The following is a 116,307-nucleotide window of genomic DNA, read 5'->3' as shown; positions in this document are numbered from 1 at the left end:
GATGGAAGCAGCACAGCTGATATTTCTCTCCAGGATGGAGTCACAGCCAAACAGGAACAGACCAGATGAAGATGAGAAAAAGCAGAGAGAGCAGAACGTTAGAGATTGAACTAATAGATTCTGCAGAGTGGGAGAATAGAGATAGAATGAATCAGAATGATGAAATGGGGGTCCCTATGTCCTCCAGCAGTCTAAGCCTATAGCAGCATAACTATAGAGATAGCTCAGGATAACCTGAGCCACTCTAACTATAAGCGTTATCAAAAATGAAAGTTTTAAGCCTAGCCTTAAAAGTAGACAGGGTGTCTGCCTCACGGACTAAAACTGGTAGTTGGTTCCACAGGAGAGGAGCCTGATAACTAAAAGATCTGCCTCTCATTCTACTTTTAGAAATTCTAGGAACCACTAGTAAACCTGCAGATTGAGAGTGAAGTGCTCTGTTAGGAACATAAGGAACAATCAGATCTCTGATATCAGATGGAGCTTTGCCATTTAAGGCTTTATATGTGAGAAGGAGGATTTTAAATTCTATTCTGGATTTAACAGGAAGCCAATGAAGAGAAGCCAGGATAGGAGAGATATGATCTCTCTTTTTCATTTTCATCAGAACTCTGGCTGCAGCATTTTGGATCAGCTGAAGGCTTTTAACTACAGTTTGTGGACTTCCTGATAGTAAAGAATTACATTAGTCCCGCCTTGAAGTAACAAATGCATGGACTACTTTCTCAGCATCACCCTGGACAGGAGATTTCTAATGTTTGCAATATTCCTCAGATGAAAGAAGGAAACTCTAGAAACCTCTTTGATATGGGATTGAAATGACAGGTCCTGATAAAAAAAAACACCAAGATTTTTAAATTTATTATCTGAAATCAGTTTAATCCCATCAAACTGAAATTATCGACTAATCAGTTTATTTTTCAAAGACTCTGGTCCAAAGACTATAACTTCTGTCAGAGGATGAAGAGAGCGCATCCAGTCAGAAAAAAGTAAATATTATCTAACTATCTTATTTTAAGAGTAAAAATACTCATTCCATTGGCAAATCATCTTACAGGTGCTGGTCATAAAATTAGAATATCATGAAAAAGTAGATTGATTTCAGTAATTCCATTTAAAAAGTGAAACTTGTATATTATATTCATACATTACATACAAACTCATATATTTCAGATGTTTATTTTGTTTAATTTTGATGATTACAAATGACAACAAATGAAAATCTCAAATTCATCATATCAGAAAATTAGAATATTACTGAAGACCAATAAAAACAAAGGATTTATAGAAATGTTGGCCAACTGAAAAGTATGAACATGAAAAGTATGAGCATGTACAGCACTCAGTATTTAGTTGGGCCTCCTTTGGCCTGTATTACTGCAGCAATGCGGCGTGGCATGGAGTCGATCAGTCTGTGGCACTGCTCAGGTGTTATGATAGCCCAGGTTGCTCTAATAGTGGCTTTTAGCTCTTCTGAATTGTTGGGTCTGGTGTATTGCATCTTCTTCTTCACAATACCCCATAGATTTTCTATGGGGTTAAGGTCAGGAGAGTTTGCTGGCCAATTAAGAACAGGGATACCATGGTCCTTCAACCAGGTACTGGTAGCTTTGGCACTGTGTGCAGGTGCCAAGTCCTGTTGGAAAATGAAATCTGCATCTCCAAAAAGTTGGTCAGCTGCAGGAAGCATGAAGTGCTCTAAAACTTCCTGGTATGTGGCTGCGTTGACCCTGGACCTCAGAAAACACAATGGACCAACACCAGCAGATGACATGGCACCCCAAACCATCACTGACTGTGGAAACTTTACACTGGACTTCAAGCAACGTGGATGAAGTGCCTCTCTTCTTTTCCTCCAGACTCTGGGACCTTGATTTCCAAAGGAAATGCAAAATTTACTTTCATCAGAGAACATGACTTTGGACCACTCACCAGCAGTCCAGTCCTGTTTCTCTTTAGCCCAGGCAAGACGCTTCTGACGCTGTCTGTGGTTCAAGAGTGGCTTGACACAAGGAATGCGACAGCAGAAACCCATGTCTTTCATACGTCTGTGTGTGGTGGTTCTTGAAGCACTCACTCCAGCTGCAGTCCACTCTTTGTGAATCTCCCCCACATTTTTGAAGGGGTTTTGTTTCACAATCCTCTCCAGGGTGCGGTTATCTCTCTTGCTTGTACACTTTTTTCGACCACATCTTTTCCTTCCCTTCGCCTCTCTATTAATGTGCTTGGACACTGAGCTCTGTGAACAGCCAGCCTCTTTAGCGATGACCTTTTGTGTCTTGCCCTCCTTGTGCAAGGTGTCGATGGTCGTCTTTTGGACAACTGTCAAGTCAGCAGTCTTCCCCATGATTGTGTAGCCTATAGAACTACACTGAAAGACCATTTAAAGGCTTTTGCAGGTGGTTTGAGTTAATTAGCTGATTAGAGTGTGGCACCAGGGGCCATCAATTTTGAACCTTTTCACAATATTCTAATTTTCTGATATGATGAATTTGAGATTTTCATTTGTTGTCATTTGTAATCATCAAAATTAAACAAAATAAACATCTGAAATATATGAGTTTGTATGTAATGTATGAATATAATATACAAGTTTCACTTTTTAAATGGAATTACTGAAATCAATCTACTTTTTCATGATATTCTAATTTTATGACCAGCACCTGTATTTACCTGCTCAAATTAAGGCTAAATATACATAATTTAAGTCATTTTTTACTTATTTCTGGATTGTTTTTGAAGTGTACTTTAAAGGAATAGTACACCCAAAACATGATTAGCCTTCTTTTTCTACTCACCCCCATGCTGAACAACACTCTGGAGTACTTTTTTGATATCTCAAATGCATCTGGAGATCTGGAAGGCTTCTTGCTGTCTGCTGACATTCAAATAATGGAGGTCTATGGCGCCCGAGGCAGAAAGGTCCATAAAAGTCCACAAAAAACGTGTCAATGTTCCTCCATACTGGTCGTCCAATGTATTCCAAGTGTCCTGAGTGGGTAGCATCCAGAATTTACTCGAAACGAAGTCATTTAGAATGTTTTTAGAGCATAAACAGTAGTGTATAGGATTTCCTAAAAGCGCGTTCACGAGTCTACGGAAACCGCGGCAGACCAAACCAGATGAAAGTGCGCATTCAGCGTCTGCTCTGCCGATAATGGAAGCGTAGAAGAAGAAATGTGCTGTTTACCTGTGCAAAGAAAGAAACAACGAAAGAAAAATGTCTGAGGACTTCAGTGTTGAGGAAGAGCATGAGTTCTTTGCCGAGCTGAATGCGCACTTTCGTCTGGTTTGGTCTGCTGCGGTTTCCGTCAGGCTTTAAAGCTCATCATAGCACTGAAACAGCTCTGGTGAAAGTCACTAATGATATTCTCATGGCCTCAGATAATGGACTTGTATCTGTACTTGTCCTGTTGGATCTCAGTGCTGTATTTGATACAGTTGATTATAATATTTTGTAGAAATTAAAGGAACATAGGTCTAAACTGGTTTAAATCGTATCTATCTGATCGATTTCAGTTTGTTCACGTTAATGACAAATCTTCCTCATGCTCAAAGGTAACCTGTGGAGTACCACAGGGATCAGTGCTAGGACCAATTCTGTTTACTTTATATATGCTCCCAATCGGTAGAATTATTAGACAGCATGGGATTAGTTTCCACTATTATGCTGATGATACCCAGCTATATACAGTATGTCTATAAATCCAGATGAAGCTAATCCATTATATAGATTACAGGCATACCTCAAAGACATAAAAACCTGGATGACTTAACTTTCTCCTTCTGAATGGTTGAACTGTAAAGTGCCTTGAGATGACATGTCTTGTGAATTGGCTTCATATAAATAAACTGAATCAAATTTAAAGTAATCCTCAATGTTCTTAAAAAGTGGTCAGAGAGGACAGGGTTGTGAGGAAATACTTATATTTCTTCACATTCTATGCCATATGTCAGCACAAGGTCCAAAGTATGAAGATGAGAATGTGTGAGACTATTCACATTTTGAACAAAGCCAACAGTGTCTAAGATAGCATTAAAGGCTGCTCTTAAGCTATCGCCTTCAATGTCAACATGGATGTTAAAATCTCCCACTATGATGAGCCTGTCAGTATTTAACACCAAATCAGAAAGGAACTCTGAAAACTCATCTTAAAGTTCAGAGTAAGGACCTGATGGGCGATACAAAGTTACAAAAAGAAGAGGTTTTCTGGCTTTGCAATTTGGATGAGGGAAACTCAGGATTAAATATTCAAAAGAGTTGAAATTATCAACTGACTCTGGATTAATCAGTAAGCCACACTGAAAGATTGTTGCTACTCCTCCTCCTTCCCAAGAATTTCTGGGTATTTGAAAATTTAAGAGGGAGTTGCCTCATTTATGCTCACATAATCCTCTTACTGCAGCCAAGTTTATGTAAGGCAACATAAATCCATTGGATTATCACAAATCATTAAGACTATTTGAAGAAAGCTCTTATGTTAAATAAACCACATTTAATCGTTTTAACGTTTTCCCCCAATTTTATTTATTTTTTTTTTTTATTAGATTATCCTGAGTTACTACTTAAGGATCCATTTCTAATTTTAATTATGTTAAACTACAGCCCTTGATTCCTGGTCTGCACCCTGGGTTGTCAGGGTTTTGGGGGACTAAGAAATTCAGCTGGATTCCTAGAAAGAAGTGCTCCACCATTCAAAGACAGATGGATGCCTTTTCCCTAAATCAGACCAGGTTTTCCCCAAGATTGCCAATTAACCAGTGTGTCCCTCTGATCCCTGCAGTTATGAACTCTGCAACTCAGCCACAAGGTGGCACTGTTCACCAACGACACACAGGGTTTTTTTTTGGTCAGTCTGAGTTCACATGGATTCAGACTTTGAAAGTGGATTCTGAAGGGAACTATCCTCAGCACCCAATAAAGGAAATTGACTGTAACCCCTATGCAGGTTCATCGGAACTATACAGAACCTAATTTTACTCTGATGAAACCCATTAGAAGCCTGTTTCTGAGCCTCCGACCAGGTATTTTTCAGCAGCCATATTTAAACCAATACGGCCGCCATGATTAGCCTCTTTCCTGTAAGAAAACATCTGATCTTTTTCACATCAAGCTGGATCACATTTTGACAGAAGGATTTTAGACCAAAGAGGAACCCAGCTTAAGCTTCAGTGATTGTTCTGCTGCAAACTGTGGATCCATCAGTCAGGAGAACAAACCTGAACCTCAGGGAAGAGAACCTGTGAGCAGGAACAGGATGGGTCTGAATGAGTCAGAACCATTCTGAAGTTTAGTCCATAGTTCTGCTGGGATGTTGAATAACCTGGACTCTGAGGTTTAAATCTCCAATAAGTGAGAAGATCATGAAAGAAGACCAGATGGACAAGAAGTTAGAAAAAAACACCCTCAGTTTATTGAGCACACACACAATCAGACACCGTCACACATGACTGCTGAGGTTCTGTACATTCAGAGAAACATTGTGAGCACTGCTCATATCAACACAGGCTTCCATAGTTGTAGTCCAGTAGAGTTGTAAGCTTTGTTGAGTGTGGGGAGCATGGCCTGATGGGAAATTATTTCAGTTCCTGGAGTCTTCAGAGCGTCAAACTGCAGAGAAACAACAGAAGATTCAGAGAGGAAATCTAAAAAAACGAAACGAAAAGACTGTTCGAACATCCGCAGTAACCCCTGACCCCTCCATCACTTCTATAAAGTGGACCTTATAGTGAACTCAGATGACTGACCATTCAAAGATGATCGCTACTTTCCCATCCCAGTTTAGTTACCGTATTTTCACGACTATAAGGCGCACTTAAACGTCTTTTTTTCCCCTCAAAATGTGCGGTGCGCCCTATGGTGCGGTGCGCCCTATGTGTGTTGTAACTGCGACTTTTGAGACCACCTCATTGAGGAGATGATGAAAGAGTGGCTGAATGTAAGGAGACCAGGTGTTTTTTTCCACGCATCACCATCGCTGTTAATCTGTGACTGCGTGCCCATCTCACAGCCGATGTGAAAAAAAAAGGTGAATCAAATGAACGCTGTTATCCCGGGCGGTCTGACAAAGGAACTTCAACCGCTCGACATCGGTGTGAAGCGGCCGTTTGCGGATGGATTGTAGATGCTTGGACTAACGTGTCTGCTGGCTCTGTTGTTCAAGCTTTCGCAAAAGCCGGCATTATTTCTGAGGAGCCGCGCTGCAGGGAAAGTGACTGACAGCGAAGAAGGGGAAACTGGCATGTCTGATTTAGCGCAGCTGTTTAATTCAGAAACAGAGGATGATGACTTTGATGGGTTTGATTAATACTTTTTAATAAATACATGAATAAAGCACAATCATACTCAGTTTTGCTCCCGCTCTATTTTTCTACCTGAAAACTTAATTCAACAGCAGCCTCTGGGCGGGTCTCCTCCTCTTCACAGCGGTGGCTGGCAGGTGTTTTTTCATCTAAATAATCTAAATCTTGCAGCTATATTTGCTGTGATCAGTGGGAATAAGGTAGTTTTAATATGTTTTTAAGTGAGAAAATCCACCTGAAAACTTAATAATTGCAGTCAGTTCATCCAGATTATCTATTTCTGTCGGAGGCGCTCAGACCCCCACATACCAGCGGTGCACCGACAGTAGAAATCCCTTCATCAGCAGCCTCTAGGCTGGGCAGCCTCCAGGTTCACCGCGGCTGCTGGCAGGTGTTTTTCATCTAAATAATTTAAACTGCAGGCACCAGGATACCGGTAATAAAAGCGAACATATTCCGTCGGCAGGTTTCAAGATTTTAAGTTAATTTAGGAGTGATCACAGCGCTCTGTCATCTGCGATGTGTCTGTCTCACGGCCAGCTGCCAGGTTTGATTAATACTTTGTAATAAATACATGAATAAAGCACAGTCATACTCAGTTTTGCCCCCGCTGTATTTTTAAATACGCAGTAGAGCTATTTAAAGGTAGTAGAGGACTTGTACCTGTATATAAAAAACGCGCCCTATAGTCCGGTGCGCCTTATGTGTGTGTTAAATACAGAAATGGGACACATAACTGAGACTGCGCCTTTTAGTACGGAGCGCCTTATGGTCGTGAAAATACGGTACCATCAATTGGGTAGCACTGTGGCTAGCTGTACTCAGTAGTTAAAATGTTAGCCTCTTTTAGCCCGGCCATTTAGTAGCTAACAGGTTAGCCTACTTTAGCTCGGTCAGTTAGGTATATTGGGCTACACTACTTTTAAAATCGTTTCAACAAAAACCATTCATTTTCTAAAAGTAGAATAACTGTTTAATTGTCTAAAATTTCTGAGTCATTTTTTAGGATTTCCCATTTGTCCTCAGATATTTTTATGGCCACCTTGGTAAATAGTGGAGCTCAGTCTGAGAACGCAGCACTTTCCTTCAAGACTGACGATTGTTTTCTAATTTCAGCTACTTTACATCGCCGATGAAATGTAAAATAATAGCAAATATAGGTAATAATATGTTAAAACTCCAAAAGAGATTCGATCCTTAAGAGGGGCAATAGTTTGTCTAAGTGGAGTTGCCATATGTTGACGTCATAAGAAAGGGTTGGGCCTCGAGCAGATCTGATGTCTAAATCGGGCCCTCCTTTAAATGGTTCCTAACTTTGACAGAACTTGGACTCTTTAGGACCTGGATCTGCCAGAGGAGAGAAGAACCTGGACAAACAAAGATCCAAACTAACAGGATTCAGATGACATCAGGTCAGAGTTCTGAGTCGGACCTTAGAGCAGACTCTAAAGGCGGTCTCTGACCTCTGATGGTCTATTTGTGGCGGCTGCCCCTCCTCTTCATGGCGGCCGTGCACTGAGGACAGAACCACTTCCCTTTGGGAGCCTCGGTCAGGCCCACGCAGCCGTAGTGGAACCACTCAATGGGACACTGAGGACAGAGAAAATGATCCGGATCAGAACCACACAGCTGGGAGGTTAAGAACCATTCCACCTGAACTGGATCACTCACATCTGTGTTGTCACAGCCGACCATCTCTCCATAGGAAACCTGCAAGAGACCGGCCCAGTTAAACCAGAACCATGAACCAGAACCTCCAGCCTGTGTCCCACCCACTAACCTGGTTGCAGATGCAGTAACGGGGCTCGTTGGGGTCGTAGGTCCAGTCCACCTGGCTGTTTGCCTCAGCTTCAGGCAGAACCGCCGCTTGCTGGGAAAGTTCCTGAGCCAGCGCCGAGGAGGAGGAGCAGGAAGACAGGGACGATGAGGAGGACGAAGAGGACGACTGGTGGTTGGAAGACTTGATGCTGCTCCTGGAACCGGAGGAAACGGACCTGAGTACACCAATCTGAGTGTGTCTGTGTCCGGAGGAACCGGCCTTACTTGGACTTTCGGCCCCTGGAGTCCGAGGCAGCGGTGGGGGTGAGGGTCTGGGTGAGGGTGGAGGCCAGCGCTGAGGAGGAGTACCCCGAGTTTTCCCGGGTCACGGAGAACTCCCGGACCTGGAAGTCGTTGTTTTTGATGGCTTCATAGCTCGCTTTGAGGCTGGAAGTCCGTCTGCCCTCCTTCATCTGACAATCAGAACCAACAATCAGAGGCAGGTTCTAACGGGCTGCATGTTACCAGGAACGAGTGCAAAAGACTGAAATCCAAAAAAACTAGAAACCAACTACAACTGAATTCATTGGGCGGTTCTTGTTTAACTAAACCATGGATAACCTGAAAGCAGGTTACCAGAACCAGCTGGAGCTAAACATGGAACCACAGGAGCAGATCTGGATGGAGAATAATCACAACAAACTAGCTTTATTTTATTTTAAAGGCATTTTTGTTTTTTAGCAAACACTTTTAGTTCATTTCCTCTGAGGGGAGTCTGACTCTATACTCTAAACCATCACTAAACTGCTAGTTAACTGCAACAAAACGAGTTAACCCCATTACACTATCAGTAAACCATCACTAAACTACTAGCTAGCCACAACTAAAAGGTTTAACCCACATTACACTATTAGTAAACCATTACTAAACTACTAGTTAACTGCAACTAAATGCGTTAACCCAGATTACACTATCAGTAAACCATCAATTAACTACTAGTAAACTGCAACTAAATTAGTCAACCAACATTAAACTATGAGTAAACCGTCATTAAACTACTAGTTAACTGCAACTAAATGAGTTAACCCACATTACACTATCAGTAAACCATCAATAAACTACTAGTTACCCACAAATAAACGAGTTAACCCACATTACACTATCAGTAAACATCAGTAAACTCCTAGTTAACTGCAACTAAACGCGTTAACCCACATTACACTATCAGTAAACCATCAATAAACTACTAGTTACCCACAAATAAACGAGTTAACCCACATTACACTATCAGTAAACCATCACTAAACTCCTAGTTAACTGCAACTAAACGCGTTAACCCACATTACACTATCAGTAAACCATCAATTAACTACTAGTTAACTGCAACTAAATGAGTCAACCAACATTAAACTATGAGTAAACCGTCATTAAACTACTAGTTAACTGCAACTAAATGAGTTAACCTACATTACACTATTAGTAAACCATCAATAAACTACTAGTTACCCACAAATAAACGAGTTAACCCACATTATACTATCAGTAAACCATCACTAAACTCCTAGTTAACTGCAACTAAATGCGTTAACCCACATTACACTATCAGTAAACCATCAATAAACTACTAGTTACCCACAACTACACGAGTTAACCCACATTACACTATCAGTAAACCATCACTAAACTACTAGTTAACTGCAACTAAATTAGTCAACCAACATTAAACTATGAGTAAACCGTCATTAAACTACTAGTTAACTGCAACTAAATGAGTTAACCCACATTACACTATCAGTAAACCATCAATAAACTACTAGTTACCCACAAATAAACGAGTTAACCCACATTACACTATCAGTAAACCATCACTAAACTGCTAGTTAACTGCAACAAAACGAGTTAACCCCATTACACTATCAGTAAACCATCACTAAACTACTAGCTAGCCACAACTAAAAGGTTTAACCCACATTACACTATTAGTAAACCATTACTAAACTACTAGTTAACTGCAACTAAATGCGTTAACCCAGATTACACTATCAGTAAACCATCAATTAACTACTAGTTAACTGCAACTAAATTAGTCAACCAACATTAAACTATGAGTAAACCGTCATTAAACTACTAGTTAACTGCAACTAAATGAGTTAACCCACATTACACTATCAGTAAACCATCAATAAACTACTAGTTACCCACAAATAAACGAGTTAACCCACATTACACTATCAGTAAACCATCAGTAAACTCCTAGTTAACTGCAACTAAACGCGTTAACCCACATTACACTATCAGTAAACCATCAATAAACTACTAGTAACCCACAAATAAACGAGTTAACCCACATTACACTATCAGTAAACCATCACTAAACTCCTAGTTAACTGCAACTAAACGCGTTAACCCACATTACACTATCAGTAAACCATCAATTAACTACTAGTTAACTGCAACTAAATGAGTCAACCAACATTAAACTATGAGTAAACCGTCATTAAACTACTAGTTAACTGCAACTAAATGAGTTAACCTACATTACACTATTAGTAAACCATCAATAAACTACTAGTTACCCACAAATAAACGAGTTAACCCACATTACACTATCAGTAAACCATCACTAAACTCCTAGTTAACTGCAACTAAATGCGTTAACCCACATTACACTATCAGTAAACCATCAATAAACTACTAGTTACCCACAACTACACGAGTTAACCCACATTACACTATCAGTAAACCATCACTAAACTACTAGTTAACTGCAACTAAACGCGTTAACCCACATTACACTATCAGTAAACCATCAATTAACTACTAGTTAACTGCAACTAAATGAGTCAACCAACATTAAACTATGAGTAAACCGTCATTAAACTACTAGTTAACTGCAACTAAATGAGTTAACCTACATTACACTATTAGTAAACCATCACTAAACTACTAGTTAACCACAACTGAATGAGTTAACCAACATTTAACTATTAGTAAACCACCACTAAACTACTAGTTAATAAGTGTTTATTTAGTTAGTAAAGGTTAAACATAACAGCTGATTACCGGACTTTACCAGATTTAACTATTCTTTTCAGGTTTTATCTCGCTGCTGCTGGGTCACTCCTACAAACACAAGTTGGATCGTGTTTTCTGGCTTCCATTGATCAGCGCTTCTTTTTATTCTCGACTAGACTTGAATTAACTGAATGAATAATAGAAAATCCTGAATTTATCAGGCGACCCAGAACACGAAGTCAAAACGAACACGAAACGCTAATATTTTCCAGAACGTCTGTTGTAAAGACGGAGACGTAAAATAAACTTGAGCATCCACACGAATCCATGAAAACGCTGCAAAATGTATGCAAGGCCTGTAAGTGGCGCTGTGGTGCCAAAGCAAAAATAGGCGACGAAATGTTGGGCATGCGCACTAATATTTATACATGGTTGCCCTGCGGGTCCATTTTCGTGGTTCAGTCAAATTCAGGTGCTGAACTATGTCGTGGATATTGCTCTGTTCTTCCTGGAGATATTCCAGAAGAAGAAGATTCTGTTGTAAGCCCGACAGCAGGGTGAGTAGCATGAGCAGCAACCATTCAACACAGTACGGCGCCATTGTTGTTGTGATACTGTGTCGCGCATGCGTGTTTAGAGGAGACGCTATGACGCATGCGTGTAAAAAAAAAAATGCGGTTAGAGCTTAAAGATGGAAACGCGAAAACGGCGTTTCAAAATCTTCCTACTCTGAAGACTTAATAAAAAAAAGATCGTTTACAGACCCCGAAACGCCGGCTTCGTATGGATGAGAGGCTGGTTTGGTGAAAAATGTGTGCGTTTAGGCCAGGGTTTGACTTCGTGTGGACGGGGCCTTATTCTACTTTCAGAATCTGGGTCAATATAAGAACTTTTCTGTTTGGGTTTAATGAAAACAAAAGTCTGGGTTCTGTTCTATGTTTGGAACCACAGCAGTTTTTCTTCCACTGGGTTCTATTGCTGATGTCCCCGTCCTGCAGGCAGAACCTTACTGCTGTTAAATTGGTGTTTTTCAACCCTGGTCCTCAAGGCACCCTGCCCTGCATGTTTTAGATGTTTCCTTTCACACACCTGTTATCAACTAAAAGCAGATTATCAGGCTTTGCTGAACTGCAATCATCTGAATCAGGTGGGCTGAAGCTCAGAAACATCCAAAACATGCAGAGCAGTGTGCCTTGAGGACCAGGGTTGAAAAACACTGTGTTAAATGACACCGTTTGGGTCTGATAGACCCGATGGAGACATCAGACTGACTCTGCCTGCAGCTTCCTGAAAATAGTCCACAGATCCAGAACCACATGGGTCCAGCCTCTGGCCGAATTCGAGGCACTTCTACACCGGCTCTACCAGCCGAGGCTCCGCCCCCTCTGTCTCTAACCTGAGCCGTGGCCTGGACGGCCTGAGCTGCAGCCATGCTGATGGCCCCGGCTCCGGCACCGGGCCCGGCGGGCAGAGAGCTCAGGTTGTAGGAGGCCAGAGGCTGAGAGGAGTTCACGCTGAACGCGCTGTTGGTGGATGAAGACGTGCTGTTGGCACGGCAACCTGCAGGGGACACAGTGACCATTTAAACTGGAGAGGATGGAACAGCCAGGACAGAGAGAGAAGGGGTCCAGATGAGTCGCTACCTGGGGTGTTCTCCTTGGATGCGTCTGATGTGAGCGTGGACAGCAGAGCTTCAGACTTGAACTTCTTCTCTGGAACGTGTTCTGTGGTGTGGTGGGTCGGGGCGCTGTACTTCCTCTCTGGGAGGAAACAGAACAGACACCAGCGTCAGAAGCTGCTATACGGACGCTGAAGGTCCAACAGCGGGACTCACTCTCAGAGCTGCTGTGGGAGTGGACGTGGTGGTTGTTGACGGGCTGAGACGGGCTGTCCATCTCCAGAGAACCTGAGGAGAACACGATGGGAACGTCAGAGCGGAACGTCATACCGGACCATGAGGACCCCTCTCACCAACAAACTCACGTCTCTCCAGGATCTCTGTGATGCCGGCGTTATCCGCCTCCAGCTCCATCTTAAACTTGGCCAGCTCCTGGTCCAGTTTCCGTAGGTGTCGGTCCACCTGAGGATGAAGACACGATAAAACCCAGCTGTCTCAACTCAGCCTGCTTCCTTCTGCAGCTTCTGCTCCCGTTGAGGTGACTGCCACCTAGTGGTGAGCAGGCTGAACCTCTACATGGAGGAACACCACAGACCTACTCACCAGGTCGTAAATCTGATTGGCCAGCTGGACCTTCTCATCAGCATCTTCCAAAGCTTTGTAGTAATCCTGAAACGGATTCATCCCGTCACTAACATTTCATCACAGAGAAGAATTTACGGGATGTTCCTCAGCAGGTCAGCTGTTCCCACCTTTTTGATGATCTCCATCTGCTCCTCTCTCCACTCGGGTTTGTTCTTCTTTGCGTTGATGAAGAACTCCGTCACCTTCTGCTCCAGCTGATCTGTGGCGTCTGGAAAGAACACGAGGAACCAGATGTTAGAACCCAGACGTTCTACTCAGCCCTTAGGGATCAGTTTTCAGACAGGCTTCCCTCCAAGTGTCTGACAATTAAAATCTGACGACGGTTGAGTTTAGACTAGGGCTGCAACAACGAATCGATAAAATCGATAAAAATCGACTTTTAAAAGCGTTGGCAACGAATTTCATCATCGATTAGTTGTGTCGCGCGATTATTGCGTCATCCGCCGCGCCGTCATCACTGCCTCTTGACTGAAAGAGGAAGAAAAAAAAATATGGCAGAGCGAGTCAGCGCCGTGTTGCCAACTCAGCGACTTTTCAGACCCCTCCAGCGACTATTTTTCAAAAAAGCGACTAGCGACAAATCTGGCGACTTTTTTCGGTTTCACTGGCGGCTTTTGGAGACTCTTACGTGAAAGCATGTATCGTTCCTACTCTGCCGTGGGGCGCCTCCCCCCGCTCCCGCAGGAGTCCCTCTCAGCTGCAGTCAGAGCCTCAGCGTCCAGACTGCAAATGAAGCGCGCATGCACCGGGATTGACGGCGCAAATTGATCACAATAATTAAAATAGCCTGCGCTTTGTAAAGCGAAAAAAGTGATAACATGCAACTTTTTTCAAAAGAAATTAACATGGCACGGAACCACCATGTTTGTTTGGTTTTAAAGTGGGGAAACGTAACGTTAGTTTCTCAGGTAGCTCATCTGATGCTTTCCTTACCTTGTTAGTAGGTTACAGACAGTGATAAGGTTGGCTACTTATTTTACTTTTAATTTCATTTGAATTAGCTTAAGCAGCGTTTATATTTACTTTATAAATAAATTAACTTGCAAATTATGAGGGCAAGGCTTTTAAAGTTTAAATCTTCTGGCGAAGATAAAGTAAAGATGATCCTGCAATTTATGGAAGTAAAGCAGAATAAAATCCAGCAAGATCAGTAATATGTCAATTAATTATCTGCCACATTCCCATGTAAATATCTGTCTTTGGAGGATGTGTTTTTTAGCACCCCTAGTTCTCTCATTTTTATTCCAAATACAATTTATAATTTGAATCACAGGGCTATTTTTATCTCTATGGTTCAGTATTTTCTCAAGCAGCAACTTTAACTGCTATACTTTCCTGTCTTAAAAGGCAGCCCTCTTCTAGTCTAAAAAAAACTCATTTGTTGAAATGGGGGGACCTATTGTTTGAACCCCTTAGGGGCTTTTAAAAACAAAAATGTCTTTTTTTGCGCTTTATGAAACAAAGTAGCCTATATTTTGTGGATGTACAGCTACATTTCTCATGTAAGTTTGCGTAGTTTTTACACAAACATTTATTTTTCATATTGCACCAGTACAGTTAATGAGCAACCTGTACTTGTGTGCTTGTTTGTTCTGTCTAAAATGTTTATTTTGGAATAAAGAGGTTAATATAAAAAATATTTTTTGTCCGATTCATCGATTAATCGAAAAAATAATCGTCCGATTCATCGATTTTTAAAATAATCGTTAGTTGCAGCCCTAGTTTAGACCCATTAAACCAAACATGCTTTCCCAACATTTCTCCACCTCTAAAGTCCAGCTTAACTTTTTAGCCACACAGTCCCATTATCAGCTCCATACAGAAGATCAACTGGAGCAAAATGAAGCCATGAAGAAGACTCAGCAAACATCTGGAAGATGGTGATCTGCTCTGGAGACCAAAGCTCTCCATCATTTCTCAGTGGGTGAGAGCTTTGGAGAACAGGGCGACTACTGAAGACCATCTCTGACTCTGTGTGTTGGAGAAGCAGCTCATCTACAGCTGGGGTTGTTCATTAGGAGGGGCAGCGGAGTCCCATGATGTTCTTAGGACACAGAGCAGGAAATGGGAGACAGATGGACATGTGGGCTGCTGCAGAGCCACTTCAGTGACACTGCTGCATCCTTCATGCACAAAAGAGCACTATGGTAGATCCTTCTTCCCAGCTGTTCTAGAATCCAGTGGCAGCTGGCCAATAGAGGGCGCCGCCCCACCACCCAATGACCCTGATTAATTTAAATTTAGGTAATTTAAATGGAAATGAATGTACAATTTTTGAAAATAATTGATATATATATTTAAATGTGCCAGATAACTATTTAATCTTTAATGTGGAGTAAAGCATGACTTAATTTTTTGTCAGATTCTGCTTCGCCTGTCTCCTTTTTCAAACGTTAGGATCTGACCCAGCATGGATAAAGACAGGAAGGACTGATTTAAAGCTTTTCCGAATTCTTCCAAGTGGTTTACGACTTTACACGAGTGAATAAAGTGAATGTGATTGGACCTTTATCAAGGGGGCGGGATTGTTGGGACGGAAGGTTCGCAAGTAAGTTTGGTTGTGGCCGGTTTGTTGGAAGCATCTTGCTAACCAGTTAGCAACTTAGTGCTAGTAGGTTTCCAATGAGAAATTCCATTGGGACCAATTAGCACTAAATTGGTGACTTAGAAACGACACTGTCAAGGAACGCTATGGACAGAGGAAACATGCAAGAGGAGGAGAGTTTAGTGTCGGAGGTCGTGGATGAGTCTCCTCCATCATCCATTTTTTATTTAGAGGAGGAAAGCGGGGATGAAGATGTTGTGGAAGAGGACGCCAGGGCGGCAGAAGCTTGGTTTGGTGTAGAAGGCTTCCAGCCATACATGTTTGAGCTTTTGGGACAATATCGTCAGATAAAGAGTACATTTATATACATGTTTAAGCCAAAATATTATATATAGTTTTTTATATATGTTATATATAATATAGTGTATAGTATGCATAGTTCCTCTTATAGAAACACATTCTCAGAAAGTAAATAGTAAATAGACCAATAGTTACTCCATTATTAAACTGGTACATTACTTTTTTTTTTTTTTAGCTTTGGAGCATGCAAAACACAGATCTGCCTTCACCTCAGAAGGGCAAGTTTTATGTACAAAACGTAAACCTGTACATGACATTATGTTTTTTTTTTATAAAGTATTTTAAAAATATTTTTTGTGGTTGGCATTCATATAAATATACTGGTGTGATAACTTAGTGTATGTTTGATTGTTTTTTGGTATACGTCTATTGTGAATTTATAGCCCCCCCCTGGAGAAAACTGCACCAGCCAGCACTGCTGTAATCCCTGCTGCTCTTAAATATTTATTGAGAAACATGGATTATTCTCCATCTCCTCTCATCATTATCACCACTTTGGGGTGGCCTGTTACTTGAGCTCCACACAAAACAGAGTAAAGATTGTGTTTGAAGTAAAAAAAAAAAAAGTGACAAATCACTTCAGTTTTAGGATTTCAAGCTTTTTAATGTAATTTTAGGATTTTTTTAGAGACAAAAACATACTTAATTTAGAGTACAACCCAACAGTTCCTGTTGTTGGTCAGTAGGGGGCACTGTTGGACACTTAAACCCATAGAGATGCCCGCTTTCCTGTTTAAAACGCTCAATCTGGCTCTAAGAATCTCTATAAACGCTCCTCTGCTAACTTAAAATCACTCTGAGGGATAAACACGTCGTGTGTAACGGTGTGTCTGTGTTCGTTGACCGTACTCTGAACCTGAAGGTCCATCTCCCTCATTTCCGTAAACCTGTCGCGGAGGTCCATGGGAAGCTGTTCGATCACTGCGGGAGGAGAAAACAAGGACGTTGATGGTCCGACCAAGAAATAACACCAATTTAGCGCTTATTACCCCACTAAAACCCCGCAGCCCCCCGGGTACAACCCCGAACTCACTCTCCAGGTAGTCCTCCAGATACAACATCGTGCTGCTTTTAAGCTTTTAGCCGTTTTTATCAAAAAATGTCGTCTTTCAAGATGGCGCCTCCAGCCGTAGACCCGCTCAGAAAAAAAAATCATAAAAATAGAAACAACAGCGTGTGACGTCAGTGGTCTTCCGTTATCTGATTGGTGTAAAAAGTAACGTTAGCTTTTGATTCGCTGATCTGGGTACTGTTGTATCATGGGGGCTGTAGTTTAGTTTTAAGGCTTTTGTTAACGTAAAACGCACTTTATTTTCCTTTTTGACGTGTTTTAAATTAGTTGCAACATTTTGGTGATTTCAATGCTTATAATTTACAGCAAAATACTTGATTTGGTTCCTTAACGCTTTCATGTTCGTCACATTTATTCAATTTAATAAAAAAAAAAACTCAATATTTTTAATTTAATCTTTTAAGCTTCAAAGTATATTTTATTAAGTACTATTTGCTTTTTGCAACTAAATTATTACAAATCACAGGATCTTCACACTGTTTTCTTCTTAATTTCCTCTCTTATCTTTTTAAGCCGACATAAAAAAATGAAATTGATAAATAAATTGATTAATAAATCAATTTATTCATAAATAAGAAAACAATTGCTTAGCAGTTGATCTCTGTTCAAAGTACTATAAAGAAACTATAAAGGATAGAATAGACTGGAATCACTGACCAAATCAAGTCAAGTCTGAAGATTGACAAACAGTTTAAAGCTAAATTTTAGAATAAGATTCTGTACAGTAAGGGTATTTACAACCAGGGCCGGATTTAGGAAATTTTGGGCCCTAGACAAAGACAATCGGGGGCCCACTAAATTGAGAAGACAACACATAAAACAGACCCATTATACAGATACAAAAATTTTAATAGAATAGACATACATTATTAGTTCTAGGTTTTCTCCCTTTTCTTCTTGTTTTCCTCTCTATGTTTTGTACTCAGCTGACTTTTCATGCTGTCTCAAAAGGAATGAAAGATTTTTTCCAAGCACTAAGCTCACTTAGCTGATTGCTCCTTCCTGTGTTTCCAAAATGGCCAAAGTAAATAACCCAGTCCTTCTTTTCACTGTAGACAAGCCATGATCTGCTTCTCTGTTCTCCATTTTTCATTTGGATGAAATAATAGCTGCATGAATCATGACAGCAGACAAGATAGAGGAGAGCAGGAGGCGGGGTTACCAATCTACTCACTCTGGAGAGCAGAGTTAGCTGCTTTTAGATGTTGTCACCAAATTCTCCAGTAGCAGAAAAAAGTCGCTAGATTTGGCGCTAGGTGCTTTTTTGTAATAAAAGTGCTAGAGGGGTCTAAAAAGTCGCTGAATATAGCGACAAAAGCGCTAAGTTAGCAACACTGCTCTTTGCATTGTTTGTTTTCAAATGGTTTGCTGCTGTCTGTTTGGACCTTTCTGAACATGTGCAGCAAATGGACTGATCCAATTTGGCGGACACTGCAGGGGGGGCTAAGACACACTTAATATTATAAGCATTCTGATGGCGTTTTAGAGAAAAGATTTTTATCAAAAACATAATTAATGTGCACAGATAAGGAATAGTTTTACTTATTGTAAGTAGTGTATTATCGATACATGAAAACAGAATTTTATTTGTTCCCTAGGAACTTGGGGCATAGTACCATAAGAAAAGAAAACTGAAGAGTTAATGAACAAATAAATACAAGATTCAAGAGTCATTCCTGTAATATATATATATATGTTTAGCTGAAGGACTTCTTTTCGCCTGTATTGGTTTGACGATAGCATGATAAGTTAGAGCTACGGGTACCCTAACTCTAACAGTTATATCTAATAGATTTGAAAAGTCAAGTCTTTCCAGCAAAAGACGTCCTGTTTGGTCTCAGAATCAGAACAAGAGGAGAAACATGTGGTGCTTATAATGTTCTTTAATGGAGAAACCCGCTTCATTCAGCTGGAGTTTAAACTTTGTTTGGTGCAGCCATTTGGTTCAGTGTTGATGGGATGTGAACTCCTCACAAATGTTAATCTTTGAGCTCCAAGTCTTTAATGTTGAAAGGCCCCCTTACCATCACCCTAATCATGATGGTCCTGCACATAGATCCCAGTCTGGACAGAATTCATACAGGAGCCAAAGTCAGAACAAACATGTTGGTGGAATCAAGGCCTAGGGCCCAGTCCAAATTTCTCGCTGTTGGTTCTGAGAACACTCCAGTGAGTTTGCCCCACAGTGAAGTACACTCAATAAGGGAAGTACAAGTTAAGACTTTCTCCCTAAGGAATGGGACACCACTAGTTGTAAAATTACATCAGACCGTACACTTCAGTGATGTTTTCACCTATGTCATGCGTGAACATATCCTGAGTCACCTTCTGCATGGGCAACTGAGAGACGCTCAATCAGATCAACCTTGAGCTAGATCCAGCTGACCCCGTGGTGCCCGAACATCCAACCAACCCCACTGCGGTCATAAACATCCTACGTTACCTTGAAAAAAACTGGGTAGATTTGCGTATTAAAAGAAATAGCAAATAAATAACGAAAAAATAGCAAAAGAAATAACAATATTCATATTTTAACACAACAGTTAGGAATTCAGTTGTATTTATGTCTAACTAAGATATCCCAACTTTTTTTTTTTTTTAAATGCGTGGGCTTGCAGTTGGCATAGTGGTTAGTGCGCACGACCCATGTACGGAGGCCTTAAGGCTTATTTATACTTCGAAATTTGTTTGTCCGCGTAGGTGTCACAATGAACGTGGAGATGTCCCCGCCTTCTCCGCAGACACTCTGAGATACTCTGGTGCAACTCTCCCAAATTGTAGGTTGTCGTAGACAGGTGGCCTCTGATTGGTCAAATCTACATCCACTCTACACTATGCGTATTTCCTGTTTTGTACCTTACTGCCTTGTTTTGTTTGTATGACCGCCATTGTGCAAAACGACTCGAGAACGCTGGGACCCCTTTTCCACCTGGATCCCTGCTCTTTTTCGCCCTCATGTCCCTTCATTGTCCGACAAACTTGCCCCCGTTTCTAGAACCATCTCACACCAGCGACAAGCTAACTGCGACACACTGCTGCGGGAGTATAACCAGCCCTTTAGTCCTTTATGCAGCGGACCGGGGTTCGAATCCGACCTGTGGTTCTTTGCCGCATGTCTCTCCCCCTCTCTCATACCCCCTTTCCTCTCATCCTACTGTCAGAGAAACGAGCCGCTAGTGCCATAAAAACTCCAAAAATGAAAAGAAAAAAATGTGTGGTTAATATATTTACATTAGTGCAGTTCTTTACTAGCCTGGGTGCCATTCCAAACTTAGTCCCGCCCACAACGTTTGAAGTCGGGAAGTTCGGTCTGGCATTGCTCAATAGTAGCGCGAGTATGCTCGCACAATATCTGGTCGGGCCAATCAACTTGTCAGGGCGGGCGTTATACGATGATGGACAGATGATCAACAGTAACGTAATCAACCACGTCACCAAAGCGCGCTTGGGTGACAACAACAATGGCTGCCACTGGAGAGTTTAGGTGTGTAGATTCTGCTATTAGGTCTGTTCTAGAAGATATCGACAGCAAATTAATTTTAAAAGAGGAACAGAGAAACGCGATCAAGGCATTTGTTGAAAAGAAAGATGTTTTTGGCGTCCTTCCTACGGGATTCGGCAAGAGTTTAATTTATCAGCTGGCTCCCTTGGTCGCTTAACATATGTCACGCACTCCGTTGCTCTTATTGGTTGTAGGTCTATCCAACTGAGTGCAGAGGCATTTTTTTTCCTGGTTCGTTTAAAACACGCCCCATAATCACAGCTCTATGGAGCAGTATCAGACTCATATTCTGAGTTGAGTAGGACTACGTCAGGCTAGTTCTTTACAACAGCCGGACAGCATTTTTCCATTTTTACTGAATGAGTTCTCGGAAGCCACTCCATTCCAAAGTCAGCTCCTGACCTCACTTGGTCAGAAGGGATCATTTTAAGGGCTGGAAGGCACTTCCCCCCCAGCTCTTATAACTATTGGGACACACTAACCTTACATATGAACGAGCAAAACTGAGTGCTAGGGTCCAAACTGAGTGCAAGTGAGAGAAACAGGACTGGGCCCAAATCAGCTGGATTATTCTGGTGTGGTAGTGGTGGTTCAGTGGTTGGAGAGCAGAGTGTTAGGTCAAAAGGTTGCTGGTTCAAATCTCTGACTGCCACTGCTCTGTGAGGGAGTTCATACTCTCCACAGTGGGAGTGGGAACAGAGTTTTCATTGTTTCCCCCCCATGATGACGTGGTTTTAGATGCTTGATAAACCACAGATCAGCTGGTTCTGCTGGGCCCGGTCTGGGTTTGGGTCGGCCCTGTTTCCAATGAATGAAAATGAATGACATGTCCTCATAAAGATCGCTGCGGAAGCTGCCGTGTGTGTGGCTTCCTCCCTGCAGCTTCATCCTCTTCCTCACAGCCTGCTGACCGTGTGCCTCTGCGGCTGGAGGCGGACACATTCCTCTGTCCTCCCCCAGGACCCGGAGCCGCTGACGGAGGGACAGAGGGAGGGACAGGGAGTGTCAGAGGGGGGAGCCCGCCGCAGCTTTATTTAGGAAGAGGAGGCATTGGGACAGGACGTCTGCTTGGAGTGTTTACAGCAGGAGCAGGTTCTGAAGCCGATCTCTGGATCTTTGTGGGTTTTCAGCTCTGCAGCTTCAGCCTGATGCTGCTGGATCTTCTGGGAAGGAGACTGAACACATTTTGAGTTCTCTTTGGGTCGGGTTCAGAGAGTGATGTTGGATTTGGAGATATCAGCTGCAGAACCTCCATCAATCGGCCTAGGAGGTGAGGGAAACTAGGAAACCACCTGTTGGGAGGAATGTGGATGTTAGGCACGGACCCAGGCTCTGGTTCCAGAAGCGAGCCCCTCCACGGTGTCAGGTGTCTGCAGTGAGCATGGGGCCATGGGGTCCTGGGCTCAGGTGAGCCGCTCACGGCAGCTGCGGTCTGGATATGGCTCAGGAGGATGCAGTGAGGTGTCTGCGCTGCCTGCTCTATGCGCTGAACCTGCTGTTCTGGGTGAGACAGTGGCAACATTCATACTAACCATGATTCTACCGCCGCCGTGACAGGTTATCAGACCAGCAGAATAAGCAGCAGCCGGTCCTGATGCATAGCTGTGAAAACGCACCGTGCAGTTCTCACATGGGACATCCACTCAGGTGGAGGAGCTCGTGTGAGAACTTCTCTGATCGGGCGTAAAAGCTAGGATGGCAGCTTGACAACGAGAGCAGCGGGTCTGCAGGGGAAGTGGGCCGTGCTGCATCTGCCTCAGCATGTCTCACATTTTCAGGGGTTATTTCCAGGCGGCAGAAACTGATCCGTGTTGTTGATTCCTCTCTGCGCAGCTGATGTCGGTGTGTGTGCTCGGTGTGGCAGCGTGGATCAGAGACACCCTGAACACCGTCCTGACCCTGACAGCCCACACCAGGTGAGTCCAACAGGAGCTGTCCCGCAGACCAGTCAGCCTGACTGTGACAGAAGTCTGAATTAAAAGAACGTCCTGGAGATCAGAACATCTGAACATTGCTCTACTGATTGGATCCAGCCCTGAATCATGCTGTGGTTCTACCTCCATCGATCATCTCTGATTAGATCCTGATTTTTAATTTTTCCTTATTCCTTGGATTAGTTCTGATTGGATCATGGTCTCGTTCAGCACATCAGACACGGTGGTGGAGGGATAATGATCTGGGCACGCGCCTTGTTTCCGCTGAGTGGTTCGATGCGGTTCAGTCTAATCAGATATTTTTAGTGTTTCCTTGATTGAGCTGGAGAATAATTGGTGCGGTCCGCTTAGGGGCGGGGCTAGGGGTGTAGCAATCCACCAGATTGGTGCACAGCAACATCACACCGGGATGTCTGGTTGCAGAGAGACTTTGAGTGGAAAGACTAGCTGTATCTGGATCATTCAAGCACTTTAGAACCGTGGTTACCTTGACCGTACCACTCAGTGATCGATTGATAATTTGATTGGCTTTATTGATCTCACAGCGGAAAAGTGTACTTGTTACATCGGCTCAATAGCCAAAAAGAAGAAGAAGGTGCCAAAAGGAGGAAAAGGTACATGGGGGGGTGTATATACAGTATATACAGTGCCTGGTTCTGCTGGGGGTTTCTTCCTGTTAAAAGGGAGTTTTTCCTCTCCACTGTCGCTACAAGCATGCTTAGTGTGAGGGATTGTATTTGAGTCAATGAGTCAATGCAATCAACTGGTTTTCCTTAGATAGGAAACTTTGTATCAATCTGACTGGATGATCTGGTTGAACTGTAAAGTGCCTTGAGATGACATGTGTTCTGAATTTGGCGCTATAGAAATAAACTGAATTGAATGGAAACTGAATACAGTGTGTCCACATATATGTATATACTGTATAACATCTTAAGTCTCTTATTTAACAGGATTATCATACAGTGTTATTACACAAGGTATTAAATGGGTATTTACAGTAGCAGCCATTCGAAATGGCCCTTCCTAGTCCAGTCAAATGCCAGCCGAATGGCAGTGCACTTCCCTGCAGCTCCCAGCAAAATCCCCTCCAACTTCCAGCTACTGGCCTTCTCATGGGCGTGCATATTTTTTTTACTCTGACTCCACCCTTTCACTGAATTACAGCGTCTGACCAGGAGATAATGCCGCTCTTTAGATCTTAATGTCCACAAATCATGACAGAAGGAATAAAGGAATTATAGGAGGCCAGCCAGGGGCCAGCTGAGGACCAGCTAAGGGCCCATCAAGGAAAGTGGGGACATTTTGAATGGCTACTATAGATGGGTATTTATATATATTGTTATTGCACTGGGTGTCAAATATGAAAAACAATTTATTGCACAGGATATTAAATAGTAATTGCACATTAGATATTGCTCAAGTTATTGTCCTTATAGTGCTGCTTTGTAGAGTCTGATGGCAGCAGGGAAGAATGACCTGCAGTGGAACACGGGCCTTAAACGTTCCTAAAACAATTTAGATTTAAAATGGAAAAATGTTCTGTTTTTTTCATTTTTTATTTTATTTAAATAGTCAATAGTCACATGGATGCATAAAAAAATCATTTTATTTCAGTGTTCAATTCTGTTTAAAGTAACAGATTATAATAAAAAATGTCTCCAGACCTTTACTGGTTATTGATTTTCTTTATTCAGACCCCACAGATTTTTAATTGGTAACCCCTGCTGTAGACCAAAGGATCCCGGACATTAGAAGCTGTTCTGGTTCTGAAAGGTGTTTCTCCTGCTGCAGGTTGGAGGACGCTGCGGTCCTCACCTACTCTCCGGCGGTCCATCCGGTCCTCATCTGCGTGTGCTGCCTCCTCCTCATCGTGGCCATGGTCGGGTACTGCGGCACGCTGCGGTCCGACCTGCTACTGCTCTCCTGGGTACCAACCTCTCAACAAACAGTCAGGTTCTATGCAAACACTGGATGGACCGGTTCGTACAGAACAGTTTATATTTGAAGCGTTCAGTCCGGACCGGTCCAAACAGATCACTTTATCTACAGAAAACATTTAAAGGTGCAGTAGGAGATCTTTTCTGATGCATTTTTTACCATGTGGCTTAAAGATCTGCCCACAGCTGCTTAGCAAGCAGTGAAATAGAAGGTCTGGAATAACCCCAACCAATCACAAAAGACGGTCCGTTGTACATGATTGGTTCCTGTGCACGTACTCTGGAGGAGGGGGGGCTGGGGACTGGTAAGGCAGGCGGGGGGAAGCATGGGGCCAGCTTGTCCAGGCTACCACTACCCGATCAGGTTCGATCCCTCCGTCCTCCGCTGGCTCCCTGTTTCGACTACGTGCTGCACTGTAGTCGACCAAAATCCCGCACGATTTTAAAATCCCCCCCGGACCTTTTTCTAGGGCTGAAAAGTAGGACATGTCCGTGAAAAAGAGGAAGTCTGGTCACCCTATCTTTGCTGCCCTAGCTGCGCGGTGAAAAAAGTGGGTCTGATGCGCGTTGGGCGGAGCTACCCTATCCTTTCTTTGCCTGTAACAATGGCAGCTATATCTGCTCTGATCAGTGGGTAAAAGTAGCTTGAATCTATTTTGAAGTGAGACAGTCCACCTGAAAACATTGTCAGTGCAGTCAGTTCATCGGGTTTTCCATCCTGCCTTCAATTATTATTTCTGTCGGAGCCGCTCAGACCCAGGTACACCGGCGGTGCGCTGTCGTTGGAATCCCATTCAACAGCAGCCTCTGGCCTGGTTGCCTCCTTGCGGTTGGCCACGGCGGCTGGAAGGCAATTTTCATTTACGTAATCCAAACTGCAGGCACCAGGATAATAAAAACGAACATTTTGCCTGCTGATTACGGCATTTTAAGTTAATTTAGGCGTTAATAAACTGTTTCAGAGGAGTGATCATAGCGCTCTGCATCATCACTGCTCAGACGCTCCTGCTGCTCTAGACGCGCTGCAGACAGCATGCGTGTTCATGTGTTTTGAAGGCGTGGTTTCGAGGGATGGTCTGAAGGGAGAGGCATGGTTGTGTATGTTCAAAAATATAGCTTTCTGGATCTTTTCCAAGATCTCCTACAGCACCTATAAACACACATGGGTCATGGCAGAACATTTGAGAGAAAGTGGAGCAGCGGGCCGGTGCTGCCAAAGGTTGCTTGGAACCAGAACCCGAGGAGATCCCCAGGAATCCCACTTTGAGCCCAAACTGAACTCTTTCTGAAGTTGTGGTCTTCAAGGGGATCCCGGTGCAATCACCTCAGCGGTACCGAGTTCTCACCAACAGAACTACCACAGCTTGGACTCAAAAACATCTGGAAACCCAGAGCAGAAAGTTAGAGCTAGAAAGTTAAAGCCACCTTCTCAGAGGGTTCTGCTCCAGATCCAGATGGAGATCAGGGTGACCCGACAGAGCAGAACCCACCAGAGGAGGAGATTCTGCAGTAAAAGCTCCCTCTGGTTCTCTGTGGAACAAGACGGAACCACCATCCACGGCTCGTGCAGGTTCCAGGACATACAGCTCTAGACCAAGCTGACCCACACAGCTGGTTCTGCTTAGCTGGGACATACAGAACATCTCAGAGATGGAAAACTAGGAATCCTCAGAACCGTCCTCTGACCTTCTCCTCTGGTTGTCCACCATGATGTTCTAGGGTGGGGTCTGAAGGTCTCTTCTCAGTGGGACCAGCAGGGAGGGACTCTGAGCTGAAAGAAAGAGTTCAGTTGGTAGGCAGAACCGAACCTGTAAAAAACTAGAATCCAGAACTAACTGGGAACCAGTCTGACTCAACGCGTCCTCAGTTCCTCCGCCGTATAGAAGCTCGTTCTTATCCCGGTTCAGACGGATCCTTTCCTCCAGAATTATGCTCCTCGGAAGGACCCTGTAGTAGAGTCCATGAAGGATTTGTTAAAATAGAAAGCTCTGTGTCTACACCTTGAAGATTTCTCTCTCCGGTTCATTTTTCTGAACAGAGATCACTCAGGACAAACTCTTTAAATAATATTTCATAATTTATATGTATTAAATAACCAGGAGACATGACAACAGATTTAGATAGAAAATGTAATCTTACTCAGATCAGAGAAGTTGCTTAGAGTTACAGAAGGCAGCTGCTTACCAACCGGGCTAACTTCTAGGGAAGTGGCCCCGATTAACAGGTAAAGAGTCATTTTATACAACTCCAGTCTGCCTCATCATCATATTTTACATCATACATGTTAGCAGATGAGTATAGATCCATGGCTCCAGCCTTATCAAAATATTTCACTTTGGTCTTAGCTAGAGGACACCGCTCTCATTCCATTACCAAATCTTTGCCACATACAGAATGAAGATTATATCTGTGTATCCGGACAAACTGGATCAGTTCTGACACGCAACAGGCAGCTAATATTAAGGTGTAATAAACTCACACAACATAAATGATAATTATCCTAACAGATTCTTTTAATAAATAAAAAAAATTTAACATTACTGAGCTCACAATGGAGAAATTAACTCTCTGCTTCTAACCCATCCCCTTGGGGAGCAGTGGGCTGCCATTGTGTGACACCCGGGGGGCAGTGTGGGGTTTAGGGTTTTGCTCAGGGACCCAGAGTGGAGGCTGTGGAGATCAAACCGGGTACTTGCAATCTTCTCAGAGCACAGGCGCACTGCTCTAACCACTGGGCCAACACTCCCCAGAAAGAGGCATTGTGGATTCAAACCAACAACCTTCAGATAACCAGCCAGCCTTCTTACTGGCTGAGCTACTCACCAGACCTGCTTTGTTTTTTTTTTATTTAAACTCAACCGGATATCTTCAGCTGCTACCAAGCATCCATCGTCAGACCGGTCCGTTTCTGCTCCGTTCTCTCTGGGTCTGCTGGCTCCAGTTCTAGCTCTTGTTACCTTTATTGGCTTATAAGTTTAGGAATCATTGACCTTATTTGGTTCTGGTTCTGAAGTTGCTGATGGAACCGTCTGGCAGCAGACCTGCAGAGTGAGTTGATGTTTGGGTTTTGTTCTGGTGTGTTTTTCAGTACTTCTGCAGCCTGCTGGTGATTTTCTGTGTGGAGTTGGCCTCTGCTGTGTGGACCTACGACGAGGTGAGGGACTTTCCTTCATCCAATCAGAAGCACAGGTTCTGTCAACAACAATGATCCATGCAGGAGAACCCGATTTGGATCAGAACCTCAGACACTAACCATAGAACCTTCCACTGGCATCAGATCTGTCTGTCTGCTGTTACAAAGGGAAAGTTTCCTGCTCAGCCCGGCAGGTCGAGCTGAGCAGCTGCAGCGTTCACAGACATTCAGCTGCTGGTCCAGAACCAGGTCTCCAACACGACCCGGTTCTAAGAATAACCAGAAACGTGAGACACGTCCGGCTCGCTGCTCCCAGATCTGCTCACCTTTCACTATTTTAGACACCACAACCTCAAATCGGACTGCACTCAGGAACCTGCTGCAGAGCCGGCCTGCAGGTTCTGCTTTACCTCTGATCGGGCTGGAAATGGATGCTTATGAAGATCTGATCCCATTAGTGGTTTTGACTCACAGATTAGATGTTTTACAGGAGAACTGCTTATGCTATGATAACCTGTCAGGACAAGTTCTGGGCTGAAAGAACCTCTGCTAACCTTCTCTATACTTTCATTTATTAATTAAACAGATGCAAATATTTAACTGCAAAATCTGGAGTATCAAGTGGCTCTTCAGACTGCAGCTATGTGTGCTTTACCCCCCGCCTGCAGACCCCTTATCAGCAGTAAAGATGAGAGGAAAGAGAAGGTCTGGTCAGATTAAAACACCAGTGGAGCACATCAGTCAGAGTTAGAGGAGGCTGGTGGAGGTGTTCTCTGAGGGTTAGATCAACCTCAATAGAAATGTATCTTCACTCCTCATTCCAGAGGATATCCCCAAAAGGGAACAGAATGTGACCAGGAAAAGTCATTTTGAAAATCACCACAAAAAAAACAAAAACAAATCAGAAATTTCAGAAAAAAAATTTATTAGATTCAATTCAGTTTATTCCTATACCGCCAATTCACAACACATGTCATCTCAGGCACTTTACAGTTCACCAGATCATCCAGTCACATTGATTCAAAGTTTTCTATCTAAGGAAAACCAGTTGATTACATCGACTCATTGACTCAAAGGCAATCCCTGAGACTAAGCATGCTTGTAGCGACAGTGGAGAGGAAAAACTCCCTTTTAACAGGAAGAAACCTCCAGCAGAACCAGGCTCAGTGTGAGCGGCCATCTGCTGAGGCCGACTGGGGTTCAAGGAGACAGAAGAAGAGATACAAAAGGCAACTGTAAAAGGCGGCCCCGTCCAGGAAACACACAGCCAGGCAGACGAGCTCCGAGCCAGCTCCCATGTCAGAGGATGAAGAGAGCACATCCAGTTAGTCACAGTCAGAGAAACAGGACTACACTGAAAAACAGACCGATCTCCAACATCCATAAACAAAGGTGTTGATGGCAGCAGCACAGCTGATATTTCTCTCCAGGATGGAGTCACAGCCAAACAGGAACAGACCAGATGAAGCTACTATGAGAAAAAGCAGAGAGAGCAGAACATTAGAGATTGAACTAACAGATTCTGCAGAGTGGGAGAATAGAGATAGAATGATGAAAAAGGGGTCCCTATGTCCTCCAGCAGTCTAAGCCTATAGCAGCATAACTATAGAGAATTACAAATATTACATTTGAAAAAATTTTAAAAATTATTTGAATATTAAAAAAAAAAATTGGAAAACGTAGCATCTGACAAAACAGCAAAGTTTCATTTCTTGTTTGAATTGTTTTTTTTTCATTTACAAAATTAATTAATCTATTCTTGCAACAATAATGGAACAAAACTTCCTGTGATCATTATTTATTATGGTGTGTGTGTGTGTGTGTGTGTGTGTGTGTGTGTGTGTGCAGCCCTCAGTACAGCGAGCTGACATGATCAGTCTGAAGTTTCGGATGCCGAACTACGGCCTGCAGCAGTATCAGTGGCTCACACACACCTGGGACAGCTTCCAGACACAGGTAACACACCCACACACTGATGCGGTGGTCATGTGACCTGGGTGCCTACAGGTGTGTGTTTGTGTTGTCAGTTTAAATGCTGTGGGGTGATCTACTTCACCGACTGGCTGGAGATGACAGAGATGGAGTGGCCTCCTGACTCCTGCTGCACCCATCAGTACCCGGGCTGCGCTCGCCACGCCCACCAGCATGACCTCAGCGACCTCCACCAGGAGGTGAGACTCACTGGGCAGCACACGACGCTCTAAGCCAGTCACAGCAAAGCTTCAGGGAAAACCTCACTTCCTGTCTGTATCCGTTTCAGGGCTGCGGTCCGAAGATCTACAGCTTCATTCGAGGGACGAAGCAGCTTCAGGTGCTGCGATTCCTGGGGGTCTCTATCGGCGTGGCACAGATCCTGGCCATGGCGCTGACGCTCACGCTGCTTTGGGCGCTTTATTACGGCAAACAGTTTCAGAAACCGAACTCAGAGGCGACACCTGTGCTGCCTGAAGACTGTGTTTCCATTGCAGCAACCAACGGAACCACTACCGGATCCTCCAAATATGGCTGCAGCCACATGATGAAGGGACGTACGGACATGTCTGCTGCTCAGGCTGAGCTGAGAGATGCTCAGGTGGAGGCGGAGTGGCTGAACGCTGCAGGATAACGCAGCTCTAAAGAAACTGACTTTATGAATTGCAGCACTTATTGCTGCTTAAAGGCTGTGTATGCTGCCGCAGCAGTGTGTCGCAGTTAGCTTACTGCAGGTATGACGCAGATATTTTTGATTTATGCACAATTTTGAAGCGTGGTCTACGCTATTTTAACGCCACAACAAAAGAGGGACAAACACGAATTGGCTAGGAGTGTGGGTTTTGTGTGTCAGTTTGACGAGCTGGTTCACCGTCTACAACCCCTCATCAGTTCACCCATGAGTGCTCCTGAAAGACTGGCCTTAGCGCTGCCTGTTTTGGCTTCGGGTACAAACTAGCGTCCTGCATGGCGTCTGGAATAGTGTCCGAGGTGTGCCAGACGTTGTGGACGGCACTACAGCCAGAGTTTCTGCCATTAGGTACCAAACAGGACATATGCAAAGTGTAGCGCGGACGCAGAATTGACCAATCAGAGGCCTCCTTCCGGCACTATCTGCGGTCATCTACAATTTTGGGGAGGTGCACCAGAGTGTCTGCGGAAGGGGGCGGGGGCATATCTTTGCAAACAAGGTTTTGTCCACATCACTGCTTCTGCCGCCACCTTTAAAGTTCCTGAGTTTGCAGTAAAGAAATAAGCTCGAGGTGAAACCTCCACTTACCTCAGATTCAAGGAACCAACAAATACCTGAAGCTCAACACATGATCAGCAACACTGGTTGATCTGAACCATTTATTAACTGGTTGGAGAACTGGTTCTGAGGCAGAACTGGTCCCAGTTTAGAACTGAAAATGCTTTTAATTCAAACCATTTAACTTAAATGGTTACAATATCATTCAGTTGATTCTTTCTTTTACCCCACAACCTGCATGTTCTCAGACTCCGAAGGCCGAAGGTCAGAGGTTCCACAAGAGCAGTCCAATAATGCTACGTTCAGACTGCAAGCAGCACAAGCAGCTAGTTTTCATGCAAAGTCAATGGTTGATGCATATCGTCGCGCAGCAAAAGGTCTTGCAACACATTTTGAGCAGTAGGAGCAGTGCGTCATGAGCTCCTGAGCATCTCATGCACGCAAAGTGCTGAAAATGCAGCAGGAAAAATTTAACTTTTGCTGCTCGATGCTTCGCAATCGGAGAAGCTGATCTGGGAGCTGGCAGGGAGACAGACACAGCACTGCTGATGCAGAGCGCTATGATCACTCCTCTGAAACAGTTTATAAACGCCTAAATTAACTTAAAATATGAAATCCTGCTGGCAAAATAGGTTTGATTTGATTATTCTGGTGCCTGCAATTTGGATTTCGTACATGAAAAACGCCTTTCAGCCACCGCAAACAGTAGTGGAAAACCAGAAAGAGGCGACCGGGCCAGATGCTGCTTTTGAACGGGATTCCCAGGGACAGCGTACGGGGGTCTGAGCGAATCCAACAGAGAAACAATATTTGAAGGCAGGATGGTAATCTGGATGAACTGACTGCACAGATGAAGTTTTCAGGCGGACTTTCTCACATAAAAACATATTAAATCTACCTTTTACCCACTGATCACATCAAATATAGCTGCCATTGTTACAGGCAAAGAAAGGATAGAATAGCTCTGCCAAATGTGCATCAGACCTTTTCCACCGCGCAGCTAGAGCAGCAAAGATGCTTCAGCTGTGCCTCAAAACTAAACTTGTTTAGCGTTTTTTCTGCTGCTGCTGCTTGCGGTCTGAACGTAGCATAAGTCTGAGTTCTGGAGCTCTGCAATGTGGTACCAAGGAGAAACGGCCCCAGCTTCTCTTTCCACTGAATTATCTTCAAACTGGTCAGTGGAATGAAACGATGTGAAGCTCGACTGACCTTCTCTGAATCCTTCCTCCATGCAGCCGCACAGCTTTCCTTCATTCAGTGGAGGAACAGAGATGGAGACGATAATGAGATCTTTGGCTGCAGTCTGTGTCTGAAGGAGGAGCTGAAGCTCTAGATTTGTTGCTCCATCTACCATCCAGCCCTTCACCTCTGTATCAAAGACGTGGATTGTGACTGAAGCAACCAGATAATGCATCAAAGCAGTAGAAGCAGAACTGAGCTTCCTACTGAAGGAGACCAACCTCCTTTCAATGTGGAAGTCCCAGGTTCTTTCAGCCATGATCCGTATGTCTAATGTGGATTATTCAGGGCCTAGACCCCAGGACTCTGAAGGGGGTCTGATATTGTTCGTCTTTGTTAAAACGTGAACCCCACTATCAGAGAGGGCCTTTATCAGCACTGATCTGAGCCCAGCTGGACGCAGGTCCAGAAACATAAACATCCCACTGCTCACCTAGGAACCACAAAGACCAGGAACCACAGGAGCGATAATAATCCTCTTTATTGTACAGATCATTTCTGGGTCAGCTCCACACACATGCATGGCTTTAGAAAAACATCATAAGGAATGAAATGTGAACATGTCCTGGAAATCATTGAAAAAAATAAATTATAGACAACGCCAAATAACAATTACATCACATGTTCACCAGAAACAAGGGGAAAGATTCTGATCTCAGTTTTTACAATGAGCTGCTGGGTCTGTAGATACAAACCAGAGAGAGAAGAGACCCACAAACGGCTGCGCTGCAAACGTCAAAGTGAGCAGAGATGGAGGGTGCAGGTTGGCCGTTTGATAAATGTCTCCAAAAATACACAGAGCTCATAGAGAAGCGATGCTGAGGCGACATCTTCATCCTCTGTCCTCATAGAACCACAGACGACCAGCCATGTTCCGTTACTTTGCTTTACAAAAGGAGACCTCTGTATCAAAAATCACAAAAGTTCATGAGTTTTAACCAGCGTAAGTTCTGGAAGGTCCATCTAGATCAATGTGCTTCTATAAATCTAGAAGGGAAGACTGGCCACTCCGCACCAATCAGGTCTACTGCAGACCCAATGTCTCTTAAAGCTCCTCAGAGTCCTTCACTGTGAGGAAACCCCAGCTTGTTGCTGAACATCACCTGCTTTGGTTTAGTTTTTGTTTGATGTTGGAAAGAAGATGCAGCGTTCCTGTATCAGTACCGCTAACCTGGTGGGATCACAGTGTTCTGTTAGAGGCTGGACTGTGTGCATCGAGTCCGGACGGGTTCAGATCAGCTCGCTCCTTCTCTGAATACAATATTTCTGCAACTTTCTGCCTTAAATTAAATCCAAGTCAGCCACTGCTGAGTTTAATGAAATTATGTGTTTCTATTAATCTGTTCTGGTAGAAATTATAAGACACGTTTAATTAAAGATGTCTGATAATCTGGACTTTTAAACTTTTTTTCGTGGCCTGAGATGATTTATCGGACCCTTCAGAACCAAGCATGGAGGAACATAAAGCTCAGTTCTCTTCACATGCTTCCACTTTTATGTTTATCTAAATTTTTGGCTTGGGATAAATTCCTTCTTTATGCTGATGATACTTTGCTTTATTTATCCAAAAAAATATCAGATAAATCCAGGAAAATAAAAGGGCTGATGGGATATAATAGAGACCTGAATGACCTTTAACCTGGGCATACACTGTATGATTTTTTTCAATCGTTGCACGCAGCTACAGCTCACACTGTACGATGAAACCGCAGGGTTTAAATGTTCCCAGCTCTCGATGTATGTTCTCATACTGTGCGGCCAAATGCTTTGATTGGATCTACCTGCTCACACTGTACGTCTAAAAACCAGGTGGGACTCAGCTCCGCAGTGAGATGGCGCTACTCGGACTCGTCTATCTTGAAGCCATGCGAGTAGAAGAGGAATATGAAGTTCGCCAGAGTGAAACGTGCTGCCTTGACAATTTGTGCAATTTTGTGCTGAAAGCCCTAAAAAGAAAAGTCGATGACGTATTTAGACAAAGACATGACTAAGCAAACATTGCTACTACAGTCTGTTCCGTAAAAAATTCAACAAATATCCACTTGACTTGGTTTTCAAGATTTGAAGACGTTTCTCCACCTCTCCAGGAAGCTTTCTCAATTCAAATGTCTGGATCCGCAGTGAGTTTGAGTCTTATACTGACAAAGCCTTGTATCGCTTGGAAACATGCAATGACTATGACCTGGTTGACTGAGAATCTTTATCAGCATACTACAGTCTGTCAATTTTACAGAAAGAACTCCATTTCACTCACACCCCCACCATGCTGCTGTATTTTCATCTGTGAGGAAGAAGAAGAAGAATCCTTGTTTGCCCACTGAGCGGTTTGCCCACGACGGTTGAAAAATTCACGCATGACTGAAAAATCGGGCCGAAAAGGGCAAAAATTGTACAGTGTATGCCCGGCTTTAGAAAACTGTTAGCTGCTGTGGATAGCATTACACTGAACATGAGCTCGGATGAGTGACCGGGACAGATGCTTAAACCATCCTTCTCCCGTTCAATTTCACCCAGACTTTTGACAAGAAAATGAGATTATAAAAAAATGTAATCAGGACGAACATGTAGGTATTTACATAAACCATCAATAAGGAATCAGTGCTTGGCTCATAAAATCTAAAACATCTTAGAAATAATCTTTGATTTATTTTGTGCTTTTGTTGAGTTTCCTGAAAATCTGTTTGTAATGGATTACTTAAATCAGTAAAGTAAGAATGAAGGGTTCCATAATGTGCAGATTAAAGGGATGTTCTGATGAGAATGAAACCGGATCAATTAAACTGTAAACATTTTATTCCTGTTTTAGTTCCTGCTGATTAATACCCTTAAATCTACAAATCGAACCATTAAATTGTCCATTTAGAGACCAATTAGTCAGCTTTAGAGAATGAGAGTGAAAAAGAAACAAGCAGGCCAGAACTGGGCTGATGTTCTGTCAGACCAGCATACCTGTTTATTCCTTTATTTTATCCCTTTAGTTTTGTAGGAAAAATAGACTTTAAAACTAACCCAAACATGCATTTATCCCTTTATTCATGTACAAAAAAAACGATTCAATTACTGACGTCGAGAATCAAGAATCCACCTTTCGTATTCCATTTTCAGAGTTTTTCAAAGTGTTTAACAGAGACGTTAGCACCTCGACGTCGGAGTACACAGAGTGAAGCGAAAAGACTACAACTGTGTAAACAGGCCCCATTTCCGTTTCCGGTGGCAGGGGAATATTGACTATTCCAACAGAACTCAATGGGATTTACAAAATGCTAAATAAAACACTACAGGAACGTTTTTTATTCACGAAACTTTTTTTGGAACGTCATTGAACAGCGCTGACGACACGGTGAGTAGCATATTTTAAAAAAAGAACATTTAAGGTTGTTTTAAGGACATTATCGGACATGCTCTATGGAAGCCATTCTAAAGCAGCCAGGGGTGGATTCTAAATGAGCCAAAAAGCAGAGACAGGACCAATTGTCAAACTTTTGGTGTCGATCATTCGATTTCATCCTGGACACTACAGAAAATGGGCTAAAAGTGTAAAAAACCGGAATTTTCCTTTAAGCAAGCTGGTAAGGTACCAAACAGGAAATACGCATAGTGTAGAGCAGATGCAGATTTGACCAATCAGAGGCCTCCTGTCTGCGGTCACCTACATATTTGGAGAGGTGCAGCAGAGTGTCTGCGGAAGGGGTGGGGCACATTTGCATTAACTACAACAAACGCAGACGACCTGGTTTCTGAGTATAAATAAAGCCTTAAGAAGGAGAGAAGGACTGGAAGAGGTGAAAGAACATCTGGTTTGTTCTGGTTTTTCATCATAAGCAGGCTGGAAGACAAGGCTGTGCCCACTGTGCAACATGGTAGAGGCAGCATTATGCTCTGGAGTTTCTCTTCTCTAGAGAGAACAGAGGATGAAGACCGAGTCCCACCAAAGAGAGCTGAATCATAATGAGAATCACCGAGTTTTTAGTTTCAGGTTTAGAACAATGATGCTGGTTTTTATTTCTCCTGCAAATAAGGAATGTTTCTTTCTAATTAAAGCCGGAATCATTTTAAAACTAAAAATTCCCAAACTAAACAAACCTTTTTAACTTTTAACCATATTTTGACATTGCCTTAGAATGGCCCAAACACTGTGATGGAGGGTTGAAAACCAGCAGTAGTAAGTACAGTCCCATAGGACATATGCAGCCGTCACTGCATTGCTTTGGTGGGAGCATTTCCTGGCTTGGACCCCCCTGATAACCTGATTCCTGCAGGATGTGGTCAGGAAAGGAAGAGCAGAGCGTTTATTTGGCTGTTGACCCAGAAGAAAAACCTCCAGACACTGAGCAAAGTGGCACCTGAGTGATATTTGGCTGCAGGGATCTATTGTTTTCTGGTGATGCATGAAGCTTTAGGTCTGATTTTAACAGCCTCACCTGCACTATGTCGGTTTAGATGTAGGATAATATTGAAAAAGAAAAGCAGCTGCAGGGTTTAAGAGTCGTAAATGACACCAGAGCAGGTGAATGTGTTCATGCGTTTTCAGTGGTCAACAAGGCGAGGCGGATGTTCACGTATTGTCCGGTTTTTCAGGTCCAAACCATCGGTATGATTATGGAGTCAGTCCAGGTGGAAGTTCTGGTTGGTATATTTCTAACTGGATTGTTTCTGATTCCAGTATTTGTGCTGAAGAACCCGGCTCATCTAATGTTCACTCTGAATCTATTCAGTCAATAAAAGCTCTTCTTCAGATAAATAAAGTCATTTCTCCTGAACACAGAGAGAACCAAGCTGCCTGTTTGATCAGGGAATAAAGGAAAGGAAAACAAAGGAAAGGAATACTGTTCCAGCTCCAGTCAGTGATGGAGATGCTCCTTCTTCCACGGTCAGCCCCGCCCTCACAGTCGGAGCCCGGCCTCGGCAACGAGAGCAGCAGGTCGGGGGGAAGGGAGGCCAGAGGGGATCTAGAGAGCAGAAACCCGGACGATGTTGGTCTGGGAGTAGTCGGTGGAACTGGTGGACTGGTCTCCGTCCGGCGAGGTGCCGGGTGTAGGAATGCTGAGGACAGCCGGGGAGAGGTATGGCTGCTCGCAGTTCAGAGGGAGCGTCTCCTGGAACTTGGCGTTCAGACTGGATCGACTGGGAGGAGAGACAGGAGAAGACGTAAGAACCTGGAATCCAGAGGAATAAACAGTTCTGTCCACATGTGTTTAGGAGGGGAAAAAATTCATTTTCCTCATTGTCCTTTAAGACCAACTGAAGATCTTCTGATTAAATAACTAAACTATTCACGCCCCCACAGAGTAACGTCCTCCATTCATATGACCCATATGTTTCTCTTTAACTGGCTCTGATATAAATGTTCTGGAGTTACAAATGGATTCTGATACAACCAGATAAGGGTGATGGCAGAGAGTCCATCCAAACTCTGAGCTCATCACCAGAGATAAATATTTAAAACTCGAGGTGTTAATCCATCAGATGACGCACAGACCGCCCTCCTGTCCGCCATTGACATTTTAAATCAATTAAAGTAATCTCAGATCTGCTGCGATGGGGGGGTCCGGTTCACAGTGATCAATAACCCACAGGAGAACCAGTGAGGCTTTAATCCTCACTGGTTCTTCTGCAGGTTCAGATCCATTAGGTCAGCATGCAGATAAACGCTCCAGAGAGGAGTCATCATCTCATGGCTGCTGCTGGAACAGAAGCAGCAGAACCAGGAGCTGGTTTCTGTTCCCAGTCCTCCCACAGCCTCCCACAGCTGTGGACATACTCTGGATTCCTGCTGGCTGACACTGCGTGGGAACACGCCGTCATGTGACGGCTCGGCGCCATGTGTTTGGACAGGAAGGCTGCAACGCTTCATCCAAGTTGGGGTTTGAAGCAGAAGGCCTCCCTCCTCTGACCAGGGAGAAGCCGATCTGTGTGTGAGCTAAAGCTGAAGATGTTAGAGAGTGAAGGTAAACTGTTGCTGCAGGATCTTTGAGGACATACATGTCCACATAACCTCCTGGGACATCTGCTCCGGATCATTCTAGATCTGCTCTGCATTCCCTTAACCATCTTTACGATCTATAAAGAAATCAAATCAATTTTTTCTGCTACGATAAAACCGTCACAGCTGCTGAAACCTCTGTTCACCAAAGTGCCACGGATCCAGGGGGGGATTTACCATTAGGCAGTACTGGGCAGCTGCCCAGGGCCCCAAATTCCTGGGGGCCCATAAAACTGTATTTCCATGTATTGTTACTACAGCTATTCCTTATATATGCACATTAATTATGTTTTTGATAAAAATATTTTCACGAAAATGCCATCCGAACGCTTATAATACTAAGTGCGTCTCAGCCCCCCCCTCAGTGTCCACCATATTGGATCAGTCCATTTGCTGCACATGTTCAGAAAGGTCCAATCAGACAGCAGCAAATTTACTTACTCGCTAAATATAGCGACTAAACTTAGCGCTTTAGTCGCTATATTTAGCAACTTTTCAGACCCCTCTAGCACTATTGTTTCAAAAAAGCGCCAAATCTAGCTACTTCTTTCTGCTACTGGAGACTTTGGCGACAACATCTAAAAGCAGCGAACTCTGCTCTCCAGAGTGAGTAGATTGGTAACCCCGCCTCCTGCTCTCCTCTATCTTGTCTGCTGTCATGATTCATGCAGCTATTATTTCATCCAAATGAAAAATGGAGAACAGAGAAGCAGATCATGGCTTGTCTACAGTGAAAAGAAGGACTGGGTTATTTACTTTGGCCTTTTTGGAAACACAAGAAGGAGCAATCAGCTAAGTGAGCTTAGTGCTTGGAAAAAATCTTTCATTACTTTAGAGACAGCATGAAAAGTCAGCTGAGTACAAAACATAGAGAGGAAAACAAGAAGAAAAGGGACAAGAAGAGAGGGACAAAATAATGTATGTCTATTCTTTTAAAATTTCCCTATCTGTATAATGGGTGTGTTTTATGTGTTGCCTTCTTAATTCAGAGGGCCCCCTGCCTGTCTTTGCCTAGGGCCCCAAATTTCCTAAATCTGCCCCTGCACAGATCCACAGAATCATCTGCTGGTAGAACTTAAAGCTGTTTTATGTAGAAACCTCCTCAGTTTCACTCTCCTCTTCTGGTCTAACATCTGCATATCTTTGCAGCTCATGTAGCCTTCAGTGTATTAAACTTTACTGATTTGCTAAAAAATCTGAACCTCCTACTGTAAACATGTTCATCCACCTTTGATGGTTCGTTTTCTCAAGTCTCATCAACAAAAAAACCTCAGAAACCTTGAAGCATGACGTTCATACATGAGGACTTCTTCATGTAATCGACGGTTTCCGCGGTAACACATTCATGTTCAATAGGTGACAAACCTGTTGCTGAACGGTCGCTCCCTGATCTGGATGGTGCTCAGCTCCTGGATGCTGCCCTGCAGACCCAGAGACATGTTGGAGTTCGGGACGTTGAAGGTCTTCCTCCTCCTGCGGCCACAGCAGGAGAAGCCATGAAGCGAGGAAGAGGAGGAGGTGGAGGAGGACCGAGACAGCTGCTTTACTGGACTTAACTCCCTGCAGCTGGACTCGTATGACTTCTCATCAACAAACTCGTGGTTCTGAGGAGCAAAGAGGTGGAGAAGGTGAGAAAACTGTGGAGTGGCTCTGGATGTCTCTGGGCTTCCTGGACCTCACCGTCGTTTTCTCCAGACAGTTGAGCAGGTGGTGATGCTGCAGGTCAAAGCCCGGGTTGATCTTACACACCAGCGCCTGTCCAGCCTCCTTGGACGCCTTCAGGACATAAAAACAAATCACATGACCCGTTATTTAAACCACAGTCCATTGGTGAAAACATCAGGTTTGGACCAACAGTCTGCAGACACCATGCTGTCAGAACATTCAGAAGATCCCAGTTTTTAAGGCACAGCAGAGCCTTGTCGGGCTGACGGAGCCCTCAGGCCACCTGAGGAGGCTTCAGGCTGAATGTGACCCAGAGGGACAAACTCAAAGGATCTACTAAGGTCTTCTTTATAAATCTGAGCTGCATTTTCGTTCCCAATCAGTCCTCTGAGACAGAACCAGTCACTGCAACCTGAATGCATGAAGTTCCAAACAGCAAGAACACACTGAAAACTCTCCATGAGGATCAACAAAGCTCCTCCTGATCCATTAAAAGTTAAACCTCAAAGGATGGACGTTCTATTAGAAATATTTTATACATTATTCAGAATAAAAACTTTGGGTTTGATTGTTGTATTGTGTGGGCTCCAGCACATATTGGAGTAAAAGGAAACGAGAGGGTAGATAAAATGGCAAAGAGGGCAATTCATAATCCTATTAGTTTTACAGTTAAAACAAGGAAATCAGAGGGAAAGAGTATTATTAAATAAAAACCGATGGAAAAATAGCATAAAAAGGTGGGATGAAGAAAACATTTTATAAAATTCAGAAGATAGTAGGAAAAAGAAGAAATGGAAGACGAAATAGAAAGGAGGAGAGAGTGATAATAAGGTTAAGATTTGGGCAAACAGGACTTAATTATAAAGTTATTAAAATTGAAAAGCAAACTACTGGCAGATGTGATAACTGTGGAAAATATGAAACAATAGAACATGTTATACTGCAAGGTCATAAATGTGAAAGCGAGAGAAAATATATGAGGAGGGTGTTCTGTATTAAGGAAAAGATTAATTTATTAGATATTTTGATGAAGAATTTGAGGAGTAAACAAATACAAATAGTTATTAGATTTTTAAAGAAATCTAAATTATTTCATAGAATTTGATGATAGAGAGGGTGTATATTGTAAAATGTATATTTGCGTGCGTATATGCGTGTATATATATATATATATATATATATATATATATATATATATATATATATATATATATATATATATATATCCCCCAAAAAAGAAAAATAGAAATACAGTCAAATGCATGCGTCTCAAATATGAAGAAAAAAAATTAACACACATTATGGATTAATTGATCTATCTTCAAGCTTCACACGACATCCACAGTGACAGCTGCTGCGTAACCACATCAGCAGGGTTGCCAGATGTCACTGACTCACGTTTTACAGCCCAAAAAATTTTCATAAACCGCCTGGATCTACAAAATCTCGCCCAGTTTGAAGAAAAGTCCATTAATCTCTTAGGCCTTAAATCTAAAGAAAAACATTTTCCACCCATAGACGGCCATCCTAAACTGCCAGATTGGAAACATCCCAACCTGGCAACAATGTATGTAAGACGGGAGACGTTAGCATTTAGATGCAAAACCCCATCATGCACTGCAACATATTTTTGCAAAATATTCAAATATAAATTTGCCAAATATAAGAGGAACATTGTAGTTTGGTTTAAAGAAAGCATTTTAGTTTTATTCTAATTTAGTTAGTTGTAAGGATTTTAGAGTTTGAAGAAATAGAAAATTACACGATATGCCAACCGTCACAAGGATGTGCATGACAAGGAAGGGCTACACTGGAAAAAATTAAAATCTAGATAAGTCATTTTTTCTTAAAGCTACAGTGTGTAACTTTTAGCGACATCTAACGTCCAGACTGCAGACCGCAGCAACATGAACATCTCCCCCCACCGCTTCTACCCCCCAACAGTACGGCGAGCGTTACGGGACAAAATGTCTTCCACGACGTCCGCATCACCTACCTTCTCAAGTGATGATGTTTGTTTACATAGATAATTTTACAGATAGTATTTCATTAGACTGTGTAGGGTATAGATTTCAGTACCGTCTCAGTTCATCTCTCTCAACTTGCCGTAGTTACTTTCGAGCGTAATGGGCGATCTCGCAATCGCTAGTTTGTTGGCTCTGCGCTGCCGTAGCGCAAAGATGTCTGCCTCCATGGCTGCGAGACCCGCTCCTATGTAATTATAAATAACGAATTCTAAGGCAACGCAAATATTAAGGTTAAGAGGCTGAGCTCGTAGATGATGATAAATAACATAGTTATGTATAATATATTACATTTCTGACTGTATATCCCTGTAATTATTACACACTGTAGCTTTAAAATAAGTGCATTTGTTCTTAAGTCGAGAAGGTGAAAGGGAGATTTTGCCAATGGAACAAGACGATTTACATTTAAAATAAGAAAGCACGATTACATTGTCTTATTTCAAGTGCATTTTATCTAAATATCTTATTTTAAGAGTAAAAATACTCATTCCATTGGCAAACTATCTAATTTACCTACTCAAATTAAGGGGAAATACACTTAATGTAAGACATTTTTACTTATTTTTAGATCGTTTTTCCAGTGATATACTGCATGCATCACTTAAGTAGTTAACATTGTATTACTTCTTGAGTAACACAATGTTAACTACTGTCACAGGTAGGAGCTTCGGCCAGAGAGTAAGTGTTGGTATGATTTAAAGAGGGCCGGCCCTCGCATGCTGAAATTAGGACCGTCCCACCAGGCAAATAGCCGCTATCACAGATTACCAGTCTGAGCCTGGTCAGGAGCCAACCTGAGTACGGCAGAAGCAAGGGCGTAGGTTTGATTTAAACTTTGATAGGGACACTATTGATCTGATATCACTGGTTTTATGCAAAAATATGCACGCTCGTTTTGTTATGCTTGACGTGAAAATCAGGGTGCATTTCATTTAAAGAGAAAAGCAGCATTTCTTGCTACGTTTATACAAATTTTATAGGCACTACACTAGATGCTGTTTATCAATAACTGAAGGAATAACTGGCTCTGATGAATGAGAAATTAGGACTTCTTTCCACTTTGAAAAGGTTTGCATTTGAAATTACCTGTGACTAAGACAGAAGGTAAATCTGTGCTTATTTAACCAAATATAGCCTAAATATGTCTGTTATATGTGGATTTATCCTGTATTTTCTTTTAAAGATATAGAATTGTGCAGAGGTAAACAGAGGTAAAACCCACTCTTATCTTTTAAATATTCTCTCTGTATGATGAAACAAAGCAAAATAATAGATTTAAGGGAAAGCCAAATAGATTTATTGTATTTACATCACCACTGGAACTAGAAGAGGAACTGACACTGAACATTTAATATATTAACCTCACTCCACAAGTTGTACATCTAGGCTATAGTTACTCTGTTTAACCCATTTCATGTATTTTATTCATCAGATTAATTGATTATTGAAATAATGTCAACAAATTTAGTAATTGATTAATTGTTAATTGGAGTATAGAGACTCTAAAACATGTCTTTAGCTCACAGAGCGACCCACTTAGAGCAGGAATTATACCAAAATTGTAAAAAAAAAAAAAATAGAAACATTTTGCATTTTAGATAAAAAATGTTTTCGTCTGTCAATATTCTCCATCTAGAACTCCTTTACTGCTGCAACAATGCTGTATAGTAAATTATAAACATGTTAATCACATCTAATTGTTGGTAGGGACATGTCTCTATGGTCCCTGTGCAAACCTACGGCCATGGGCTTCTCATAAAGTTAGATCTTTCCTCTAATGTTCCCCTAACACTGTCCTCTGGGTCACATTGCCTATACACTCTGCATGCTGATTGGCCAGTTGGTTGTCATGCAGCACAGCTTCAGTCCTCCACGTGTTGATATTAGAAGAAAGAGAAGAAGAGTTAGTTTCCTGGTGATGCTTAACATCCCTCCTTCAGCAGAACCACTCGTGCTCATCTCCAGAAGTTTCCCTGTTTCCACTAATGGGATGAAATCAGAACGTAGTCAAAACCTGTCAAAATGAGGAAAAGATCAAATATTGTGAATATTTACGGCCTGAATGTTTTCCGGATGTGAAAACAGCTGTGAGCATCACTCAGGGTCCTGAAGCACACCAGGGGTCTCTTCTACAAAACAGAGCCTGAAACTGGGGTATGCTGCTTCCCAAGCTGTTGTTGTTACCTTTAAAAACCAAACTAGCCCTGAAAATTTCTCCCACGTTTTTGGGGAACGCTTATTTTAGAAAGAGGGGAAACTGGAAACAGTGTAGTCCTGTTTCTCTGACTGTGACTAACTGGATGTTTTCTCTTCATCCTCTGATATGGGAGATGGCTCGGAGCTCGTCTGCCTGGCTGTGTGTTTCGTAGCAGTCGTAATTGTGTAGTGTCTCTTTAAGATACTCTGGTGTTGCTACGTGCCACTGCTTCTCTGTAGGGAGACGTGATGCAGGGAGATACACGTACTCAGACGGACATGCTAATTCCCTATTTTTCTTTGTAATGTTACGGGTTGTTTGGACTCTGCTCATTTTTTATAAATGAGAACATACCAGCCGTTCAACAGGGCTTTGTAAGGTTGGTGAAGAATGTATTTTATTAACGACACTGTGGAATTCCCAGTACCAGTGAGGTTGTGAGTTTTTGACCACCATCTCCTTCCTTAAATGCAACTGTAAGAGATGCAGTTTCCTGGACAGGGCGCCTTTTACAGCTGCTTTTTGTATCTCTGCTTCTGTCTCCTTGAAACCCAGTCGGCCTCAGCAGATGGCCGCTCACACTGAGCCTGGTTCTAATGGAGGTTTCTTCCTGTTAAAAGGGAGTTTTTCCTCTCCACTGTCGCCACAAGCATGCTTAGTGTGAGGGATTGCCTTTGAGTCAATGAGTCGATGCAATCAACTGGTTTTCCTTAGATAGAAAACTTTGAATCAATTTGATTGTATGATCTGGTGAACTGTAAAGTGCCTTGAGATGACATGTTGTGATTTGGCGCAATAGAAATAAACTGAATTGAATTGTGGGATTCCTTTCAGCTCCTTAGCGTTAGTGAGGGACATCTGACCTACGGCAGCTAGTGAACGAAGGTGGAAACCTTGTGGGATTCGGTCGAGTACTGATGTGGTTTTGGTTCAAACATGAAGGAGGAAGGTCCAGCAGCTTTCTGGACCTGGGAAACATGCAGAGGGGCACTGACCTTTGGCCTTTAAAGGCTGATCAATCACATGCAGCAGTTTCACATGCACTGACGGACGAGGAGACACAGGAACATAGAGATCAAGATGGAACACGACAGAAAGAGCTCAGAGAGGAACCCCCGTCGCTCAGATCACACCCTGCATGCAGCAATCTGCAGCCGGTTGGCTCAAAGGGAGAGGGTGGTCTCCATGGTTACCTCCTTAGCATCGCCAATCAGCTGCTGGCTGCGTTTGTACTGCAAATAAGCACTAGCTCCTCGGCTCCTCACTGCGTCAATTCTAGCAAGCCTGGTTTTCTGTTTGTGAACACACACAGGTTTGTGTTGAGACGGTGGTCAGTTCACAGAACCCCTGCAGATGTTCTCCAGCTTCTCTCAGCTGTTCTTTCTTCAGCTATTCATCACCTCCAGCTACTTTTTAGCAGATCTTTGGCTGTTCTTCAGCGGCTTTTCAAGCAGTTCTTTAGGCATTCTTCCACTGATCTCCAGCTGCTCTTCAGCAGATATTTAGCTGTTGCTTTACTGTTCGTTAGCTGTTCTTCTGCTGCCTCACAGATGCTCTCCAACAGTTGGTCTGTTATTCTCAAAAAGTTCCTTATCTGTTCTTCTTATGAGCTGAAGAGCAGCTGAAGTCAGGATCAGTGGCAGTTTGAGACCAAATGTTCCAGGAGGCCAGGGGGGTGGGGTTTAGCATGTTTTTATGGAGGCACAGAAAAGCATGAAGCAAATAAAAGGGCAAGGGATTCAAATACATTAAGCTGCATGAAGTGAAATTTCGATTCAACTAGGTTTAATTAAAATGATATGTCTTCCTACTGAAAATATTTATTTTTCGGCTTGAAAATGTTCATTTGGATTATTGTTAAAATCTAAACAAAAATCCCTTGGCATGGAACAAAAAGCTACTCAAAAAATTCTGGCTTGCATTCAGGTGGAACAGTGGTTAGTGCATACGACCCAAGCATGAGGGATTTTATCCTCGAAGTGGGGGACCCGGGTTCGAATCCAGCCTGTGGTCCTTTACTGCATACCTCTATGTATTGCTTTTTTAAATGCTTTTTCGTAGCACCTTGAGGCCTTTTTGGTGAAAAGTGCATTATAAATTAAATGAATTATTATTATTATTATTTTATTATTATGTCTCCCCCCCTCTCCCATACCCCTTTTGCTGTCAGCCTACTGTGAGAAAAATGAGCCACAAGTGCCATAAAAACTCAGAAAAAAAATCTAGCTATATAAATATCTAAAAGATTTTGAATATTAACTCAATATACATTCATAATTTAGGAATTTTACACATTCTTTTTCTTAATTTAAGTTAAAATTACTGGTTTCTATAAAATCTGAATTAGAACTCAAGGAAAACTGATTATTTTCTTTAAATTTGTTTTGAAAAAAACATTTAGCAGAAGAAAACTGGGATCCTATCTCAATACCACCGAAGCTATTGTTTTTAAATAATTAGATAATTAGAATTTTTTATGAAAAAAAATGAAATAGATCCAAAGGAACTATCAGAAACCATGTCTTTTCCGGCGCATATCATCATTAGAATTTCTTTTTTAGTATTATGTCTTTGATACAGGGGCCATAATATGATCTACAGGGGCACTGGCCCCCGTTGGCCCCCGTCTAGAACCGCCAATGGTCAGGGGATGAAAAGGTTCATTTTAGTCTGCTTCTCATGGTTTGTTTTAGATACACAGAATATTATTTCTTAACTAAATTATTATTGGTAAATATAAAAAAATAATCAGATATTAATTTATGTGTTCAATTAATATTTATTATATGAATAATTTCATAACCTACATATTATCTAAAAATAAGCAAAGAAGTTTTATCATATGCATTAATTTAAGCTTAAATTAATATTAATACGTTATAAATAAAGTTATTTTTCTACTTTTAATCAATAGTTTGATTAAAAGTAGAAAAATAAAACCTAATGAAAATAAGGTTAAATAATAAACAAATGATTCTGTTTTAAACTTTAAAAGTGTATTAGAATAAAAGTTAAAACTTCTAAAGAAATATCCAGTTACATAAAATTAAATTTGCTTCAGAAATTCACAGCAAATATTGTCTGTTTAAATGTAAAAGAAATGTAAAAGCTTTGATAGAATAATTGGCTTCAAAACAAGATCTTTTAAAAACATATTTAGTTGTTGAGGAGCCGTTCTTTCTTTCTCCTCACAGGAATATTCTTTTTTATTTTATTTTAATGATGAAACAATTTTTGCAGTTTTTTTAAACCAGAACCTGATTCCAGAGATGGAGCAGTAGAAATAATTTAGTCACCATGACAACACAAACATGGAGTCAGGTTGTTTTCAAGCACTTCTGCTGAAAAATGTGTTTGGTTTTAGTTTTCAGAAAGTGTTGAAGTTTGAGCAGAAGGTGATAAAGGCCCAACTCAGATTGGACCTGTAGGATCTGCTCCTTTACTTTCAGTAAACATTGTGCTAATGTGTGGTAATCTCAGCTCTACATCGCCCCCTGGTGACCTTATCAGGGGAGGCCCAGGTGGGTTCTGTTCATATTTGCGCCCCACACCCCCACAGTAAGCAGATGTTTTACCTTCTGTGCTTTCCTCTTCTCAGCCCTCTGGCTCTGATGGTAGATCCGGCTGAAGTTGGAGACGATGACCGGAACCGGCAGGGCGATGACCAACACGCCGCTGAGGGAGCAGATGGACCCAAAGATCTTCCCCATGATGGTCTTTGGTACCATGTCACCGTACCTGAGGAGAGGAGACGTTCCTATAAAACATCTCATGTTTTCTCATGCAGTGAATCATATCAAACTTGGTTTTTTTTTTCACATGGAGACAATTTATTATTTTAACAATAAAGCTTAATTTAAAAAAACTTTAGAAATATCCAATCTCTGATGCTGCAGCTACCAAAACCACTTCCAACTTCTTCTACTGACCCGGTTCTGCCTGCAGAACAGTGCTGGGCTGAGTGTTCAAGCTGAAGGAAAAGCAGCATGTGCTAAGGAACGTATCCCCAACTGATTTTATTTTCCCAGAATTCCTCACTGCACCTCAGTCTTTAGCTAGACATGAAATACTTGATGTTTTACTTTAATAAAAAAAATGGTTAAACAAATATGCACCTTAGTAAAAATGTATAAGGATAACATAATAGTGAAGATACTGTACTGTAAAGTGTTTTAACAATATAAAACTGTGAACCTGGAGAAAAAATGACCAATAAACAGCTATGGACATTTTTACAGTAATGGTTATTTGAAAATAGCAGCAACATCAGAGATGTGCAAAATGACAGCAGGATGTTATTTAATGACTAAGGTAGAAACTGTGCAAAATCAGCATGAATGTAACAACTGATTGAGGTTGTTGGGAACAGTGGTGGTTCTAGAGTCTTCCAGCTGCTTGAAGGAAGGATCTGTGATAAAACTCCATGGTGCATTTAGGGTGCAGCAGTCTGCCACTGAAGGAGCTGTCCAGTTCAGCACCAGCTTCATGCATGGAGTGGGAAACATCCAACAGAAATGTTCATTTAGTTAGCATCCTTTTGTTTCCCAACTCCAGTCCAGAGGGCATCCAATCACAGAGCTAGCCTTCCTGATCAGCTGATCCAGCCGCTTCCTCTCAGCTGATAAGCCACTGCTCCAACAGACAGCTCCACAGAAGTTGATGCCTTAACAGTCATAGAAGGTCTTTAGGAGCGCCCCCTGCAGACCTCAGTCTCCTCAGCAGGAAGAGTATGCTCTGACCTTTATCATACAGAGATGAATGAATAAAATGTTGCTTTAAATTTTTAGTAAACCTGGCAGATCTAGATTAAACTGCTTTTCCTGGATGTGCAGGTGGAGCAGGGATTAGTGGTATGACCCATGTACAGAGGCCTCTGCACGGCTGACCCGGGTTCGAAGCCGACCTGTGTTCCTTGGCTGCATGTCTCTCCCCCTCTCTCAAAATAAATAAAGTGCTTTTCCTTCTAACAGTAAGGAACAGAAAACAAGGGGAGTATATATTTGAAGTCAAAGGATGTTCCTGTGGGCTGTTGCTCTAAATGCAGGGGGAACCTATCTTAGCACAACACTGGCGTAGCGGGTTAGAGACGAGGTTCTGATGGTCATGAGCCGTTCTTTGTACGATGATATAATCCCATCTCAATAATCCCACAAAACTGACTCCTTGTGTATTGTTTCAACCTGAAGCAAAACTTTCAAATGCCACCACCAGCAGATGGTGTTGCAAACAAACCTGCAGATTCTTCTTTGCTGGTATTTGGTGAATTCTTCTTCTGGCCGGCAGACTTGAGATCAGGAATCCGGGATCAAAACCAGAACGATTCTGGTGCAACTGAACGGTTAGAACCAGATCCAATGGTGCCAACAGTAACCCTGAGCTTCCTCTTCATCAGACCTTTGTCTTCATTAAGAGGCCTAACAAATCCACTGTGAGACTGACTGCTACAGGAGATCCTTCCTGCATGAGTACATGTTCTAAACCCTAAAGCTGCTTCAGGGCAGACTTATTCAGAACCAAACCGACGGGTTTAAGTTCCCAACAGTAAAACTGCTTCAGTTCTGCTCAGATTGAAGGATCTGCTGCAACTGGAGGGTAGAAATATTCTGAGAAGCAGTGATTTAAGTCCAGCCTGGGATGAAACATTCTTAAGGCTCCGTGTCACCATGTGACGTACTTACAGACTCAGACTCCCTTCCTGTCTACTTTGATAGTTTTTACATTTGAAATGGTCTGAACCCAGTTCACAGGTTCTGGTCCAATAGGGTCCCTATGAACCTTTGTCCTCCTCAGGAGCTGCAGTTGTGTTTTTATGAATAAATCCTGCTTCTGGAGCTATTCCAGCCATAATTCAGAGATTGTCTGTGAATTGATCAGCAGTGGCTCCTGCAGGAACCGTCCTCTCACCACACATCTTCCTTTATGAAGAACGACTTTAAGGCTGCTGACAGAAACTCGATGAACAAACTAAATGCACATCAACTTTTTCAACCCATCAGCAGAAAGCCGAGCTGATGCAGCATTTCTCCCATCGGCCTTCTGAAGGCTGCAGTTCAGCCAGAGGCCACATGGAGGAGGCAGAGAACCGCTTCTCCTCCACATCCTGTGAGGATCTCCATCAACAGCTCCCTGAGCAGCTGCAGCTGGAGGGAAAACCTTCCTGATAGCATGAAGAAGGTTCTCCTGCATACTGTCAGAATGTGATCTCATCGGGTCACAACCTGCTGCAGACCCTGCAGAGACCCTCATCGGGTCACAACCTGCTGCAGACCCTGCAGAGACCCTCATCGGGTCACAACCTGCTGCAGACCCTGCGGAGACCCTCATCGGGTCACAACCCTGCTGCAGACCCTGCAGAGACCCTCATCGGGTCACAACCTGCTGCAGACCCTGCAGAGACCCTCATCAGGTCACAACCTGCTGCAGACCCTGCAGAGACCCTCATCAGGTCACAACCTGCTGCAGACCCTGCAGAGACCCTCATCGGGTCACAACCCTGCTGCAGACCCTGCAGAGACCCTCATCGGGTCACAACCTGCTGCAGACCCTGCAGAGACCCTCATCGGGTCACAACCTGCTGCAGACCCTGCAGAGACCCTCATCGGGTCACAACCTGCTGCAGACCCTGCGGAGACCCTCATCGGGTCACAACCTGCTGCAGACCCTGCGGAGACCCTCATCGGGTCACAACCCTGCTGCAGACCCTGCAGAGACCCTCATCGGGTCACAACCTGCTACAGACCCTGCAGAGACCCTCATCAGGTCACAACCTGCTGCAGACCCTGCAGAGACCCTCATCGGGTCACAACCTGCTGCAGACCCTGCAGAGACCCTCATCGGGTCACAACCTGCTGCAGACCCTGCAGAGACCCTCATGGGGTCACAACCTGCTGCAGACCCTGCAGAGACCCTCATCGGGTCACAACCTGCTGCAGACCCTGCAGAGACCCTCATCGGGTCACAACCTGCTGCAGACCCTGCAGAGACCCTCATCGGGTCACAACCTGCTGCAGACCCTGCAGAGACCCTCATGGGGTCACAACCTGCTACAGACCCTGCAGAGACCCTCATCGGGTCACAACCTGCTACAGACCCTGCAGAGACCCTCATCGGGTCACAACCTGCTGCAGACCCTGCAGAGACCCTCATCGGGTCACAACCTGCTGCAGACCCTGCAGAGACCCTCATCGGGTCACAACCTGCTGCAGACCCTGCAGAGACCCTCATCAGGTCACAACCTGCTGCAGACCCTGCAGAGACCCTCATCGGGTCACAACCCTGCTGCAGACCCTGCAGAGACCCTCATCGGGTCACAACCTGCTGCAGACCCTGCTGAGACCCTCATCGGGTCACAACCTGCTGCAGACCCTGCGGAGACCCTCATCGGGTCACAACCTGCTGCAGACCCTGCGGAGACCCTCATCGGGTCACAACCTGCTGCAGACCCTGCGGAGACCCTCATCGGGTCACAACCCTGCTGCAGACCCTGCAGAGACCCTCATCGGGTCACAACCTGCTACAGACCCTGCAGAGACCCTCATCGGGTCACAACCTGCTGCAGACCCTGCAGTGACCCTCATCGGGTCACAACCTGCTGCAGACCCTGCAGAGACCCTCATCGGGTCACAACCTGCTGCAGACCCTGCAGAGACCCTCATGGGGTCACAACCTGCTGCAGACCCTGCAGAGACCCTCATCGGGTCACAACCTGCTGCAGACCCTGCAGAGACCCTCATCGGGTCACAACCTGCTACAGACCCTGCAGAGACCCTCATCGGGTCACAACCTGCTACAGACCCTGCAGAGACCCTCATCAGGTCACAACCTGCTGCAGACCCTGCAGAGACCCTCATCGGGTCACAACCTGCTACAGATCCTGCAGAGACCCTCATCAGGTCACAACCTGCTACAGATCCTGCAGAGACCCTCATCAGGTCACAACCTGCTGCAGACCCTGCGGAGACCCTCATCGGGTCACAACCCTGCTGCAGACCCTGCAGAGACCCTCATCGGGTCACAACCTGCTACAGACCCTGCAGAGACCCTGATCGGGTCACAACCTGCTGCAGACCCTGCAGAGACCCTCATCGGGTCACAACCTGCTGCAGACCCTGCAGAGACCCTCATCGGGTCACAACCTGCTGCAGACCCTGCAGAGACCCTCATCGGGTCACAACCTGCTGCAGACCCTGCAGAGACCCTCATGGGGTCACAACCTGCTGCAGACCCTGCAGAGACCCTCATCGGGTCACAACCTGCTGCAGACCCTGCAGAGACCCTCATCGGGTCACAACCTGCTACAGACCCTGCAGAGACCCTCATCGGGTCACAACCTGCTACAGACCCTGCAGAGACCCTCATCAGGTCACAACCTGCTGCAGACCCTGCAGAGACCCTCATCGGGTCACAACCTGCTACAGATCCTGCAGAGACCCTCATCAGGTCACAACCTGCTACAGATCCTGCAGAGACCCTCATCAGGTCACAACCTGCTACAGACCCTGCAGAGACCCTCATCAGGTCACAACCTGCTGCAGACCCTGCAGAGACCCTCATCGGGTCACAACCTGCTACAGATCCTGCAGAGACCCTCATCAGGTCACAACCTGCTACAGATCCTGCAGAGACCCTCATCGGGTCACAACCTGCTACAGACCCTGCAGAGACCCTCATCAGGTCACAACCTGCTGCAGACCCTGCAGAGACCCTCATCGGGTCACAACCTGCTACAGACCCTGCAGAGACCCTCATCGGGTCACAACCTGCTACAGACCCTGCAGAGACCCTCATCAGGTCACAACCTGCTGCAGACCCTGCGGAGACCCTTATCGGGTCACAACCCTGCTGCAGACCCTGCAGAGACCCTCATCGGGTCACAACCTGCTACAGACCCTGCAGAGACCCTCATCGGGTCACAACCTGCTGCAGACCCTGCAGAGACCCTCATCGGGTCACAACCTGCTACAGATCCTGCAGAGACCCTCATCAGGTCACAACCTGCTACAGATCCTGCAGAGACCCTCATCGGGTCACAACCTGCTACAGACCCTGCAGAGACCCTCATCAGGTCACAACCTGCTGCAGACCCTGCAGAGACCCTCATCGGGTCACAACCTGCTACAGACCCTGCAGAGACCCTCATCAGGTCACAACCTGCTACAGATCCTGCAGAGACCCTCATCCAGACACTTAGCCAAGCAGAGCCACTCAATGCTTACATTAAGATCTCAGGACATCATGATTCAACAGATTTTAATCACAGTCCAGATTTTGTTCTTAGAGTTTCTACTGAAAACAACGCTCACTTTCACACATCAGATGATCGTCCTTGTTAACAGATCCGCACATATAACCCTCCTACAGTCAGACAAATAGCTTCATTTTCTCTATTGTTGACTTTAAACAAGCAGGACTTAAATGAGCTCCTCTGATCTAAATCCGACCTCAGAGAAAAAGCAGCTCCTGACATTAATGAATCTGATCTCCTCCACCTGGGAGCAAACAGCTGTGTTTTAATGGTAGGACTGTAAGACAGCAGCAATAAGCCGAGAGGAGGAACTATTAGGGGTCACAGGGTCAACTCCAAATAATCTGAGGTTCATCTTTCTACAGAGAGAAAGTTTAAAACAAGAGGACAATCTTTTATAGACCTCTGAGACAGATGAGACCAAAGCAGATCAGCACAAACATCACACGGCACGGCGGTGGAGGGGGGATGATGTGGGCCCCTTAAACTCTCTGATGTTCATTGTTTACAAAATATTATGGGTCCAAACTGGGTCATCAATGGAAGCATAATCCAGAACACATCTTCAACAGGAAGAAAGAATCAAAGGGATTCATTGGTCTAGTCTGCTTAAACTGTTGAGATGGATCACCTCTTCCTGCAAACCTTCAGACCAGGATGTGACTCGCTCTACGGCAGGGGATCAGTTCCCTTCTGTAAATCTGCCCCTGATTACCTCCCCTTTTTGATATGATCATCATTTTTCCTTTTCTCTGAAAACTCCAAAGGTCTTTGTGGCTCCAAAAACCATTTATGTAAACAATCCAAAATGACAAATAATCCATTAGATTTTTAGTTACAGAAATATTCATATGCATTGATTTATATCTGCATTAAAAAACACAAAAACTTTGGAGTGAATGTTGGTTTCATAATTACTTTAAGAGAGTTATGTGAAAGGAAAAATAAAAAAAAGGAAACCAGAAAAAAACTTTGAAAAACATCTCGAAAAAAAGGTTTTGAGAGCAACTTTGTTGTTTTCTTAGATTTTGTTTATTCAAAGAAATGTTTTCATATCTTTTTTCTATGTTTATTTTATCAAACTTACTATATTTTAAATTTTTGTTTAGATGTATTTCCAATTTAATTTTTCAGATTGAGTTTTACAAATATATTTTCAACCCTCCCTCATTGATCAGTAAAAACGCCCTATAAACAGAAATGCGTATTTTCCTCCCTCACTCCAGAGGAAAGCCCCCCAAGTGAATAGAGAGCGTGATCTGGAGAATGCACTTTGAAAACAACTAAATCCATAAAACTGAATCTGAAAAAGAGAAATTTGAAAAAATAAAAACTGAAAAAAATTTAATATGAGAAATACAATTTTTGGAAAAAATCAAATGTAAGAAAAGAAAAAAAAGTCTCAAAACCTTTTGATATTAAAATGCTTTTCAAAATCAAATAAACAAAATATGTTCTTTAATGCAAAAATAATAGAAGAAAATTCCCTCCTTAAAAAACAAACAAACAAAAAATACATCCTGATGATCAGTTTGGGGAAGTAAGCATGTTTGAACCATCTGATCTCCATGGTAACCGTCTCTGGCCTCAGCACCTGATCTGAAGCAGTTTTAGATTACATAGCCTAATACCATATAGATCTCTAATGATAGATTATACATTTATGTTTAAATATATAAATATAGATTTAGCAAAATTAGTAAACAAACAATAAATACCAACTGAAGGTTTGAAGCTTTGGACACATTCAAGGTTTTTCTTTAGAAACATAATTTTGGAAATTCATATCCATGTTTCCACAGCAGATTTATTTGAACTATATAATTCTATCTCACCAAGATATGGATCATCCCATAATAATCACAGCGACCCAGCTCTTCCTGACATCCTAAACAGCTTCTTTACTCTCTGGAACTAACAGAAGGTCTGAACATCATCCTGACGTTGATCACGAGCAACAAAGGTTCCCACTTGTCTCATTAAGGAAAGACTACATCAAATATGAGCCTCGCTATCGCTTTATGCTGCTTCTTCTATTTTTTGGTTCAAGCAAAAAAAGAGAAACAGATTTTTTATTTTTTTTTGGTTTCAAATGAAAAAAAAAAAAAAACTGCCTGAATGTCCACTGACCCTAAGCTGTGTGTGTTTCCTCAGAGGATAGGGGTTAACTGGTGCTAATGTGAGCAGACATTAAGAGGCGCTGCTGAGAGGCGCTGCTGAGACCTCTAAGGTCCCTGAAGCTCCTGAATCTTCTGCTTCACATCAATTTATTTCTTTTGTTTCAACATCCATCTTCTCTGACCTGCTAAAGTGTGAAAAAATCCTCAGTTTTAACCTCAGAGTCGACCCAAAACGTCCAAATCAGAGATGCTTTGTGTTGATTATGCTCAAAAAATTTAGAAAATCTAAACTATATAGAGTCAAGATCTAACGGTGAGTCTAAACACTCAAAGCGGATCTGTGCATCTGTGCAACACTAGTTAAAAAGATGGGAGATGTTTTCATTTCAATTTTATATAAAATATCCTGGCCAGTTCAAATTATTTTAGGATTAGATGAAGCGACAGATGATTCACAGGCATGAGTGAATAAATCTCAATCTCATCATCATTAGAGGAGGATGTGGGAATAAAAAACTGTAAACTCTAAAATCATCACTTATCCGACTCAACAAGATGGTGAAACTAATCAAAGCAGCATGTTCAGGCAGACCAGCATTTAATCCATCCCTTTGGAGAGCAATGGGGTGCCAGCGTGCGGCCCCCAGGCAGCAGTGTGGGGTTAAAGATCTTTGCTCAGGGACCCAGAGTGGCAGTCTGTGGGAGTGGGGGTTGAACCTCTGGATTCCAAACTCTATGCCCTAACCACTAGGCCACCACTCCTGCTTATCTATATAATTAACTTTAAATCTCAGAGGTGAACCTGCTCCTGTTTCAGCATCAGAGTCAGAATAAGTTTCCATCAAAATTAGGAAATTTTTCTGGTCCTCACTCCCTTCTTTGTTAGCATATGGATTTAGCACTAAGGTGTGAGTTTAGATTCAGGTTAAGTTCATGTAACCACTGGTAATGGTTTTGGTTATTTTGCAGGTCATGGTGTAGAAAGGGTTGAAAATGACTGAAAATCTATGGAATTTCATCACATGTTCCTCACTGCTACTAGCAGAACCGGAATGAGAGTGTCTGGCTTCAGCGAAGGTGAAGACTTTCTCCTCGCTGCTCCTGAATCATTCATGTCTCCATGTGAACAAACGGCGCTCTGCTGCAGGAACGCTGTTAACAGGAGGAGTTCTACAAACAGACACACTCTGCTGTTTTCATAAATCTGTGTTTTCCTGTGTGCACAAAGGGCAGCCAGTTATTAACTCCTGCATCTGAGTGACAGAGGAGGAAAGCTTGGAAGCTTTTCTTCATCATTCAACACATCTGGTTCTTTTCCAGCGCTGTCTCCAGAACCTCAGCTTCCAGTCCAGATCAGAACCTTTTTTTTCCCACCAAGTTGAAGCCGTTCGCAGCATCTTCACAATGTTAAATCTGCGGCTCAGTTTAAGCAGCTTTCAGACTATCAGCCACTGTTGAGTCGGATTAACGACGTGTTTACTTTGCATCATCTGGGTCCACATAACTGGATTAACTGCAGTGGGTCTGACAGCGAGCCAGACTGCTCAGGAACGACTCCTTCACCTCAAACTGAGTTCATTTGTTGCTGCTGATGTCGTTCAGTCTTTCTGTGTCCTTTAGCGTACAGGCGTTACACCAGCCTGATTAAATAACCAACCTGAAAGAGACCAGAGCCAAATAAAGTCCAAACCAGCGCAAAACTGCAGCGGTCTGAATGGAGACTAGTGACTAGTTACAAGAAACATGTTAGAAAACCCACTTTAACCAGTTTAGAGCCAAGGCAGGAACGAGGTTCAAAAACTGATGATCCACTGATCTTAGCTCCACCATCCATTCAGATCCGAGACAAAACCAGCTGGAACCATTTGGTCTAGAAAAGATGCAAAACCAGGTCAAAATAAATAACCATAAAGTTAATAATAATAATAAAGTTAATAATAAATAACCAAAAAGAGCAGTTAAATGAGAAATACCAGTAAAATCAGTCTGATTCCAAGCACCAGTCCAAAACCGGTTCAATTCCAAATGCACGTAGAGCTAGAGACCTGTCTGGACCTCCAGAACCAGTAAGTTTTCCAGAGAAGCCTCACAGATTCTGGATCCGTTTCCAGCACAAAAATCCTTGGACCGTCTATCAGAGGTCACAGATTAGCGGACGGCGGTCCGGATCCGGATCCACCTGTTGGCTAATCTGGACCCAACCTGATTTAAAAAATGTTTTTATATTGAGTTTTTACAGAACTAGTGGCTTGTTTTTATGTACAGTAGGCTGACAGGAAAAGGGAGAAAGGACCACAGGCCGGCTGCGTTCCCGGGTCGCCTGTGTCGAGAACTAAGCCCTCCATACATGGGTGCGCTAACCATTGCACCCAGAAAAAGTACGCCCCTAATTTAAAACATTTAAAAATCATTGCATGTTGTCCAACGACTGTCTAACTTCACTTGCGCCACTTCTCCTGTTAATACAGTAAAGCCCTCCGGAGCGTCCGGTCCACAGGTCCCTTGAAAAACGGAATCGTTCAATACTTAGAAATAAAAGTACCTGTCTCATATTTAGTGGAAAAGGAACGCACTTTGTCCCGTATTACTGTGAGAGTATAAAATAGTCAGTAAAAAGCTAATGAAATGAAGAACAAAGGGACATTCGATACAAAACTGATCGTAAACGTGTTCCCTGGACCTGTGCTGCGTTGTGACCAATGAGCTGACAACATATGTGTAACGATCCAGAATCCCCTCCTCCCATTGGTCGAGCTAAGTGTTGCTCACAGAGAAGATAGTGGGAGACAACAGAGCTGTATGGGGGACGAATAGAGTAATTTAAATGCTGACGCTGCTTTTGGGGGCGGTGCATCTTCGATGCTCCTCCTCCAAAAACAAAAAGATGCAGAATTATAGGGAGGAATGGGGAAAAAAAAACAAATACCTGGTTAAAAAAGTCAGTGATAATGAATATAAAGCACACTGCAAATATGCAGCTAATTCAATGCAGATTTGAGTCAAAAAGTTAAAAAAAATTATTTTTCACACATAATCACCACGCCAGGAGGGGTAAAGGTATTTCCAGTCAGCTGGCACACACATGAGGTGTCCCTTTTTTTTGTTCAGGGAGTTGGCAACCCCAACTACACATGATCCAAATGATCCAATGAGCTGCTGTCAGTCTGGGTTGCTGCTGCTGCTACTTTTAGACACAGCAGGCAAACCTGTGGCAAGCCGGGCGATGGGAAAGAAGGAGAAGATGATGAGAAAAAGAGAGCAGAGAAAGTGTGGACTGCTGGAAGAACTGTGGTGAACTGGTGAAAGAAAAGTGAAATGGTGCTCAAAGATGACCCTGCACATTTAGAGGATGTTTGGCTCAACCTGCTGCTGTGAAGCAGGATTCTCCACCATGAACAGAATCAAAAATAAATATGGATCCAGGCTTAAAATGAGCTCCTTGATACGTGCTTTAGAATGGCTTAGGTTCCATTCAAACCCAGGTTTAAAGCCTTGCAGGGCAGCATAAAGCCCACTGCCAACATTAAGACAGAAAAAAGAAAGAAAAACGGTCAGTTCAGGTGTTTTATAGAATATGTGAATCAGGAAATTGTCGATATACCAAACTGAACGATTGTTGTCCTATACCTCAAAAAACACCTTAGATTTTAAAATTGAAAGATTTTCTATTAGTTTTTTACATTTTCTTTTATTTAAAAAGTCAACGTATAACATGGATGCAAAAACAACAAATTTTATTTCAGTGTTAAATTCTGTTTAAAGTAACAGATTGCAATTAAAAATGTCTCCGGACCTTTACTGGTTGATAATTTTCTTTATTCGGACCCCGCTGATTTTAAATTGGTTGAAGAAGCAGAACTTTACCAGAACCGGAAGGAACCTGTGAGGAATATCAGAGCATATGGTGTTGAATCGGTCCAACCAGAATCCAAACCGTTGACATTCCCAGGATGTTTCAGTCCCATCAGGATTAGTTCTGATTCTGCTGCTGCTTTCAGTCCCATTCATTAAGTTCTGATCCACATTGTTATTCTGAAACTCTTAATTCCTTCTGATACAGCCAACACGCTCCGGTTCTGTTCCATCCTAATCCGATCCTGGGGAGAAGGAGTGAGGAGGGAGCTGCATAGTATGGAGATGTTCCCAAGCTGTTGATGTTTCTGCATTAATGAGCTCCAGAAATAGATCTGCTCACCGGGTCCATCCATCTCTGTCAGCTGGTTCTGAGTGTGTTTGAGCAGTTTTGAGGTGGACTGACATTCGTCTCGAAAACCCAACACAGATTAAAAGACAACAGACCCGACTGCTGACCCGATTCTTGCCTCCACACAACTCAGACCGGAATGTCTGATGAACCAGGGAAAATAGTAGACCAAGTGGGTCTGTAGAACTGGAACAGGACCACAGCATCTTTAAATTCTCTATCTATATCTATAAATCATTCCTCTGGCTTTTTATATGGTCTGTGTCCAATTTTCTCCATCATCCCTGAGGTTTGTCTATGGGGATTTGGAGATTTTATCATTGTTTCAAACAGGAAATCTGTTCAGAAACTGGAATCAAAATAGAGTCAGAGCTGATCAGAATCACAGACATCAGGGGGAATCCTGTCAGAGTCACAGACATCAGCTGGAATCTGGTCAGAGTCAAAGACATTAGCAAATATCTTGTTAGTTTCACAGACATCAGTGGCAATATGGTCAAATTCACAGACGACAGGGGGAATCGGGTCAGAGTCACAGACGACAGGGGGGAATCTGGTCAGGGTCAAAGACTTCAGTGAGAATCTGGTCAGAGTCACAGACATCAGTGGAATCTGGTCAGAGTCACACACGAAAGGAGGAATCTGGTCAGAGTCACAGACGACAGGGGGAATCTGGTCAGAGTAACAGTCATCAGCAGGAATTTGGTCAGAGTCACAGACATCAGTGGGAATCTGGTCAGAGTCACAGACATCAGCAGGAATCTGGTCAGAGTCAAAGACATAAGTGGGAATCTGGTCAGAGGTCACAGAAGCTGGAATCTGGTCAGAATCACAGACGTCAGCAGGAATCTGGTCAGAGTCACAGACATCAGTGGGAATCTGGTCAGAGTCAAAGACATCCGCTGGAATCTGGTCAGAGTCACAGACATCAGTGGAATCTGGTCAGAATCACAGACGACAGGGGGGAATCTGGTCAGAGTTACAGATATCAGCGGGAATCTGGTCAGAGTCAGAGACGACAGGGGGAATCTGGTCAGAGTCACAGACATCAGGGGAATCTGGTCAGAGTCACAGACGACAGGGGGAATCTGGTCAGAGTCACAGTCATCAGCAGGAATCTGGTCAGAGTCACAGACATCAGTGGGAATCTGGTCAGAGTCACAGACATCAGCTGCAATCTGGTCAGAATCACAGATGTCAGCAGGAATCTAGCCAGAGTCAAAGACATTAGCAAATATCTTGTTAGATTCACAGACATCAGTGGGAATATGGTCAAATTCACAGATGACAGGGGGAATCGGGTCAGAGTCACAGACATCAGTGGGAATCTGGTCAGGGTCACAGACGACAGGGGGGAATCTGGTCAGAGTTACAGACATCAGCGGGAATCTGGTCAGTCAGAGACGACAGGGGGAATCTGGTCAGAGTCACAGACATCAGCGGGAATCTGGTCAGAGTCACAGACATCAGCGGGAATCGGGTCAGAGTCACAGACGACAGGGGGGAATCTGGTCAGGGTCAAAGACTTCAGTGAGAATCTGGTCAGAGTCACAGACATCAGTGGAATCTGGTCAGAGTCAAAGACATTAGCAAATATCTTGTTAGTTTCACAGACATCAGTGGCGATATGGTCAAATTCACAGACGACAGGGGGAATCGGGTCAGAGTCACAGACGACAGGGGGGAATCTGGTCAGGGTCAAAGATTTCAGTGAGAATCTGGTCAGAGTCACAGATATCAGCAGGAATCTGGTCAGAGTCAAAGACATTAGCAAATATCTTGTTAGTTTCACAGACATCAGTGGCAATATGGTCAAATTCACAGACGACAGGGGGAATCGGGTCAGAGTCACAGACGACAGGGGGGAATCTGGTCAGGGTCAAAGACTTCAGTGAGAATCTGGTCAGAGTCACAGACATCAGTGGAATCTGGTCAGAGTCACACACGAAAGGGGGAATCTGGTCAGAGTCACAGACGATAGGGGGAATCTGGTCAGAGTCACAGTCATCAGCAGGAATTTGGTCAGAGTCACAGACATCAGTGGGAATCTGGTCAGAGTCACAGACATCAGCAGGAATCTGGTCAGAGTCAAAGACATCAGTGGGAATCTGGTCAGAGGTCACAGAAGCTGGAATCTGGTCAGAATCACAGACGTCAGCAGGAATCTGGTCAGAGTCACAGACATCATTGGGAATCTGGTCAGAGTCAAAGACATCAGCTGGAATCTGGTCAGAGTCACAGACATCAGTGGAATCTGGTCAGAATCACAGACGACAGGGGGGAATCTGGTCAGAATTACAGACATCAGCGGGAATCTGGTCAGAGTCAGAGACGACAGGGGGAATCTGGTCAGAGTCACAGACGACAGGGGGAATCTGGTCAGAGTCACAGTCATCAGCAGGAATCTGGTCAGAGTCACAGACATCAGTGGGAATCTGGTCAGAGTCACAGACATCAGCAGGAATCTGGTCAGAGTCACAGACATCAGCTGGAATCTGGTCAGAATCACAGACGTCAGCAGGAATCTGGCCAGAGTCAAAGACATTAGCAAATATCTTGTTAGATTCACAGACATCAGTGGGAATATGGTCAAATTCACAGATGACAGGGGGAATCGGGTCAGAGTCACAGACATCAGTGGGAATCTGGTCAGGGTCACAGATGACAGGGGGGAATCTGGTCAGAGTTACAGACATCAGCGGGAATCTGGTCAGAGTCAGAGACGACAGGGGGAATCTGGTCAGAGTCACAGACATCAGCGGGAATCTGGTCAGAGTCACAGACATCAGTGGGAATCTGGTCAGAGTCACAGACATCAGCAGGAATCTGGTCAGAGTCACAGACATCAGTGGGAATCTGGTCAGAGTCACAGACATCAGCAGGAATCTGGTCAGAGTCACAGACATCAGCTGCAATCTGGTCAGAATCACAGATGTCAGCAGGAATCTGGCCAGAGTCAAAGACATTAGCAAATATCTTGTTAGACTCACAGACATCAGTGGGAATATGGTCAAATTCACAGATGACAGGGGGAATCGGGCCAGAGTCACAGACGTCAGTGGAATCTGGTCAGAGTCAGAGACGACAGGGGGAATCTGGTCAGAGTCACAGACATCAGCGGGAATCTGGTCAGAGTCACAGACATCAGTGGGAATCTGGTCAGAGTCACAGACATCAGCAGGAATCTGGTCAGAGTCACAGACATCAGTGGGAATCTGGTCAGAGTCACAGACATCAGCAGGAATCTGGTCAGAGTCACAGACATCAGCTGCAATCTGGTCAGAATCACAGATGTCAGCAGGAATCTGGCCAGAGTCAAAGACATTAGCAAATATCTTGTTAGACTCACAGACATCAGTGGGAATATGGTCAAATTCACAGATGACAGGGGGAATCGGGCCAGAGTCACAGACGTCAGTGGAATCTGGTCAGAGTCACAGACGACAGGGGGAATCTGGTCAGAGTCACAGACGACAGGGGGAATCTGGTCAGAGTCACAGACATCAGCAGGAATCTGGTCAGAGTCACAGACATCAGTGGGAATCTGGTCAGAGTCACAGACATCAGCAGGAATCTGGTCAGAGTCACAGACATCAGCTGCAATCTGGTCAGAATCACAGATGTCAGCAGGAATCTGGCCAGAGTCAAAGACATTAGCAAATATCTTGTTAGACTCACAGACATCAGTGGGAATATGGTCAAATTCACAGATGACAGGGGGAATCGGGCCAGAGTCACAGACATCAGTGGAATCTGGTCAGAGTCACAGACGACAGGGGGAATCTGGTCAGAGTCACAGACGACAGGGGGAATCTGGTCAGAGTCACAGACATCAGCAGGAATCTAGTCAGAGTCACAGACATCAGTGGGAATCTGGTCAGAGTCACAGACATCAGCAGGAATCTGGTCAGAGTCAAAGACATCAGCTGGAATCTGGTCAGAATCACAGACGTCAGCAGGAATCTGGCCAGAGTCAAAGACATTAGCAAATATCTTGTTAGATTCACAGACATCAGTGGCAATATGGTCAAATTCACAGACGACAGGGGGAATCGGGTCAGAGACACAGACGAGAGTGGGAATCGGGTCAGAGTCACAGACAACAGTGGGAATCTGGTCAGTCACAGACATCAGCGGGAATCTGGTCAGAGTCACAGACGACAGGGGGAATCTGGTCAGAGTCACAGACATAAGCAGGAATCTGGTCAGAGTCACAGACGACAGGGGGGAATCTGGTCAGAGTCACAGTCATCAGCGGGAATCTGGTCAGAGTCACAAATATCAGGGGGAATCTGGTCAGAGACACAGACGAGAGTGGGAATCGGGTCAGAGTCACAGACAACAGTGGGAATCTGGTCAGTCACAGACATCAGCGGGAATCTGGTCAGAGTCACAGACGACAGGGGGAATCTGGTCAGAGTCACAGACGACGGGGGAATCTGGTCAGAGTCACAGACATCAGGGGGAACCTGGTCAGTCACAGACATCAGCGGGAATCTGGTCAGAGGACAGGGGGCAATATGGTCAGAGTCACAGACAACAGGGGGCAATCTGGTCAGAGCCACAGACATCAGGGGGAACGTGGTCAGAGTCACAGACATCAGCGGGAATCTGGTCAGTCACAGACATCAGGGGGAACGTGGTCAGAGTCACAGACATCAGCGGGAATCTGGTCAGTCACAGACGACGGGGGGGAATCTGGTCAGAGTAACAGACATCAGGGGGAATCTGGTCAGAGTCACAGACATCAGCGGGAATCTGGTCAGAGTCACAGACGACAGGGGGGAATCTGGTCAGATTCACAGACATCAGTGGGAATCCGGGTTAGAGTCACAGATGACGGGGGGGGAATCTGGTCAGAGTCACAGACTTCAGGGGGAATCTGGTCAGAGTCACAGTCATCAGCGGGAATCTGGTCAGAGTCACAAATATCAGGGGGAATCTGGTCAGAGACACAGACGAGAGTGGGAATCGGGTCAGAGTCACAGACAACAGTGGGAATCTGGTCAGTCACAGACATCAGCGGGAATCTGGTCAGAGTCACAGACGACAGGGGGAATCTGGTCAGAGTAACAGACATCAGCGGGAATCTGGTCAGTCACAGACATCAGCAGGAATATCTGAAATCATTCTCAAAATCTGAAAAAAACTGCTAACAAATTCAAATACATTTGATTTAGCCTGGAAATGAAATAAGCCTATATAAAATCCAATTATTTTTCTAACCTCTGAAATATTCATATTGAGTATTTACTTGAATTTAAAGTAAGCTAGGCTACATTCTGGCAATAAATGAGTTCAAACTATTCTAACAGGTCCGTCGAAGTGAAGCTATTTACCATTGATTGGACGACAGGGATTATCTAGGGCCTTTTAGGACAGCCAATAGCGGCCTTTCTTGCTGGGGAGTTGGCAGCACTGGTGAAGAGATGAGAGGAGCAGAGAAGAGAAGCTATTGAAGAAAGATTTAAAATTTTGACCCAAAAAGTGTTCAAATATATGAATAATTAAATTGAAATGGGTCTTAGAGTTTACAAAGTTGTTGTTCTCTGCATATCCCATACTGCTGAGTTCTTTCTATATTGTGGCTTTTTGAAACAAGTTTGTCAAGAAGAGCCAGCATCATTGCAGCTTTGCATAATTCTGCAGGCAACTGTTAGGACAGCTCAGTAACAGGACTAGGGGGATATTTTATAATTTGTATTTATATGGAAAAAATATAGTTTTGACTGATACCATCCCCCCTCAACTCAAGTACTGGTCACAGACATCAACGAGAATCTGTTCAGAGTCACAGCAGGAATCTGTTCAGATTCCCAGACATCAACAAGAATCTGTTCAAAGTCACAGCAGGAATCTGTTCAGATTCCCAGACATCAACGAGAATCTGTTCAGATTCCAAGACATCAATGAGAATCTGTTCAGATTCCCAGACATCAGCGGGAATCTGTTCAGATTCCCAGACATCAACGAGAATCTGTTCAGATTCCCAGACATCAACGAGAATCTGTTCAGAGTCACAGCAGGAATCTGTTCAGATTCCAAGATATCAACGAGAATCTGTTCAGAGTCACAGCAGGAATCTGTTCAGATTCCAAGACATCAACGTGAATCTGTTCAGAGTCACAGCAGGAATCTGTTCAGATTCCCAGACATCAACGAGAATCTGTTCAGATTCCCAGATATCAGCGGGAATCTGTTCAGATTCCCAGACATCAACGAGAATCTGTTCAGATTCCCAGACATCAACGAGAATCTGTTTAGAGTCACAGCAGGAATCTGTTCAGAGTCACAGCAGGAATCTGTTCAGATTCCGGGACATCAACGAGAATCTGTTCAGAGTCACAGCAGGAATCTGTTCAGATTCCAAGACATCAGCGGGAATCTGTTCAGATTCCCAGACATCAACGAGAATCTGTTCAGATTCCCAGACATCAGCGGGAATCTGTTCAGTTTCCCAGACATCAACGAGAATCTGTTCAGATTCCCAGACATCAACGAGAATCTGTTCAGAGTCACAGCAGGGATCTGTTCAGAGTCACAGCAGGAATCTGTTCAGATTCCCAGATATCAACGAGAATCTGTTCAGAGTCACAGCAGGAATCTGTTCAGATTCCCAGACATCAACGAGAATCTGTTCAGATTCCCAGACATCAGCGGGAATCTGTTCAGATTCCCAGACATCAACGAGAATCTGTTCAGATTCCCAGACATCAACGAGAATCTGTTCAGAGTCACAGCAGGAATCTGTTCAGATTCCAAGACATCAACGTGAATCTGTTCAGAGTCACAGCAGGAATCTGTTCAGATTCCCAGACATCAACGAGAATCTGTTCAGATTCCCAGATATCAGCGGGAATCTGTTCAGATTCCCAGACATCAACGAGAATCTGTTCAGATTCCCAGACATCAACGAGAATCTGTTTAGAGTCACAGCAGGAATCTGTTCAGAGTCACAGCAGGAATCTGTTCAGATTCCCTTGACATCAACGAGAATCTGTTCAGAGTCACAGCAGGAATCTGTTCAGATTCCAAGACATCAGCGGGAATCTGTTCAGATTCCCAGACATCAACGAGAATCTGTTCAGATTCCCAGACATCAGCGGGAATCTGTTCAGTTTCCCAGACATCAACGAGAATCTGTTCAGATTCCCAGACATCAACGAGAATCTGTTCAGAGTCACAGCAGGGATCTGTTCAGAGTCACAGCAGGAATCTGTTCAGATTCCCAGATATCAACGAGAATCTGTTCAGAGTCACAGCAGGAATCTGTTCAGATTCCCAGACATCAACGAGAATCTGTTCAGATTCCCAGACATCAGCGGGAATCTGTTCAGATTCCCAGACATCAACGAGAATCTGTTCAGATTCCCAGACATCAACGAGAATCTGTTCAGAGTCACAGCAGGAATCTGTTCAGATTCCAAGATATCAACGAGAATCTGTTCAGAGTCACAGCAGGAATCTGTTCAGATTCCAAGACATCAACGAGAATCTGTTCAGAGTCACAGCAGGAATCTGTTCAGATTCCCAGACATCAACTAGAATCTGTTCAGAGTCACAGCAGGAATCTGTTCAGATTCCCAGACATCAGCGGGAATCTGTTCAGATTCCCAGACATCAACGAGAATCTGTTCAGATTCCCAGACATCAGCGGGAATCTGTTCAGATTCCCAGACATCAACGAGAATCTGTTCAGATTCCCAGACATCAACAAGAATCTGTTCAGAGTCACAGCAGGAATCTGTTCAGAGTCACAGCAGGAATCTGTTCAGAGTCACAGCAGGAATCTGTTCAGATTCCCAGACATCAACGAGAATCTGTTCAGAGTCACAGCAGGAATCTGTTCAGATTCCCAGACATCAACGAGAATCTGTTCAGATTCCCAGACATCAGCGGGAATCTGTTCAGATTCCCAGACATCAACAAGAATCTGTTCAGAGTCACAGAAGGAATCTGTTCAGATTCCCAGACATCAGCAGGAATCTGTTCAGATTCCAAGATATCAACGAGAATCTGTTCAGAGTCACAGCAGGAATCTGTTCAGATTCCAAGACATCAACGAGAATCTGTTCAGAGTCACAGCAGGAATCTGTTCAGATTCCCAGACATCAACGAGAATCTGTTCAGAGTCACAGCAGGAATCTGTTCAGATTCCCAGACATCAGCAGGAATCTGTTCAGATTCCAAGATATCAACGAGAATCTGTTCAGAGTCACAGCAGGAATCTGTTCAGATTCCAAGACATCAACGAGAATCTGTTCAGAGTCACAGCAGGAATCTGTTCAGATTCCCAGACATCAACGAGAATCTGTTCAGAGTCACAGCAGGAATCTGTTCAGATTCCCAGACATCAGCGGGAATCTGTTCAGATTCCCAGACATCAACGAGAATCTGTTCAGATTCCCAGACATCAGCGGGAATCTGTTCAGATTCCCAGACATCAACGAGAATCTGTTCAGATTCCCAGACATCAACAAGAATCTGTTCAGAGTCACAGGAGGAATCTGTTCAGAGTCACAGCAGGAATCTGTTCAGAGTCACAGCAGGAATCTGTTCAGATTCCCAGACATCAACGAGAATCTGTTCAGATTCCCAGACATCAGCTGGAATCTGTTCAGATTCCCAGACATCAACGAGAATCTGTTCAGAGTCACAGCAGGAATCTGTTCAGATTCCCAGACATCAGCAGGAATCTGTTCAGATTCCCAGACATCAGCGGGAATCTGTTCAGATTCCCAGACATCAGCTGGAATCTGTTCAGATTCCCAGACATCAACGAGAATCTGTTCAGAGTCACAGCAGGAATCTGTTCAGATTCCCAGACATCAGCGGGAATCTATTCAGATTCCCAGACATCAGCTGGAATCTGTTCAGATTCCCAGACATCAACGAGAATCTGTTCAGAGTCACAGCAGGAATCTGTTCAGATTCCCAGACATCAGCGGGAATCTGTTCAGATTCCCAGACATCAGCGGGAATCTGTTCAGATTCCCAGACATCAACGAGAATCTGTTCAGAGTCACAGCAGGAATCTGTTCAGATTCCCAGACATCAGCGGGAATCTGTTCAGAGTCACAGTAGGAATCTGTTTAGAGTCACAGACGACAGTGAATCGTTTCAAAGTCACAGGCATCAGTGGGAATCTGTTAAGAGTCACACGAATCTGTTCTGAAAAGAGGACCTTCTCCCACATAGATACTCATTTAAAAACACAGTTCCTAGTTTCCATTTTTCACCTAAAAAAGTTGATGATTTTTCATTTCTTTCCTTTGATCTGAACTCCAGCTCGGAGTACAGTTATGAATCATAATATAAAATTCAATTATTTGAAACCTCTGAAAACAGTGAACAGTCCTCCATCCCTTTCACTCTCTCTGATTGTTGGTCTCTGTGTGGTGAAGCCCCGCCCACCTTCAGCTCCTCAGCCATTCAGCTTAATGTTTGCCTCCACAGCATCACTCTTTATGATAAGTCTCTCTATTTAGTCCAGTTGTAGCAGCGCACCGCAGTAGTTTGCAACGATCATTGAAGATCATTGAAGGATCTTTTACTGAGAAAAATAATTCCTTTATTTTCTAAGGCTGTAAACTATAATATTCAGAATCACTGGATCCAGAACCGTCCTATCCAGAATTTTATAACAGAACTTGATCAGTCAGAATCCTGACCCTGTTCTGGTCCAGTGCAGGAAAGGATTCTGGTTAGGACTGGAGAAGCCCAGTGAAGAGCCAATCAGAAGGGTAGTTTCTGAATGAAATAATCATGATCTCTACTGGAGAGAAACTGGGAATGTTTGGAGCAAACTGGTGGAAACCAGTGGGAGACGCTGGAAGAAACGTTGAAGGTGTCCAGAACCAAGCAGTGATTATAGAACCCAGTGTGTGGCTCTGGTCTGCAGGCATCCTGAGGAGTTAAACCGTGAATTGTGTAGAGAGTTAGCAGTGCGTGGAGATAAAGACGGGTTAAACACCCCCCCTCCCAGCTCCGCCTTCCTTTACAGCTGCAAAGGAAGATAAAAGAAAAGCCTCAGTGTGGCGAAAGCTGCGAGTCGAAGGTCGACAAATCAGCTGCAATCAGACAGAAAAGGCTGTGAGATTCATAGAGACGCCTGGAAGCTCATAAGGAGACTTTTCTTTAACAGAAAGGAAAGAAAGCAGGTCAGCTCATTCCCCCAGGAGCCGTTCCTCCTCTTTACTGCTCTCTGTTTCCACCTCAATCAGCCGCACAGCAGATTTATGTTGGACTGGAGTAAAAGGGCTGCCTGGCTGCAGGAGGAGACCATCATCATCATCACCAGCCTCACCGTCATCAGCTGCAGGTTAAACTGAGGATTCTTCATCGTCTCAGTTTACTGTAAATCAGCTGAGATGAAAAGTGAACTTTCATTAGTTTAAGCAAAAGCTAAAATAAGCTAAAAACAAAAAGAAAGAAAAAAAAAGGTAAAAGTTAAAATGCAGTTCTGATGAATCCACAGAATCATCCTCTGTTGAGTAGCTATGATCTTCAATGCTGTGCAGAATCAGCAGATCTTCCTTTTAGTCCATGAAGGGTCAAAGGTCATCCCAAACTACCTGAAGTCCATCATCCAGCAAAGAGAAAGAGAACTCACAGACAGCTTCCAACCTTCCAGGATTGGACGTACCAGCAGATTCAGCCCAAGGTCGGAGAACTGACCAGAAACCCCACAGAGTCCCAGGTCAAAGGTTAAAGGTCATGTCTTTGAACCTGTCCGGAAGGGTTAAAGGAGAAAGCCTCTTCTCACCAGAAACAAGATGGTGGAAGGACGTAGGTCAGTAAAGCTGGTCCTCTGGACAGAGGAGACCAAAGCAGAGATGTTGGACCATGATGGACAGGAAATAAAACAGAACCATGATCCAAACACAGCAGCAGATCAGTGCTGCAGTGGTCCAATCAAAGTCCAGAGCTCAGCCTGACTGGGACAGTGTGATGGACCCATTTTCAGCACCTTACAGAAATGGGGTTTGGAGAAGTGGAAGCACAGAATGCTCAACAGAAGAAGAATTTGAAGTTCAATTCTAGTCGGTTTATATCCATAGCTTTAGTTCACAGCATGTCCTCTCAAGGCACTTTTTAGAGACAATTCAACCAGATTACACAATCCCGTTGGTTCAGAGTTTTCTATCTAAGGAAAACCAGTTGATTGCATCGACTCATTGACTCCAATGCAGTCCCTCACACTAAGCATGCTTGTAGCGACAGTGGAGAGGAAAAACTCCCTTTTAACAGGAAGCAACCTTCAGCAGAACCAGGCTCAGTGTGAGTGGTCATCTGCCGAGGCCGACTGGGGTTCAAGGAGACAGAAGCGGACTTGAACAGATGAAGAACCAGATGTTGAACAGATGTTTCATGAAGGTCCAGTCTGATCAGGTGAGGACGTAGTTAAAGGAAACAATGGTTTTGTTGATGTTTAACAGGAGAACACTTTGCTCATCCGTGAAAGCGATGAAGGTGGCAGATAGAGACAAAGCAGATAGATATGACCCTACCCTGTGGAAACTGCTTCTCTACTTCAGTTCAGTTCCATTTAGTTTATTTCTATAGCGCCAATTCGCAACACATGTCATCTCAAGGCACTTTCCAGTTCACCAGATCATACAGTCAAATAGATTCAAAGTTTTTAATCTAAGGAAAACCAGTTGATTGTATCGACTCATTGACTCTTCAGCAATCCCTCACACTAATCATGCTTGTAGAGACGGTGGACAGGAAAAACTCCCTTTTAACAGGAAGAAACCTCCAGCAGAACCAGGCTCAGTGTGAGCGGCCATCTGCTGAGGCCGACTGGGGTTCAAGGAGACAGAAGGGGTTCAAGTTAAACACAAACAATCCTCCTTAAGATGTTGGAGGGTTGTATGGAGAAGATGTTTGGTTCCTAGAGAGACGGGAATGGTCCCCAGCTGATCACTCTAACCTCTGATTGGTTTCTGCATGCAGCCAACAGGAACCTTTGGGTTCAAAGCCCTGGCCCTGAACCAGGTCCAAAGGCTGCAGCGCCTTCTTCTGCCGGAGAATGTGAGTTCATTGATGGAGATGTTCTCAGGTGAAGGAGGGGCTGTGCATAAAACTGTGTGACTTTAATTATATTTATCACCCAGAGGAGTTCTCCTCCTCCCTCTGCCTGTCAGACGATGTTAGAGAACCACGTATTCCTCATCTGGAACAACCAATCATCACCGCGACCCTCTGACCCACTCAAAGGCCTCAGAGTTCAGTCGACCTTCAACCTGAGGAGCCTAAACAATACCCAGATCATTTGTTTGGACAAAGAATGGAGGTTGGAGTGTGAGGCTGAACGGATCGCAGCGGAGACGCTCTGATAGCACACTGTCACATTAAATGAGACCTCGCAGCAGCACAGCTAATCTCCTCGCTCTTCCGTGGCTCAGCGATCAGGCAGGCGGCTTCTGATTGGATGGTTCATTCCTGATAAACTGCAGACATTAATCTGACTCAGTTCTTCATCTCATCTTCCTCTCCTCCTGGCAGGCTAATTCCTGATAAAGAGCAGCAGGGTCAGAGATCAGAAGCCACCAGGATGAGATCCAATCTGACTCCAGACTGGATCACAACCTCTGTACCAGCAGGATGTGGAACAGACTGGACCTTTGACCCAGGAGATGATTCTCCTCCCGCTGTTTGAACAAATCTCTATTTCAGACCCTGCAGGGACCCAGTTTCTATTCAGGTCACCGCATTTGGACTGAAAGAATCAGAACAAAGTCCTACAGCTGTCCAAAGGTAAAACCCAGAACCAGAAATCCCGGCTTCACTTTTTAAATGCTTTCTCTCCAGAGCAAGAATTTCTTGCTCTGTGACCCGTTTTCCTGCCGGGAGGGAAGAAATCAGCAACATTCCGACACAAAGATTATCCAGGCAGCGAAAACGGGATCGCCATCCGGACGCATGGATCAGATCTCTGCGGCACCAAGTCTGCAGGTCTTTAGGAACCAGTTCCAACAGGCCTCTGATGCTGTGAGTCACCAGTAACAGCTCCACTGTGGGACCAGTGGCTCCATCACCACATCCTCCCACACAGCTGAGCAGCTGAAGTCCAAGCTGTTGAGGCTGCAGCTGGTACAACTGGTACCAAGCTGGAGCCGGTCAGAAAATTGGACTCTTGCAGCGGATCAGAAGCAATGCAGAATTTTCCAACAGATGGACGAATCCTACAGAGATCTGAAGAAAATGAAAAACAATCCACTGGACCAGGGGTCTTAAACATTTTCCAGACCAAGGACCACCAAGCTGATGGTGAGATGGAGCGGGGAGCCCCTATGTGTTATATATATATATATGTATATATATATATATATATATATATATATATATATATATATATATATATATATATATATATATATATATATATATATATATATATATATATATATGAAATTGTGGTCCTATAGTGACTCCATTACACATGGAGTAACATAACCAAAGTAATTTCTCCCTGAGATTATTAAAGTATTTCTGATTCTGGTTCCTGGTTGATGGGACAGGTGTTGTGAATGAAACGGTGTCCAGCTTGAAAGAGCTCCTGTGTGTCTCTGAATGTGTGCATTGATGACTGAAAGACATCTTCTGCCTCCATTTATCTGTTTACTACAGTGGGTTGAATTCATGTTAATGTGGATTTAAAGACATTTCAATTAGTGGAAAAAATTGCAGGGCAGAATATAAAAAAAAAATTGTAATCAATCAAAACTTTCACGACGTCTTCAAGCTTGGAAACAAAGTCCAGTGGATTGTTTTTTATTTTCTTATTTTTTTAAGTGACTTATGACCTGGATGACTGAGAATCTTCATCAGCATCTGAAGCATTATATTCCTCATCCTCCTCCAAGATGCACGGTCCAGAACCGGTCCCGACTGTGACCCAGTTAGAGACCATTGTCCCTCTGGAGCATCTAAACGCAAAGCAGGAGCATCTGTGGATGAAAACACAAAGCTGAGGCGCACTTTGTCCCGGTTCTGTTAGCAACTGATTCATTATAAACAGGAAGAGGGTGGCTCTGGTTCTGCAGATGGGTTTTCCTGCTAAGTTGAGCTCTGAATCAGAGAAGGATCTGATCATCTCCAACTTTAAAATAAAGAATCAATTTCTGCTGCAGTCAGAACCAAACACAGCGGCTCTGCTCATTTCCCAACCCGCTGCAGTTCAGTACCACTGTGCTGATGTGCAGTTTGTTAGAAACATTCTGAGGATCAGATTCTGGAACGTCTCCACAAATTCAGGGGAACGTTTAGTGGAGGCGCAGAGTCCGAAAGGTTCTAGCGGGCTGTATAAGCTGAAGGTTTCCAGCTTCTTAGGGACGAACAGAATATTTTATCAGATCCAGAGAAGTTCTGAGTCTCCAGAAGATCAGCATCAAAGACGGACATCTGCTTCAGACAGAGAAGAAGGATGAACTCTTCACTGAGAATCCAGAAGCAGCACCAAAGGAACCACTTCCTAAAGACTTGTGGAACCAACTTCTGATCATTGAGGGAAGCCGATCTCTCCTCTGAGCTCCTTTAGTCAAACGGATGATGTTCATCAGCGGAAGATCGATGATCCAATAACGCGGCGCCTCGGTTGCAGGATTAATGCTCCAGCAGCAGAGAGATAATCACCTTCTGCCTCCAGCTTTCTAAAATGCATCTTTATTAACGTCTCTTTGATGCAGATGAAGCTCAGAGAAAACAGAGCAGGGAAGCGGGGAAGCAGGCCCGGCTCTATCAGGACACCGACAAACTGAAACTAGCAGAACCAGCAGAGAACTAGAGGTTCTTCCACTCAACACACCCAGAACTAAACAACCACTGACCTCCACGTCTGGTCTGGACCCAGAAAAGTCCTGCAGGATCCATCTGAGCCCATCAGCCGGTCTAGAACCCCTAGACTGGGTCAAAGCTTCAGTCTACAGACAACAAAAACCTTCAGGACGCCTGATGTGAAGGAAGATGGAGTAGATGACTGGTGGATCAGATCATCTGAAGGCAGAGCTTTCTTTGTCGGTTCTTTTGGACTCCAACAGATGGAGCCGTTTGTCTCCTGATGGAGGCTGATCTCAAATCAGCTCCTGCTGCGGCTGGAACAGACTGCGGCGCCTCCAGGCTCCTCAGAGATCTCCTTCCTCCTCTTCTCTGTGTTTTACACACTTTATTACATTTGCTTTCTAATTTAGGCAGAGGAAGCCAAGGCTAATTGCATTGCGGGGTAATCACCGCTCCGAGCTCCAGGGATGCTGCGGTCGCCGTGGAAACTCCCTCTTCCTCCCGTGAGGAGGCTTTTCTAACCAAATTCTCCTTTCGGATCAGTTCCCTCATCTGCAGCAACAGGAGACCGTCTGAGGGGACTAGGAACAAAGTGGCCCCTCAGAACCAGGAGCCACCAGTTCTGACCCAAGGTTTTCTGGTGAAATGAATCCAAAATAGGTTGTTTGGTTCCTACATGTTCATCTGTCACGTCTGGTTCTAGTCTGGATTGTTTATTTTTTCAGTTTCTCAGAGCAGAACATTTCGGTTCTCCATTTAGACACATTTCTCCTCCAGCAGGATATGAACACTAGAAGGAATCAACTAAAATGTTCCGGTTCTGTCCTTTAAAAACGCCTTTAAAATGCTTCCCGCTAATAACACCTGATGGTTCTGAGGAAACTGAAGAGGTGGTTCTGTCTGGGTCCTTAAGGACCAGCCTCCTCATTTAAACACATGTTTCATTAATCTTTAATCAGAACTGATTTATCTGGGTTTAATATTTAATAATGGGCTGAAAAGTGTCCAGTACGGCAGAACCATTTCAGATTTATTCACTTAAACCAAAGAAAAAGCTCCAAGTGGTTCTAATTCAGCCCAGATGAACTGGAATGTTCTGATCCTCTATAAACCATCAGCCGATTGCTGTCCAGTTCCCATGTGGAGGGATGGTTTTGGAAAATGGGCCTCCTGTAAGAACCTGGACTGGTTTCCTCTAATAGAGTGGAGTTGAAACTGGAGGCAGAGTTCTGATGGGCTTGGTTTGTAGCGGGTCAGTGGACTTTTGGGTTCCTAGCTGCTGAAACTGGTGGAGGAGCAGGTCCAGCATCCTGGGTCAGCTGGTTCTGAGGCTAAAGGTTTGGGTCAAAGAACAAGAGAAGCGGAACATCAGCCCGACTGATGTCGGCAGTCTGGTTCTGGTCGGGTCTTCTGTGGCTCGCTGTGTGTTTATCTCTGCTCCTCCTCTCTGGTTCTGATCCACCAAAATCCAGCAGGAGTTTTTCTGCTTTCTTCTGCTCTGTTTTACAGCCTGAATCTTAATCGGATTGTAAAAAAACGCTGCAGCAAGTAGAACCACAACCCGTGTGGACCAACAAAGAGGATGGATTTTATTGATGCTTTGGGGTGAATGATTGGATTTCTTCATTATTCGCTGAACAAGTTGCAGGTTTATTGGAGACGTTTTATTTATTTCTCTGGTTCAAAGAAAACTAAAACTTCTCCAGTAAAATGTTTCTCAATAACTTTTTTTATTTTCAGATGTGGGTGAAATCAACACTTCTACAGAGCAGAGCAGAAGTTCTGAAAGCTTTTCTGACTCTTCTTCTTCTGATGCAGGAGGCTTCAGGTCCAGATTCCCCTGAAGGAGGGAATGAATATTTATCAGCTGGATTCACACCGAAGCTCCTGAGAACAAGGAGCTCTCATGTCTCCTGAGCAACCTTCACACCGAGCGTGCTCCCCCTCGAGCAAATACCAGAGATAGTCTGAAGAATAAACAGCAGCTGCCAGGAGAACTGAGTCAGGCTGCAAACCAGAAAAAGCCAAGAACAGCTGAAGCTGCAGGAAACATGGAGAACAGCAGAAAATTTGGTGAAAGGAAGACAGATTATTTTATGATGGAGAGGCACCTGGTGACAGCAGCTCCATGCAGACCAGGAGGACCTGGATCCATCAGAGCGGTGAGCATCTTTAGAAATTCAGGAGTCAGACTACAGAGATGCTGCAAGGAGGCAGAGCTCTGCAGCAACTGTGATTTCAGAGCTGAAAGCTGGATGGATGGAGAGACTGACTGACTGACTTGGAAATATTTTAATTTACCAGAATGGAAGAAAATTTAAAAAAGATTTTTTGTTTAAAATTCAGATATAAAATTTAAATATTTGGAATTTTATGGGCAAAATTTTTAAGTCATAGATTTTATTCATAGTGGTTTTTTTTAACAAGTAGTTCAATATGTAAAACTCACACAGAGAGAAAAGACAATTAGAAAAAATGTATTGATACAATTACTTTGTCTTTGGCGCTCAGACCTCGGCAGGAAACATAGCACTGAATTTTGATTGATATGCATGAACAGGAGCAAAGAACAGGGCTGTTTCCCCTCCAGGCCTGAAACTGGTGGTGGAGTGGAGATAGATGAAGTTGGTCAGTCTGTAGACTGCTGGTTAGAGAGACGGTCTGCTGAGCTTTATGGGGAGATCCAGTGGACTGCATGAGCTGATACTAGAGCTTCACTCAGGGACCTGGAAGATGGAAGTCCAGTTTGATAACACAGGTTGAGAGAACCTGTCCATGATGAGCAAGCATGAAGCGACAGTGGAGAGGAAAAACTCCCCATGGGGAAGAAACCTCTGGCAGAACCAGGCTCAACATGGCGGTCTTCTGCTGGACCGGTTGAAATGAGACACGGAACGCATTAAAAGTCCGGGAGGAATGACGATCTGATGAAGATTTAGCTACGATGGTGGAGGAGGGGCTGGAGGTGGGTTGAGACGGGGTCATCTGAATGAAGTCACAGCGCATCCACCGCCTGCGCACTAAGTAGCAGATGAGTTGCAGATCAGAGGCCTTTTAAGATGAACTTTGGATGCTGATTGGCTATCAAGGAGGTGTGGTTCAAAGCTGATTGGCTGTTTATTCAGTTTAACTTCCGCTTAGGCTCCATTTTCTGTCTCTTCAGGTTGATCCACCTCATTTGTTTTTATTATTTCATTAATTATAGATTTGATGAAAACATATTGTAAGAATATTGATTATAACATAATCTGTGTATATTTTTCCCCTTTTTTCTTCCCTGTAATAAAAACAAAACAAAGTGAATGTATTAGATTTAGTATTTAAAAGAATTACCAATGGTTTTACCTCTTTTCTGTTGTGATTACCAACATTTTATTCTTTATTAAATCATGAGAATCCATCCTCAGAGAAACAGGCTCAAGCAAAACAGCTCATCTGTGGGCTGACAGAACCAGGGGCGGATTTAGGAAATTTGGGGCCTTAGGCAAAGACAGGCATGGGGCCCTCTGAATTGAAAAGACAACACATAAAACAGACACATTCTACAGATATGTAAAAGAAATGTTAATACAATAGACATCCATTATTTGTTCTAGGTTTTGTCCCTTTTCTTCTTGTTTTCCTCTCTATGTTTTGTACTCAGATGACTTTTCATGCTGTCTCTAAAGGAATGAAAGATTGTTTCCAAGCACTAAGCTCACTTAGCTGATTGCTCCTTCCTGTGTTTCCAAAAAGGCGACGGCAAAAGTAAAAAAAAACAGTCCTTCTTTTCACTGTAGACAAGCCATGAGACACATTTAATATTATAAGCATTCTGCTGGCATTTAGCAAAATGAATTTTTATCAGAAACATAATTTATGCGCTCAAATAAGGAATAGTTTTCTCAACTATAAACCCAGGACCTAGGGCCCCCAGGAACTTGGGGCCCTAGGCAACTGTCTAGTATTGCCTAATGGTAAATCCGTCCCTGGATAGAACATCTGGGCGGGATCGCCATGACATCAGAAGCTAAATTTGGCTTTGAATTCCTATAGCTTGAAGTTTCAGTTTCTATTTTCTTAAAGACATTTCCGCTGATTTAACGGGTTCAGAATTTTGTGTTTGTGACACAGATCCATGGAGCAGAAGAATGTCTCCACTATAGTTTACATCATCCAGTGTTTTAGTGTCAGTCATCAGAAGAGGCTGAGAGGTTGGAGGAGATCCAGTCAGATAATCTCTGCATCCATCTTTAACGAGCAGACCATCTTCTGATCCCAAAGGAACTCAGTCCAGGTGGTTCTGCTCACAGTTCTGATGGATGTTTGATGGACGTCTGCCCCCCCCCCCAGCTCAGCTCATGGGTCACCTTGGCGATGAGCTCCATCAAGCACCATCTGGGGATAAATTCACAGCTCCAGCTCTGCTGATCCATACATGTGCAGGTGGTACACGCCAACAGCACACGCAACACAAGGTTCTCACTGCATGTGTTGATGAGATGATGAACAAATTAGAACCAGACACCAAGGTCAGAGGCAAACTGTTAAAACCAGACTGGCATCAAAAGCTTCTGGATCAACCCGACTTGTATCCAATGCTGGACATGTATGTTGCTATGGTAACATGCCTACTATTGGCAAAGACAATAAATTATTACAAAAAAATAAATGAACAAAACAAACAAGTCTGAGACTTGTTAGGAGTGAGTCATGATACGACAGGGTGGGTCCAAACTATCGAATAAATGAGTCCGAATCGGGTCAGAATCACTCAGAAACTCAGTCAGAACAAACCGAAAACAAGACAGTTACAAGTCAGGAAAGATCCGCAACTAGAAATAAGACACAATTTCATGAAGGCCTGATCGGATTAAGTCTAATCGGTAACGAACCGAGGAATGCAGAACCGACGGGACATTTAGGAAATGCAGATAAACTTGACCTTCAGTCTGACAGGTCCTAAGGAAAGGTCAACGTTTTTGAAATATAAGCTGATTAGTCAGTCACTTCATTTGGATGGGATTAAATTGATTTCAGATAATAAAGTAAAAAATCTTGGTGTTTTTTTTTTTATCAGGACCTGTCATTTAAATCCCATATCAAAGAGGTTTCTAGAATTTCCTTCTTTCATCTGAGGAACATTGCAAAAATTAGAAATCTCCTGTCCAGGGTGATGCTGAGAAACTAGTCCATGCATTTGTTACTTCAAGGCTGGACTATTGTAATTCTTTACTATCAGGAAGTCCACAAGCTGTAGTTAAAAGCCGTCAGCTGATCCAAAATGCTGCAGCCAGAGTTCTGATGGAAATGAAAAAGAGAGATCATATCTCTCCTATCCTGGCTTCTCTTCTTCTTTTCCTGTTAAATCAAGAATAGAATTTAAAATCCTCCTTCTCACATATAAAGCCTTAAATGGCCAAGCTCCATCTGATATCAGAGATCTGATTGTTCCTTATGTTCCTAACAGAGCACTTCGCTCTCAATCTGCAGGTTTACTAGTGGTTCCTAGAATTTCTAAAAGTAGAATGGGAGGCAGATCTTTTAGTTATCAGGCTCCTCTCCTGTGGAACCAACTACCAGTTTAAGTCTGTGAGGCAGACATCCTGTCTACTTTTAAAGCTAGGCTTAAAACTTTCCTTTTTGATAAAGCTTATAGTTAGAGTGGCTCAGGTTATCCTGAGCTATCTCTATAGTTATGCTGCTATAGGCTTAGACTGCTGGAGGACATAGGGACCCCTTTTCCCTCATTCTGTCTCCCATTCTACAGTATTTGTTAGTTCAATCTCTAATGTTATGCTATTTGTGATTTTTCACATCATCTGGTCTGTTCCTGTTTGGCTGTGACTGCATACTGAAGAAAAATATCAGCTGTGTTGCTGCCATCAACATCTTAGACTACAGATGAAAGAGTATACCATATGGGTCCATTCATAACTTACAGAGACTGCATAACCTCCTGAAGCCCCTCCCAACATTTGTCATGGCAGACTATATTGAATGCTGGAGTGAAGCCATTACGTATTAAGTGAACCAGAAACCTGGAAGTTAAGACGGACTGGCACCAAGCAGAGCATCTTCCCATCATGCTGCCACCTGAGGTTAGTCATCCTGTGAAGATGAAACGCAGCCATGCTGCTGCTTCTTCTCCCACATCCGTCTTTGAGTTGGGAATTTTCAATAGACTTCCCTTTAAATATATGTGGTTTATTTATGCAAATGTGTCCTGGACATTTTGGTGAGTTTAGATTTATGGCCTCTGGAATAAAAATACAGATTGACTATCTATTAGAGCACATTGCTAGTGATAATAGTTCAATATGTCATAAAGGAAAATAAAATTCCAGGGTTTCGTTTATTTGAACTCATCACCTCTTTGTTCTTCAGTCACCCTGCTGATGGGGAGTGACTCCATGTTGGCGTGCTCTCCAAGGTTAATGCCAGAGCAGCTTTACACCTGATGAGGAAAAATAACACCTTCCTCCCTGATAATGTTATCTAACCCAGCTGCGGTGTCGCTGCAGAACTTCAGTGTGACTAAAGCTGCAGCATGAAAAGGATCCAGATCCTTCAGTCGCCTTTTTAGCAGGAGAGGAACTGCAGGAAAACACAGACAAGAGCTGAAACACTTAGAGCCAGTCTAAATCAACTTAGATTAGGAAGGGCAAAAATCAGGAAGAGGAAAAAGCAGATATAAAAATAAAATCTCCAGATTGCCTCATTGATGGCTAATGAAATGTAGTTGGAGTGATCATGGACTCTGAGGCAGAGTGGGATTCAAACCAGTACCTGCCGATTTTCCCTGGGCCGAAATAAACTGCCCTGCAGAACCTTGATGCGGAGCTGCAGAAACGAGGAAAAACAAGCAGCAGCAGCAGCTCGTCCATCACATGGCCCCGCCCTCCACCATCCACAGCTCCTCCCTCCGGTTCTGATGCTCACACTTCATCCAGACTTCATGTTCCTGCACAATCTGAGGGCGTTTTCAGATCTGGGGTCAGAACCAAAAAACGGGGGTAGAAGGTTTTGGATCCGTTTATTTTAACATTTCAGAGGTTTAATTCCTTTTCCGGACTCTAAGGGTCAGACTGGGATGCTGCATCATCAAGCTCAGATTTTAAGGTTGTCATTTCACAGAACTGGACTTGAAGCTGTCAGTTTATGAAAGAAATCTGGATATTTATTTGTGACGTTCTTACACCTTTTTTCTGGAGTTCATTCAGAGAACCCTGGTTCTGAAAATGCACAGGTCCAGATGGACCTTCCTCTCTTGGATTGAACCAAAATTCTGTTTAATACCTGAAGATCTGGGGCAAAAGAAGGGAAAAAAAAGATGAATTCAGGGTTGGAAGTAAAGGCTTGTTCCTCCTCCCGGATTGGCACCAGCTGCCGGAGTTACCTGTGACGACGAATGAATGGTAGAAAAACAGCAACAGCTGCCAGGGCTTCTAATGGGGAGGTAACACAGATGGATGGAGGTCAGGGAGCCTCTGGGAGACTGGGTCAGAACTTACAGGGAAAATCAGAATCTGGGCTGAGCCTATAGTGGGTCCAAACTGGATTTTATTCCTTTTCTTTTGTTTGAACAGGAAAAACTGTCCTGGGTCTCACCTCCTCTCTGATTGCACACGTTGCAGATAAACCAGAACATCTACCCAAACATGGTGGTGGTAGTATGATGCTCTGGGGCCTCTTCTGTGCTTCAGGGCTTATTTTAAAATAGAAAAATTCTGTTCTTTCACTGATATTTCTGAGGAAGAGCGATGGAGGGACAAGCGCCAGAGCAAGAGGATTTTGGATTGGCCTAGTCAAAGTCCAGACTCACATTCGTTTGATACATTGTGTTTAAACCGTCAAAAGGCTCTTCGCACCTGCATTGTCTTTAGATTTTAACAGATTTTGATTCAAACTTTAAAGGCTGGTAACCAGAACATAAAGATGGCGCCACCTGTTGATGCAAAGAGGAACAACCGATCTTCAGCTTTAGGGGGTGAATAGTTTCCTACATTCACTCAGGCTGGTTCGGTCCCATAAAACACGAAGTAACCACCTGAAAGCAGCTCCTTTTCACTGTCGTCGTCTTTGTCAGATGTGAAACCTTTAGGAGAACAGAAGAAAATCCACAGATCTGAGCGGAGCTGAATACTTTATTCCACAGGAACTATCTAAATCTCCACTTTTCCAACAGAACTTCCCTGCTTCTCATCAGTAATATTTAATATAATAAAAACCCAGAGAGGAGAACCGCTTCTTTGGTTCCTCTGCAGTGATGCTGCTTCAACAAACATCTGCACCTGATGTGGACAAACTCCCAGAATGAGGAAACTTGGATCTTTTGAATAAACCAGAACTGTCTCCCTGGTTCTGTTTAATTTTGGTTCTGTGCTCTGGTGTCACTGATTCTCCCTCTCAGAGAGCAGATGGTTGGATCTCAGATGTTCCACCTTAAAAACAGTTCATTCCTGGTTCTGTATTGCTCCGTCGACCCGTGTTCTGGTTTCCAGACCGAAACTTTATGGTGGATCTAAAACAAACAAGCAATGTTCTCTGTCTTTAATTATTTAATCAGTTCAGCATGTGCAGAACCAGAGCATAACCAGTCAGATTGAAGTTCTGGTCCATCAGCCGGACTTATGGGTCTGATTTAACCTGTAAAAGGAGTCAGAAGAACCGCAGTGAGGGAAGAAAAACTTCATATTTTTAGCCCTATTCAAAGTGAAGAACAAATATCAGCTGCTGCTGGAAGTCGGCCCAGTTTGTCTGGACCTGGACCATAGGGTTGCCAACTCCCTGAAAAAAAAAGGCCACCTCATGTCAGCTGAACCAATGCCTTTACCCCTCCTGGCGTGGTGATTTTTTGACTCAAATCTGCATTGAATTAGATGCATATTAGTGAGATACATGAACACATGGAAAATAAATTATTATCCAGCAACTAACATTAATACAAAATAAGAAACTTTGCTGAACAAAACAAGTATCTTAAACATAAGCCTGTCCTGCTTAACTTCAAACTGTAAAATATAAAACAATAAATAAATAGTGCACATTTTTGGTGCAACAGCAAACTTGTGCAAACTTGTAAACATATTTGTGCCTTAAATGCAGTGACTGTAGGCTACAGTTGTAAAACAGAAAAAAAAAATCAATGTCTACTTTTCCTATTTGTATTTCCACTGAGCTCTTGCAGCAGTAAGGAGTTGTCAGCCCTTAAAAGCAGCGTAAGTATTTAAATCACTGCGTTCCTCACCCATACTGCTATGTTGTCTCCTGCTTCTTCTACTACGTGAGCACAACTTGGCTCGACCAATGGGATGAGGGGATTGTGGATCGTTACATATATGTTATCAGCTCATTGCAGGACAGGGCCCGGGAACAAGTTTACCGTAAGTTTTGTATCTAACGTGCCCTTGTTTTTCATTTTCTATTAGCTTTTTACCGACTGTTTTTACTCTCTCAGTAATACGGGATAAACTGCGTTCCTTTTCCACTATATATAGGGCAGGTACTTCTATTTCTAAATATGAAACAATTAAATTTTTCAAGGGATGGTTGGCAACCCTAGTGGACCAGAAGAAACAAGCAAATCAGAACCACATTCTGTTCTGAGGTTCCCTGTAGCCAACAAAACCCTTGGGAAAAAATTACTGGAAGGAAAACCACCCATCTAAAGGTTTAGTGATAATTTGGATCAGGCCCTCTTCATTAGCAACCCATAAAGTGGCAGAAGTTCTGGTTCTGACATCAGAAGTTCTTTAGAGAACATCATGGAGAACCAGCAGATGGATCAGCTCCTGCACCATCAGTCCTGGTGTCGGTGGTTCTCCCAGAAACACAGGGTCATTTTTTGGATGAGCACAGCAAAGATTCTGCTTTGGATCTTTTTGGTTCTGAACTTCAGAACTTCTGTGTTCTTCCCTGTTCTGGGTCTTAGATTTGTTCTGGTTCGGAACTCTTTATATCTGCCCGCAGTGACGGTTCTGCTCCGTACATCTGGATCAGCCCCTTAGAACCTGCTCTGGAACCTCTCAAGCCATCCATCAGGTTGTGATCTGATTAATTTAGGTACAATGACTCACTGTATCAAAGGCTCTGAGGATATTCTGAATGAGTTCAGCAGAGATGTTCTGCTCTCCATTAGATAGAAACGTTACGGTTCCCTAGGGTAAAAACATCCAGATTTCCCAATGAGTTCTGCTTGTTTCCGTTTGCCAGATCCTCATACAATCTAATCAGTCTCCAGTGGGTTCTGTAGGTCCAAAAACTACTTTTAACACATACAGAACCAGAACATTAAATCTCTGAGTGAAAATCGGATCCATCCTTCTGGACTTCTCAGGATTTTGGAGTGAAAACAGCAGAAATAAAGTTCTGTGGTCCATTAATGAACCAGCAGGTCCAGTTTGCTTAAAGTCGTAGGGAAATCATATTTAAATGTCAAATCATTCTGGCTTAAATGTGTATATAAATGTACGATATTGTCCCAAAATTTAGAAAAAAAATCCTGTCTTAAAATCTGTCTTTTTTTTTCCGTTATCTTCTGCAGGCCAGTTAGTTATACATCAGGCTGAACACCTAAATTCGGCCAATCATGTATCAAAGGTCATCTGTCAATCAAATTTTTTCAGTCATAGCATCTTAATTCATATGTCGCAGCTAATATACGCAACGGTTGAAATCAGAATAATTTCTGTGTCTTCAGCAGGCGTAGAGCTAACAGAACTGGCAGCGTTACGAGGCAAGGGCTCAAACATGTACGGCTGGAAGCCTTCTACACCAAACCAAGCTTCTGCCGCCCTGGCGTCCTCTTCCACAACATCTTCATCCCCGCTTTCCTCCTCTAGATAAAAAATGGATGATGGAGGAGACTCATCCACGACCTCCGACTCAAACTCTCCTCCTCTTGCATGTTTCCTCTGTCCATAGCGTTCCTTGACAGTGTCGTTTCTAAGTCATCAATTTAGTGCTACTTGGTCCCAATGGAATTTCCCATTGGCAACCTGATAGTACTAAGTTGCTAACTAGCTTTCTTTGACAGTGTCAATGAAGATAATCTCCTGGTACTATGAAATATGTAGGAGCACGGCTCCTTCTGAGTAGCAGCAGAACTCGCGTGATTTCCCATTGAGAACCTACTAGCACTAAGTTGCTAACTGGTTAGCAAGAGGCTTCCGAACACCCACTTACAACCAAAGTTTTGGCCACAACAATCCCGCCCCATCGATAATTGACCAATCACATTCACTTTATTCACTCGTGTAAAGTCGTGCACCACTCGGGAGAATTCGGCCATTCAGCGGTTGGAACAGTCGCTTCCCTACGACTTTAAGGAAGAGGATGTTAGGAAGGAAGGTCATCTTAGCTCAGTTCCGTCTCGATTTTATCTCGGTTTCTTGGTTCCGACCTAATTCTTAATCAGCAGAGGAACAGTATAGAATACCGTCCAATCAACACGTTTGAAGATTAATCTGTTGTGTTTTACCAAGAACCTGATATATTCCAGCTCTGGTTTTCTTCTCATTGATCCAGAAACGCCTCCGTTGTTGTCCATCTGAAGCCGTTTTCCTAATAGTCTCTAAATGAACTGGGCCTGAGCGTTCTCCAACTCCTCAGTGGAACATTAGAGTCACAGGAAGTAATGAGGAGACGCCGCTCTGCAGATTTACTCCTCCCTGCCGCCTTTTAATGGATTTACGTTTGTGAGAGCGAGTCGAGGGAGTTTGTGTTGTAATGAGAAAAACAGGCGCTTTGTGTTCAGCAGCATCCATCAAACTCCGCTTCCTGCTACAAACAAGACTCGGTTCTGCTTAGGGAGCCGTCATTGGGCGGCTGGTTCTGTCCGCCAGCTCACCCTCTGATCAGGTGACCATCTTTTCATAAAAATCTTCGATATGATTGAGTTTTTCTGTCAACTTTTTCTTCAAAGCTGTATTCTGGTTTTCTTTGTCAGGTTTCTGGTTCATTTGGACACATTTCCCCTTCCCTCTTCTCCCTCTACTCTCTGAGGTGACTTGTTGTTCTCTAGAGGCTCAGTTTTATTTTGGGTCTGTCTTGTTTCAGGGATAATAAGCTGACCCCACATCCGTCCTGTCGGCGTGACGGCTGCACGCGCCGACTGATGGCTCTGGTTCCAGCAGCAGCAGGAAAACGCTGAGAGGACACAGTGACACTTTGGAGAAGGAGGTGTGTTGACACAGAGGGGAAAAGCTTTCAGCTGAGGGAGGGGGAGGACAAATGGACTCTGACGGAGACATTATTTTGCAGGGGAACAGTCAAAGTGTCCTCCCACAGCTGCAGCACGCCGCTCCTGATGGACGTTTTAATGTTTCTGCGTCCCCACACTCAAACTGTCCAACTGTCTCTCTCTCGGAAAACTTTCACTTCATGTGAGGCATTATTCGCTGGCTGGGGAGACTACATTACCCACGAGGCTTTGAGGGAGAGGAGGAATTAAGACCTCTGCAACCTGAACCTCAGTGACCGGGGGGGGGGGGGGGAATGGCTTCCAGCAGAACTTCTCCAGCAGGTTCTCGGGTTCCTCTGGAGTTTCTGCTGGTCTGTTGTCATGGAAACGGCTGCAGGTTTATTGGTTCTACGTTCGAATGATCCAGACCTTGGAAGCCTAACTGAAGATGTTTGGATCCATGTTCTCCTGGTTTTCCTCTGCAGCGTCTCCTGTCAAACTGAGGATGAATAAATAAAACTCTGCTGTCAGGGTCACATGTTCAGGAAGATACAGACAGCTGATCCGTCTCTGGGCCAGATGATCCCATCACTGACTGAAACCTGATTCTGGAACAGAACCACAAGCTGAAGAGGCCCCTGGGGCCCCGGTCTTTAAGAGAAGGACAGAACGTTCAGCTGGTAATCAGAAGTGGAATTTCATCCAACTCAGTCTGGATTCTAAATGGGTCTCTGGGTTTGTCCTCTATGGGACACCATAACTCAGTCCCCTCAAAATTTGTCTGAGGAACATGTCCACAGAGTAAAGACGAGTCTCCAAGGGTTACAGAACCAGCAGGAAACAGTGGGAAAAAAAGACCAGAAAAGACGGAGAACCATGAAGATCCTCACTGCACTGCAAGGGAAACAGCAGATCAGAACCGATCAGAACTTTCTGCTCCACAGAAAGACTTTCCCTATGACATCATGCTGGTAACTAGACCCAGTAGAGAACTGGTTCTGGAAGAGGATCAGAATCAATCAGGCTGCATCTAAAATCTCTGCTATAAGCAAGCTGATAGAAACACTTCTGCTTAACCGTTTATAGGGAACTCAGTGAAATACTTTGAAAATCAAAATTTTAAGCCAAGAGTGTTATTGGAATCCGAGTCAAGACCTTACAACCTTTGTAACATAAAAAAATATGGATATTTTGATGACAAAAATTTTGGTCAATGCAAAAACAATAAACGGCATTCCAAAATATAAGATTGCTTCTATAAGAAATTCATGAAGAAAAAATGGCACTCCATTTGTAAGGAGTTTGCAAGTGATCAAATGATTAAAGTTCCTGTAATGTTAATAACAAATCAGTTGTTGCCATAATTATACAAACCTTTTTCTAACACCCAACACCACTAAATAAGAAAACTGTGGATGATTTATACGGCTATATTGACTCACTATTGGTAACAGTCAAAACTCAGAGCTGCAATGTCTACATTAGAAATGAAAAGAGTCGGTTCTGGTCCAAAATCTGGTTCCATCCTTCCACAGGGTTACGGCTGGACAATTTCTATCCCGTGGCTCACTGGTGGAACAGATGGAGCTTCTCTGTTGGGTTGATATTAGGGCTGCAACAACGAATCGATAAAATCGATAAAAATCTACTTTTAAAAGCGTTGGCCACGAATTTAATCATCGATTAGTTGTGTCGCGCGATTATTGCTTCATCCGCCGCCGCCGTCATCCGGGGGAAGAAAAAAAAATATGGCGGAGCGAGTCAGCGCCGCAGAGTCAGCGACTTTTTAGACCCCTCCAGCGACTATTTTTCAAAAAAGCGACTAGCGACAAATCTGGCGACTTTTTACGGTGTCACTGGCGGCTTTTGCCTGCCGTGGGGCGCCTCCCCCATCCCAACCCATTTATCCCTCTCCCACAGGAATCCCTCTCAGCGCGGCAGTCAGAGCCGCAGGATTTTAGTGAGGAGTTTACCCTCAGCGTCCAGACTGCAAATGAAGCGTGCATGCGCCGGGATTGACGGCGCAAATTGATCACAATAATTAAAATAGCCTGCGCTTTGTACAGTGAAAAAAGTCGTAACATGCAACTTTTGTAAAAACAAATGAACATGGCGCGGAAGCACCACTGTTATGACGCAGCACCTGAAAAGAAAACACGTTGGAGCCTTCAATGGCAGTGAAGAGAGCTGATCAGCAGGGTGAACCACCATGTTTGTTTGGTTTTAAAGTGGGGAAACGTAACGTTAGTTTCTCAGGTAGCTCATCTGATGCTTTCCTTACCGTGTTAGTAGGTTACAGACAGTGATAAGGTTGGCTACTTATTTCACTTTTAATTTCATTTGAATTAGCTTAAGCAGCGTTTATATTTTCTTTATAAATATATTAACTTGCAAATTATGAGGGCAAGACTTTTAAAGTTTAAATCTTCTGGCAAAGATAAAGTAAAGAAGATCCTGCAATTTATGGAAGTAAAGCAGAATAAAATCCAGCAAGATCAGTAATATGTCAATTAATTATATGCCACATTCCCATGTAAATATCTGTCTTTGGAGGATGTGTTTTTTAGCACCCCTAGTTCTCTCATTTTTATTCCAAATACAATTTATAATTTGAATCACAGGGCTATTTTTATCTCTATGGTTTAGTATTTTCTCAAGTAGCAACTTTAACTGCTATACTTTCCTGTCTTAAAAGGCAGAACTCTTCTAGTCTAAAAAAAACTCATTTGTTGAAATGGGGGGGCCTATTGTTTGAACCCCTTAGGGGCTTTTAAAAACAAAAATTTATGAAACAAAGTACCCTATATTTTGTGGATGTACAGCTACATTTCTCATGTAAGTTTGCGTAGTTTTAACACAAACATTTATTTTTCATATTGCACCAGTACAGTTAATGAGCAACCTGTACTTGTGTGCTTGTTTGTTCTGTCTAAAATGTTTATTTTGGAATAAAGAGGTTAATATAAAAAAATGTTTTTGTCCGATTCATCGATTAATCGAAAAAATAATCGGCCGATTCATCGATTTTTAAAATAATCGTTAGTTGCAGCCCTAGATGATATAAAGAAGCCCAGAGGCAACAAAGGAAAAGATTCAGCTGAACTGATCAGAACCAGACTGAAACAGAAAGCCTGAAAAGGTGCTGATCCAGACCATTTCACTGACTTCAGAATGAAGGTCGGTTCAGGAACTTAGATAAAAAAGGAAACTAATCAAACCCCCTCATAGGTGTTATTACAAAGACTGAACTTAGAAAAAGCAGAAAAAAACAGCCAAAGTCCAGATAGAACCAGAACCTGGACTCTCCTCACCAGTTCAGCGTCAGGACATCAGAGTCCAGTACTAACTCAGACTCTGGAACCAGTTTAGAATCAGGACCCAGTTAGGATCCCTTAATGTGAATGCCTCATATCTCCTCACATTTATGTACTGATCTGTGGTACTGATCATCCTGTTGATCATCTAGAGCAGCGTTCCCGACCTGGAGTGTGGGAAAAAAAATCAATTTTGCTATATATTATGATTTTTGGGTGCCCGAATTAATATTGATTTTGTATTTCCTAATATTGATTTAAAAAAAACAAAACAAAACAATTGAACTAAAACAATGAGGGACATATCTGTAGTTGAGGCAGTCGCAGCGGAAGACGTGTACTGACCCAAATAACATAGATACCAAAATAACTAAATGATCAATACCTTCTCTTGAAAACATACAGCACTTGATTTTTTTTATCTATACGTTTAATTTTTATATCTGGGGGGGGGGGGGGGGGGGGAATCACAATATACAACCATATCACAATATCGTGATAATATCGTATCATGATACCTATCGTATTGCAACACCCAAGCCAATATTCACCCCCTATTCCCATCCCTGGTCCTGAAGACCTCCTGCCCTGCAGGTTTTAGGTGGATCCTGCTCCAACATATGAATCGAATGAGGCTCGTTACCAGGCATTTTTCCAAAATGCTAAGGAAATTCACACATTACTATTAGCTGTGTTGGAGCAGGGATGCATCTAAAACCTGCAGGACAGTAGATCTTGAGGACCAGGGTTGGAGGCTTAGGATCCAGAGGAATGTGATGCAATGGAACATTTAAAGTGTTATAGGACTTATATTTATTCTTTTTTTTAGTTACACCTCTGCAGAGCGTCTATCAATTTGCTGGTTTTAGAGCTTATGATGAAGTTGATCTATGATAAAAATTTAATGTGGAGTAAAATTAAATGCCTGACATGAAGCTTCAACTCCCCACTTTAACATCTGGGTCACCAGTTCTCCTGTTCCCTGTAAGCCTGCTGAGATGTTCTGGTTGACTGCAATAGATCCAGCCTCTTCCTGGGTCTCATCATTAGTTTCAAAGAGATTAAAACAGCTGATGAGTTTCTGTTCTGATCGTTCACAAACAGTCATGGTTTTAAGCAGTCATTCTGTTCTGGGTATTTATCTTCATCATGCGATGAATAGGCAGAATAATGTTTAAAGACCAAAGTTTTTATCTTTATGTGGTCAGAAATGTCTGATCCAAACCACAGAACCGCCAGAGTTTTTTTCCTTGGCAAAACCTCCTCCTTTTCTTCTTCCTCCTCCTACCTGCAGATAAAACCACCTGCTGCCTCTGAGCGTCATTAAAACAGTCGTTATAAGTGAATCAGCAGCAGAATTTGGGAGTGGGTTCTCCTCCTCCCCGCTCGGCTGCTCCTGGGGGTGGCTTCATTACAGAAACCATTAGAAATAATCACAGGGTGCGCGTTCCCAGCAGCTAATGCATTAATTTAATTAGCAGCTTTAACGGCGGCCTGTTCAGCAGAGAGGAGGCTGCGACACACAGAACAGCAGCAGAGGGACAATCGACACCGCAGAAGGATGTATTTCCAGAGCTGCTCCACCCGCCACAGAAAGCCCAACTTAAACACAGAAGTTCTGTAGGCAGGCCTGGTTCTGTTCCTAGAACAGACTGAGGCTCCATGTTGGACCTTTTTCCAGTCCAAGTGGACAGGTAGTCCTGGACTGTTTCAGTCGGAATGACAATTACTGTTAGTTTATCAGCAGCAGAAACACTGTCTTCTGTCATTTGGCAGGAGACGGATAAACTGGATTAAATGTTCAGACATTAGGAGTGTCCGATTTGGTCTTTCTGCTGCTTCAGGTCTGATAGAACCAGATGGGTCACACAGGAACCAGCTTGGATTGTTTAGATCCAGTGATCTGTAACAAATTGGACCCCTGTGGGACTCTTCCAATGCCCCAACAGGGCTTCAGCATCATGGACAGCGAAAGTGAGGGCTATGTGTTACTACTCAGGATTAGAAATACAAGAAAACAACCTCAGCTTTAATCTGGAGAAGGAATCGATGTCTGAGAGAAAATATTAAGAAATCAGCCGAAAGAAAATGGAATTAAATTTAGAAAACACAGAGAAAAAACATGGAAGCAAAAGAATGTTTAAGATGATTGGAAGAAATGGGAATTTGGAAAAGATTAACCAACATGTTAGAGGATGGTAACACCTTCCACGATTTTAGATGTCATTCCCTGTTGGTCGACTAAAAAAACAAAACAAAAAGTAAATGAACATCCTCCAAAGGGTTCCTGGACCTCTGATGTAACATCTTCTACCCTCAGAGAAGAGAACTTCACCTCGGTGCTCCTCAGAGCCTCAGTACAAACTCAGATCAGAGGAACCCTTGAAGCTGGACTTCACACAAATCTCACCCTTCTCACCTCAGTCAGAACCACAGACTCCGCCCATTTTTGGGACCACAAACAGAAAACTTGACAACACTTACCCAAGCGTTGTCATGGTAACGATGGTGTACCAGAAGGCTGCTGGGATGCTGGTGAACTTGCTGCCTGAGCCCTTCTCAGCATAGAACATGACTGTGGCAAAGATGATGATGGCCATGGTGAGAGAGAAGAGCAGGAAGCCCAGCTCTGACGCGCAGCTCTTCAGCGTGTAGCCCAAGATGCGAAGTCCCGCAGAATGCCGCGAGAACTTGAAGATTCGGAACACCCTGAAGACCCGCAGGGTGACGAAGGCGCCACTAACGTCCTCATTGTCCGTCATGACCAGGCCGATGTAGTAGGGCATGATGGCCACCACATCGATGACGCTCATCACGCTCTTGACGAACTTGTAGCGGCTTGGCGCGGCCAGCAGGCGCAGCAGGTACTCCACCGTGAAGATCATGACGCACGCTGTGTCCAGGCAGAAGAAGGCCAGCGCGTAGCGCTCCCCGCAGGACATCACCTTGACGCGGTTCGGCGCGGCGCCGCACGGCACCGTCTCCACCACGTTGGCCATGACCGACACGGCGATGAAGAAGCCCGTCACATAGTAGAAGACCAGCGCCATGGTGGAGGTGTGCGGGTTCTCGAAGGCGCGCCACATGGTCTCACGGAAGCTGGCGTCCGCGGGCATCAGGTCGTTGGTCTGATCGTTCTCCTCGTCGTCCTGGATGCGCTCTTGGTTCTCCCGCCGCCGGTCCTTGTACTCCTCATAGCAGCAGTCCCCGATGATCTCCGGGATGATGCCAAAGAAGGCCAGCTCCTCTTCGTAGGCGGAGATGCACTCCTGGCGCGGGTAGTGCAGCTTCCCGGTTCGGTAAAAGTTCAGGATGTGCCTGAAGATGTCCTGGTCGCGGTCGAAGAAGTACTCGTTGCTCTCCTCGTGGAAGAAGAAGTCCCGCTCCGAGCTGCCGAGCAGGGTGTCCGGGTACCGCTCCAGGGTGTCCCGCCAGGTCTGGAACCTGGTTCCGCTCACGTTCAGCACGATCAGTCCGTCCCTGCCGCGCCGCTTCTCCTGCGGGGGCACCGGCATGGGCGCGCTGGCCACCGGCATCCAGCCGATGGCCGCGGCGCGGGCGACCGGCATCCATGCGGCGACTCCTGCAGCCATGCTGGCCCGGAGCTCTGCGGAAGGTTCGGCTGGAGGTTCAGGGGGCTGCGGGGCAACAAGCGGACATCCGACGGCGAGCAAATGGAGCCTCCAGGTCCTCCAAGGAGCGGAGTTTTACGCAAACAATCTTTGGAGAGGTGAGAGATGCTGAGGGGCAGGAGAGGAACCAAACAAAACCTCCTGTGATGGAGTCACTTTCTGTTAGTTTGGAGGCAGAAAGCAGCAGACTCACCTCCGCAGGTCCAACCCACTCTTCTCCGCTCGGATCTAAAGATTTTCCTGCAGCTCTTTTTTTTTTAGTTTTAGCTCTTATAAGAATCCGGTTCTCCAAACCAGAACCAGGACCCGAACCAGAACCACGGGTCCGAGGTGAGCATGTCCGTACCTGCTCCGCACACTGGAGCCTCCCGATCCAGTTCCGCAGCGTCTCTCTGCAGCGAGATGTGCATGAACGGCAGCCGCTTATGGACCCGCAGAGAGGAGAAAATCCGAACCGAACAGAACCGAAAGTATGCAGCCCATCAGGAGGTTCGGCTGGAGGAGAAGCAGCAGCAGCTGCGGTCACACAGGTGCTGCTAATGGGAGGAGAAGCGGAAACTCGCGCTGCTCCTCCTCTTCTCCCTCCTTCTGCCTCCTGGGGGCGTGTCGCCAGAGGATCCCCTTGGATCAACGGAGAGTTCGCCACGCAAAACCGCGTCACGCAACGGGAGCAACCTTCCGCCTTCTCACTCCGACGCGCTGCGGGGATTAGTGCGTTTAATAATTGCCTCCTGGAGCTGCGCGCTCCCGTCAGCGCTGAGGGCGTGTGGAGTTGATGCCTTTGCGCGTGGGTCTCCTCACGACAACTGTTTAAAAAAAAAAACCAGATGACAAATGAAGAGTTCGACTGCTCCGGTTCTGGTTCTGGTAAGCAGAAGAGCTGTTCTCTGTAAATCTCCGCCAAGTTCACCAAACACCGATGCAGAATAAACCAGTCTGACGTGCAGAACCAGAAGGGAAAGATGTGTTTCCAGTTAACTGGAGGAGGATTTTCTGCGCCTGCCAGCTTCAACTTTATTTTCAGCTTTGAAAAAATCATATTTTCTCAATAAATCATAAATACCTCATTTGATAAGAGGTGAGAGAAAATCCTGATGTTTCAGAACTATCTGACTGAAGGGTCATAACTGAGTGTCGGAAGAAATCAAGTCCTTTAAAGGAGAAGTTCACTTTTTAACACTTTAAGCCCATTTTCTGTAGTGTCCAGGATGAAATCGAATGATCGACACCAAAATTTTGACAATTGGTCCTGTCTCTGCTTTTTGGCTCATTTAGAATCCACCCCTGGCTGCTTTAGAATGGCTTCCATAGTGCATGTCCGATAATGTCCTTAAAAACAACCTTAAACGTTCTTTTTTTAAAATATGCTACTCACCGGGTCGTCAGCGCTGTTCAATGACGTTCTAAAAAAAGTTTCGTAAAGAAAAAACGTTCCTGTAGTGTTTTATTTAGCATTTTGTAAATCCCATTGAGTTCTGTAGGAATAGTCAATATTCCGCTGCCACCGGAAACGGAAATGGGGCCTGTTTACACAGTTGTAGTCTTTTCGCTTCACTCTGTGTACTCCGACGTCGAGAATCAAGAATCCACCTTTCGTATTCCATTTTCAGAGTTTTTTAAAGTGTTTAACAGAGACGTTAGCACCTCGACGTCGGAGTACACAGAGTGAAGCGAAAAGACTACAACTGTGTAAACAGGCCCCATTTCCGTTTCCGGGGGCAGGGGAATATTGACTATTCCTACAGAACTCAATGGGATTTACAAAATGCTAAATAAAACACTACAGGAACGTATTTTCTTTACGAAACTTTTTTTGGAACGTCATTGAACAGCGCTGACGACCCGGTGAGTAGCATATTTTAAAAAAAGAACGTTTAAGGTTGTTTTAAGGACATTATCGGACATGCACAATGGAAGCCATTCTGAAGCAGCCAGGGGGGGATTCTGCATGAGCCAAAAAGCAGAGAAGGGACCAATTGTCAAAATGTTGGTGTCGATCATTCAATTTCATCCTGGACACTACAGAAAATGGGCTTAAAGTGTTAAAAAGTGAACTTCTCCTTTAAGTGAAAACTTTTAAAATGAACCTAATAAAAGTACTGCACTCCATAAGTAGGAGCAAAAATAAAATGTATACTTCAGTCCAAAAGTAAAATGTTTTTGACTTTTTTTACTTAACTATCCATCCATCCAACCAACCAACAAACCATCCAGCCATCCATCCAACCAACAAACCATCCATCCAACCAACAAACCATCCATCCATCCATCCAACCAACAAACCATCCATCCAACCAACAAACCATCCATCCAACCAACAAACCATCCATCCAACCAACAAACCATCCAACCAACCAACAAACCATCCATCCAACCAACAAACCATCCATCCAACCAACAAACCATCCAACCAACCAACAAACCATCCATCCAACCAACAAACCATCCATCCAACCAACAAACCATCCATCCAACCAACCAACAAACCATCCATCCAACCAACAAACCATCCATCCATCCAACCAACCAACAAACCATCCATCCAGCCAACAAACCATCCAACCAACCAACAAACCATCCATCCAACCAACAAACCATCCATCCAGCCAACAAACCATCCATCCAACCAACCAACAAACCATCCATCCAACCAACAAACCATCCATCCAACCAACAAACCATCCATCCAACCAACAAACCATCCATCCATCCAACCAACAAACCATCCATCCAGCCAACAAACCATCCAACCAACCAACAAACCATCCAACCAACAAACCATCCATCCATCCAACCAACAAACCATCCATCCAGCCAACAAACCATCCAACCAACCAACAAACCATCCATCCATCCAACCAACAAACCATCCATCCAACCAACCAACAAACCATCCATCCAACCAACCAACCAACAAACCATCCATCCAACCAACAAACCATCCATCCAACCAACCAACAAACCATCCATCCATCCATTTAACCAACCATCCATCCATCCAACCAACAAACCATCCATCCATCCATCCATCCAGTCCGGTCATGGGTGTAGCAGCTTCAGTAGGGAGCCCCAGACGTCCATCTCCCAGTACCCTTCCCCCGGAGGGCCAGCTCATCCAGGGGAGCCCCAAAGCCATAGTCCCTCCAGCGTGTCCTGGGTCTCCCTCTAGGTCTCCTCTCAGTGGGACATGCCTGGAACCAGGAAGGCGTCCAGGAAGCATCCTAACCAGGTGGCTCCTCTCGATGTCGAGGAGCAGCGGCTCTACTCTGAGTCCGCCCCAGATGACTGAGCTCACCACCCTATCTCTAAGAGAGAGCCCAGACACACTATGGAAAAAAAACTCATTTCAGTCGCTTGTATCCAGGATCTCGTTTCGATCATGATCCAAAGCTCATGAACATAGTGAGGGTAGGAACATAAATTGACCGGTAAATCAAGAGCTTCGCCTTTTGGCTCAGCTCTCTCTTCACAACAACAGACCGGTACAGCTCCCACTTCACAGCAGATGCCGCAGCAATTCGGAAATTTAATTGATTCAAAATAACTTAAAAACCTTTTTCAAAAAACTTACAGTGGCTTGCCAAAGTATTCACACCCCTTTCCATATGTTTTCACATTAAACAACAAATATAAACATATTTATTGCAATATTAAGTGAAATAAGACAGTGGAATACAACTGAGAAGAACAGTGAAAAAGTTTTAGAATCAGTTCAGACACTTCTTGGATTATTACATCATTACTTGATCATATTTGGAGTATAAAGCCTCAATAAGGAAAATATTTGTGACTTTAGGCGTTGCAAACTTCAGAGCTTATAAGGGGAATTATTCTTTCCCACTTTAAACTTTATACATGATTTATATCTCATTTTGAGACCATTTACAATGAGGGAAAAGGTTAATTAACACTGTCATTCCAAAGAATTTAAAATGTTTCATTATTAATAATGAAAACATTTTACTCACTTAACTAGACTCAATAAAAGTTCATTTCAATGATTTAGAAGGTTGTAATTTTCATGTCAGGTTAATATTTTCTATGCGTTTATTGAGAATAAATGGTGTAAAATGAGGGCTACTCAGTGACACAGCGGGTAGCACAGCTGCCTTAGAGCAGGGTTTGGGGTTCGATTCCCGGCCCAGAGTCTTTCTGCATGGAGTTTGCATGTTCTCCCTGTGCATGTGTGGGTTCTCTCTGGGTACTCCGGCTTCGTCCCACAGTCCAAAAACCTGACTGTTAGATAATGGCTTCTCTAAATTCTCCTTAGGTGTGAGTGTGTGTGTGAATGGTCGTTTGTATGTGTGTTGCCCTGCGATGGATGCCCAGGGTGGACCCCGCCTCTCGCCTGTAGACAGCTGGAGATAGACACCAGCCCTCCTCGCAACCTCGCTTGGGATGAGCGTGATGGAAAATGGATGGATGGGTGTAAAATTATGTATTTTAACTGAAATCCGGACATGTCTAATTGATCATGTTGGTTTTAATACGTCGTAAGCTGTTTTTACAGCATAAAGCTACAGCTGAGGCAGGAACATCTTCTCTGATTTGAAGCCAATATCTGATGTTCTTCGCATTCAGCTCCTGATCCAAATCCAGAAACTCTGCAGGCTGAAGGGACCAGAACCTAAAACCAGAACTACTCTTGCTTTTTGGTTCTAGAAAGTCTAGTTCTGTTTTTTCCCCAACAGGAAAACTCTGCAGTGTTTGACTAATGGACATACAGTCCTGACAGCTCCTCACCTTGATTAGGGGGTACTGTTGTTGCCATGGTGACTGGCATGTAGTCCTGTCGTCGGTTTGATGGGATGCACAGAGACTCACGGTCTTCATCTCTGGCACATGAAGGGAGTTCAGTAAACACACCACGATGCATTCACTGCCCCATCCTACAGCAGACAGGAGGCCTCACTCTGCCCTAAATTCAGAACACTGGAAAAACGATCTAGAAATAAGTAAAAAATTTCTTAAATTAAGTGTATTTCCCCTTAATTTGAGTAGGTAAATTAGATAGTTTGCCAATGGAATGAGTATTTTTACTCTTAAAATAAGATATTTTGATAAAATGCACTTGAAATAAGACAATGTAATCGTGCTTTCTTATTTTAAATGTAAATCGTCTTGTTCCATTGGCAAAATCTCCCTTTCACCTTCTCGACTTAAGAGCAAATGCACTTATTTTAAGAAAAAATGACTTATCTAGATTTTAATTTTTTTCCAGTGTATAGAAAGTAAAACCCACACCGTTTTGTGTTAAAGGGAACTTTTAAAGTTTCGTGAGGACCAGTCAGAGTGAATTAAAGATAAAAAACAAACCAAGATGAAACCAAATCAGGAAAAATCTTCTCTTAGCTTCTCTGCTCTCAGCCCAGCAGTCTGGATCCTGGACCTTCTCTCCATGGAGGAGCAAAGACCTTTCCTGGTTAAGAAGCATCCTAGCTGCTTTTTTTGGGGTTCTTCTGGTTTTTGTTGCTGCTAACCACGTGTCTGCAGATTCGCAACAGAAATTCATCAGTAATTCATCAGAACCAGGCAGCTGCTGAGCTAACTGAACTCTTTATCCGTTTTCCTAAATGAATTATTAACTAATAGCAGAGAAGCAGCTGTAAATAATTTGGGAGCAGGCTGCGCCCTGGAGCGGAGGAACTCTATGGAGGAGCTGCTCCGAGATCAGATCTTCTTTAGGTTGGAGTTTCTTCTCCAGACCAGCAGATGTTGGAAACCGTCGTTTAATGCGCAGCAGCTTTACCATCTACAGGTAGATTCTGATCACAATCTCACATCCGTCTGCAGATGCAGGTGTTAGATCTTTACTGAATAGATCCTGATAAAAAGGGAAATAAAAAAAAAACAGCTTTTAGGATGCTGCAGAGTGTGAGATCAGAGGAGCCATGATGGACGCTCAGGCAGGAGCAGGGAGGACTCACACCTGCCAGATTTTCACCATGATGACAGCTTTGATGTAAATTTGCTCCTGGCTCATTGTGATTGGTCGGCTGTCTGTCAGCTCCCGGCCTTCAGGCTTCATCAGCCGCTTTTATCAGACCCCCATCCCCCCTACCCCTTCTCCCAGAGGATATCAAACGGTGATCATTTATCAGAGCTGCTCCGGCTTATAGATTTCTGCTTATGAGGCTCAATAAGTCATTTTTGCTGCGTGTTTGTGGGGCCGCTGCAGAAGAAGAATGAATGAAATACAATTCCTCTGCCTCAGCACGTCTGCAGGTGACGGGATGAAGATGTGTCTGCAGCTTCCTTCATCTCTGCATGAGGCGAACACTCAGAGAGGTAAACATAGATCTAGAAGGGGCAGAAAGTCAAGCTAAGATTTCAGGAGGAGGTCATCCAGGTAGTCTGGTGGTCCTGCGCTCACCTGGGCGTCTGAGCAGCTGGAAGCAATGGAGATGTTTGGAAGAAGCCAACAGCTCTGATGGAGGCGATGGCGTCCTAGTTAAACATCAGGCTAGAATCGTCTTCAGAAACAAACATGAAGATCATTGAATCGCTCCCTGAAGTGTGACTCATGGGAGTTTTTTTGCAGCAGCACATCAAACTCTCTCAGCAAACATCATGTGAAGTGTTTACTGGAACAGGAGCAGAGTCCTCATTAAGTGCCTCTCATTGTTCTGCTTCTTTTCTCTCTTTTCGTCTAGACTCTCATTTGTTTCCTCTTTAAGTCGTGAACTTAAATCAGTCGGAGAGACGACTCTGACAGAAATCATCTAATCCTCACGATGTGAGAAGCGTGAGCGATGGCCGAGAGGTTCTTAAACACACGACTGATGAAGACGATGATTAGGGTGACCGGGGTGAAGACGATAAGCTGGAGAAACGGGGAGCGCGGCTGTGGAAGAGCAGATAGGGAGATGATCTGCTAGAAAAACCCTCCTTTGTCTGTGCTGAGCTGCAGCCAGGCGGAACATCCATATTCATGACTCCGTCCTGCAGAAGGAGACGAAGATTTGCCGTCTTACTGACAAACAGAACCAGATCCGTTCCTCCGTCGTTGGAGCCGCAGGCTGCAGCGGCTTATTTAGAGGAGGAGCAGCTGCACAGGTGAGCGAGGAGGTCAGGTGATGCGGACAGGTGGGAGCAGAGAGGCTGTCAGAAATCAGACGGTTTTATCGAATCTGAATCCCAATCAGCAGGACGGAGCTGGTTCTATCTTTAGAGATGCAGAGCCGAGGCCAGACGAGAGGAAATAATTAGTTTCACTGAATCCAGCAGCTATTTTAGAGCACATCAGCTGGAGGTCTGGGTCATGTGACAGGAGGGATAAAAACACAGCGTGGCTGAAGGTATTTTTACTTCAATGCAAAAAAACTTCATTAAATTTCCCTTTAAGTGAAGCCAAAGGGTTGAAGGTGAACTGATCAACCCAGAAAACGGGAGGAGGAGGAAGGAGAGGAAGGTTCTCCACAGGAGGATCCAAACAGCAACAGGATGGGGAGGGGAACCCAGCAGGAGGATCAGTGCTGGGATGGAGAACTGGTGCAATGCAGCTGGGAACAGAGCAAGTTCTTCTGAACCACAGAGACACAAAGACTGCAAAAACGATCTAGAAATAAGTAAAAATCCCTTAAATTAAGTGTATTTACCCTCAATTTGAGTCGGTTAATGAGATGATCTGCCAATGGAATGAGTATTTTTACTTTTAAAATAAGATAATTAGATAAAATGCAACTGAAATAAGACAATGCAGTTGTGTTTTTTTATTTTAAATGTAAATTGTCTTGTTCCATTGGCGAAATTCAAGAACAAATGCACTTATTTTAAGAAAAAATTACTTATCTAGATTTTGATTTTGACGGCAGAGTTTCTCTGCATGTTAGAACCTCCTCTGATCAGAGGTTCATGTTCTGCATGAAGAACCTCATTCCAGCTGCTTCCATCTTGGATCAGGTTCCTCTTAAGCTTTGATCTGTTCCTTAGAACCAAAGCTGTAAATCCAGATCTTCACCGCAGACCGAACTATCTCCCCATCACCGTAGATGGATCTGTGGCCCAGATGTCCATGTCCTGCTCCATCCAGCCATCAGAACCAGGACACTGGACCTTTATCTCCTGCCAGGAGGAACATCCCACCTTCTCCAGGTATTATCCATGAATCAAAGACCTAACTAAACCAGAGCTCAGTGGAGCCGATTGCTTGAGAGGGTTCTAAATCAGATGCGTTTCCATCTTAGGTTGCAGCCCAGCTTTTATCTGATCAGAACAAAATGGTCAAACATCCCATTTCTCCTATAACCCGACCCGCTGAGCTGAAACCCAAACAGAACCTTTACGATCAATCTGAACCACACCTTCGGACCAATACGAACCAGCAGAGCAGACTTTTCCTTCTGTTCAGGCCCACTCTTTATCATTTTTCTCAGCTCTTCCTCCTTTTTCCTGCAGATCTGAGAGCGAGAAGACCTGACGGACGGGTCGGCGCCGTCTCTGAAGCTTTAGAACAGAACCATACGTCAGCGAAACGCTGCAGATCAGAGCAGAATGTTCCACCTCTCAGCAGAACTCTGGGTTCTATTTAAAGACTTCGCTCTGATCTGTTTTTAGTCTGCGGCTGCTTTTAGATTTCTGTCTATTTTAGGAGTTTGGACCAAAATAGAGGCGATAACATCCATCAGAACAAGCATCACTTACAGAAGGAATACAATGCAGAGAACAGGACTGATGGGCTGGACTCAGGCTCTAGATGAAGCTGGGTTAGACAGGGTCAAAGGTCAGGGTAGAGGCAGGTTGATGACTGTTAAACAGTATTTAGGTATTTATCCCCCCAGAGTTTTACAGATTATCATTCCAACATGAGATAAACCGATCCAAACCAGTGGAAAAGTATTCACGCCCTACAGCCTCTGCAGCAGCGGCTCCCATCAGGTGTTTCTAACTGGTAACCAGTCTGAACCATTACTGCTGCACTGAAAAAAATAATGAAACCGCTTTTGCATTTACTTAATAATATTTAGTTACTTTAACACAATTCAGTTTATTCATATAGCGCCAATTCACAACACATGCCATCTCAAAGCACTTTACAGTTCAACCAAATCATCCAGTCAAATTGATTCAAAGTTTTCTATCTAAGGAAAACCAGTTGATTTCATTGACTCAAAGGCAATCCCTCACACTAGGCATGCTTGTAGCGACAGTGGAGAGGAAAAACTCCCTTTTAACAGGAAGGAAAACTCCTTTGGGCCGTAACTTTGGTACAGAGCCCTAAAGTCAGTCCATCACACCACCTGCTAACTCTGTTCTGGTTTTAAAATGTGCCAGGCCTTTCTTCCTGATGTTTGATCGGGACTGTGGAAGCTCAAAATGGTAGAATTCTCTTAAGAGAAAAAGAAAACTCACTTAATTTTGTCCTTCGAAGGGGAGAAAACATTTATTAACAAGTCAAATTCCAACATCTATCAAAAAAAAGTTGACAAGTCCAGCACTACATCTCAGAGCTAGTTTTTATCCCAAATGGTGCACCCATATGAAGCTGTTTTTATACCTTTCCTTTCAACTTGTGTGAATGCCTGTGCACCAAGTGCTAATTGGAAATCTATGCTGTGTGTTTTGGCTTTGGCTTTTCCTAAAGCCGGGCATACGCTGTGCCAATTTTTTCAATTGCTGCACGCAGCTACAGCTCACACTGTACGAAAAAAGCACAGGGTTTCGTCGTACAGTGTGCGTTCACAGCTTCTCACACTGTGCAGCACGACGCTCTGGTGCGATCTACCTGCTCACACTGCACGTCTAAAAACCAAGTCGGACTCAGCTCCGCAGCGAGATGGCGCTACTCTGACTCCTTTATCCGGAAGCCAAAGGAGCAGAAGAGGAATATGAAGCTCATTAGAGTGAAACATGCTGCCTTGGCAATTTGTGCAATTTTGTGCTGAAAGCCCTATAAAGAAAAGGAGACGACGTAGTTGGACAAAGACATTCAAATTTAATTACTCTTAATTAAAAAAACTTAAATACTTAAAGTACAGAAGTTTGTATTCTGAATGTGACCAGGCTGATTTTAAACCAGCTGCGAAGGAGTCAGTGTCCACCCATTTGAACAGTTCATGAGGTGGACTGGCCCGCCTGCACAGATACAGAAAGGCAGAACCAGCAGGTGGGGCAGAGACGGTTATCCTGTCCATCAAAGCAGCGACTGTTAAAATGTTCTGGTTCCTCTGAATGATCTCCACTGTTGGTGATCTTCACTGAACCTGCTCACAGTCTCTGATCCGACCCAGTCAGCGGTTCTGTCAACATCAACTTCTAACACGATGCGTCAAACACAAACCGTCAGAGGTGGGAACCAAACTCACAGCGTCTTAATTAACCAGCAGCAGCTCCTCACTCTGCTGTTAATTATAGAGCGCAGCGTGACAACACACACATACATCCTGGTCTTGCTATAGTAGTGAGGACCGTGAGCATGATTCCAGTCATTTTCAGTCCTTTCTATGGCCGAACCAGAGCAACCCCACTCACACCTTAGCCCTAAAGCTCACCGTTAGCAAACAGCTCATGCAAACCTGATGTAAAATCTACATACTACATTTCTATCTAGAGCCTTTCCTCTTAGAATGTCTGTTACTCTCTTTTTATTCTGTCAGTGAAAATTTTAAAGCAGAATTTTTGGTGGTGTTAAAATAGAGGTAAAATTCTTCATAGGTGACTTTAACTGGTTTTAAACCTGCTTTCTCTGGTTTTGCTCCAGTTTATCTGCAGCGTTAAGGATTCATATGAAGAATGGAGGACTTTAGATGTTGTGGCTGATCTGAGCTGATAAACTGAGTCCTGGATGCCTACATGTGCTCAGATCGCTCCATCAAGTAGAAGTAGCAGAAAAAGAAGAAATATTATGTTTTTGGAGGTAATCATCTGAGTCTGTCCTCCATGGTTCCTTAAAAATTCTTCATCCTCCTGGTTCTGGATGTTCTAGATGAAGAGAGGAGGAACATAAAGGCTTCAGAATTTGGTGAAACCATCTTCCACAGACACAGAAATAATGATTTTATTTCAGATGTTCTGGTAAAATTCTAGCTATTCAGGTCAAGTCCAGCATCTAGTTCTGGTGTTTATAATGGATCGGATCCAACAGTCACCCAGACCTTTAAATCATAGGCGCTGTTTTACCATGGTAACACCTTTAATGCTCTTCTAGAGCTGCCGGTCCACCAGAGCCTGCTGGTGTGGGTTCAGTTTCATGCCTCTACTCCCCTGCTGGGATGTTCTCGCACCAGAACCAGAAACAAAGATCCTTCCATGGATCTCAGACAGACATCAGGAAGCAGAACGGATCCAAGACGAACCGAAGACGAAACCTTCTGAAGGTGGAAACCAAATACGTTCTCTGAGGTATCGATTTTCTCCAACTTTTGATAAATCAAAGAGCCTCCACCTGTGTGGTTCAGGTGAGCATAAACGGATCATCTCTGTTGGGTTATTCCGATGTTTCCATCAGAACCTGGAGCTTAATGGTCTCACAGAACCAGGATCAGGGCTGCTCAGCTCTCACCCCACTGATTCTGTACTGACTGCGTTTTTAACAGATTCAGATGCTGGTGGGACCTGGTGACCCACAGAGAACTTCCAGAACCACTTAGTAACAGTTATGGGTCCGAGGTTAGGATCCAGCAAACTGATCTGCAGTTGCAGCAGTTGTTCCCAGTCTGCTCACCAGTAAAACAATAAAGTCCTGTAGAACCGACCCGCCGATACCGTGACTCTCTATGCTCGACTTAACCTGAGAAGCAGACAGAATATTTTGTCTGAACAACCGTCTATAAGGACAGTCTCCTCTGTCCTCATCAGTGCGTGTCCCTGTGGGGACAGCATGGCGGTCATCCTGACCGCCCATGTCCTTTTTGACCCGTCTGCCGTCCTCCCTCCCAGGTGGAGCCGCTCTGGAAAATTACTCAGATTCCCATATCCATCATTCCTCTCCTAGGAGCCTTTTGTTCCTCTGCAGCTTTATTTCCTCTTCCTATTTTTAGCTCCCCCAAAGAACAGAGACTGTTTTCTAATGAGCCAATAAGGTGGAGAAGGAGGCTGTGGGGATTAAACACTTGGAACTGGGAGAACTGGGAGGAGGATTCACACTGAACCACAGAGAAAATATTGAAAGTGTGTTAAAAGGATATTATTGGACACTAAACATCCTGGTATTATTGATCAGAAGAGGAACCGTGCTGCAGGTTCTGCTGGAATTAAGGAGGAACCGTGCTGCAGGTTCTGCTGGAGTTAAGGAGGAACCGTGCTGCAGGTTCTGCTGGAATTAAGGAGGAACCGTGCTGCAGGTTCTGCTGGAGTTAAGGAGGAACCGTTCTGCAGGTTCTGCTGGAATTAAGGAGGAACCGTTCTGCAGGTTCTGCTGGAATTAAGGAGGAACCGTTCTGCAGGTTCTGCTGGAATTAAGGAGGAACCGTGCTGCAGGTTCTGCTGGAATTAAGGAGGAACCGTTCTGCAGGTTCTGCTGGAATTAAGGAGGAACCGTGCTGCAGGTTCTGCTGGAATTAAGGAGGAACCCTGCTGCAGGTTCTGCTGGAATTAAGGAGGAACCGTGCTGCAGGTTCTGCTGGAGTTAAGGAGGAACCGTGCTGCAGGTTCTGCTGGAATTAAGGAGGAACCGTGCTGCAGGTTCTGCTGGAGTTAAGGAGGAACCGTGCTGCAGGTTCTGCTGGAATTAAGGAGGAACCGTGCTGCAGGTTCTGCTGGAGTTAAGGAGGAACCGTTCTGCAGGTTCTGCTGGAGTTAAGGAGGAACCGTTCTGCAGGTTCTGCTGGAGTTAAGGAGGAACCGTGCTCTGCTGGAGTTAAAGAGGAACCGTGCTGCAGGTTCTGCTGGAATTAAGGAGGAACCGTGCTGCAGGTTCTGCTGGAATTAAGGAGGAACCGTGCTGAAGGTTCTGCTGGAATTAAGGAGGAACCGTGCTGCAGGTTCTACTGGAATTAAGGAGGAACCGTGCTGCAGGTTCTGCTGGAATTAAGGAGGAACCGTGCTGCAGGTTCTGCTGGAGTTAAGGAGGAACCGTGCTGCAGGTTCGGCTGGAATTAAGGAGGAACCGTTCTGCATGTTTTGCTGGAATTAAGGAGGAACCGTGCTGCAGGTTCTGCTGGAATTAAGGAGGAACCGTGCTGCAGGTTCTGCTGGAATTAAGGAGGAACCGTGCTGCAGGTTCTGCTGGAATTAAGGAGGAACCGTGCTGCAGGTTCTACTGGAATTAAGGAGGAACCGTGCTGCAGGTTCTGCTGGAATTAAGGAGGAACCGTGCTGCAGGTTCTGCTGGAATTAAGGAGGAACCATTCTGCAGGTTCTGCTGGAATTAAGGAGGAACCGTGCTGCAGGTTCTGCTGGAATTAAGGAGGAACCGTGCTGCAGGTTCTGCTGAAATTAAGGAGGAACCGTGCTGCAGGTTCTACTGGAATTAAGGAGGAACCGTGCTGCAGGTTCTGCTGGAATTAAGGAGGAACCCTTCTGCAGGTTCTGCTGGAGTTAAGGAGGAACCATGCTGCAGGTTCTGCTGGAGTTAAGGAGGAACCGTGCTGCAGGCTCTGCTGGAATTAAGGAGGAACCATGCTGCAGGTTCTACTGGAATTAAGGAGGAACCGTGCTGCAGGTTCTGCTGGAATTAAGGAGGAACCCTTCTGCAGGTTCTGCTGGAATTAAGGAGGAACCATGCTGCAGGTTCTGCTGGAGTTAAGGAGGAACCGTGCTGCAGGCTCTGCTGGAATTAAGGAGGAACCATGCTGCAGGTTCTGCTGGAGTTAAGGAGGAACCGTGCTGCAGGCTCTGCTGGAATTAAGGAGGAACCATGCTGCAGGTTCTGCTGGAGTTAAGGAGGAACCGTGCTGCAGGTTCTGCTGGAATTAAGGAGGAACCCTTCTGCAGGTTCTGCTGGAGTTAAGGAGGAACCATGCTGCAGGTTCTGCTGGAATTAAGGAGGAACCGTGCTGCAGGCTCTGCTGGAATTAAGGAGGAACCGTGCTGCAGGCTCTGCTGGAATTAAGGAGGAACCGTGCTATAAAAACCGTGAATAAAAACTTTTGGTTAACAATGAATCAAATCCAGTCCTGGTTAGTTGAACCCACAGATCATCAGAATCTCCGCAATGGTTCTGCTGATTAGCACCAACACTGGCTGGGCTACAGAGGCAGACCTTTAACCCGATCTTTGCCTGAGGATCTCTGATCTGGTTTATTTCTGTTGCCTAATGTTATAGCAGGAGGATTGACTCCTGCATTTGATTGATTCAAGGACTCAATGCTGTCAGCTGGTTTTTACTTAGAGAGAAAACTGAACCAATCTGAGTGGAGGATCTGATTGAATTGTCTCTAGAAAGTGACTCAAGATGACTTACTATGAATTGGCGATGTAGAAATAAACCCTCCTTCTTTTCAGAACCAACCCTGCATCTCTGAAGCTATTCTGTGAGAAACAAATCTGCTTGATTAGATCCAACACCTCACCATCACTACCCACTATGCACCACTGATGATAAGGATGATGATGGCGGCTCTGCGCAAGTTGGCTGAATTATTCAGATCCTCTGGAGGAATCTATCATGTATTTTTCATCACTTTATCACAACGTTGTAACTGTAGACATCAGGATGAATAATGGAGGAGATTTACGTCCCTATAGCCGCCGAGCGTCAAAGCTCACACTAACACCCAGCCATGGGAGTGACACGAAGGAACCCCGGAGGGCAAAGTCAGTCAACATGTAATTGATTCAGTTTTACTCAGTTTATTTCTTTCAGCTCTTCAGATCATCCAGTCAGCTTAAAGGTTGAAAGCTTTCTATCTAAGGAAAACCAACTCACTGCGTCGACCCCCAGGATTCCCCTTCCTCCTGGATGACCATGCGGCGGCAGTAGAAACCTCCAGCAGAACCAGAACCAGGCTCAGTGTGAGCGGCCTTCTGAGGAGGCAGAAGCAGACATGTAAAAGGGAAGATAGATGCACAGATCTATAAATACTTTCTATGTTAGAAAAAATGGTAAACTCTCGCCTATTCAGCCAGACCAACAATTCCCCTTAATAACGCCCTTTCAGAGACATAGACAAGTATTGGGCATTGCAGGCTAATAAAAGAAGCTAAACGACCCCCATCCCAAAGGGGGGGACCCTTTCGTTTGTTTTAATTTACATGTTTTCTAAACAAAAACAAGGCTTTGTTGGGCTACTGTATAAAACCTCGAACTCAACGCTATTTCTGACATTTTGAATTGAAAAAAGGACAGGAAGCGAAACGTCTTCAAGCTTGGTAACAAAGTCCAGTGGATTTTTTTTTTTTTTTTTAGCATTTTTTGAATAACGGTAAACTGGCTCCACAGGTGGCTCTTTCTGGGAAAGAAACAGTTAATCAGACGAGGTCTGAGCCAGTTTTCATGTCAAAGGATAAAAGAGAGAACATCCAGTAAATGCTGAGCCCATAGCTATGACTAGGAGAGAAACAAGACTGAACACTGAAAAACAGGCCCAACTCTATCACCTATAATCTAAGGCATTGATGGCAGCAGCACAACTGATATTACTCTCCAGGATGCCACAGCCATGCAGGAACAGACCAGATGTGTCAGGACTCTTGTCTATGTGTTTGTGTTCTGTGTTTGTCTCCCTTCCGCCACCAGGAGGCGCCTGGTTCTGGTCCGCCTCCTCACACACCTGCTGATGGTTTCCTCGTTAACGGAGTGCTCTTAAGCTGCTGACTGCCACTACCTCGACGCCAGAGTGTTTGCCAGTTTTAGGTACTCTAGCCAAGCTGAGTTTCGCTGAGTCAAACTAAGTTCTTGTTAACCTGAGTTTTAACATTGTTTGTCTTTTGCCTCTCAGAAGGAAGTCATCCTGCAAACTGGATTTTTTCGGACCTGGATGCACTTTCCCCAAGAGATCGTTTGAGCTTCACACTGAGAAAGGGATTCATCTCCATTACGATCCGTTCAAGTACTGCAGGTATCTGAGTGGCAGTCAGTTTCTCCGTTCACCTACAAACAACCGCATTCAGGGTAAACCCTGTTCCGCCCTCCACCGAATCAGATAAAAACCGGAACTACAGCATACAGACTGGAGACAAAGATTCAACAACTTCTCTGGAAACTTGAGTCAGCAACCAAATCCTCATCTCCAAGTTCACAAATCTATTTTCCAACTGAGCCTGAACTAATCGCTGTGCCTTCCCCTCCCTTTTTAGTTCGGTTGAGCAGTGTTCAGAGCAACACTTCTCTCAATATTATCTCTTCAATAAAACCTGTTAAACCTTTTCCCCTGGTCTCCCTATTTGGTCTCCTGCATTTGGGTTTGAACTTTAGTAAAATCATGACAAGATGAAGATACTATTATGAGAAAAAGCATGGAGAGCAGAACGTTGGAGGTTGAACTGTCTGAACAGATTCTGCAGAATGATGAAAAAGGGTCCTTATGTCCTCCAGCAGTCGAATCCTATAGCAGCATAACTATGGAGAAAGCTCTGGAGCCACTCTAACTATAAGCTTTATCAAAAAGGAAAGCTTTAAGCCTACCTTTTAAAGTAGACAGGGTGTCTGCCTCACGGACTAAAACTGGTAGTTGGTTCCACAGGAGAGGAGCCTGATAACTAAAAGATCTACTTTTAGAAATTCTAGGAACCACTAGTAAACCTGCAGATTGGGGGCGAAGTGCTCTGTTAGGAACATACGGATCAATCAGATCTCTGATTTAAGATGCTAGTTATTTGGGAGCTTTTTGTGGGAGAAGGAGGGTTTTAAATTCTATTACAGGAAGCCAGTGAAGAGTTGTGTGCAAAGATTGCGTTTTTTTATGGAGGTAGTCCCTCCTCCAAACACACATTCCCGTTTGTCTGGTCCCTGATGTCCTGCTCTGTAATTGGCCACAGAAGACTAGAGGAGGGTTGCAGCAGGTCGAGGTTGTTGATCTGTTTGCTGATTTAGCACAGATCGGTTAGAGGTGAGCATGAGGAGGACTGGTTGTCCTGAGTCATCCAGAAACCTCTGACAGAGACACATATTAAAAAGCAGTGAAGTGAGACTAGAGAGGAGAGGATGAGATATAAAGACAGCACTTCATCATCTTGAATGCATCATTAGGGGTGTGTTTATTTCTGTCAGGTTAACTGTCCTTCAGTCCACTGGTTAGGCTGCTGTCCTCAATGTTTATAAATCGCAAGTGAATAGGGACAAATTATCCATCCACTAGATCAGGGGTAACCAATTAAAAACCAGCGGGTTCCGAATAAAGAAAACCAGCATCCAGAAAAGGTCCGGAGACATTTATGCATCCATCTTATACATTGAATTAAAAAAGAAAAAAAATAGAAAATTTTTCCATTTTAAAATCTAAAGTGTTTTTAAAGTAGAGAATAACAATCGTTCAGTTTGGTATATCGACAGTTTCTTGATTCACATATTTTATAAAACACCTGAACTGACCGTTTCTCTTTTTATTTTTTACATTTTAATGAGAGCAGTGGGCTTTATGCTGCCCTGCAAGGCTTTAAACCTGGTTTGAATGGAGACTAAGCCATTCTAAAGCACATATCAAGGAGCTCATTTTGAGCCTGGATCCAGATTTATTTTTGATTCTGTTCATGGAGGAGAATCCTGCTTCACAGCAGCAGGATGAGCCAAACATCCTCTAAATGTGCAGGATCATCTTTGAGCACCATTTCACTTTTCTTTCACCAGTTCACCACAGTTCTTCCAGCAGTCCACACTTTCTCTGCTCTCTTTTTCTCATCATCTTCTCCTTCTTTCCCATCGCCCGGCTTGCTACAGGTTTACCTGCTGTGTCTAAAAGTAGCAGCAGCAGCAACCCAGACTGACAGCGGCTCATTGGATCATTTGGATCACATGCAGCCTGGTGCCGGACGCTACGGAGGGCTTTACCGTATTAACAGGAGAAGCGGCGCAAGTGAAATTAGAGACTGTCGTTGGACAACATCTGGTCATTTATAAATGTTTTAAATCAGGTTGGGTCAGGATAAGGACCGTGGTCCGCTAATCCGTGACCTCTGCAATAGATATTTCTGAGTCTGATTCACCTGGGTTTAGAACAGGGACCCTCACAGAATAACACAGAGACGCACAACACAAACCCTCACCTCATTGTGGTTTAAACTGACCATTTACCAAGCATACATATTTTGGACAATGGGAAAAGAAACCTTTAAATGCACATAAAGAAACCAGAGAACCTGGGATAGGATTGAAACCCACAACCTAATTGCGGAATAGTAATAGTTAGGGATTTATTTATATATTTGGAGCAAAAATACAAACCGGAGAGGAAATGGTGCAAGTTTGAGTTTAGAAAGAGAATATGCAGGACAGCCAGAGACAACCAGTGAATATTTATACCAGGGGGAGAAGGAAAGAAATGTAGGCAAGAGAATCATAGATTAGGAACAGCTGTGGAGAAAGACAGGGAGACTGAGGGAAGGAGACTAAAAAATCAAACCAAAGGGAAACAGAACAAAAGTTATCCAGAGAAAAGAAAAACAAATCAAAGAGCATAAAGAACAGAAAATAAGAATAAATTCTAAATTAAGCTGTAGGGAATGACTAATATGGCAACACCTATAGGACAAAAATCAATATAAAGAGATTAACCTAATAGGACATGACACAGATCAGGTACCAAACAGAGCTGAAAACCGAGAGCCACGATAAGACGACGCAAAGCTGCGGAATAATCAGAAGCTCTCTCCGAGGTCGTTGATGATGTCTTCATAACGACTCCTGCTTTACAGAGGAGCTGAACATCTGCTCAACAACGTCTCTGCTTTTCTGAACCACTTCAGACAGAATCTGATGAGGTGGAGGGTGAAGCCAGTCCTGCTGTGACCCACAGCATGGCTACCCCTCCACCATGCGTTGCTGTTCTTCATCCATTCTGTCACTAACAGGAGTTTTGTTGTCCTTTTCAAAAGACCCAGTTCTAAAAGTCTAGCAGATCCCATCTCAGTCCCAACAATCAGAAGGGATCAGAACCTACAGAGAAGTTATTTTTAATGTCAGAAGACCGTCTCCATCCTGCTCGGTTTGCAGCTTCTCTCATGAAGCAGTGGGACCCTAAAGCGTGCAGAAGGTTCTAGGTTTGTGTCTCTGGAGGCTCCTGAAGGAATACAGAGGTCAGATCAGAGCAGAGGAATCAGTTACCAACATAGAAAACATCCCCTGCAGGTGGCGCTGTGCTGCTGCTCTTGTTAAACACAATCAGTTTTCTTATTCCTCATAAACACAGAAAGGTGTTCATCTATCAGCCCCGCTGAGTCCCAAAGCTGTTCTTAATTAATCCTCCTCCACCCCCACCCGGCTGTCATCCATCCAAAGGAGCAGGAGGCCGAGAGAAGGAGGCCAGGCAGGAGATAATTAGAAAACTGAGCCAAGAGCAGAGGAATCCGTCACCACGGCTCAGATCTGCAGGTACGAGCTGTCATACGGCAAACCAGACTGGATTAATGTGCAAAGACTGCAGGAAGGTTACCCGCAGTTTCATCATCAACCCCCCCAACATCCATTCCCCGGCAGACGTCACATGACCTCAGAGTAATCCCAGCGTGACTCCGCATGCAGCCCAGGAGACGGGAACAGAAAGCAGGCCAAACTCCTCCGTCTGCGGCCGCTTTCCTGATAAATAACCTGAATCCCAGGAAGGAGGCAGCCGCTCCCTCCTCCCACATGTTCCACATTTAACTTCCATAAGTCCATCCCTGCAGCTCAGGCCGACTCATTCATGGGGCAACTAAGGTGATAATAACAGAACGTGAAGTTTCCTGGTCCATCAGAGCCACTCAGAACCACGGAAACCTCCAGCTCTGCATGATCTTCACCTCAGAGGATGAACCAGCTTCTTTGAGATGGATCATCACATCCGGAACCTGGACCAGAAGGATCAGTTCTCCAACAAAGCAGATTGATTGGGTTCTGGAAGTTTTCTGGCTTCATGGATCAGGTGACCCGTTGTCCATCAGAACCTATGATAAACTTCCATCATGTTTCTGCTCCTTTAAATGTGAGCAGAACCGGAGAAGATAAATGATGATCTGACCAAGCAGCTGATGTTCCTACCTAAAAAACGCCTGCTGAGAAACACAGAGTCCATCCAGACATGAGGATCTCCTGTCAAAGGTCTCCTCCTCCTAAATGCTTCAGTCTGGGTTCTGGCAGCATCTTTTCGTTTCCATCTTTCTGTCAGCACTGGAAAAACGATCTAGAAATAAGTAAAAATTTCTTAAATTAAGTGTATTTACCCTTAATTTGAGTAGGTAAATAAGACAGTTTGCCAATTGAATGAGTATTTTTATTCTTGAAATAAGATAATTAGATAATATGCATTTGAAATAAGACAATGCAATTGTGTTTTCTTATTTTAAGTGTAAATTGTCTTGTTCTATTGGCAAAATGTCCAAGAACAAATGCACTTATTTAAAAAAAAAAATGCTTATCTAGATTTAGATTTTTTCCAGTGTGAGCTTTAACCTACGAAGGCTAAAGTTCTGTTCCCCAATCAGGCGCGCTGGAATCTGTTTCAAGCGAGGGGGGCTGATGGCTGGGTTGGGAAAAACATGACGTCATTATGTTGAAGGCTGTGGCTGACGTTTTTAACATAATATTGTAGGCCTACATTTGTCGCCAAAAACTGCCATTTAAAATGCATCGGAACAAAGCATGAACATTTTAAACTTTATTTCTTCTCTTTTAATCATTCTAAACAAACAACAGCTCCCAATCAACAGGATCAGGAATACTTGAATAAAACATGGCCTAAATATCGCCTAAACTGAGCATTGAACGTCTTGAAAGTCCATTCGACTATGGATATGGGGAATGATTTCATATCTGAAACAAAAAACACACACAAAAAAAATGTAACTAATTTCATATTTTATCACTAAATAGCTTAATACAGACATAATATTTAGTGATATGCAGCCTTATTCTAGCATAGACTTCTTCAGCCACAGGACTACGGCGAATAGGCACCTAAATAACGCTGAATGCGGCAGTATAGGGGAATTAAAACCATTTCTTACCTCGAAATAGTCAGAAATATGTTTCTGCTGCCTATTGCTAGCCATGCCTAAACGAATGTGAGGTGGCGGAAGCTTCTGGGGGAGTAGCCTAGCCTAGTTTTTTATGAAATATTAAAATAATGAATCATTAGTTTATATCTTATACACAGCCCATCATTTTAATCCCATATCAAACACAGTCTTTTGAAAAATAAATACATAAATAATTTCATGTTTTTAAGTACAATATTATGTTACTCCGGGGGGCTGATGCTATGACGAGGGAGGCTGCTGCCCCCGCAGCACCCCCCTTCCCGTGCCACTGGCCCAATCAGTCATCAAGTCTTGAATTATCCATAGTTTCTCTTCTGAGCTGCGCTCTCCGCTCCTCCTGGTGGCTCTCATGAAGAACAGATAATAAAAGGATTTATACTCACTCTGAAAAGTTCTGGTTCTGAGGCTCCTCCCACTAAACCCCTCATTTAAAACTTTTCAAGGTGGTTTACATTAGCCTCCCTGCAGAGGAAGCTGATCTCAGCTGCTTCTGCGCAGGTTCTGGTCCTTCCAACCATGATCCATGTCTCAGGACCATGGTGAGAGTCGGTTCCATCTCACCGTCTCCCGCTCCGCCGTCACATCAGAACCATCAAGCTACTTCTTCCTGCACTGGTAAAAAAATCCAAATCTATAAAAGTTAATTTTTCTTAAATCAAGTGCTTTTGTTCTTGAATTAAGAATGTAAGTGAGACAAATGGAACAAGACAATTTACATTTAAAATAAGAAGAAAAAAAACAATTGCATTGTCTTATTTCAGGTGCAGATTATCTAATTATCTTATTTCAGGATTAAAAATTTTAATTCCATTGGCAGATGACCTTATTAACCTACTCAAATTAAGGGTAAAAACACTTAATTTAAGACATTTTTACTTATTTCTAGATTTTTTTTGCAGTGTGTCAGCGATGCTGGGAGTCACCCTGTCCTGCTCTGGATGAGGACGACAGTTTCTCCTCAAAGGTTAGATTTATCAACTGTCTGCTTGTCGGTTCTCACTGGTTCCAACATAGCAACCCAAAGACCAGGGAGCGATAAAACCCAGAGCAGGAGAGGCAGCTTGAAGATCCAGTCTGACCTCAGCCATGGTTCAGTCATCAGTGAGAGGATCCCTAGTAGAAGAAAACCATGGAGCTGTGCTGCTCCAGGGGAGAAAGATGAGGCTTTTTCCCTTCAGTTTGTCCTGAAGGCTGCCTTTACCCGAGAGACCAGCCTGATATGATCAACTTATTGTAGGAAACAGTGGATCTCAGAGCTGCTGAATCAGAAGATATGACCTAATTAGATATATTCAGTCTGTTAACAAGATAAATAAATTGTTGTGTTTTCAAACCAGACACTTTCTCTGTCTCTCTCTCCTCCTTTAAGCCAACATGCTGTCAGACTTATTTACCAATATTATTTCAAGAAAATCTGGAATATTTGCAGTCTGTGGAGCTTTGGCTACAGGCTGGTACCCGGATTCAAGATGGAAGAAAATCTTAACTTAATTAACAGCTGTAGGAACAAACACATACCTCAGCATCCAGTAAATGGACGTCTGCATCATTTAGAACCATTGGATCATTGATGCCGCTGTAAGTCGGAGCACAGCTTTCTGCAGCTTGTTGTCCTCTAAATCTAGTTCTGCTTAAACTTGAG

The 116,307-nt window shown here is 43.9% G+C and overlaps 3 protein-coding genes across 6 annotated transcripts; 1 reads left to right on the top strand and 2 right to left on the bottom strand.

Annotated features, from left to right (window-relative positions):
* Positions 1-5,408: 5,408 nt before the first annotated feature.
* ing3 (inhibitor of growth family, member 3) lies at positions 5,409-17,426 on the bottom strand. Of its 2 annotated transcripts, none has more exons than XM_038301520.1 (13): positions 17,278-17,426; positions 17,094-17,165; positions 13,447-13,547; positions 13,298-13,363; positions 13,060-13,156; positions 12,911-12,982; positions 12,720-12,836; positions 12,473-12,636; positions 8,347-8,534; positions 8,084-8,276; positions 7,975-8,013; positions 7,736-7,893; positions 5,409-5,611 (listed from the first exon to the last, which is right to left on the bottom strand). In XM_038301520.1, the coding sequence occupies exons 1-12, from the start codon at positions 17,303-17,305 to the stop codon at positions 7,777-7,779; spliced, it is 1,254 nt and encodes a 417-aa protein (XP_038157448.1). In that variant the 5' UTR covers positions 17,306-17,426; the 3' UTR covers positions 5,409-5,611; positions 7,736-7,776. The 2 variants fall into 2 exon arrangements, with proteins under 2 accessions (XP_038157448.1, XP_038157447.1); XM_038301519.1 differs by having other exon boundaries at positions 5,410-5,611; positions 7,767-7,893.
* Positions 17,427-21,836: 4,410 nt separating this feature from the next.
* On the top strand, positions 21,837-31,057 carry tspan12 (tetraspanin 12). Of its 3 annotated transcripts, none has more exons than XM_038301508.1 (7): positions 21,838-22,322; positions 22,652-22,734; positions 24,547-24,682; positions 27,781-27,846; positions 29,674-29,781; positions 29,853-29,996; positions 30,086-31,057. In XM_038301508.1, the coding sequence occupies exons 1-7, from the start codon at positions 22,257-22,259 to the stop codon at positions 30,428-30,430; spliced, it is 948 nt and encodes a 315-aa protein (XP_038157436.1). In that variant the 5' UTR covers positions 21,838-22,256; the 3' UTR covers positions 30,431-31,057. The 3 variants fall into 3 exon arrangements, with proteins under 3 accessions (XP_038157437.1, XP_038157436.1, XP_038157438.1); XM_038301510.1 differs by lacking the exon at positions 21,838-22,322 and adding an exon at positions 22,390-22,553; XM_038301509.1 differs by lacking the exon at positions 27,781-27,846 and having other exon boundaries at positions 21,837-22,322.
* A 5,223-nt stretch (positions 31,058-36,280) lies between these two features.
* kcnd2 (potassium voltage-gated channel, Shal-related subfamily, member 2) lies at positions 36,281-94,177 on the bottom strand. The gene is made up of 5 exons (XM_038301484.1): positions 92,470-94,177; positions 47,732-47,894; positions 39,948-40,043; positions 39,633-39,871; positions 36,281-37,408 (listed from the first exon to the last, which is right to left on the bottom strand). Exons 1-5 carry the CDS (start codon positions 93,576-93,578, stop codon positions 37,234-37,236), a joined length of 1,782 nt encoding a protein of 593 aa, XP_038157412.1. The 5' UTR covers positions 93,579-94,177; the 3' UTR covers positions 36,281-37,233.
* Positions 94,178-116,307: the final 22,130 nt, after the last annotated feature.

This window comes from Cyprinodon tularosa, unplaced genomic scaffold (assembly GCF_016077235.1).
Source record: "Cyprinodon tularosa strain WSP-4 unplaced genomic scaffold, ASM1607723v1 ctg469, whole genome shotgun sequence".
NCBI classification, from domain to species: Eukaryota; Metazoa; Chordata; class Actinopteri; order Cyprinodontiformes; family Cyprinodontidae; genus Cyprinodon; species Cyprinodon tularosa.
Note: the sequence above shows the minus strand (reverse complement) of the source record. Positions and strands in the feature narration are given on the sequence as shown.

Excerpts from the sequence above, each read along its gene's own strand:
- ing3 (XM_038301520.1), bottom strand. The coding sequence starts at position 17,305 with ATGTTGTATCTGGAGGACTACCTGGAGA. Across the intron at positions 12,983-13,059 it reads CACAGAGATCCTGGAGAGAC|GTTCTCTGGAGATGGACAGC; the intron begins GTGAGTTTGTTG and ends TGTTCTCCTCAG. Across the intron at positions 12,637-12,719 it reads ATCCAAGGAGAACACCCCAG|GTTGCCGTGCCAACAGCACG; the intron begins GTAGCGACTCAT and ends TGTCCCCTGCAG.
- tspan12 (XM_038301508.1), top strand. The coding sequence starts at position 22,257 with ATGGCTCAGGAGGATGCAGTGAGGTGTCTGCGCTGCCTGCTCTATGCG. Across the intron at positions 22,323-22,651 it reads CGCTGAACCTGCTGTTCTGG|CTGATGTCGGTGTGTGTGCT; the intron begins GTGAGACAGTGG and ends CTCTCTGCGCAG. Across the intron at positions 29,782-29,852 it reads GGGACAGCTTCCAGACACAG|TTTAAATGCTGTGGGGTGAT; the intron begins GTAACACACCCA and ends TTGTGTTGTCAG.
- kcnd2 (XM_038301484.1), bottom strand. The coding sequence starts at position 93,578 with ATGGCTGCAGGAGTCGCCGCATGGATGCCGGTCGCCCGCGCCGCGGCC. Across the intron at positions 47,895-92,469 it reads GTTACCATGACAACGCTTGG|GTACGGTGACATGGTACCAA; the intron begins GTAAGTGTTGTC and ends TCCTCTCCTCAG. Across the intron at positions 39,872-39,947 it reads ACTGTCTGGAGAAAACGACG|AACCACGAGTTTGTTGATGA; the intron begins GTGAGGTCCAGG and ends TTTGCTCCTCAG.